The 122,675-nt window shown below is 46.3% G+C and overlaps 7 protein-coding genes and 1 non-coding gene across 10 annotated transcripts in view; 5 read left to right on the top strand and 3 right to left on the bottom strand.

Moving 5' to 3' along the window:
* Positions 1-15,576: 15,576 nt before the first annotated feature.
* On the bottom strand, positions 15,577-25,458 carry cpsf2 (cleavage and polyadenylation specific factor 2). The gene is made up of 15 exons (XM_076037533.1): positions 25,309-25,458; positions 24,670-24,836; positions 24,422-24,581; positions 23,512-23,617; positions 23,300-23,429; positions 23,079-23,194; positions 22,760-22,947; positions 22,356-22,646; positions 22,024-22,124; positions 21,597-21,800; positions 21,349-21,501; positions 20,235-20,457; positions 18,613-18,942; positions 17,575-17,709; positions 15,577-16,094 (listed from the first exon to the last, which is right to left on the bottom strand). Exons 2-15 carry the CDS (start codon positions 24,816-24,818, stop codon positions 16,002-16,004), a joined length of 2,379 nt encoding a protein of 792 aa, XP_075893648.1. The 5' UTR covers positions 24,819-24,836; positions 25,309-25,458; the 3' UTR covers positions 15,577-16,001.
* Positions 25,459-25,655: 197 nt separating this feature from the next.
* ndufb1 (NADH:ubiquinone oxidoreductase subunit B1) lies at positions 25,656-26,737 on the top strand. The gene is made up of 3 exons (XM_076037536.1): positions 25,656-25,751; positions 26,179-26,325; positions 26,540-26,737. Exons 2-3 carry the CDS (start codon positions 26,186-26,188, stop codon positions 26,574-26,576), a joined length of 177 nt encoding a protein of 58 aa, XP_075893651.1. The 5' UTR covers positions 25,656-25,751; positions 26,179-26,185; the 3' UTR covers positions 26,577-26,737.
* Positions 26,738-26,770: 33 nt separating this feature from the next.
* riox1 (ribosomal oxygenase 1) lies at positions 26,771-31,511 on the bottom strand. Its single transcript, XM_076037534.1, has 15 exons — positions 31,383-31,511; positions 31,018-31,170; positions 30,447-30,607; positions 30,060-30,159; positions 29,599-29,712; positions 29,397-29,503; positions 29,205-29,312; positions 29,066-29,100; positions 28,715-28,893; positions 27,915-28,019; positions 27,661-27,802; positions 27,444-27,564; positions 27,253-27,352; positions 27,083-27,169; positions 26,771-26,956 (listed from the first exon to the last, which is right to left on the bottom strand). Exons 1-15 carry the CDS (start codon positions 31,488-31,490, stop codon positions 26,897-26,899), a joined length of 1,680 nt encoding a protein of 559 aa, XP_075893649.1. The 5' UTR covers positions 31,491-31,511; the 3' UTR covers positions 26,771-26,896.
* Positions 31,512-32,453: 942 nt separating this feature from the next.
* extl3 (exostosin-like glycosyltransferase 3) lies at positions 32,454-59,934 on the top strand. Its single transcript, XM_076037574.1, has 6 exons — positions 32,454-32,716; positions 51,527-54,198; positions 55,302-55,429; positions 57,079-57,223; positions 57,345-57,474; positions 59,524-59,934. Exons 2-6 carry the CDS (start codon positions 52,051-52,053, stop codon positions 59,733-59,735), a joined length of 2,763 nt encoding a protein of 920 aa, XP_075893689.1. The 5' UTR covers positions 32,454-32,716; positions 51,527-52,050; the 3' UTR covers positions 59,736-59,934.
* Positions 59,935-65,338: 5,404 nt separating this feature from the next.
* syt14b (synaptotagmin XIVb) lies at positions 65,339-79,524 on the bottom strand. 3 transcript variants are annotated; one of them, XM_076037825.1, is made up of 9 exons: positions 79,411-79,524; positions 77,955-78,002; positions 73,661-73,807; positions 71,547-71,681; positions 70,146-70,402; positions 68,782-69,219; positions 67,646-67,826; positions 67,154-67,210; positions 65,339-65,813 (listed from the first exon to the last, which is right to left on the bottom strand). In XM_076037825.1, exons 1-9 carry the CDS (start codon positions 79,487-79,489, stop codon positions 65,497-65,499), a joined length of 1,659 nt encoding a protein of 552 aa, XP_075893940.1. In that variant the 5' UTR covers positions 79,490-79,524; the 3' UTR covers positions 65,339-65,496. The 3 variants fall into 3 exon arrangements, with proteins under 3 accessions (XP_075893940.1, XP_075893938.1, XP_075893939.1); XM_076037823.1 differs by lacking the exons at positions 73,661-73,807; positions 77,955-78,002; positions 79,411-79,524 and adding an exon at positions 71,923-72,935; XM_076037824.1 differs by lacking the exons at positions 67,154-67,210; positions 73,661-73,807; positions 77,955-78,002; positions 79,411-79,524 and adding an exon at positions 71,923-72,935.
* Positions 79,525-80,731: 1,207 nt separating this feature from the next.
* LOC142896135 (cytosolic 5'-nucleotidase 1A-like) lies at positions 80,732-85,680 on the top strand. Its single transcript, XM_076037631.1, has 6 exons — positions 80,732-80,971; positions 81,170-81,337; positions 82,492-82,621; positions 82,749-82,871; positions 84,083-84,267; positions 85,318-85,680. Exons 1-6 carry the CDS (start codon positions 80,867-80,869, stop codon positions 85,678-85,680), a joined length of 1,074 nt encoding a protein of 357 aa, XP_075893746.1. The 5' UTR covers positions 80,732-80,866.
* A 4,304-nt stretch (positions 85,681-89,984) lies between these two features.
* Positions 89,985-90,066, top strand: trnas-gcu (transfer RNA serine (anticodon GCU)). Its single transcript has one exon. It is a non-coding gene; the product is annotated as a tRNA-Ser (tRNA).
* A 23,478-nt stretch (positions 90,067-113,544) lies between these two features.
* Positions 113,545-122,675, top strand: part of LOC142896136 (brain-enriched guanylate kinase-associated protein) — an 18,970-nt gene continuing 9,839 nt past the window's right edge. The window contains exons 1-3 of the mRNA XM_076037632.1: positions 113,545-113,680; positions 118,914-119,075; positions 121,794-121,860. Coding sequence (XP_075893747.1) covers positions 113,583-113,680; positions 118,914-119,075; positions 121,794-121,860 — 327 coding nt within the window. The 5' untranslated portion in view covers positions 113,545-113,582. The remainder of the gene's footprint in view (positions 113,681-118,913; positions 119,076-121,793; positions 121,861-122,675) is intronic.

The following is a 122,675-nucleotide window of genomic DNA, read 5'->3' as shown; positions in this document are numbered from 1 at the left end:
CACCTCTTAAAAACATGACGGAGGTGTCAAAGGGAACAGTTGGTGCGAGGTAAACAGCGCGGCGCGTAGTCTCCCGCCCTCGACTCCCACACCGCCGCCGCTGCCAAGGCGCGGAGGGTGACATTTGCGCGGCAACCCCGCCGCCTGACTCAGCGCTTGACTTCAGTTCAGGTCCCGTCTTCATTAATTCCCCGATGAGTCACGGGCTTTAAAGGTACAGTGTGTAAAAATTCTGCCATCTAGTGGTCTGATTTTAGACCTCATCCACTCGCCCTCCCCTCTCCCGAGCTTGCCACTGAACTACGACGGCTGCAAATAATTTGCATTTTTTATAACCTCTTGAAGTCAATGCAATCTTCCACACCGGCAGTGAATTTCCACGGAGCGAAAAAGCAGCTGTTTTTTTTTTCGTTGTGGGAATTTTGCAGAGGCGAAACGGTGAACGGCTAGACCTCTCAAAATGATGTTGGATGGTCGATGACGGCTCATCAAAACTTTGGTAATTTGTTCTCTCCTCCCTCTGCAAATGTGGAGCCAGTTGACGGAGGAGTCCTTCAAATTGTTCGACTGACATTCTAAAGTACTGATGAAATTTCACTGGGTAAAATTTGAGCTCCTATATCATCATATTGAACTCACCCATCTCCTCTTATAGCGGCTTTCGGTGTCGAAGGCGGTGGTTCGTTTTACGCACATAAAACAAAACTTCTCACCGCACTTTAAAAAAAAAAATCATATCTTTTATTCTTTTGTTCAAATCTGTTCTGAAAAGCTTTCTAAATTATAAGCACATCCAAGGAAAACAATTTTTTTGATGGCAACAGGAACTTAAATAATATGGTCAAACCAAACATTTAGTATCTTCCACCTGCGCCTCCGCGTAATCACCTGACCCATATATCCACTTGACGCACACAACACGCCCTCTCAAGACGGCGAAAAACAAAAAAATAATGATAAACATTTTTAGCAATACAATAAGCAGATTACACACGTCCACTATGAACTAAAGTAGTGGGCACACGAAAGTCATTACTTTGATTTAACAGCTGCAACACCTCTCCCAAGAACAATATTGGGTGAACCCAAAGACTTCTATTCTTTTCTTTTTCTTTTTTTAATACAACCATCACCAGGACATCATCACTTGAGGATGTAGTCGGCTCCATTGTTTCTCCTTCGGTGTGAAATTAAAAGCCCCGAACTTTATTCGCTTAGCGAATTTTATACGCATATTGGCCTTGTGCGAGGTGCGAACCGGAAAAATTAGCTGGCAAAACAGTCGCATTTCCGTGTAGTTTATTCACGTCGCTCTACCTATTGCACAGTGTGTAAGGACCTGAAATACAAAATGTGCTTGCAGGCGGGCTGGATTGTCCACATCAGGCTTCCTTAGAAATATGATAGTGCGAGATGGCAGCTAACTGGGAGCAAGACCCTCGATACATGCATATTCCTATATAGAAATAAGAATCATTCTATGGAAAGGAAAACCAAATTACTTTGATGGTACTGCGATTAGGTATATGCTTGTATTAATATATTTACGGGCAGTATATTAAGATTTTACCAACATAAAAATTACAAACCGTGCCAAATTTTACTCGCTGGACGTTCAACACTCTAGTTGAGGGCTGATCTTTAAGCAGACTCACATGATGTTTCCTTGTTACTGCGAAGAAGCTCATGGATTATCACTTTTATTTAATGGTGACATAATAGTTTCAAATGCAGTTCAATGGAACGAAAGCTGAGGGCTGAAATCACAGGGCTCTTTTCTTACATTAATTGTTTACTGTTGGAAAAAGACATTAAAAAAAACAACCACATGGTCTCACTTAGTTGCAGCCCAGGAAATTAACATTTCCATGGGTTTTGGCCCTAATCCGTTCACTCCTCTCTTTTTTCTCCCCCCCCCCCCCCCCCCAACGAGCACATGAAGGTACGGCTTCTGTGACAAATGAGAACGTATTTTAAATGCTACGCGATCAAGCCAAATGATGCCATGACAGTGCTGCCATGGCCTCGGCTGGGCAAGATGTGACTAAAACACATGACTCACATTGAAAGTGTCTGCAAAACTCAGCCTTTGTGCTCAGAGCTCCCATTCTCCCTTTTTTTCCCCCCCTGTGAAAAGAACACTCCGATGTGCAGTTCCGTTGAGCCGTGACTCTTGATTGGACGTGAAGGACTTCAAATGATTATCTGGGCCCTTAATGCTGCTTTTGATTGTAGTTTCCACTTTTATCATGGTTCTTCATTTGTATCCCCTGCCATTTAAATGTGTCCTTTCTATAAACCCTTTTCAGACAAAGGCTCCTATATGGTTACTGCAACTGCGCAGCTTATTATTGCACCTAATAATAAAATCTATGCGATATAATATTAGGTATTATAGCTTTCTAGATGATAGTTTCATGAAGGTTTTAGCAGTTTTTTTTTTATGTATTTTATTTATTCATTTTTATTTTTTATTTTATTTGCATTGCGTCATGTAGGCAATATTCTGAAGTACAGTATCTTATGACTTTGGTCTGGAATGCTCCCTTGATATGCTATATTTTTGTAATATACTTTCATTTTAGGGAAACATTTGTCTTTGATTTGCGGCCAAATAATGTTATCAGAATACACACACACACACACACACACATATATAGCCATATGTATACATACATACATACATACATACATACATACATACATACATACATATATATGTATATATATGTATATATATATGTACATATATATATATATATATACATATAAATGTGTATACACATATATACACACAGTATATATATATATACATACATACATACATACACACAGGCAAACATACATACATACATATATTACTTTGCTCCAGTCTCACGCACACATAAGCCTTTCCATTCAGCCTCCTGTTGCAAATATAGGAACCAGCTGTAGTTGCCCTTCAAATCCCCAGAAGAAGAGAACGAGGATAAACAGGAAGCAAACGCAAGGCTATTTGCTTCACAATTGGACGACAACAGGGGTTGGAAGGGACGCAGTCGGAATAGGACGCCTTGAGCTCTAACTTGCCCCAATCTCTCTCACTCTTCATGGGGCTCCATTCTATCTGCTGTGCCCGGTGGATCACGCGGATCACATTCTGAATTTGCTGCGTTCACATAACAGCAAGGGCAGACCGGCTGTCAGTACAAAAAAAGGTTCAACAGGCAGTGCCGGCTGCATAGGAAGGCCGATTCTGCTGAGGTGTTTTCGGTGGATGAAGATGGGGAAAGGTGACACCGAGCCAGAGACAGACGCATGACGCCGTCCTTCAATGCACTCTGCTGGCATGACGGCTAATGTTCCCCCGGTTACCTGAAGCAGAGGGAGAAAGGGATATCCCCAACGCAGCTCTGAAGCCCCCGTTCTGATTTTTTGTTTTCTTAAACCAACCTGCCAGTTATGGCTTTTGCCCACTTTTGCAACTGGCCCTGCTGTAGCAGTGTGCAGTGCAGCCGGCACTCACACTCAAGCAAAAGGTCTCCGGAGACCCGCTGACTTTACTCCTTGCGTAACCTCCTCAAGAGCTGCAGGCGGGGGAGGGGGGGGGGGGGGGGGAGGGAAGGTCGAAGCAAATAAATAAATAAATAAATAAAAGTAAAATAAAATATTAATCATGTGTTGAGCGTTCGGCGGCAGCGCTGCAGGTTTTATTTGTATGTCCGCTCAGGTGTGAGGAGTCAACAGCGAGGCAGAGAGGAGCCTGTGTGTGTGTTGTGCAAAAAGAAAAAAGTTAAAAAAAAAAGAAAAAAAACAGAAGTAAATAAATAAAAGCATCTCCTCCTCTGGCCTTCTTTATCTTCCATGGCATGCAAAAAAACTTGCCGGCACAGCTGTTGGCAGCTTATGGCCCAGACAGCCCCCACGTCGACAACAAGCAGTCAGGCTTCACGCGGCGCCTTTGACATTCAAAGTGGGTTTTAGCGCAGAAAATGTATGCGTGAACTGCGGCTGACTCGCTTCTCCGTTTCCTCAGGAACTGTTTCACAACGGGCTCGCTGTTGCAGGGCATTCACGCACCATAAAGCCCGATTTGTATACGCCTCCCTCTTTCTATGAAAAACGGCAACTGTTTGAGGTCTTTGCGTCAATCTCCATTTAGGAAAAAAAAAGAAAGAAATTAAAATAAATCTTCAGGAGATCCGCCCAGTGTGTTTGGTTTGCTCTGTTTCTCAGAAACATGCCAATGGCTTTGTCTGTCAGGAGGGTCCGTAGGCAGGACCCAAATGCAAATAACTCCGAGTGTGAGAAATTGAAAACTATTTATTTTAAATAATAAACAAAAACTCAACTAAAGGTGTCTTTAAATGGGAAGAAAATTACACCAAAATGGGAGACGTGATAAAGAGGTGACAAAAACTGAAACTGAGTCACAGACCTGGAAAGAGGTACAGAAAACCATGACAAAACAGACAAGGTGACCAAGGAGAACCGACCATGATAAAAACAGACGAGGCAACCGAAACACAAAGGGACATAAGGAATATTTATACGCAAGGCCAGGGGAACACAGGTGAGAGCAGTCAAGGGCAGGACTGACAAAGACACACAGGTCAAATCGGTGGCAGGGGTGGGAAAACAGACACAGGAAGTAAACCTGAAAACACGAGGAGAGACATAAGAATGTCAAAATGAAACAGGAAGCCCTAAACAGACCATGACGTCGTAAGCTATTATAGCGCTAAATCATCGCCCAAAATTCTGATTATTCCCGCAAAGCATCTGGATCACTGAGATTTTGTGGACTGATTCCAGCGGGTCACACATGAGTGTCACCTGACCCGTCCCATCGAGAAGAAGGTGATGGACGGGGGCCAAGGTTTTGGGTTGAGACGGGAATCAGGAAGCCGCCACAGTCGACAATAAGCAGCGGCACTGCAACAATAAGATCCTTTTGAGGGAAGAATGTCCCTGTAGCCATTTCTTTGATGCAAATTCTTTCAAAAAGGAAAAACAGGCCACCACTTTCCAAACGTTTTCCACGGGCTCTTGAATCCAATTAATCCCGGTGGAGCCCGTTCATTGTGTGTTGCAAATAGCTTGCGCATAAGACAAAGCAGGAGGCTGGATGTGCAAAGACCCCCTTACAGTGGAGTAAGAGTCGCTTTCACCCTGCAGGAAAGACACTGCCAATTCATTCCGAAGATAACATCGCAATCGCACAATCGGCACGCCGCAAAGTCCATGCTAATGCCGCCAGTTGCGCACCCCGGGGACAAAAGGGCGACAGGGTTTCTCCGACTCCATTTGTCTACTCTTTTTTGGGGGCGGATTGGGCCACGGCCAGAGTCAATGAGCTGCAGAGCTCCCTGCGGCGCGATTCCGTCAGCCCGCACACCTCCGTGCTGGACACAGAAGTTACATTACAGGCGCCGCGCAGCAGTAGGAGGATGAGTAGGAGTCGCTAATGTCGTAATGCTGTTGTTCAGAAGGAGACACGAGGGCCGGGAACGTGTTCCCCCGCAGCAGGCGGAGTCAGCGAGTATTCCAATTTCAAATTCGGACGCGGAGTTCGTTTGTCTTCAACAGTGGCGCTCAAGCCCATGGAAACAGTCGTGCTTTTTTTTTTTATTCCCCTCCTCCCTTGCTGCAACTCTGGAGGGAGCTTTTATAAAAGGCTGCAAAAATAACTCGGATGCTTGAGACATCAAACTTTAAAGAGAGCGCCCAAGTTAGGGTTTAAAAGGCGTGCGGAGGGATGGCTCGAACAGCGACCCTGCTAAAAATGCCTAAACGGCGTAATCCAGCGATTTGCACGCAGTTTTGTCACAAGTTGTCACAGCCTTAAAATTATTTTTAGTTGATTTTTTTTTTCTTCGTTGCATGCCCAATTTAACTCCAGATCTTTCTGACATTTTTTCTGTTTCCCTGTCAAGGGTTTTTCCCTCAACCAGTCGGGGGTTGAAGGCTAAGAGGCGTTGCACCTACAGACAATATAAAGCCCATCCATCCATCCATCCATCCATCCATCCATCCATCCATCCGTCCATCCATCTTCTATACCTGCTTCCTGCTGCTCTAAAGGTTGCAGAGAATATGAAGCCCTTTGAGGCAAATTGTGTTTTTGCGAACCTGGGCTGTACAAATAAAATTTGATTGGATTTTTTTGTCCTTCAAGAAGTTTATTTTGTGTTGGAACAAACGACATGGACATGCTGGACATTTAAGGGTTCTCGGTGTACATTTGGTAGTCGCTGCCATGCAAATAAAGCTGGAATTAGCTGATATGATTTTTGGACGAGGGTTTGTTTTTGCGTAAATCATCTGCTTCTGCCGCTAACTCATCCATGAATCCCTGCGATTTGTTCAACAGCCTGTGGAGATCATTTGGAAAGTCGTCAGTAAAAATGATAAACTGTTGTTGTTTATTACTTAGAAAGCAGGCCGATCATCGCCACCCCTCAACAATCTGCAGCGCCAAAGCAAGTTGGGAGCAAAGCAAAGGCATGTTCACTGAGAAAATCCTGCAGTCTGGTGCTTGTTTGTTCTTCTTTTAATGTAAAAACGCAGTCAAATTAAAGCTAACTGTATCCACGCTAGTCTGGTTTGGTCGCAGCTACACTCGCATGCGCCTCCATCTCTTCTTGGGGCTTTCAAGAAGTGAAAATGAACTTGATGAACTCAAAAACGAACTTCAGCGTCACGGTGAACGCACAGGGCTCGACCAGACAAAGTTGATTAAAGCTTTGGTCTTGGTCGGGGCCTTAATCGTTTCCATGAAATGCAGGGTCGACGCGTGCTCCAAGTACAAGTATTTCTACTGTTCGATAAGGAAGGTCATCCAAGGCTAATTGTTGTAAACAATGCCACAGTAGACACAGAGGGTCCCGCGGGAAAGACAAGACGCATTCTTCCCGGCTCCTCACAGCAATTTTCCTCACATTCTATGCAGAAGACGTCCGGTGTTTCGATGGACTCCTCACAACAGCGCCGTGTCGAGTGAAACTTTCCACGTATACCAAAACAACATCTGATAACCACCAAGGCTCTTCTCAGAAATGCGGCACGATAATGAAATTCTACAAACGACTTTAGTGTTGTTAAGGAAACAACGTAAAGTGTAGGGACAGTGGTTTTCAGAGGTGACATCTGCTTCACTACATTATGTAGACGCTTATCTGGATGGTGGGTGGGGGTTAAATCAAAAATAAAAAATGTATAGCCTTGGTCATGTGACAACCAGCGTGCCTTTATATACTCTCCAACCACTTGGCTTCTGAGTCTGCAGTTTGCAGCTGTTGCGTAGGACATGCAGTCTGATGAATAATACAATCAAGGTATCCAAGAGCGAGACGGAGGTATATTTATTTGATAGAGCTCCACTCAGATATGTGCGTGTGATCTTGTATGCACGCTGAATTTTTCATTGCCTTACTTATTTTGAAATTGCCACGTTGAAAGTGAAATAATGAAAGTTGTTGTGGGGTCATGCCAGGCTATTGCATTTATTCTTTTTTTTATTATTATTATTATTTCAGGAAAGTGCATCTCTGCCTCCCTCCACCCATCGGAACAGTTGCCCAACTACTGTCATAAATTGCAAGAAGCAACTGCCTCTATGCTAACGTTAGGTAGCATTATGGTGGATATAAAACCTAAAGCCGGAGAGTTCAATTTTTTCTACCTAAACTTACTTACCTTCACTTAGGGTTACATCCAGTATTGTTTCAGTGGTCAATTTTTTTTTTTCTTCACATTAACAGGCAAAAGATGTCCTAAATGTTTCAGCAACATGTCATGTGACATTTTGTGAGGTGTCATTTTGTAAAGTGTGGTTTAGCAGAGGGTCAAATTAAGTTCACCTGTAACATTTATAGTGCATTCTAAGCGCATTCGGAAATTTCATCTGAAAGCTGATTATCCCCTAACATTTTGCTCGTGTATGTTATACGACGGCATAAACTGACGGTGATAGTTTAGAATTGACTGCTAAGCTGTTTGCTATAAAAAGCCACGGTAACCCTCAGGTGAATTAAATCAGTAAAACCATTTTTAAAAAACACGAATTATTAAAAACGAAACTATAAACAGAATATTGTATATTGAATATTGTGTATATACGTGCTACAAGTCAATGGAGAAATGGCGATTTGGACTCTCAGGGTTTCACCAGCCAGTATTTTTTTTTTTCTCCCATCTGAACATCCGTAGTGCTTAGTCACCTCGCTGGCTTTCGCACCACTCGGCCGGGTTTTCCAGTCAACAACATTTACAGCTGATGAGTCAGGCCCTGTCACGCCCGGGGGAGGCCACCCTGAGTTTAGGGACAGACGGTCTGCGGGGGTAAACACGGCGGCGGCCGAAGCCTCGCTGTGTCTCCTGAACTTGAATTAATCATCGGCAGCCTTCTCCTCGCAGCTCTCAAGGCGGTGTCAGCCCGCATCACCCCGGATGAGGCCGGTTACCTCTGATGTGCTGAGCGGAAAGAGGCAAGGCGGCCAGGTCGCATTCCGCTGACTGGCCGCGGCCGCATGTCAGACCCAATGCGGCTTGCGGACAGACTGATGCGGCCCTCAGCCGGGGCTGCGGATCGCGGGCGCTACCAGTGTCGGGAGTAACGAGTTGCATCTAACGACGCAGCGTCATTTAATTACAAAATAAAGGTCATTGTAATCAGTTACATTAGGCAGCATTTATGATTACATATACAGTATCTGACCAATTTTTTTTGTTTGTTTTATATTTAATTCTTTTATTTATGTTGCTTTGCATGGTTTTCTGTTGGCACAGGCACCGTCCTTTTCTGTTTCCCTCCAGAGACGAAAGTTTGAGTCTGTCCTGAGACTTCGGAATGGAGGCGGAGCAATTGGAGCCACCGTAAACTATGCAAAACATTTCCATTTTTCTACAGAACAGATCCTCTGCAACTCACCATTTTTTCACTTCCTGCCCTCCATCTCACGTCGTGTCATAACAATCTCCTGTGGCGCCCCCTACCACTCGCCTGCCAGTTGAGTTGTCTCTCTCTAAAACATAGCCTGTGCAATTTGGAATTTGCAACAACAGCGTCGATTAAAAAAACGCGTTCCAATGCTGGAAGTATGAAAAATGTCTCGCTCCAATATGAGATTTCACAGTAAAAGAGGGACTGACCTGTTTGACCTTGTTAGGGCTTTTATTTTGCATAGTAGTAGTAGTAGTTGTTGTTTTTGTTGTTTTGAGTATTGCTGGAAGCTGAACACTGTCAGGTATTTATTCAAAATTTAGAAAGGTAAAATGTAGTTAGTGACATTACTTTGATGAAGTCATTGAAATATTTACATTTACATTTGTAAAGTGATCTTCCCAACCAACACTCGGCGCTGGCTGGGCCTCAGCTCTGGCACGAGGTCCGTTTTTTGCTCTTGGAAAAAGGAGGATGTGCTGTCAGCGGCCTGGGCCAAGCCAAAACGCTCTCATGTGACCCGTCCCAAATATCTAGTCACATACACATGATCGCTAAGTCACCCGCTCTGCTGCCAGTGCCAGAGCACCAGCAGGGATCAGTCCCGGTCGTGAATGCATCCAACAGAGAGCATTGTTCCACCGGAAACAAAAAAAAAAAAAAAAAAATGAAAAGAAGAAGAAGAGAAGAAATGGCATCCGCAGTGTTGTGGATAATCTGGCAGCAAAGTGCCTTTGTGGATTTGCACTCGTGAGCCTCCGCCGCTCTTTGTAGGGGTGTGAAGAGCAGGTTGCGTAAGAGGATCACCTCCACAATGTTGTAATTCAGGATTCCTGTTCAACACGGCCCTTCAAAGTGTATCTTGGGGAGCCGCCGGGCCAAACGGGCACGTATTCTGAGGGGCCGTTTTACCACCGGAAGACTGAGACGCTGGCGCACCGGGGGATTACCTCGGGAGGCGGGCGCGAGGGGGGGGGGGTCGAGAAACAAGGGCCCAGCAGGCGGTGAAGATGTTTTCAGGTGGAAAGTTCTGGAGTGTGTGACAGCGTGTCCCCGAATAAAATCACAAAGGAGACTGCGGCTGAACCCCTCAGCAAATGCCGTAGCGGTGTACCTAGCGGGAAGTCGCACAATGGCATTAGCTTTTTATTTAGCGTTTATGTACTTGTACAGAAGATATTTCAGGCTTCTCGGCACAACACCATGACCAGGGATCACAGAGTAAAGGGAAAGCTGAACAAAACAGACATAAAAGTTATTGTTTCATTGTCCTGAGAAAGAATAATCTGTTTATTTAAATTCCTCAGTACATTTCAACTCTGTTCAGTTCATCAAAAGTTTGATTGCGTTTTAATTTTGTTTGCTTTATTCATTCACGCGCACAGCAAGTCAAAAAGTCACCCTTGCTGCCGCGTCGGTAACACAAGATGAATGAACAAATGCATCAATGTGCACAGGTGAAACGTAAATTGCTAACTGATCATGACAATGAATATAATACATCTGTTGTTATATTTTGAAAGGCCCCAGTTTGCTTGTTGAAATTAGTAATCATTCTCTCTAATTGCCTCAGTGAGTGGAACAAAAATGTCAATAATCCATAATAATCAATAGCATTCAATAAACTCTATGTTTTTGGAGAGAAGTATGGAAATACACAATCCACATTCTGTCCAATTATTTAGCATGTGTGAAATCTCAAACAACCCCTGTTCACTTTTAGAGTTTTACTGTGTTTTTGCTTCTTGTTTTTTTTTTTTTTTTAAAGTATGTATTATTATTTATGTGCGCGTTGCCGTATGCTTTGCTCGAATTTTGCAAGGTTTCATAGAAATCCATCCACTTTTCACATTATTACATTGATGTCACTGGCATTAAGTGGTCTGCTTAGCGGGCAGACCAGGAATTCAAAGGGGATTAAGCCCATTCATCCTCCAATCCACGCAGATGAATGACTGCGCAGCCACCAAGACGCCTTCTATTGAGGACAGTCGTCTGGCAGCGGGGACGGCATGAAAGTGGGGGACTCGCGCGGACCTGCACTCGCATGTGGGGGGCGGGGGAGGGGGCGGCATAAATTCTTGATCAAAGTCACGGTGGGAGCTGACGTGCAGGCGGGGGCTTCTTGACAGAGTTGAAAGCCGATCTCTCGCCGGCCTCCAGGGGGCAGAGCGGCCTCACCCCCACCAGCCCCCCCACCCCCCCCCGGGTCTCCTCGGCCCCTGCCTGCGCTGTCCGCTTAGCTGCTCGTTACATTAAAACAGGGGCTTCTGTGACAGAGTCAGCATTATGAAAGCTAAGAGGATTAGCTGATGGACATTTCTGGCGTCGCCGGTCAATTATCAAAATGAAAAGCAGCGGCTGCAGTGGGCAGGGCTGGCATGCTGTGCGTGGCACTGAAGAGCCGCCGCCTCTCGTTCCCTCCACTGCACTCGGGGGCTCTTTACTCTCACTTACAGGTTACTTCAGTTCAGGAGGTAGGAGGGATAAAAAGGCAAAAAAAAAAAAAAAAATAGAGAGAAATTAATAAATAAATACATAACTGAAGGCAATCGCGGACGCATTTCTCTAAACGCAGAAATTCCGAGGGGGGGGGGGGGTGGCGCACATGTGTGCGTGCATGTCGGAGAGTGAGAGAGCGACTGAGAGAAAGAGCCACGGATTAAAAAAGAGCATTTAAATTTTAATGTTTCTAAAGTGCAAAACTGTAGGTTATGCAACTGCAGGGAAAAAAGAAAAAAAGAAAAAAACACGGGGCCCGCACGTCAGCATGCCATCCGTGCTCGAGTCGTCTAACTCCTCCAATCATGTGCATCACCACCCACTGCACGCACGCACACCGATGCGCACACACACGCCGACACGCACCGACACCGCAGCGCTCTCGGTTTGTGCCACTTTGCGCGCGCGCCCCTGTGATTGCTTAACAGGCCATCGGAGCCGGAGCCGACCGCTGCCATGATACACATGTGATGCTGGAGGAGGAGTGAGGGTGGGGGGGGGGGGGGGGGGGCACAGCAGTGACGGAGTGGGGTTGGGGGAGTGGCAGTGGGTTTGTTGTTTTGGACGTATCCATAAAAGTGGCATTTCGCAGCTGCCCGCGTCAAGGATCGACCCCGGGGATTCACACGAGGCTGCGAACGCAATCAGCCGAGCAGTGGCGGAGCCAGAAAATTCTTCCTTGTGGAGGAGAGTGGGGGGTCATTTTTATAACAGTTGGTTTATGAATTAGAGAACAGGAAATCTTCACCATTGTTCTTTAATAACAGACGTATATCAGCTTGTTCCTACCGTCCCAGGGTCAGTGTTAGGGTTACTTTTAATTCATTTTTTTTTTTGAGTGTCTTGTTTCCGTTCAGAACACAATCCAGACCAATCATCAAATCACTTCTAAGTCAGTAACAATTGTTCACAGGTCAAGCAAGATATGCATGAAACTATAAGGCCTTACTGCTCACTCATACTTCTGTGTGTTACACTGTGTGGAATTCTGGGATCTACAAATAAAACAGTCAACACTATTGTGAGACTACGAAAAGGAACCCTACAGCTTTTTTAATGAGGCTGATTACTATGCACATACTGATCCACTGTTTATGAAATCACATGTTCTGAAATTCAAAGACCTGGTATATTATAAAACAATGCAAATTATGTACAGAGCTAAATCAAACGTACTCCCAGTCAGTACGCAAAGATTCTTCTGCTCTCAAGAAATAAAGTATAATTTAAGAGTTGTCTGAACATTCAAGGTACGAAAGGCCTAAAAACAAATTAAAAGGAGATGTGTCATATGATATGTGGTTGGAGTTTAGATACGGAATCATGCCAATATTGAGATAAGAATGTGTCAAACATTTCTGGTTTTCAAACAGATGGTCTCTAAATCAATTTTTTGTGATATGTTTATGATATGTTGTAGATTTTATTTGTTTTATCGTTGTTTTTTTTTTTCCTTAATCTGAAAGTTATCATGTCAGATCTAATTTTGTCCTTGTATTCATAAAAATGCTGAAGGGTAGGTTGATCTTAGTAAGTAAAAAGTGTAAAATAAGCGTATGCATCTGCTTGTGCCTGCCTGCGTCACGTTTTCTTCCTTGGGACGACGCAGTTAAAAACGTGAACATGTGTTATTTATTGTTTGTGTGGCGGAATAAAAATAAAAAACATGTTTTTTAAAAAATGATACTGTATGACAAACAACAAAGGTATGACTGGAGATCCTGTAGTGTGGAGGTGTACCTCCTTTTGTCAAATCATAACCCCCTTCCGGCCATGGGGGGGGGGGGGGGTCCACGGCCACCGCTGGCCACCACATAGCTCCGCCCCTGCAGCCGAGGGCAGCGTGCCGCCACGGCCGCGGCATCTCTCTGGCGGTGACACCTCATAACAGAGCCTTTGCTGCAGCCTCAACACAACCTTCTTATCGCCCCCCCCCCCCCCCCCCCCCAAAAAAAATGTTCTAATACACCGGTCAGACCTCAGTGGAGCACAGCCGAGGTGAGGCTGCATTCCCGCGCGTGCCTGGACAAGATAAGACAACAAACCGCTGGAGCGTCGCATTATTTATTTATTTATTTACTTACTTATTTCTTTCATTTGCAGCCTGTCACATACAGGCAGGAAGGTAAGCATTTTGTTTTTTTTTTTCTTTTGCCGGAGGAGGGGAGGGCTGGTGGCTGCGGGGAAGCTGTCGCCCTAAAAACATGAAGCGAGGCACGGTAATCCGCACGCGCGCTCACTTAATAGCGAGGCGGAATTCCAATCCATCCCGGTTATCACTTGAGGTAAAATGTCATCTCATCACATGCGCTGCAGATGGTCCTGCAGCCTGGGCACATTTGATACGGCCATTCAGAGGCTGTGAGGGCACTGTTGAAAAATGTCTCCATCTGGTGTCACTGAAGCAACCACCGGTGGCCCGCTATAGTCCCCCCGGCTGCGAGTCTGACAGACAAATAGAACGGAGCACGTGTGTCAGTTGGCACTGTTGATATTGATTGGATTGATGAAGACGCTTGGTATCCAAGTCACTTCATCGATTATCTCTAACTGCAGTATGTTTCTGTGGCATTTTTTTTTTTTTTGATCAACTCTCCCTCAGACCTCCTCCCTAGCCTAATATCTGCTTCTTATGCTCGTCTATCCTATCTGTATATATATATATATATATATATATATATATATATATATATATATATATATATATATATATGTATAGTCATATTTATCGGTATTTATGTTAAACTTGTCTCATATTTATGCATTCTGTTATTTGTATCCATATATATGTATGTAAATATATATATACATGTATGTATATATATATATATGTATATATATATATATATATATATATATATATATATATATATATATATATATACATAGAGAGAGAGAGAGAGTCATATTTATCGCTATTTATGTTAAACTTGTCTCATATTTATGCATTCTGCTATTTGTATCCATATATATGTATGTATGTAAATATATATATATATATGTATATATATACATATATATATACATATATATATACATATATATATATATACATATATATACATATACATATATATACATACATATACATACATATACATACATACATATATATATATATACATATACATATATATACATACATATACATACATACATACATACATGTACAGTATCAGGGGAAGGACAACCTGCATCTGCTGCTGGTGCGATAGGTTTATTAGTTACGCTGCTCTAGGCTCAGGCTACAGACACAACTTCCCATGATGCACCAGGGCCTCTTTCCCTCCCTCTGGTCCCCTTCATCAGTGCATGGTAATGACTCCTTCCCTGGAGCTTTGCGCCTCATGTGCAGCAGGTTTCTGCAGATGACGGTTGGACTTATTGTGTCCCACTGGACATATTCTGCTGCTGCTTATTATTATTATTGTTATTATTATTATTATTATTATTATTATTATTATTATTATTATCCATCCATCCAGCATCCATCCATCCATCCATTTTCAATACTTCCTGAGCTAAGGGTCGTGGGGGTCTGCTGGAGCTGTCATAGGGTGAAGGAAAGTGTGAGAAGTGCTCTAATATTGCCTTCAATTGTCAGTCACTCAGTTGCATCCAGCTCCTACAGTCTTTGGCACCCGTTTAAAGTTTCCTCCTTTTATAACGCGGTCTCGCAGTACCGATATGAAAAGTGAGTAGTCTGCGCTGCGCCGATCTTCATGACTTGCAGATTGACTGCTTTGGGAAATGAGGGCAACAAACGCACGCACACACACACACACACACACACACACACTTGCAGGACATGCAGGAAACATTCAATAAAGCCCAATGAGAAAATTGAAAAATGAATGTAATAACCCAGCGCTGCCAGGAATTTACGACTGAAGAGACCTTTTTTTGTGCGAGAGGGGAAAAATCTCCTACCAGTCCAGTTGTCTGCCTTTGTGCGTAATTCGCACTCTGTTTCCACGGAGCAAACAGTTGATCCTAACTTCAAATGTAACAACAGTCAGAGGTGCTGAAACACCGGATAATTATGCCCAGATTGGGGGGGGGGGCCTTCCCTTTACAGCCGACCGCTACACTAACACCGTGTTAGACGAAGCTCAGGGTGTTGTGACAAACATCAAGCAGTGACACGTTTGAAAAAAAAAAAAAAAGGGGTCAGTTTTAATGACAGACAGGCAGAATCGCACCGTTTCGTCCCACCAGCGCGGAGGAGCGATGCTCGACAGAGAGCAGAATTTTCTGGGTTATCGCAGTCTGTTCACCAGTGGGGACCTGGAGGGAACAACGAGCGCCTCTCAAATGTGGAGGTAACCTGACAAAAAAAAAAGATGTGGTGAAAAACAAAGAAAAAATAATGTATATAAAAAAAAAGAAAGGGGGGTGGGGGATGTACAGCGGGGGGGTTGGTGGTGAAGCAGCTGGAGGCGCCCAGAAGCCCTGCGGCTGAAGTCCTGGTGGGCTGAGCTGCCGAGGTGAGGGCTCTGCTGCAGTTATTCTCCACATCTTCCTCCTCCTCCTGCTCCTGCACCTCCTCCTGCTGCTGCTGCTGCTGCTGCTGCTGCTATACCACGGCGTACTGCTGATACAGCAGCTCCCGGATCTTGTAGTAGTCGTCACACAGGCAGCCTTCCAGGCCGATGCGTCCGGCCTCCGTCTGGAACAAAGAGCAGCGGGGAGGAAAAGGTCACGCAAAGTCCTCGCGCCACGTTCGCTTACACTCTGTACCACACACTTCTTCTCTTTTTTTTTGCCACCTTTGGAAAACATATGGCGGGTAAGACTCTCCGATGACCTCGAAAAGGAAAAAAAAACATTTTTGTTGTTGTTTTTTTTTTTTTTAACCAGCAGACTGTTTTCAGACTGGGGGATTTAAATATCTAATGAAGCATTCTACTTCAACTTTTCCCCGTCTCGTAGCACACGCACCCACCCACGCACACACAGACACAGACACAGACACACCAGCGCAGGCCGTCTCAGTTCTTTTTGATTTCATTTTCTGGGTTGCGCCTATTTTAGGTTCTTGTCAATTATGCAGTTTGTTGTCGGAGGCCTGCCAAACTTCTTTAAGTTGAGCCCGCTGGTTCCTGGATTTCGGCCACATTTAGAAAAGTTTCACAGCTGCAGCGTCCCCCGCGAGGCTAAAGTGAAATCTTTTTTTTGTGTTTCACGAGCCGTCCGTCCTTCTATCCGTCAATCCGTCTCGTGTGTCCGCTTACTGGAGCCCATCCCAGCTGTCTTGGGGCAAAGGCAGGGTTGCAACCTGGACAAGTCGTTCACAGTTTGTCTCAAGAGGCTGTCGTCGGACGGCGGGAGGAAGCCGGAGAACCAGCGCAGACACAGGGAGAACATACAAACTCCACACAAACTCTCTACGACACTTTCCCGGTCCCAGCAGCTGCACGGCTGAACTCAGTTCAGGCTGAAATGCAGCCGCGCGTCTTGTGAGCATCACGACCAGCGGTCTGTCACACTCAGGATCAGTTCAGTCAGCCGTTCTGCGGCATTGTATAAACTGTTGGCCAAGATATTTTTAAAGCAGCGTTTCTCAACCGGTGGCTCGCGACCCACTTTTGGGTCACGGCTTCTTAGGCCGGCAGTTTCCCTTTTTGAAAAAAAAAAAAAAAGGGTGATTCTAAAATTTATTTAGCTACAGAGAAAATGTTGCAAAGGGCATTTATTCAGCAGGAAATGCAATTCAATTCAATAATTTCAATAATTAATTTACTAGACATGACAGAACGTGGGCTAGCGTTTTTCTTTTTGTGAAATAAATTTGGGTCACGGCTTCACGATGAGGAAAAGAATCGTGGGTCCCGAGACTCCACCAGTTGAGAACCGCTGCTTTAAAGGTAGGAGCATCTTGTCTGGAATATTCTCTGGGTTTTCATTCCCTTCTCTCTACTCATAAACAAACCCTTTCATTCCAAATGCAGACAGACCTACTTATGAGTCACTATGGAATAAAAAAAAAAGCAGACACTCTGGTTTGTGCCAAAACAAAACAAAAAAAAAAGTGTTGCATTGTATATTGAAAATAAAGAAACTGAGCCTGATCTGCTTTGACTTTGCTTTGCCTGGGTGCCCGACGAGCTCCTCGGGGGGGGGCGACGCCGACCGGGAAGGACACTCACCCTGCGGACGGCCACCATGTTGTTGCACACGAGCACCCCGCCCACAAACTCGGCCTGGATGCCCTCCCTCAGCAGGACCTGCTTGAAGTCGGACAGACGCGGCTCGTTGATGAACACCGACTGATGCCCCGGGATCTGAGGATGGAGTGAGAAGACGGCCAGCTCAGATATAAGGAGGAGAAGACAGCAGATGTGCTGATAGACAGTGCAAATGAAGATCAGTGGCAAACAAAAACATGAGCTTTTAGAGATTTTATCAAACTCAAAAAACAAAGTGATTTTTTTTGTTTTTAGACTATTTGATGCCAGATGACTTTAAACGTTCTGCCAATAACTCAGGGAAACAATCACTCAAGTGAACACAAGGTGCTTTTTGTCTCGAGTGCACGCAATACGCTGCAGTATTTGGAGGTTTTATTTATAAAGCTGAAATGAAAAAAATATTTTTTTTTACAGAGTGGCAACCTAACCTGAGAAAAGCTAGAAAACTTTTTTTTTTTTTTTAGCGATGTCAAACTCAGCGTTCCCAGCTTTCAGTTTGCTCCTCGGACTCATTTATCAGCAAAAGAGCTTCTAAGGAAGCCGCAGCACATTTTCAGTGGGTCAGCTGCTGATTGAATCTATTAACAGGCGTAGGTAGGGAGGGTACTGATACAAAAAAGAAATAAAAATGAACTGGTCAAAAACTCAGACAGCTCCTCTCTGGACGCACCTTATGTGTGGGTTCAAACAGTGAACACAGTGGAATCTTGGAAATTAGCTATGCAATGGGGTCAGAAACATTGTATGACCAGCAAATAAAACTCTTCAAACAAAAACTTAACATATTCATGGACCGCTATTCCCCCAGTGGAGGGAGAAGGCAGTGGTAAATTATTAATGAGCTGTTTTAGTTTTTGATTTAAAAAAAAAGAAGAAGAAGAAGAAGAAAAAAAAAAAAAAAGTAGACATCAATTAGTATTCCGAACAGGGTGAAGAGAAACTCGGCGAACTGGGAAAAGGTTTTTTTTTTCCTTTTCTTTTTTTTTCAGTCCTCACCTCAAGCGAAGGCAGAGGCTCCAGCGTGGGGATGACGTCGCTCTCGTCCGACGGCTCCTTCTCGTCCTCGCCGAACAGGTTCTTCATGGCGCGCTGCGCGGCGGTGGCGACGCTCTGCTCCGTGCCGAGGTCGGCCGACACGTCCATGGCCAGCTCGCCGCCGCCGCCGCCGTCCTCCGCCGCCTCCTCCACCCGCAGCCCGTCCTCCAGCATCACGCCCGTGTCCACCTTGACCACGCGCATGTCCAGCACGCCGTCGATCCAGGCCAGCTCCGTGTCCTTGGCCTTGCAGAAGAGCAGGGAGCTCACCAGGGAGTCTTTCAGCCGCACCTGGGACACAGAGAGGACCGCGTAGACGTTAGTTAGATTCGTCCTGTCTGGCCAGAATGACAATCAGGAGCGGCTCTTGATGGAGGCTGGCGGATTTGATTCTCAATTGGTAGAGCTTGTGATCCCGGGAGTGTGAATCTCACAGGTCGGCTCGGGAAGTGCCTGCCGAGTGGTTTTATGACTTTATTAAGACGGTCCCGGTCAACAGTGGACTTGGGGAGAGACAGAGAGTGAAAGGGAAAATAGACGAAGGAACATAGAGAGCAAAAGCAAAGAAAAACACATTTCTAGGGCCTTAACACCAGGAGACATTTCAGATGCGTTCTACCAGTGTTTTTCAACCACTAGTGTACCGTGAGATAATGTCAGGTGTGCTGTGAAAAATGATCCAAATTGACTTAATTGGTCTAAAAAAAAACTAAAAAAAAACATTCCATTCCATTGTGGAGTGACTGTGCTTTAAAAGGGATGTGAGCCTATTTTCCTCCCTCAATTCCTGCCAGGATATCGGCTTTGTCTGCATCTAAGCAGGCCAAAGTTTCACACTGAGTAAATATAAATAAATGAAGAGACTACATTGTCATTACTGGGCTAAAAAATTTAATTTTTTTTAACATATTTGGTTGGTGGTGTGTCACGGGATTTCTTTCCAAAGTAAAAAGTAAGAAATGTGGCTCAAAAAAGATAAATACATGAATTAATAAACATAAGCAAGTTAAGATTTGTGTGTGTGTGTGTGTGTGTAATTGTGTGCCATGGAAAGTGAGCTACTGTAGATTTCGCTAGTTATAGTTAATATATAATATAATATATAAGAATTAGGGCTGTCAAATGATTCATTTTTTGAATCGCGATTAATTGCAGAATCTTCATAGTTAACTGCGATTAATTGCGGTTTGAATTGCACGTGTAAAATTCAGTTCTTTTGCATTCCAAGGCAGTTCGCTGCGCTTCAGCTCAGCTGTTGTTTGCTCCCATTCAGAGCGATTTGTTTTTCATCAAGATCGATTTGACATCGTCCGTCTTGGCTTGACAACAACTCCTCGCCGCCTCTCTCTGGCTCTGTCCCTCTGTTTGTTTGTGTGTTTAGACACCCAAAACCCCAACCCTCCGCTGTGAACCCAAGCCTTACGTTTGAAATGCGATAAAAAATAAAAAAAAATTTAACGTGTTATGAATTGCATTGAACTAATCGCAATTAATGCGTTAACGCTGACAGCCCTAATAAAAAAATATCTGTACTTTCCGAGGGATCGCGGCACTCTGCAGCTCATCGCCGCTGAGGCCCTCACCTGGTAGATGTGCGTCTCGCTGGTGGCGTCCACCGTCTCGTGCAGCTTGGGCGTGTACACTTTGATTTCCTTGCTGAAGGCCTTGCAGGACGCGGCCAGGTCGGCGCTGGCCTCCGGCGGTCCGTGGACGATCACCAGCTGCCGGGGCTTCATCTGGTTGATGATCTTCTTGATGGAGTCGCCGTCGGAGCGGCCCTCGTAGTCAATGTAAGCCACCTTCGCCCTGGGGGAGGGAAGGAGAAGTTGCAATGTGGCCAGGGAAGTGAAACACTGCAGCATGCGGCGTGCAAGAGGCTCTGAAGCGGACTTGAAGACCAATCACTGTTGGATTGTAAATTATAGCACGAAGGCATTTATTTTTCTGAAGACTGGAGAAAAAAGATTGTGTTAGCCCAACCGTAAACAGACTACGAATCATGTTAACTGCAGTACATCGATCTTAATCAAATATCTCGGGAGTCAAATGATGGAGGAGTTGAATTACTGAATTTAATTTTTGCTTATAGGATAAAGTTCATACAAATCCTAGACTGTATAAGAAAACAAACTGTTTCCGGATGTTTCAGGACAATCAAAGCAAGAACAAACAGAATGAAAAACTGTTTTTATGCCAGGGCCATAACTGCACTTAATTAACAATAAACTGGAAACACACAAAGGTACATGGACTGTGCAATAATGGAATGTGATGATGATGAATGTATTATTTGTCTTTTTTTAACTATGGTTTTATTAGTTATGCTTTGCTAGTATTTATTCTTTATTAATTTAATCTATCCTATGCAACAAAGGAAGGCACTTTAAATTTCGTTGTACTTCATTGATTATCGACAACAACGAATTCAATTCAAATCATTTTTTTATGCTTTTAGTCTATTTATTGTTTTTTTTAACATTGGAGTCATAGTAGTGTTCATTCAGTGAATCCTTCCCACCCACATAACTCCACAACGGTTACATGAACTACGCCTTTTCTTTTCTTCTCCCCTGCTCGTGCGATGACAAAACAGTCGCTGCAAATGAACTGGAGTGGCCGTGTGAACCCTCATCATTGTTGTTCATTTGCTCTCGCCGGCGCTGCTTCGTGCCGGAGCGGCCGAGAGGAATCACTCACCGGATTTCCAGATTCTCGACGCTGGAGATGCACTTGGTGGGGAGAACAGAGAGGTCCTGATCCATCGGCTCGTCGCCGTTGGTCAAGCCGGACTCCAGCTTGCTCTTCTCCTCCTCCGTGGCCTGCAGCTCGGGGACCAGAAACTCCTCCAGCCTGGGGAAGGCCAAGAGGTGCTCGTTAGCTGTGGCGACGAAACGCAGGCAAAGTTGCCTCAGACACAAATATTCTTTTATTTCACGAGCCGCTACCTGATGATTTCCCCATACTCGTCCCATTTGATTCTCTCTTCGTGCGCCGGGAACATGGGGTAGGACTTTTTGGCCTGTTTGAAGAAGCTGCCTTTTCTGCTCCCCTCTGCCTTCATCATGAGGTCGTGGTGTTTAGACTTCACCACGACGGGTTGGTCCAGATCGTCGTCGATGTCGCTCTCCTCGCTTGAGTCCACATCCACCCTGCGGACGTGGAACAATGAGCTTTGAGCGTGTCCACTGGTAGACTGGCGTGTCAGGATTATTTTTCGACACGGTCAAAGAGGTTCAAAACGTCAAAATGTTGTGACTTTATTTGCTCGTTTTGGATCTGCATTTAGATCAGATTTGCATTTCTTTCGCTGTTTCATAGTTTTAGGGAGCTCAGAATAGACAAACTGAAGACGCCACGCCGACTGTGACTTACTCTTTTGCTTGTTCAAGCTTTTTAGCTGCTTCTTTCTTTATTTTATCCTTTTCCATGTATTCTTCAAGCTCCTTGCCCTCCAGCTTCACTCTTTTCCGCACCTGAAGAAAAAAGGAGAGAGAGAGAGAGAGAGAGAGAGAGAGAGAGAGAGAGAGAGAGAGAGAGAGATGAGCATAGGACAAATCAAAGCTGTTTCCCATGCTGGGTCCGGATGCGGGAGACAGGCGCTCCCTGCAGGGGTGGATGGGTGGGGTGTGGGGGAGGTTTGAGAGATCGCTGCCTGCAGAGACGCGGCACGTTGGAAAAGAGCTCTGTGACTGCCGGGTTCCAACCTCCAGATCCAGCATCTTCTCCCCGGGGTGGTCGATGAGGTAGCGGGCGAGGGTCCCGGGCGTTGTGCGGTAGGTGAGGATGATGGAGTTCCTGGCGTCTTGGCACCACTGGATGAAAAGCTCCCGGGAAAAGCCGGACTCGAGGTCCGGCTGGCTGCACAGCACCACCTTGGGGTTGGGGACCCGGGCGAGGTCGGCCAAGCTGTGGCACAGGGTCAGGTGGCGGAACTGGAACGGGTTGTTCCTCTTGTCTTCAAAGCACCTCATGAGCTTGTCGCTCATCCACTCCACCTACGAAAGGGATTGAAAGTCAAGAGTCGGTGGTAAGCGTCGGTGCAGGAAAAAGAAAGCAAAAAAAGGAAGAAGACCTGATCAAAGACAAGAAGACAGAATTTCTTTAATACCTGCGACTTGGAGAACTCCACGACATTGTAGCTGACGTTGTTCAGCAGAGCTAGAGGGTAAACGCCCAGTCCGGCATCCTTCGTCCTCCAGATCTGGTCCAGCAGCTGAGCCAGCTCCAACACACGGCCAGCTGTGTCCACAGCGATCAGGACGTTGCCGCTGCCGCGAAGGGTCTCCATGACATTGGCTGTGAAAGTGGAAAAACAAAACAGAACGAACAAATAGAAGATTAAAAATAAATTGATTGTTAAGAATTACAATCATCATTTTGACACAGGGGCATGGATGAGACTGTTCGGACAGACGAGGGCGACTTACTGAGGAGCATCTCATCTCTTTGCTTGCGACGCGGCTGCACATACGCAGCGTTGAAGGAGTCTGTGATGAGCAGGGAGGGACGGCTAATGCTTTCCAACGTGCAGCCATTAAGGTGACTGAGAGGGATAAAAAAAAAAAAAAGAAGAAGAAGACGTCTCTGTAAATATGACTGGAGATAAATTTTTACAACAAAACAAATCCCACCACGTACGAATGCTCACATTTCTCTCTTGTGGTTGAAGTCCACAGCGTAAACAATCTCCTCCTCTCCATCCTTCACAATTTTCCAAATCGTTCCTCCGATCATGTGACCAGCTGGGAGAGGGGTGATGGAAAGACCGTGACCTTTTCCTGTTGAGAAGGGAAGATGCGAAAGACATCAGCTTCGCTGATAGTCGAGGCGACTTCTCGCCTCCTGCACCCCTGAACCCACCTTTTAGGTTGACAATCTGGGAGTATTTCAGCTGTTGTATCTTGTCAAAAGCGCTGTCGACGTCGTCAAGCGTGAAAAGTGTGAAATCTTCACTGTTGTTTCGGGACTGTGTGGACAGAAGGGTGACATTAAGAAAGCAGTTGTATTTGTGCAATAAAGTGGGACTGGGCAATTCATGAGATTTCAATGTCAATTGCAATTTTGGCGTTGCCAGGTCTTTTAAAAACAAGACAGATGGGAAAAAAAAGATATATATATATTATGTGGTTCTTTGTGGTATGTTGTGTGCCCATTTTCAGTTTCGGGAACGCAAACACATCCAGAGGGAACCCAGGTCGGGTCAGGACCCCGTGGGATGTGTGTACGTTACAAAACGGCCGCGCTGCCTGCCTGTTGTCGCCACCAGCTGCGTCACAGCACGGCGCTGCTCCACCAGACGGCCGGAGTCACGAGGGGCAAGAGGCCCCGCTGTGAGTGAGGAACGCACTCATCATCCTGTGATATCATTTTTCATGTTTTCAAGCAAGAGAGAAATAATAACCCCATGGATTCATTTCTTGCCATCGAGAGAAGTACAAAGACTGACCAGCAGATCTTTCTTTGCTTGGAGATGTTTGTCCTTTTACAAAAGGGGGAGTGCATGTATTCAATCAAATACCCAAAGGATGGTTCGTTTAATGTTTTGGAAAATGCTGCAGAGGCCAATCATTGAATAAATTGCAATTTGAACATTTCATTTGAAATGAGTTGTCAGTTCAATTATAATTTACATCAAACATGATTGCGTTTCACTTGCTCAGTAATGTAATGTTCATTCTGATGTCGTGTGAACGTGTGGCCATTGTTGCTTTGCTATAATTGTCCAGCCCCATGACAAGTTGGTGTAATGTGTGCACGGGACTCTCCATACCTGATAGAGATCATACATAAACATTTGGCCCATTTTGTAGACAGGAATGGTTGCGTAGATGGTGCAATTCAGACCCAGCTTCCCCACAGCGTAGGGCAGAGCTCCCAGGTGGATGGGGTCGGGGTGCGAGAGCAGCACAGCGTCGACCTGATGCACATAACTGCGTGGGGGCAAAACACCTTGTGTCAAGCGGCGGCAGATTTGAGAGGGCAACGCTGCTGAACACAAAACAAGGACGAAACAATTACCGTTTCATGGCTTCAATGATCTCCATGGAAAAGTTCTCATCCCAGCCACAGTCCAGGAGAAAGCGGAACTCATCCACCTGCAGGAGGTAACAGAGGGCCGACTCCTCCTGGACCCCTGACACAGCTGTCAGCTTGATAATAGACGTCATCTTCCTTTATCTGTAACGCTGGAAGCACGAGTGTTCATTTTAGTTTTTGATTACCAACTGAGTGAGTACGACTTCTACAGACATTATAGGTAACGCCGAATTGGCTTCGGTCCGATTAAATGATCACAATTAACGATGATGGTGAAAAGTATTATTGTCCCCTCTTATTTCTCTCGATTCATTCCCTCTGGTCTCCCATTTGCATGTGGTCCATTCACACAACAAAGGCAAACACAGCCGTGGGTATGTAATTTAAGGTGCGTTAACTCTCCTCTGACATAAGGTACATGCCAATGTGGGTACTTGGACGATCAGTTACGACAGAAGATGAAAACAGAAGATGAAAACATAATTTGGTTGATAGCCACAGGTCCGATAGTTCACGTCACATTCACAAATTACCCGGTAAAATCGCTACAACTAGCATGCTAGCTCGACTTTTGCGTAAAGGGGTTCGTGAATAGGGTCGGTACATAAGTATGCAACATACCATCAATTATAGGATAATGTATTTCCCCCTCCGGCAGTGAATACAAAACAGGTGGGTTTTCTAATATTCCAATTTTACGGCATTTTGACAAGCGTTTGTGGGTGCACACTTCACTAGCAAGCACGTTAGCATTTCCAGTGTCAAAGGGGAAAGGCGCGTACCAAGTGCGTCATGATGACGGAAAACGAATTCATTTAAATCACAATTTATTTAATTTGATTTGTTGTTTTGTATCCTTAAAATCTTTGTAATATTTTAATAACGTTTATTTTGACGTTAAGATGTGTAGAACGTTATATGTGCTCTTTATTATGTTTATTTTAAAAATAGTAATAATGTAATTATTGTCCACAACCCCAAGTTAGGGTCCATAGGTGGTACAGTCCAATGTCCTCTGCAGTCTGAATGAGGAGCTGAAGGCCGTAGCTTGGTGTAAACAGAAGGTAATATTTTAAACTACGCCGTCCTGTATCTTAATTGTTTTGGACATTGTTCTCTATCACTTAAGGGCTACTGCCTACAACTGTCTTGCGTCAAGTCTAATAATTCTATTATCCAATACAAACAATTATCTCAGTGCTAATGCTAACTAGCCTAACACCTAGCCAATAGCTGCTGGCTGGGCAGGATCACGTTTTTGAGAGCTATTAAGTGAATTGTTGCCATTCTATAAAGGTCCGGTATCAATAAAATAGTATTTAGTACGTTTCGTTTACTGAGGTACACACGTTTAGCTGAAAGTGTTCATTATGTGGCTGCAAGAGTTCCCTTCGAGCTTTGTTTTAGGATTGCAGCAAGCACAGTCCAGGGTCATATTTGTCTGGTTGTGTGCATGGACCATTTACTATGTATTCTATTTAATTTGTTCAGGGGAACAATGGTGAACTTTGTGGCACTTGCCCGCGAGCACTGGGCTAACATCTTGGTGCCTATGGGTTTTGTGTTTGGATGGTACTTGGACAGACAGCAGGACCAGAAGCTGACAGCTTTCAGGAACAGGAGTGCACTGTACAGCAGGTAAGATTTAAAAGTCTACCTCTATTTAAAAGCTAAACAGGAAATGTGTCTTCTTTGTTTCATTGTTGGTAAGGATTTCCACGTCTTGTCTGTTCACGGAATTCTAGTTTATTCTAAGCAGACACAGCTCTGACTGACCTGCATTAAGGAGAAAACGTGTCCCCAACTAGAGAATCTGTTTCATTATTTTTTTTTTAACTGCTGTGTTCTTCAGGGAGCTGAAACCTGGTGAAGCGGTGACTTGGAAGTAGATGCCAACTATGTCCTAGAACCTGTGGTGTGAATGGCTGATGGATCGCTGTCAATTCAGAATATTTAAAGAAAAAAGAAATGTTATTTTTTTTCCAGTGAAGAATCAACCAATAATCCTATTGTGAGTTGTATCAACCATTAAACATGTCCTTTCTTCAAAGTCATGTGGTCTGTGGAAATGATTTCATGGCGGTTTCATTTTAGAATACAAAAAAGAAAAGTTTTATTTTGATGCTGAGCAGAAAACAGACCAGCACGTTCACAGTGACCGTTCATCCGGGACAGAAAAGCATGTCGTTTTAAACAGTTGGAGGGGCCGTTACAGGGGTTCTGCGGTGTGAACAATCCCTTTCTCAAAAAGCAGTTCAGCCAGACCGACCTGCGAGGGAGGAAGAAAACAACAGGATAAACTTAGACACTTGCAAACAGAAAAAAATGACAGCCGAGCAAATTAAACGGAACGAAATGTCTACTGTTGGATAATTTAAACATAACCGTGTCAGACCTTGTCATCAGGAGAATCGCATGGTAAACTTCCCACAGACACAAATTTGGGGTAGGCGTGGATCAGGAACTCGACAGCATCCAAGTTCTAAAAGGAAAACAGTTACGTCAAATGCTGCTGCAGCATCATTTACACCGTCGCACACAACAGTTTCTGCTCTCTTCATTTACCTGCGCTGGAATTTCAAGACTCTTGAGCTCCTCTTTGTGGTAAACTCTGGAGTTGTCTGTCGTGTGATAAAGGTGAACGTCTTCTCCGTCGCTGCATAACCTGGGAAGACAAAATGGCCCAAAGCTTCGTCAGCGTCACCCAAAAAGATTTGTGTCAGGATTGCGGATGACATAAGACAAAGCTGACTGACCTGGCACATCCAGCACGCAGGAGTCTGATTCTGCTCTCAGTCGTGATGCGTGCACCAAGATCCAGAACTTTGCCATTCTCCCAGAGAGCATGCGCTCCTTTGACGCTGCTGGCCTCTTCCTCTGTGGAAGGAAACCATTGAGAGACTTTTTTCCCCCCCTGAATAAAAATAAACTAAGAGCCAAGTAACTCTGCATAATGATGCATTCATCGTCAACCTTGAGTGAGCATGGGAGGGAGGCAGTCGGAGAGGAAATCTCTGGCTTTCTGATCCACCGCAGCGTCAACGGGAGCGTACTCGGGCAGCTTCTTTATCAGGGTCTCTATTTGTGAGAGGAACTTTTCCCTGCGTTTGTCGTCCTGCACGCACGCACACACACACACACATAGAGGACACGGTTTAGTTTTGCAAATGTGAAAGGAAGCAAGGGACTGAGACTGCTGACAGGAAAGCACTGAAGTAACTAATGACCTTCTCGGAGTTCTGCACTCCCATGTATGTCAGGTAGTCCAGCGGCAGGCCCCGTCTGAACTCCACATCCTCCTCCATTGCTACTTCCAAGGCGGCGGGAACCACCTGGGAAAAGTACAGGATGCTTGTAAAAAATAAAAACGTGCTTAGTCGTTTATTTTTGCAATTTTCCAGAATCAACACCTTAGATTATTACTGAAGTTTCTCCTTTGGGCTTTTCCCTTCAGAGGAGATCACAGTGAATCACCTGCCTCCATCAAACCCTCTGCTCTGAATCCTCTTCTCACACCAACTAACTTCATATCCTTTTTCACTACATCCATAAATCCCCTCTCTCCCTTCTCTTTCCTTCCATTTCTCCTGATACTCTTTATGACAAATCACACTGTACTCTGCCAGTACATGCTTCTTCACCTCTTTTCACACACACACGCCGTCATTCTAGACTGCTGAACCCAAGATCTATAAACGCTGCTCTATTAAGGTTGCATTCTGCTGCTTCGCACAAATTCCAAACTGAAACTACAAAATGTATTTTTTGTACCCCTTTTGACTACTGAGATCAACGCATTTCACTGCACAAACTCAATATCTCACACTCAGAAAGCTGGATTTTTTTTATGACAGTGAATTCCCTTAAAAATAAGTCATAGTCATGACTTACTAAAGTTCTACAGGGGAAACTAATCTTTTTTCTGAGCACAAACAAAAGTTTTTCCATTGGAAAACAGAAAAACTTTTGGCAAACTTGTCTTTGTGCTTCGAGCGTTTTGATGAGACTCTCGATCAGAGGCCATTACCTTCTGCAGCAGATCCCCCCAGCTGTTCTTCTGGTAAGAGGAGACGGTGATGTGCAGCGAGTGAGCGTCAGGGAGGCAGTCGCCCTGGTGGATGAAACCTCGGGGGAAGTAGAGGAGATCCCCGGCTTCCAGCACCACCTCCAGGATCGGCGCCCCAATTTCTGCCTGATCAAAGTTTGCTGGAAAACAAAACGGTTCGCGTTGAGAAAGCGCAGACTCGAACAGGGCGGCCAATTATGCGGAAGCAGTAACTTAGAAAAAGCTAGTTGAGACAAAACAGCAGAGCCTGCACTTTGGGGAACGGAGAAAAAAAAAGATGCAGCAAATCCAGTAATTGCCTCCTGAACTTACAGCTTGAAAGCACAGGCAAGACCTCATCTTCTGTCCTGGAAAAAAATAACAGAAGAACAGTTTCACGGTTGTTCCCTGGCAACAAAACCACCACAATTGTTCATTCTTGGCTGTTTCAAATGTCCTCCATCTATTTTACCTTGGGTTGTACACTCTCCAGTGCTTCTTTCCCTCCAGCTGTATGACAAACGCCTCAATGTCGTCGTAATGCGGAGCAAAGCCTTGTGTCCCGGGTGGAGTCAGGTATCTTGGTTAGGACAAGAAATTGGGAAATGAGCAATTGGTCGCCAAAGGAAGACCGGGACGACGACCACAGTTCTCAGCTGCTTACACGTTGGCTCCCGCCATGCTGCCGAACTGCTCTTGAAGGATGGAGAGCACGTTCCACACAGTGGAGGAGAAAGCCTGGGGGTTCAGCATGCGGATGGAGCAGCCACTCTGGGGAACGGAGGAGGTCGAAAATGTGCAATCACGGAGAGCCAGCACGCGAAGTTGACAGCACAGGGTGAAGAATATCAAAAAGCACAAGTTACCTTGTAGAAGTCCCACACGGTGTAGGGCAGAGCTCTCCCCGGAGGGTTGTGCGTCTCCCTCATCCCGTTGGTGTAGCTGGTGATGTCCAGGTTCACGCCGTACTGGACGTCCTCCTGGCGGTGAAGTGCACTTTTCAAGATTATGACTGTATACTGTTGTCATTCGTGGTGTTTCTCTCCGTTATGATGGCGATCGTGTCAAATGATCATAAATCAGCTCAGTGAGTGAATGACCTGGTTGACCAATTGGCCAACTTGTTAAAAAAAGAAAGAACTCTTCAGGGCGATCAAAATAAATTAGTATCAACTAAGAGGATTAGAGAAGAGACAAGATCACCTGGCTGTTAAATACACGTAACAACCATCAAGTTTCCACTTACAATTGCATTTAAGATCTTTAACATTAGCTTTAATTGGATAATTCGGGGGAAAAAGCTGGAAATGAATAAAAGCTGGCTTACTTCTCTCAATATGCGGTCAAGCTCTGTGGTGGAGAACAATCCTTTGTAGTAATCAGGGTTCTTGCGTTGCACAAGAATTGGCTTTTTTTCCCACGTTTCCCTTCAAAGAAATCAAAATGAATTTTTAAATTTCACATTTAAAAATTACATCAATTAACTATATTGTCTTTTCCTAAATTTCAGATGAGTATTTGCTGCCTGACACTCATCTTACAAAAGCAAGGTTCAAATTCTGAGGATTCCATCTGGGCTGCCCCCTTGAAATATTTGTATTGTATTGTTTGTTTGTTTTTTGTTTTTCCCAGTCACTGGCAGGCAGACCTGTGTTCGTCCATTGAAGGCACATTACAGCCAAAAAAAAAATACTGCCAACACATTCATCCTTACTTGAAGAAGGGCTTGGCAGGGATGGGGTAGATGAGCCACTGGAACAGCTTGCTCGCTCTCTCCCTGCTGTTGTTGACTCTCGCCAGGTCGGCCAGGAACACATTTAGATCCTCCTCGCTTTCATTTACACACTCTTCCTTTACACCCGCCTTCTCTTCTTTCTGAAAAATAAAGGTTAACGATGACAAGGTTAAAGAATTCTTCACATCTTAAAGGTCCAGTGCATACATTTTCAAGGGAAGCCCAGTATTTCAGAAAGCCCACCTGACAGCGTGTTTTGTATTTTGGGCACTGTCAGACAGGCTTCCTTAAAAAAAACTGTGGCGCACGATGGCAGCTAACTAGGACCATTGATCTATTAGATTCTCATAAATCTGAGAACGGTTCTAAGGGTAAGAAAAACAAATGCCTTTTATTATACTGCAAGCATACAACTTTATGTATACATGGGCAGTATGTTAGGCTTTTACCAATCCAAAAATCATAAATCAAGCCAAATAGTAAACACAATGGACCTTTAAAACCCACTGTCATTCAATCCAATTTGATTTTGCTGCAGACGTGCTCTTACTGGGGTTCTTCTCTCACAGCTCTCCTCTCTTTGAGCAGACTTCGGAGTCTTCTTTGCCATCTTTCTCTTTTCACTCTTTGGCTGGGCTTCAGGTGTGTTAACCTTGATGGTCCCATTCTCCTGTTTCTTTTTCTTCTTCTGTTTATCTGGTACCTACAACATTTTTTAAAAGTGATCACATTGGGGGGGAGATCAAACAATACAGTATGATAAAACAAGAGGGAAACAACTCGGCATAGCAACAGTAAGCATGGGTTTCCCTGCTGTCAGGAAGTCTGCTGCTGCAACTGTCCTGGTGTTGCTCTGTCCACCGCGAGACTACTACTACGTCATAGTCTCTCCAGCAGCATCCTACTAACGTTTACCTGCAGCCGTGCCTTCTTGGTGGGGGGAGACACCTCCGTTGCAAGCGTTTTGTACAAAGCCAAAGCTGACATGTGTTTTCTCTCCATTTTCCCAGCAAAATACGTCATCAAAGTGCGACCACTCGGACGTCTTCTTCTTCTACGGGTTTATTTTGCTTACTATTGCTACACAGTGGGCTCTCTACTGCCGTAACTGGCAGGAAAACCAAACTACACTTGAGTTGAAGTAATTGGCAAATTGTGACCTGCTTTTTTTTTTTTTTTTTTTTTGTCTAATAAGGTGGAAACAATTATGTATCCGTCCCCCTCCCTCTCCTGCTCAACCTGTGGAACTTTTGAGACTGAAGATAGACAATGGAACATCTGTTGAGGATGTTATTATGAGCCATTTTATCCTTATTGTGTGCTATATTTGTCTTGTTAAAATTGGGAAGTGAGCCTTTGTTCCTTTCACATTTCTGGAACAGACACAAAGGGCCCACAAGGTCCTATCTGTAGGGGAACAAAGAGCGGTCTGGCAGTGTTGCCAGTCCCTAACCTGAGAAAGTTGGTTGTGAGACAATGTCCCTGCCAATTTCTAGAACTGTGTGCTTTCATTTGTTTTCAAAATGTCAGAAAAGGAAAATGTGTAGATGGCGCACTTTTCTCTCAGGAGTTCATTCAAAGGCTAAAGACTTATGTAAGTGTTACAAAACAGTTATGTGAATTTTGCACAAGATAGAAACGTTCAGTTTAAAACAAACAAAACATGCTAATCAATTTTAATGAACACCCAAAACACGTTTAATCCATCGAGATTTTAGCAACATGAAACATCTATAATCTATCATACGAGACAATGACCTATTTGTATGCCAAATAAATTTATTTTAACGAAACCCCTATCCCCCCCCCAAAAAAAAAAAAATACAAAAACATATTCGTTTATTTTTAAATCTGCCACTACAATGAAAGTCTTCCTCGGGTGCGTTACGAGGTAGTTCCTACACAGAACACTAGGTAGAGCGTTTCCCCAACATTTCGAGTGGCTTTAAACAACATCGTTTCCCACAATGCTTTGCGCCCCGCTGTCGGCGCTGTTTGTCCAGCCGTCTCTCCAACAATGCAGCTTTTAATGGTGCTGTGAGCGGTGCGTGCGTGTGAGCGTGCGTGCGAGCGAGCGAGCGAGAGAGAGAGAGAGAGAGCGAGCTGAGATCGCGGCGGCGGCACCACCACCACCTCAAGCCTCGTCCCCACACCGTGCTCCTCTCCTGATGGACCGTTTTCACGGTCTGACAAACGCGTCGGCTGGCGTCACTATGCTGTTCGGATAACCCGGACCCTCCTGCTGTGGGGTGAGTTGCTCCCGAAGCTAACGTTGGTCTGCCGGGGCATTGAAGAGCAAATGCATGTTGTTATGACCATAGGTGGCTACTAGCAGGCTAGCTAATTTGCCCAGAGGAGATATATGGCTCCCCTACTATCCTTCCCCCTGCAAAGCCTCCCCCCCCCCCCTGAACGCCTCGCTACCCTCAAAGTGTTCGGTGTGCATGTACTGTGTCCGGCGCGTGTGTGTGCGCAAAGAAGCGGTACTTTATACGGCACGGTGTAAAGGCATTTGAACGTCTCTGCTGCGGTCGGTTGCTGGCCGTGAGTGTGTTTTTGTTTGATCTCGACTGAGGCACACGTCAACCCCCGAGCCGGTGTGTTCCGCCGCTCCGCCGTCATGTCGCGCAGCTTAACCAGCCTGCCGACGAGTGTATTAGCCGACCATCGCCAAAATGTGATATTTGCTGCGCAAATATCAGTGTCTGGCCTTCGCCTCCCACCCCCCTTTTAGTGGTCGCCCGAGCCGCAGCCGCGAGAACGCTCTGTGTAGTCGTGTGAAGAAGAAGAAGAAGAAGGAGGAGGAGGAGAAGAAGAAGGGGGGAAAAAACCGTCGCGCCGAGCTCCATTCAGAAATAACAACTCTGTCTGTTTACTGCAGACTTGCTCCGGCAAGCGTTCATCCTGGTATGTTAATGTATGCTCATTTAAACAGCGCCTTTGGAGGTTCTCCCCTTTAACGAGCTGGAGTGCACAGACGTCGGCATCCCGACATCGTGTGATGACTCGAGAAGATTTTTTTTTTTAACGGTCGAATCACTGCCTGCAACTGGATGACACGCCACCTTATATCATTGTCATTGTGATTTTTTTTTTTCTTCTACTGGTACACGACTTAAGGCTTGCATAGTATGACAAAAGGATAGGTTGCCGTCTCTGTTCTGTATTGTCTCTTCTCTTTGTATTGCACTGAACGGTTTTTACTCCCCGACACGAATTTCTTCCCATTTGCTGTGGCTTCAGTGTCAAAACAATGCAAATGATTCACATTGTTCACTGTTAATGTGGTAATCCTGACATTCTTTTTTTTTTTTTTTATTCAGAGGTGAGTGCAGATGAGAATGCCAGCTCTGTGTGGTGCGAAAGCTTTTCCAGCATGAGGTTATAGTTTTATGACAGGGCAGGAAATTGAAACTGGCCTTGCTGTTGAACAAAGTCAACTGAGATCCGACCGTCATGCCCCCCCCCCCCCCCCCCCCAAAAAAAAAAAAAGGGAAAAAAAGAGGGTAGAGCTGCTGAGTTAGAACCGCAGTGATCCCGCCTCTCTGCACTCAATAAAGTGCAAGATGAGTCGGGGCACAGATGTTGTGTAGTTTGCGTTGTGCGACTCAACACTACAGTGGCTGATTGGCGGGACAGGGAAGCTCTGTGGAACTCCCTGAAAGCAGTCCCACAGACACAGAGCATATGACTCAGATGATCTGGCAGGGCAGCCGCTGTTAACACATAACTTGTGTCTGTAGTGCTGTGAGTGTGACGCGAGGGCCACTGGTTTGTGTAATATGTGCTGTGCCATGTTCCAGCGAGAGTATAGATTAGATTTAAGACAAATTGTCCAAAGAGTCCAACATTGTTTCTCGTTCCGGTTTCCTCGTCCAAAATAGTCTCCTGAAAAACGGCACATTCAGCCCTTGATTTAATTTACAGCCTCTTCACCAAACAATTGACTTTTCCCCACTGAAACAAATGCTTCGCTTGGCCTTACGCAGGGTTTGGAAATAAATTTTTTTTTTAAAAAAAAGGAGGTGTCCGCAATGCAGGCTCAGACAGCAGAATCAACACCTGGCTGGTCATGTTGTTACTCACCTGCGTGCAAGTATGAGCGGGTACATTTCCGTTAACCTTAACAATCGCACAATTTGAAAATACTGTAGCACTCTCAAGCATCTTACAATATTTTGCCTTTGAACTTGTCCGGAACGCCATATTAAGCGTGGCTGCAATCGGATGGAAGCACTTTTTGTACTTGCCAGTCACAAGCTTTACAAATGGGAGTCGTGTCACATTGCACTGTGTGCGTTGCACGGATGGATTTCTAACTACTGGAGGGCATTCTTTTTTTTTTTTTTGAAAATCACTGCGATATTAATTTTAAAAAACGGGGTAAATGACGCTGTGAATCAAGACCGTCGTGCAGTAATGAGGTATTAAGGGCCTCCAGAAGCTGTGGAAACAGTACTCTTGAAATAATGAAATTCTCAGACGGTGGTATATGATGTTGAAATGAGCAGCGAAATTGAACTTTCTCTCATTTCTGTCAGAGTTCTGCAGACACCGAAGAGACGTCAATGTTGGAAAGCATACAGAAAAGCGACTTCGGCAGATTGCGTGACCTCCTGTAGCTTTAGAATAGCTCTTAAGTCAGACGCTGTGATTGCATTATTTGATGAAGGGCTTGCATTGCGCGAATATCAGCCGTTCGTTCACGTCACAGCGAATGCTGCTTTCAAGTTGCTCCACTCATCCTGGATAATTGAATGACACAAGTCAGTTAAACTCAATAGGAAGTCCAACATTTTTAGTCTGCAGCCCCTGCAGTGCATTCGGAACCTTCTGTCATCATTCAGAACACTGCCTCCACAATTGGTTGAAATAATGGATAAATGATTTACTCCCTGTCATCTGTCACTAAATCATTCAGTGTGTGTGAGATGTTGAGGTCCGGGCTGCTGTCATCTTCAGTTTGCGGCCCAGTGCAGTTAGCCGACTCTCTCGCCCACCCGGGGCCACGGTCTGCCCGCGTCCCACAGCAGACGCCAGTGTTTGTGACAGGCCGACGGTTTAATTCGAATGCACTTGAATCCTTTTCGTCTTTCAGTTCAGACGCATAAACGGAAGCCCCTTCAATTTCCTGGCGAAACTGGACACATCTCTCATTCGGACTTAAAGCTAGTTGTATGACCACCCCCCCGCACCTCCCCCTCTTTGTATGTTCACGTCGGACCACAATGTGCATCATTGTGGACTGTGTGGGATGCTGTGATTCCCACTGTGAAGAACGGCATCGATCTTTTTCTCCGAGGGTCACGGTGACGTCGCTATCTCCGATCGATCGGTTGTCCCCCGGTCACATCGGAATCGACCAATAAACACAGCGACCAAAAATGGCAAAATGGGCTTCTTTTTTTTCTTTCTTTTTTTTTAATCTGACGAGGTCTTGACCTCATTTGGCCAGTGTGCAACTTTAAATGGGCAGAGAAACAAGTCGTGCATGCCGCTGGGAAGTGAACAGGAATTTTTTTTTTTTGTAGAAGATATGAGCCGTTTTAAAATTCAAGAAGAAAACGGATCCGTGATAGAAATCACAGCTCGGAGCAGTAAAAGTAAGACCGTCAAATTTTTTTTTAACGGCGAAGAGATTTTTTGGCTCCCTGCCAATCACAGCAATTATCATAAGTAATTATGATTCAAATTCCTTTGGGGGGCAAAAGAACAACACTCATTTTTACAGAACGAAAAGTGATGACTTAAAAATCCTCTTTCTGTTCAGCGAGCTCAGTACAGCCAGACTTATCCACACTTCCAAACTAGGACTCAAACTGGCACCTTTGGCGCACAGACGCTGCATTCAAAGGGGGCAACAAAGAAGCTACTTTCTTTGAGATGTTTGCCAGACGGACCCAGCAATGAGGGCGAGGACGGAAGCCACTGTGATCGGTGGCGTGGTCGCTTGTGATGGGGTGGCCCTTGACACACCGGCTATCGCCTGAAAGCCGAGCCCACTCAAGAACAGCAGCGACCGGCTAGCGTGACTTCAGCCCCGCGAAATTGCACTTGGATCGCGTTCGAACGCAGGGCAGGGCAAACTTCTTCGCTAAGTGAGTTGTGGGTCTACGGAGCCCCTAAATATGGGTCTGTCTGGCAGTGCCGACTGCTGGCTAGCACTCGCTCCCCGCCAGTAGGCAATTAGAAAGCAGCAGGCAGTATTAGTGCAAGTAAATTGAAGCCGATAAAATTAATATCTCATAAGAGGGTCGATATACAAATTGAGATGATCAATATTAGACTTGGCACAATATTAGACTTGGATTAACAAAATTTGTTTGTTTTTTCCCGGCCAGATAATTCGTTTGCACGCGGGCTTAAATGAATTATCCATACTCCATTTTTTTTTCTTTCTTTCTTTTTTTCTTTTTTTCTTTTTTTTTTTTTAAAGCGTGCTACCCTAAGAGGTTTTCTGCAACTAAAGGAAACAAGACTGGCTGCAGTTTGACTGACTGAGAGTCACCCACATCACTGCGAACAGTATTGATGCCCTTTTCCACTGAAGTGTCCCAGTGACCCGGGCGCAGAACATATGCCCTGCTTATCTTTTTTCCATCGTGACACGTCGACGTGTGTGTGTGCGTGTGCGCAGGGCGAAGTGCTGAAAGCAAGCCAAACGCGATAAGCCGGCCACTCGGGTTTACTTAAACGAAGAGGTTTTCACGGCTGCGAGTTAAACGGCCGTGCCGCTGACAGTTTCTGGCGTCGGGCTACAAACGTTTCGCTGCCAAATAAAAAGTAAAAAAAAAAACAACCTTTGAGGCGGTCGGATGGTGAAAACTGCTCATTTGGAGCGGCTGTTGTCTTGCCAGAATGGTGTCTGGATGTCTGGAAGTCTGGACTGGTTGTTCTGGAAAACGAAGGCACGTTTTCCCTCTGAGATGGTTTCATTAATCAGCAGTAGCTCTAATGTGTTGCTGGGCAAAGTCCATAGGCTTTCAGTGAAGCCTTTGGACGGCATGCACTGTTCCAGTGTTATGATATAGCAGGGTTTTTTTTTTTTTCTCCTCCTTTTTGTTCCACTCCTGTATCTGTTTGCCCCGTGATGAAAAATTAACAGACCAGAGCGAAAGAATGTGGCTGCGACTGCGCCCAAAGCTTCGTCGATTGCACCAGTCGTGTGAAGCGAGGCGTTTGGAGCCCTCTGGAGTTCGGCTCCATCAAAACCTGACCTCCTCATCGTGGGAGTGCAAGCTGAGGTTTTTTTTTAAAGCGCGGACAGTGCCCCCCTGAACGCTGAGAGGGAAAAGATCTCGGGCAGCTGTGGAGGAGGAGGAGGAGCGGGAAGTGCCAAGCCACATGGACCTCTGGACGGTTTGTTCGGCATCTTCGAGGGAAATGAACGGAATGAATGAAGGGGGGAAAAAAAAAAATCCCTATTGGGGTCAGATGAAGCTGTGTGTGTGTGTGTGTGTGTGTGTGTGTGTGTGTGTGTGTGTGTGTGTGTGTGTGTGTGTGTGTGTGTGTGTGTGTGTGTGTGTGTGTGTGTGTGTGTGTGTGTGTGTGTGTGTGTGTGTGTGTGTGTGTGTCGGGTTAAATGCTGGCGAAAGACAGAGTTTTATTTCTGGCAAGGACATTCAACTGCTCCTCTCCAGGTTGTTTTGCCACTCGAGCAGCAGCAGCAGCGTAATTATTTTTCCTCTGCTGCATTTTGCTCCGCTAGCATCACCGTGTTCCCGTCTCAGTGGGAGCAGAATTGTTCGTCCTCGCTTTCATTTCCTTTTTTGCTTTTAACAAGGAGGCAATTAACATGATGCTCGGTGGGAAGGGATCAGCCGGATCGACGCCTCGCCCAATCGGAGCATTGATTCACGTCCGACTTCAGAGAGCGATCGCTGGAAACGGCCCTTTGTGATGTAACAAAGGGCACCGGTGCCTCCCCCGGACCCCCGATTCCATCCTTTGCTGCTACTTCGCGGCCAACTTCCATACAACCAACCCCCACCCCCTCCTTTTTTTTTTAATTAACACGTGGAAGCTCCAACAAAGCTCCTTAGTTTTTGGCAGCAAGCGAAAACAGAAGATCTCGCAGAAGACGGCAAACAGAGGGCTAATTGCGGTGTTTTATACCCTTTTCTTTTTGTAGAAGTCTTCCAAGGAGGCTCCTCAGCTCTGTGCCAGGACAGAAAAAATAACCCCCCCCCCCCTCCAAAAAAAAAAAAATACATTTCATGGCTGAGTGTGTGGCACAATCCCTGTCACAAAGGGACCCATTTATTCATTCATCTCCCACGGCACGTAGGAACCGGGCGGAGGGGACGGGTGGGATCAGTGTCGCGCACAATCAGGCTGGTTTTGTTTGCGGCGGCCGGCGCTGTTGAGTTCAAGGCTCGAGGCTCTCCAGCTTTAAAGTTGTGCGACCGCCCGATGCTGGCAGCTCCGGAGCCATTCATCTCGGGGTGGGGCGCTGCAATATAATTCTCTCCCCCCCCACCCCCCACACACACACACACATACACACACACAAATCGGTGACTAATCACCCTGGCTCGCCTCCCACAATCCATCAGGGTCCGGAGGATGGGGAGGTGGGGGGGGGTGGCTTACGGGGTTCTGGCAGCTGTTGTCCGGCCGAGTCAATCTGTTACGGCCCATGCCAGTCGTCGCTTGTGAGGGCGGCGCTGCCGTGGCGAGATAACAAGAGAATTTATTCGTCGTGAGGGCAGAATTTCAAAGCCCCCCCCGCTTGTTAATTCCGTAGCGCCGGCCTGTCAAATATTTGCAGTAGGTGATGGGATTTTATTTTATTTTATTTTATTTTTCTTTATATATATATATAAAACTTACTCCCTGAGATGAATTGAACGATCGCAGCCGCTAAACAAAAAGGAGGCGGATGGGAAAAGAAAAAGGAACGCTTGGCCGACAGGCTGCTGTAATGACCGGACGAGCTGGGTAGCGCAGAATGCTAATTTAATTGCCCACAAATTGTATGGCTTCCCAGGGAAAATTGTCAACGAAACCTTTCTTCTCCTGAACAGACGCACACAAACGGTTTATTTTGGGCTCGTTTCGCCGAGTTGAATGGCCAAGCCAGGCAGTACGTACAGTAAAAGTACAGTCATTTTTTCTTTTCTTCTTCCGTAGTTTTTTAACGTTAGGCTGGCCCGCGACGCACGACTCTGCCCAGTTAAGTGTCCGCCGCATGTTTTATATTACGGCAGTAATTCCTAGTCTTCAACGGCGAAAACCATAATGGGTCGTCTCGGGGGCTGTGTTCCGGAAAGCCCCCGCCTGGAGGAACGAGGGCAGCAACCTGCGGACGTCACGAAGGAACGAATCCCAAAGAGTTTTGAGTTCTCCAGACATGCCGCCATCGCGGAGAAGAGGTCGGCAGCAGGAAGTCACAATTGGATTCAGTCGGCACGGCAAATATTTTGAGTCACATTTGCAGACGGGCCCCGGCGGTACAGCTGTTCCCTTCCTCTCGCAGCAGCCCAGCAGGGAGACGCAACAACTTAAGTGAATAAATGAATTATTATCTCTTATCTACAAGCCACGCAGTCAAATGCATCGTTATCCCACCCACCGCGGAGCTCTCGCGCCGAGACAATGGTGGAAAAGCAAGGTTTTTTTAAAAATTATTTTTATTTTTTTATTTTTACATCCGCTTGACAGCAAGCTGGCGCACCAGATGGAATCGTGCCGTAAAAACCTGGTGGTTTAAGGTTCACATCTCTATCAGGCGGGCAGAGTCCCATAAAACAAAAAGATTCCCAAACTTGGAAAAGAAGACAGAAGGAACGAGGACAGATTTCTGATCGCGACTGAAACGTACAAATCAATCAGATTTTTTTTTTCTTGTTCTTTTTAATTAAAACCTGCTGGTTGAGCGAAGTCGCGGCGGCAATTCTCTGCTCTATGATTTATTTTTTTGGGTCAAAGGAATTTCTGGGTTTACCTTTTCAGTTATTTTTTTTTTTGTTGTTGTTGCCGTGGTTCCATGTTCAAGGTCAGCAACAGGCATTGATTAAAAATCGATCCCACCCCCTCTGCTTTGTCAGCACCTTAGAGGGTTATAGTGCCCAGCAGGTCCCCGCAACAGTTTTTTTTTTTTTGCCGTTTGGATTGCCTGGTGTGATTGGGGCTGGACAGACTCTGGTGGCTGGAGATGACCTTGTCTTCTTTTTGGGAATAATTCATTACGCGGATGCTCCATAGCCGCCGCAGCCAAAACAACTGGGAGAACATCCGCGAAAAGGTCAAAATGCCACATTTTTGCCAGAGTCCGTGTGAACGCTGCATTTGTAATCATTTGTGGATGCAGATGGCATCTTTTTTTTTTTTTTTTTTTGTCTGTCTGTCTGTTTTGTCGAGTGGAAACGAGCCGAGATTTTCTCTCGACGTGCCCGTGCTCCCTCCGACTCGTTGGCAACCGGCAATCATGAGAAGGTGACAAATTAATAATCCCCCCGCCCCCCCCGTGCATTACCGTGGATTGACTTGGCGGGATTAGCCCACTCCGAAAGCTCCCCCGCCGTTGACAACTTTAATTGTAACGTTAACATTTACAGCTTTCGTTTCCATTTTTAAACCCGCCGTTGCCAAGTTATATTAATCTTAATACCCGCCCCCCACTCCACCCATACACCCCCCCCCCCCCCCCTCCACCCACCCAATTGGAAGTTCCGACACGCATGCCGCAGACTTCTGAGAAACAATCGTTTCATGTATGGCTGTAGACGCAAGCGCCTCAATGGGAAGCATGTGGCAGCCTGTAATTAGATTTTGGGTAATAAATGGGTCAAGTGCCAGTTCCAGGCGCGCCTTTCTTTCTCAAGGAACTTCATTAAAAAAAAAAGTGGGGCGTGACAGCACAGCTGGTGTCACGTGGTTGGAAGAAAGAATCACGGGACCCGAAGGGGGGAAAAGTTTGCAGTCGGCTTTGGCCCAAGTTGCTGTTTTGTATAGAACCCACCAAACCAGCCTGCAGACGCACCGAGCTGAAGTCTTTGCGTGCAGACGGCAAACATGTCAATGAATGATGACGGGCGCAGGTGAAAGCGGTCACGCGGTCCCTGTGTCGATGTTCGATATATAGCGGCAGTTCGGTTGCGTCTCCCACCGGCGGTCCAACCCTCCCGGTGTCGGGCGCACGGAGCGGCGGTTCCGGGTCGATCCGACGCGAGTCGCTCGACCGGACTCCGCCCGCCCCTTGAAATCAGCGGGTCGAAGGCCATGAGCGGAGCCTCGCTGTGGCCCAAACGAGCTGTTAATGTTTAAAAGAAAAACACGAAGCAACACGCCTTGTTAAAGCGGGCCGCAGTCCGACCCCTGAGGGAACAAGTATTTGACCTTTTTACTGCCTTCCCAGTAAAAATGAAAGATTTCCCCCTCTAGGATTTTAAACAGCGAGAGGTGGAGGGGGTGGGGGGGGGGGGGTGGAACTTATTTAGAAAACTGTTGAGGTTTATTTCCACTTAACTCCCCTGACCCATCCAGGAAGCTCATCAGTGTCATTGTTTGCCTCTTAGATTTATCAGACCCAGGTTTATTTCCCTGCACAGTTCTCTTTTTCACCGTTCGTTCTCTCCTGCAGGTCAAGTAAATCCAAACTGACAGCATTTGCAACTTTCGGCATGCAGATCTTCTCTTCCTCCCCATAAACCCTCGGCTAACAAATGCACATCCTCCTGCTAGAACAGCTGGCTAAATTCCAATTGAAAGGACGGCAAGGTTGGAAAAAAATAAAAAATAAAAATCTTGATGTTTGAATCAATAGAAAAATACAAATTCTGACTTTTTGCCAAATTGCAGACGGAATTGCTGTAGTCCATTGCATCGTTTGCAGTCAGCACGTTGCCTCCTCCTGGTTGGGAGCCAAATTGCATCCTTAAGTTTAAGCAAGTTCACAAGTTGCCCGTTACTGGACAACAGCCAATAAATCCTAATAAATTTGACCTGACATTCATTTATTCACTCACTCATTTGTTCATTCTTTGATTTCTAATATATATATATATATGTATTTTTTTTTTTTTTTAACAAACAGCCCTGGACCTCAGTTGTGGAGCTCTTTAGCGCAAAGTGCAGTGCTGTTCCCGTCGGAGAAAGTTTCACCACGGCGCCGCAACACTTTTGAGAAGCGAAGGGACGCATCATTAAATTTCCGCCTACCGTGCGAGTTTGCTCGCGGAGGAGGGCAGAGAGAGAAAAAAAAATAAGCAAGTAAATATTTAAAATGTCACAGCGGTCCCTTCAGAGTTCGGGGGGGGGGGGTTTCAAGTTGGAGCTCATTAGACGATCGGCGAGAGCCGTTCCGAGCTGAGGAAGAGGGAAGGAAAAAAAAAAGAGTGTGTGTGTGTGTGTGTGTGTGTGTGTGTGGGGGGGGGGGTCCTGTGATTTAGCACGTCTGCTCCGTCTCTAATTGGCTGTCACAAATTCAATTCGCACCGTCTCCCCACACCCCCACTCCCTCCCTCCGTCCGTCCCGCCACCCGCTGGGCAGCCTGTGCAGCGGCGGTTTTGCAGCAAAGGCCACGCTGACAGATCGGCGCTTGACTCACGCGGCAAAAAAATAAAGGACACTTTTAAAAAAATAAATAAATGTTAATTGATGGCGAAGGCGATCTTTTCAAGCGTGCATTTTCTATTTATTTACCTTGGAGTGCATAAGAGCCCTGGGCGGAAAAGACCCCCAGCTTCCCTTTTTAAATATTTTTGCAGTGTGCGCGTCCTGCTGCAGAGGCTCTTTGTTTATTTTATTTGTTTTTTTTTTCCTTTCTGTTTGTTTCTCTCGCTACGCCGACCGAGCCGAAAGGATCCGTAATCATGCGTGGCGTCACCCGGGTGAGTCTCTGCTTGCCCTGAAGTAACCCCCGGCGGCGAGGGGTGGGCCGCCCAACTGTCTCCCGTCCTCACCAGGGGCAAACTGAGTTGTCACAGTGTTGAGTTGTCACAATATAGCCGATGCAAGAGTTTGCGAGAGCATCGTTGTCCTCCTCAGCTGCAAACTCTCAAAGGCCGCCTCGTGTACTGCGCAGTGCTAGCCAAGGCCGGCGAGCACAATACCAATTTTGATAATTATGACCTATATTTTCCATTTTACTGGTTCACTGGTGATTTGTTGCTACATCCTTGGCACAAATGTTGTATTTGGCTTTATTCTGATCCACCTTAATGAAGTGGAGCCACACTTGAGACTTATTTAGACTCATTTTCAGTCTAACGAGAACAACAACAACAAAAGTGTGCGAGTGTCTTCAGTTTACGCCTCGATATGGGGAGACACACAGGGTCACATACTAAACCAGGGAAGTTTTGTCGACGGGGACGGGGGTTTGAGGAGGATCACGCTATCGCTAAAGCGCTAACGTACGGGGCAAAGTTTCTTTGACGGGGGCTGGGGGAATCGCGCTAACGTGCTGGCAAACTTTCGGCGACGGGGGGGGCGGGGATCGATTTATGATTCATGACTGCCCTCACGCGGGCCGGACAGGGACACGCAGTGGGCCGGACAGGGACACGCAGTGGGCCGGATGTGGCCCGCGGGCCGTAGTTTGCCCAGGTCTGCACTAAACGACTATTGTGAAGATTTAATTTGAAAGGATTAATAATTTTCTCTGATGGAGAACATTCTTTCGGTGCTACAAAAGTAAGGAAATTCGGTTCCCAGCCCGACTGCTGGGACCTGGTAGGACCACTTGGACCGCCTTCATTCTTTTCGTTCAACGAGGCAGCAGTGCCCACCCCCAGAGATTTCGGCCCATATATGACAAGACGATGGCAATTGCGCAGATTTGGCTGCACGTCCGCAATGCCAGTCTCCTCTACTCCCCTCACAGTACAGGCCCACAGACAGGAATCCAGCTGGGTAACAAGAACATCAGTGCAAAAATTAAAGAAAGAGTGAGAAATAAAAAGCTAATGGTTGTTGACAGTGTGACTCATGTATTCCGGGAAGTGCTCGCTGGCGGCTAGTTCTGTAGTACACTTTATCTTCAAGTCCCAGACGTACAAAAAAAAAAAAAAAAAAAAAAAAAGAAACATTTTGCCGTTGATCACATACTAAGCTCTCACTTAATGCATTCTGCATGCATAATGTGCGCCAGGCTCCCGTGGAATTCAATGTTCGCGTACGACACCATCCTGGTTTCCCAGTGGAGCTCAGCGAGCGTATATTCACAGCATCCAGTCTAAACAGATAATTAGTTTTGGAATTACATAATGTAGTTAAAACAGTATGAAGAACATCTGGGAAAAGATAAATGTTTTCTTACGTAAGGAAGGGAAAAAAAAAAAAAGAGAGAAATCAAAGCGTGCATTCCTTCCTTCAGTCTAACGGCGTCGACCGCGGTCTGTTTCTTGTTCAGCCGGCGAGCGTCACGTCACAGCACTCCAGGGAGAAGGACGTGGGGAATTAGAAGCCCCGGACCTCCGCGCTTTGATCCCGCTTCTTTATTGCCTCCGTAGCGCCGCGCACCTCTCGGGTGCACCGGCCAACAGAAGGAGTCCTTGAGACGGCTCAGTCAGCCGCCTGCACAAGAGCCGTGATCCATGGCTGCAACAGCTGCCGCCCGCCTCACGCAGCCCCGCAGCTGCCTCCGCCCCTCCACCACCACCGCCCGCCCCTCCCTCCGTCCATCCATCACCTTAAGAGTGAGCTCCATCTCCAATGAAGTGATATTTACCTGTAAGTCGGTTGTTCGGGGAGCGTTTTTCTCCAGGGCAGCAGCAGCAGCAGCAGCAGCAGCAGCAGCAGCAGCAGCAGCATCACTTCTGGTTGTCTGCACTCGACTGCTGCCAGGGCTCGGGAGCATTCCAAATTTTTCCGATACAGTGCCAATTTCAATACCGGTTCCAGAATGATACTTCGGATTGGGTGTTTCGGAACCAACAACAACACAAATACTTTGTAATCGCAGCAAAAGTAACTTTCATGTGCATTTTACTGGTGATTCAACTCAAGATTTCCTCCAAATCTAGTTGGTTGTATTCCTGTTATTACTACATTGCTACATCCTCGGCACAAATGTTGTATTTTGGTCTATTTTGATCCACCTCAACCTTTGGCATGACGCTAGGAAACAAAATGTTGCAAGTGTGTTTGGTTCACGGCTTTGTAATAATAACAATAATAATAATAATAATGGATATGTTTTACGCCGCTTTTTCTTTGTACTCAATGTTGCCTTGCAAAAAAAATGAGACGGACAAAGAAAGGACACTTAATCCAAGGCGAGATAGACAAAGAAAATACAAAGGCCAATTTACATCACTAACAGTAAGACAGACAACTCGGTGAGAAAGTGATAGAGGGTGGAAGATGGAAGAGAACCAGAGATTAAGTTATCAAATGGTGTGGGTGACCCTTGAAGAGTTGGGATTTAAGCTGCTCCTCATGTGAAAGCCAGTCACCAGCGACTTTACATCTGGACACACCTGCGCCAAATGCCTATTGGCAGACGCTGAGAGTGACTTCTTCGAATGTATCAGAATGTGGCCCAGTATTGGATGGGATCGTTGCATTTCGGTCGGCGTCCACAGACGTATTGAGGTCCGGTTGCCAGCTCTTGCCGTTGCACTGAGCTTCAGTTGTGTAGATACAGCATGTTGTGGCAATGGAAGTCGGCCCGTCTCAGGGCTCAGTCACGCGTGGGTTTGTGCCGCTGTCGCCGCGCAACTTTTGCATTCGAGGACAAACCCAAGGATCTCCCGGCGGCCCTCCACCCCCTCATGCGACGCCAGCGGAGTGCGGTACATTTATTTACGCGAGCGGGAAAAGCAGCGAGTTGTGCCCTATTGATTTCACAGCATTTAAGTTGTCGACGGCCGACGGTACATAAAAGCTCGCGCCGCTGCAGTAGAAGTGCTAAGAGGCACAAGCAGGATCAATACTCGGGTATTAATGTCTGAAACATTGTTCAGGAGACATTTTTTTTTTCCCCCACCTCTTTTCCCACTGGACAACTTCCCTGCTGTTTTTTTTTATTATTTTTTTTTTGCAGATGCAGTTGCACTCTGAGCGGAGGGGTTACGCGCCTGCCGGTGCCTTTACATGACACCTTTTAATGCACATACAGAGTAACATTTTCATGGAGACGGCGTAATCCAAACAACTTCCTCTAAACCCGCTCAATGGTCCAGTGCAGGGGTGGGCAACCTTTTTTTTTTTAGCAACGGGCCACACGACAGACCTGCATCGAGTCGGCGGGGGCCACGGAAGTTTTGTTGACAGGGGTGGGGGGGGGGGGGGGGGGGTTGGTTGGAAGGTTGGCATTTTATTCGTTGGGGGGGGGCTCGCTATCGCGCTACGCTAACTCGGCAAAGTTACGTGCCGACAAAGTTTCGTTGGGGGTGGAGGGCGGGTTAGGACTGGCTTCACACAGGCCAGACAGAGACACGCAGCGGGCCGGATGTGGCCCGCGGGCCATGGTTTGCCCATGTCTGGTCTAGTGGTAGAGTGTCAAACCTGAAACTGGGAGGTTGTGGGTTTGAAACCCCTTTTACATCTGTGTGTGTGTGTGTGTGTGTGTGTGTGTGTGTGTGTGTGTGTATACATATATATATATATATAGAGAGAGAGAGAGAGAGAGAGAGAGAGAGAGAGAGAGAGAGAGAGAGAGAGAGAGAGAGAGAGAGAGAGAGAGAGAGAGAGAGAGAGAGAGATTACACAATGGAGCTTTAAATGAGAGCCCACATTGTTGCTACATCGCCCATCGTGAGCTACCATCATGGTTTTGATCATGAAAGGCGTGATTAGATCACTGGTGGTTACGTTCACCTGTGAATGTTCAGATGGCCTGTCAAAGACAATTTGGGTCTCAGGCAGGGGGGCGGAGGGGTGGGTGGGTGGTGGTTGGGGGGGGGGGGATCCACTTCTCCTCTCGCCCAAAGTCGGCTTTTATGTTCTCGAAGTACAACCGAAAAACTCGAAACATCCGTCCTCTTAATATTTCATGGCTCGCAGCGGCGGCTGCCTGGGGCCTTATTAAAAATACAAGCTGTGTGATTCTTCGCTCGGCCCCCTCAAATCCAACCCCCTCCTCTCCAAATCTGTCTGGGGCTCAGTGGGATGTCTCGCAGGCAGGCGGATGGAGGGTGCGGGGCAGCGGGGGAGGCAGGCTCCTCTCACCGGTTCGCCCCCCCCCCCCCCCCCCCCCCCGGCCTCCTTGCGATGAGCCTCTGGGGTTGAGGGGATCGCGTCTCAGGTTCAAACTTGTCACATCTCCATGTAAATCCTCTCCTGTCTTCTTTTTTTTTTTTCTCTCTCTCTTCCTACGTGGTCTGGAATTTCGAGAAGGGCTTTCAGAAATCTGCCCGTGTCCTGGAGACTGGAGGACAACTCCAGCATTTCTTTTTAATGCGTCTGCCTCTGAAGTCTCGGGAGTTCTCACGCTCGGCACCTGCTGCCGCCGCCGCCGCCGGTATTATTTCATCCGGCACCAGATTGAGGATATTGTTCCCAGTCCGGCTCTCCCCTTGATTGAAACATAATGCCTCGTTGAGTGCCGCCGGACACTGACATTCTTTCCCGCTCTTGACTGATGTGAAATGCCTGCGTTCAACACATCTCGTGTTTTTTCTTAATACTTCTCAATCAAATTACCAGACTGCTGGACTACATTAGCACGGCGGCCCCGGCCTCTAATGTGCCGGCTTCAAGGTCGCGGCTTTCTCGCCGTGTGGAGTGAAAGCCTTTTCACGGCGGCTCTGAATTGGCTGAATTATTTTATTTTAAATTACGACATTTCTCACACTGGCGGGGTGTGTACATTTATTCAATAATACATAATCCAATTATTTAACACAATTTGCACATCCACGACTGAAACGGAACAGGATAAAGAAAAAAAAAATACTAATATTAATACAGGCTTATTTCCTGCCCCTTCTTCAAGCATCACCCTATCTAGTGGTCAGCCAATTTTTTGTGTGGGTGTTTCAAAAGTTGTAGTTAAAAAAAACCAAACTGATCCATCTGGTGTCAGGATGTGGTAGTACAACATGGCCGTCTCTTTGGACTGCTCTCATTTTAAATATGAATGCTTGACGTTCGTAAATGAATTTGGATTCGGTGCCCTTTTATCTTGCCATTTCTAAATATGTCTAAATATAGATTTTGAATATAGATAGCTATATATATATATATATATATATATATATATATATATACACCTACATACATATATCTTTATTTCAAACAATTCAAGAAAAAAAAAAACAACATTAATGATAAAATGCAGTGACCAGTGCTGCAGCTCCGACGAGCATCCTGGTCCTTCACAGCAAACCGCCTCGCTGCTCTCCAGTCAGTGATAATTGCGGCCGTCGACATCGATCGCCTGGAAACCCAGCAGCTCGGAACGATCAATCGCTCCCCGTTTTGTTTCGCGCTTTCACTTGTTTCTATTTCTGCACGCGGTCCGATTTTAAGCCGGAGCCGAGTTAGATACCCTGCGGATTAGAGCGGTGCAAGTGGGAGAGATTGAGATTTACTTCCTGTCTCTTGAATGTTTCGCCTCCAGATTAGGCTTAGCGGCGGCAGCGGCAGCAGCAGCAGCCACTGTGTTCACCAGCATCTGTCTGCTGTTACCCTCGTGACGCGGGAAGTCATGCAGTGATGTGTTTTTTTTTTTTTTTTTATCGCTGCCTGTTGGTCAGAGTGCACCTCAGGCACATCACCTTTCAGCAGCAGGGTCGACAGTCGATGTGCTGAGGGCCTTTTCTCACCACTTATTCTTCCCCCAGCTGCACCAGAGATGGACACAATGCTGCTGCTGCTGCTGCTCCCGCTGCTGCTGCTGCTGCTGCTGTAATGAGAGATGCCGGAGCCTCTTGCCTGGCGTTAACCTAGATTGCTGCATTTTACTGCGGCTGCCTGCACCTTGAGTTGCTAATGATGCACTGTTCAATCTGCATCCGAAACTCTATGCTGTGCTGTAATTGCAGTACCAGCCTACATTTGGAAACTTCAAATCATTTCTTCATCTTGGGGTTTTCTTTCTTTCTTTCTTTCTTTCTTTCTTTCTTTCTTTCTTTCTTTCTTTTTCATTCTTTGTCAGTCAGCTCATCTATTGGACTCGAGTCAAATTTCATGCCACTTCCATAAAAGAAATCTGATAAGCCGTATTTATGTTTTCTAATTAAAATCTTCAAAATGTAAAAAAAAAAGAAATCCATAATTGCTTTCCTTCTCTACTCTAATTGCATTTACATATCATTTTATTATAATTATTTGACACAGAAAGCCCCATGCTGTAATCTGTATTATTCAACTGTTTTCTTCCCCTTTTCTTCAGTCATGAATACATTGATTACAAGCAAATCATGAAAAATGAATCAACGTCTGAATTGAAGTTGTTCCAAAATAGAAGAAATTATCGCAGTATTACAGTCGGAACACCGTGCAGATGGATATTACGTAAGACTTTTTTCCTCTCCCCCTTTTTTTTTAAAGGGCAGTCAGGCATGTAGCTACAGAGAGCCCAGCAGCAGCAGCAGGACATCCATCAAGTTTGGGGGGAGGAGGGGTGGTGGGAATGGATTTCATGCCTGTCATGTGATTGGCTGCCACCTTTCCTCATTCCTCTCTGCAACAGCTGGTTTTCAAGATGATGATTTTGTTTTCTTCTCGCGGAGGGGCTGAAGGAGCGGGTAATCTCAGAAAATCAGAAACGCCACGAGATGCAGGTGGCTGTCGGACTGTTGGATCTGTCTCAGACCTGATCTGGCAAAGGCGTTAGCGACAGCAGTGCACCCACCACCACGGCTTTGCACGCGTTTCCCAGCTCTCAAGAATTACATCCCGATGGAGTCGAGCTTCACACCTGCCGCGACCTGCCTTCCCCTCTCCGATACTGTCTCGGGGTGAAACGCTCTGCTGAGCAGCTGCATAGAAATCTTCCAGAAAACCCACCACGCTCCAAACATAGTGGGTTTAGTGAGATATTTGATGAGGACCGTGTACCGCTGGGCTTATCAGTTTTCATCCTTGGGGCTCGTGTTGGTGTTTCATATGGCTTAAGCTTGAAAGGGGACCACATTCTTGAAGTGGAAGGAGAGAGGGGGCGGGGGGGCAGAGATTTACTTTTTGATCACGACGTTAAGGATCTGCGCATGTTTCTTCTTACCGGAGGGGGAAGCTGCCACAACTTTTCTCTCAGGACGAGCCGATCCGAAGATGAAACTGAAGTAGAATTTGTACCTCAGCTGCCCTCAGGAAATATAGTGATGTCTTCAACTATCTCAAAATGTAACCAGTGTGACTGCGGTGTTTCTGTTTTTAGAGGGTTCGCTGGGGTCTCTTTTTGAAGGTTTTCTTTTTAAGTTTCTGTGCTCAGATCATTTCTGGCTGTAAGAACCATTTATGCGTTTTTCTTTGATGGTTATTTTCCTCCGAGCCACCAGAGGTCAGTGCATCGTGCCTGCTGAAGGTTAAGTTTTTGTGGCCGATTATTGGAGCTGATGTTGAAGCGGAAGGAGCCAAACGGTTTTTGACCGTGCTCGCGGTTCATTTCTGTATAATTTGTATTTGTCGTAGCAGGGCTTATTGAAAGCTCCCTTGCAAATAAAAGGCAACGCACGTTAAGACTTTGGTTTTGCTTTAGTTTTCAAGTTAGTTTTTCGAGGTGGGCTTCATCTGGGATGCTCGGTTCAATCTGAGGGGCAGTGGTGCTGTGGGAGGAGGCCTTTTAATCAGGCCTGCTGGAGGTACTTGGAGTGTTGGCTTGCCTAGCGTGTTCAATATCCTTGCGGTTGCTGGCTCTCTCCCATGTGACTTCAGGAGGGAAGAAATGAAATGAAACTGATTTATCCTGGTTCCCCACTAAACGAGCAGAAAGCAGGAAAAAGCTCTGTCAAGAAACAACTTCATTGAGTTCTTAATTAGCTTAGTGAAAAAGAGAAACGGAACACAAAACGTTTACATTGAGGGTGGTTTCAACTTGTTCTTGTTTGCTGGATGTATGAAGGAATCTGTTTATGCTCATCCAATAGGGCTGCTTGCTTTTAGTTCAGTTTTGTTTTTCTGTGAGGACGTTGACGTTTCAACCCTATCTCTTGTTTCCCGCCAGGACCTTGTGTTCCGGGTGACAAGAGGATTCCTGGAACCGCAATCCCTGCTTGGATCCCAGGAACCGGGGGCGGGGGGGGGGCCGGCGAGACGACGAGCGGATCCCGACGCAGGAGGAGCCGCCCGCCCGCCCGCTCAACCGCGAGCGGCGATGCCCTCTCGGCGCCGCGCAGCGCAGCGAGGGCGGCTTTCCTTCCCCGACGGGGGTCTTCGCCTCCCGACGTCGCTATGTGAGACCCTCGCGAATCCCGCGACATGGTTTTTGTGAGCTGCGACACGTCAGAGGACTCGCGGTGCAGGTGAGGCCGGGGCCTCGAGCGTCGGGGGACTCTCTCCATCCGGACGAGGTCGAAAAGCGCTGCGTGACCGACCCAGAAGCCCCCCCCCCACCCCCCAACCCCTCCTCTTTAAATATTTAGCACATATTTAGACAAGGTCACACCATGGCTGCTGCTGCTGATCCCGACTACCGCGGTTCCTCGGCGGGGCGGCGAGGGGCAGACTGAGCTCGTGCGTCCGTCCATCATGCAGCGGAACGGCGGCGGCGGCGGCGGCGGCGGGGGCGGCGGCCAGCCGTGGGTCCTGCGGCGCGTGCGCCTCACGTGGCTCAGCTTCACGCTCTTCTTCATCCTGGTCTTCTTCCCCCTCATCGCCCACTACTACCTCACCACCATCGACGAGGCCGGCGGGCCCGACCGGCGCATCTTCGGCCCGCGGCCCGGCGGCGAGCTGTGCGAAGCCAAGCACGTGCAGGACCTGTGCCGCATCCGCGAGTCGGTCAGCGAGGAGCTGCTGCAGCTGGAGGCCAAGCGGCAGGAGCTGAACGGCGAGATCGCCCGGCTCAACCTGCGCATCGAGGCGTGCAAGCGCAGCATCGACAGCGCCAAGCAGGACCTGCTGCAGCTCAAGAACGTCATCAGCCAGACGGAGCACTCGTACAAGGAGCTCATGGCGCAGAACCAGCCCAAGCTCTCGCTGCCCGTCCGGCTGCTGCCGGACAAGGACGACCCCGGGCTGCCGCCGCCCAAGTCGGCGCGCTCGTGCCGGCTGCGCTCGTGCTTCGACTACGCCCGTTGCCCTCTCACCTCCGGGTTCCCCGTGTACGTCTACGACACGGGCTCCTACCCGTGGGGGGATCTCGTGGACCCGCTGGTGAGGCAGGCGTTCGCCACGTCGGCGAAAACCAACATTTACGTGACGGACGACCCGGCCGTCGCCTGCCTGTACCTGGTGCTGGTCGGGGAGCTGCAGGAGTCGTCCAATCCGGCCCCCGCCGAGCTGGAGAAGCAGTTGAGGGCGCTGCCCCACTGGAGGTCTGACGGGCACAACCACGTCCTGGTGCACCTCACCAGGAAGTCCATGACGCAGAACTTCCTGTACAACGTGAGCGCGGGCCGGGCAGCTGTGGCCCAGTCCACCTTCCTGGAGCAGCAGTACCGCGAGGGCTTCGACGTGGTGGCTTCCCCGCTGGTGCACGCGCTCTCGGAGCCCAACTTCCTGGAGGTGCCGCCGCAGGTGCCCGTCAAGAGGAAGTACCTCTTCACCTTCCAGGGCGAGCGCGTGGAGTCACTGCGGAGCAGCCTGCGGGAGGCGCCGCTGCCGCAGCAGCAGTCCTTCGAGGAGGAGATGGAGGGCGACCCGCCGGCCGACTACGACGACCGCATCATTGGCACGCTGAAGGCCGTGCAGGATAGCCACCTGGACCAGGTGTTGGTGGAGTTCACCTGCAAGAGGCCGCAGCCCAGCCTGCCCACGGAGTGGGCGCTGTGCGGCGAGCGCGAGGACCGGCTGGAGGTCCTCAAGGGATCGACTTTTGCCCTGGTCATCGCCCCGGGCGACTCGCAGCTGGTGGCCTCGGCCGGCTGCGGGATGAGGCTCTTTGAGGCCCTGGAGGTGGGCGCCATCCCCGTCGTGCTGGGGGACCACACCAGGTTGCCCTACCACCAGTTCATCCGCTGGAGCGAGGCGGCAATCATCGTCCCCAAGCCCCGCGTCACCGAGCTGCACTTCCTGCTGCGCAGCCTGTCTGACAACGACCTGCTGGCCATAAGGAGGCAGGGCCGCTTCCTGTGGGAGGCGTACTTCTCCACCTCGGAGAACGTCCTCAACACGCTCCTGGCCAGCATCAGGACCGGTATCCAGGTCCCGGCGGCACCCATCAAAGAGGAGCCCGCCCAGGAGATTCCTCACAAAGCGGGGAAACTGGCCGGCACGGACGCCAACCTGGCCGACAACGGAGACCTGGACCTGGGTCCCGTGGAGACGGAGCCGCCCTACGCCTCACCCCGCTTCCTCCGCAACTTCACCTACACAGCTGTGGACACCTACCGGGCGTGGAACAGAGCGCCGGGGCCTTTCCACCTGTTTCCTCACACTCCGCTGGACCCCGTGCTGCCCTCTGAGGCCAAGTTCCTGGGCTCGGGCACCGGTTTCAGGCCCATCGGTGGCGGCACGGGCGGCTCTGGGAAGGAGTTCCAGGCGGCACTGGGGGGAAACGTGCCAAGAGAACAATTCACCGTGGTCATGCTGACCTACGAGAGGGAAGAGGTGCTGATGAACTCGCTGGAGAGGCTGAACGGGCTCCCGTACCTCAACAAAGTGGTGGTGGTGTGGAACTCGCCCAAGCCGCCCTCGGACGACTTGCTGTGGCCAGACATCGGCCTGCCAATTGTGGTGAGTGCTCGTTTAGAAAAGTCCTCAAAGTCCCCACAGCCTTCCAAGCTTTAAAGGTTAAATGTAATATTTGGCGACACGGTGGCGCAGTGGTGAGCGCTGCCGCCTCACAGCAAGAAGGTTGTGGGTTTGATTCCGGGCCTGGGACCTTTCTGTGTGGAGTTTGCATGTTCTCCCTGTGTCTGCGTGGGTTCTCCGGCTTCCTCCCACACTCCAAAAACATGCATGTGAATTGGAGTGTGGGTCAATTGAAGACTCTAAATTGTCCGTAGGTGTGCATGTGAGTGTGAATGGTTGCTTGTTTCTATGTGGCCCTGCGATGAACTGGCGACTTGTCAAGGGTGTCCCCCTGCCTTCGCCCTATGACAGCTGGGATAGGCTCCAGCAGACCCTGAGCTCGGGACTAAGCGGGTATAGAAAATGAATGAATGAATGAATGTAATATTTGGAGATTTTGAAGAAGAAACAGCGATATGAAGTGCTTACATTTTAAATGGCAGCATCTTTCACCCTCCCTCCCCCTCCCGAGCTTGTCAGTGAGTTACAGTGGCCTGCACACCCAATCCTGGAGCCCTTTTTTGTTGGTTTGTTTGAAGACACAAGTGGCTAGAAGGCTGGATTGTCCACAACAGGCTGTCTTAGAAATATGGTGTTTCAAGATAGCAGCTAATTGGCAGCAAGACCTTTGCTTTATACATGTATGTATATACGTATGTGTGTGTGTGTGTGTGTGTGTGTGTGTGTGTATGTATGTATATATATGTGTATGTATGTATGTATATATATATGTATATGTATGTGTATATATTTGTATATATAAATATGTATATGTACAGTATATGTATGTATGTATGTATGTATGTATATATGTACATATATACACGTGTGTATATATAAATATATATACATATATATATATTTATGCAACTTTTCCTTGTTCCCCAGCTTAATGATAAAAATGAAGTTGCTAATTTAAAGTGGGCAAACAAGGTCATCATTTTTGCATAGAGCTGTTGCCCCCTAGTGGCTCAGGCAAAAATGTCAGAGGGCCCTCGATGGGCACAAACAAGCTCAGCATGAATCTTTGTCTTTGTCCCCCACAGGTCGTCCACACAGAGAAGAACAGCCTAAACAACCGCTTCCTGCCCTGGGACGCCGTGGAGACGGAGGCCATCCTGTCCATCGACGACGACGCCCACCTCCGCCACGACGAGATCATGTTTGGGTTCAGGTCAGCAGCACGTGTCCGAGGATTTGTGCCTTTACTAATGGGGATGAGCGATCGGCGAAGCGCAGGTATTTTATTCATCGCCACGTGATGGAAGCGAGAGGAGAGGGGGAACACAATGTTCCCCCTGGCGAACCCGGCCGAGTTCTGCGCAGTGGCCCGGGCTCTGATCCAGCGCATGTGTTTGTTAGTTCTTCCCCAATTTGCCGGCCACCTACTTTCACATTGCAATTTCAAACCCTCTCAACAAAAATACAGGACGAGCAACAGGAGAAGTGAAGACAACTGTTTAATCCCAAGTTCACCACAGAAGTGCTGCCCAGTAAGAAAGGGAAGCCTCGAGTCTGGGGAAAGAGGCGGTTAGGTCATGAAATGCAGAAGTGTCACATTCTTCAAAACACTGATTCCACTCAGAGACTTGAACGGCTTCCCAGAGACAAAAGGAAGACAAACTTGCTGACTCAAATAATATAGTACCAGCGTCACGGACTGCTGCAGTTGTCGACTTCACAGTTGCAAGCCTGAGACTCGCCCTGCAACTTGGTGCTGCGGCAGCTTGTGCCGATTAATACGGGTCATTTGACATCAGGAATGTTTCCTCTCTTCCACTTTGGCCAAAAAAAAAAGAAAAAAAAGAAAAGTAGAAAATCCAAACTCCTCAGCCACGGTTGACGTTGACGGTTAAGGGTGGTGATTCCTCTGCATCCGCTGTCCAAAAAAATCCAAAGCATCTAATGGCATAAACGAAAACACATTTTTGTTATTTACGGAAGGGCCCGCCAGCAGTGATGGAGCAATGTTTTTCAGAATGAGGCAAGAGTGAGATTCATCTTTTGGCGGCTCCACGCTTTGCAGAACTCCGACCAGTTTTTTATGAAGATGCTCTCTGTCGTTGAGCGCTGCAGAAATGAGACAAATCTGTCCTTTTCCTCTTTTGGTTTAATTTCGAAATCTTCCTTTTGTCATATCTCAAAGGGTTGTAATGCGCCACAGCCGGGTGTCTCCAAACTGCCTCGTGGGACAGGACAGCTAACTTTCAGTCGGAGCTTCCTGCTAAAACCGCCCTATTTTTTTTTTTTTTAGCTGGAGGTCGCAAACAGAGGGCTAACTCCACCCATATAGTTTTTTCAAAGACCATAAAGTTGTTTCTCTTTGTTCGTTCATCAAGGCCGCTTGACTTGGCGTGAAGTACGAAAAATGAACTTGCAAAACCTTGAAAAGGTGTCTCACACTCGTACAGTGTTTCTCAACTGGTGGGATGTGGCCCTAAAGAGTGGGTCGCGAAGCTGTTTTGATTGGGTCGCGGCTTCGTGGGCTGCTTCCGTGTTTTCTTGCGAAAGGAATTTGAAAATTTGTATATTTAGAGAGAAAACGTTTATTTTGCAGGACGCACAATTCAATTCAGTTATTTCAGTAATTTATTTACGAGACAGGATAGAAAGTGAGCTAAACGTTTTATTTTTGTGGAATAAATTTGGCGCGTGACTTCGTGATAAGGGAAAAAAAATGTGGGTCTTGAGAGTCGGCCAGTTGAGAACCGCTGCATTAACAGACGAGTGACAAAAAAAACCGCAACATTGCCGGAGAGGTGTTTGTGCACGGGGGGCGCCCTGGGGGGGGTCCGACTGACTTGTGGCTCCGCGCTGTCCCAGGGTGTGGCGCGAGGCCAGGGATCGCATCGTGGGCTTCCCGGGGAGGTACCACGCCTGGGACGTCAACCACCAGTCCTGGCTCTACAACTCCAACTACTCCTGTGAGCTCTCCATGGTGCTGACGGGAGCCGCCTTCTTTCACAAGGTGAGTCCTCCCCTGCTCCCCCCCCCCCCCTAAGCATCTCGGCGTGCTTTATTTTTTTTTTTGCTTCGCGTCGTTCACATTTTTTTTTTTAAATGCATTTTTTTTCTCTCCCCCCCCGCAGTACTACGCCTACCTGTACTCCTACGTGATGCCGCAGGCCATCAGGGACATGGTGGACGAGTACATCAACTGCGAGGACATCGCCATGAACTTCCTGGTCTCCCACATCACCCGCAAACCCATACCGATAAATCCACAAGAGAATCGGCCGCCCAGAATTTCCTACTCGGGGTGGGGTGGGGGGGGGTGGGGAGGATTTATTTTGTGAGAGCCACAAGGACGTTCCGAAAGTCGACTCAGGGACACCGCTTAAAAACAGCAATGTCACAGTATTAGCGCAACCATTTTCTATTTATTCATTATTTATTTCTTCTGGGATGTTAAAATTCAGAGTGTTCCTGAGGGGGGGAATTAAGAAAAGGGCTTTGAGGGAGATTGTCGTGCGCGACAGCATTTAGCCGGCCGGCCTGAGCCTCTGCAACGACGAAGCTGTGACAAGTCTGACGGTGGTGGAGGTGGCGGAGGATTGGGAGAGGGGAGGGTTTTTTTTTTTCTTCCACTCTCTCGTCGTCCTAAATAAAACAAATAAATATGGGCTCGGCCGAGCCGGAGGCGTCCCGTCGCTGCGCGGGAACACATTAGCCAGGCGTCACCGCACCCCGTCGCTGGTCGCGCCGTCGGGGAAATCATGGTCGGAAGTAACGCAAAAGGCATGTCGTCCATCAAGACGAAGCCTCTGGCCTTGTTTTTTATTTATTTATTTATTTATTTATTTTTTAGTTCTTGCCGCTGAGTTTTTCTTCTTAATGTGAAAATTGCCTGGTTTCAGCAGCCATTGTTTACCACTACCTCCCTCGTGCCTCTCACCTCTTCACCCGTAAACAACTGATTAGTTGTCCTTTGAAACTTCAACAGTGACTGAAACCTGTCCTTTGCGTGAGGCCATAGAATCGAGCTGTCTTGTCTGCAAGTCACCGCTGCCGTGTGTCTGCGGTTGGAGTGCCACCGTTTTTGACGCCAATGCGAAACTGTGCCTAATCGGTCAGAATGGCGGTGCTTTATTCATCTCGACGGGGGGGTTACTTGTTGTTGCAACTCCAACTCAACATTTACGAATAGAAATGGAAAGCAAAATGATCAGAGTAATTGATAGTTCTTTTTTGCTTAGAGTAAATAACAGAAAACAAGTAAATCATCAAATCAAGTAAAAAAAAAATTAAGAAAATCAAATTAACAATATAAATCACATATTATATATATATATATACATACATACATACATATCTGTGGGTATGTATGTATGCGTATATGTATGTATACATAGATATATTTGTGTGTGTGCGTGTGCGCGTGTGTGTATATACGTATGTATGTATGTATGTATGTTTGTATATATGTATATGTATATATATATGTACATATTTATGTGTATATATATATATATATATATATATATATATATATACATATATATATGTATAAATACATATATATGTGTATATATGTATATACATATATATATGTGTATATATATGTACATATATATATGTGTGTGTATATATGTACACATATATGTGTGTGTGTGTGTATATATATATGTATATATATGTGTGTGTGTGTATGTATATATATATATATATATATATATATATATATATATATATATATATATATACATATATATATATACGTGTGTGTGTATATTAATTGGCAATGTCTTAATGACGATTAATCTCAGAATCGTTTTTCCCCCCACCCCTAATATATACATACCCACACACATATGTGTGTATATACACACGCATATACATATACTGTATATACTGTACATACATAAACACACACATATGCATATGCATGTGTGTGTATAGAGTATATACAGGTATACATGTGAGCTGAAAGCGTAGTGTATTACCAAAAAAACTGCGTGTTGATGGTCCAGGACTTGAAGTTGGCAACTTTGACGTCTGATAATGCAGTGCGTCTAGATGGTAAACAAGCACAATGTTGTTCGGTTGGCTTGATTGGTGCGCTTTGAAACATGTAAATGTAAAAAAAAAACAACTGAAATTGTCTGAGAAATGAAAATAAAATGTTGTTCAGCCACGAAACTGTATTTCACTGTATTCAATGTAAGTGTAATTTATGTGACGATTAGCTCGACATGACAGCATTCAGATAAACTCTTCAGACCCGTGCAACCTGTCCGTTAACCACCTTTTATTTTTTCACCCCTGGTCAGGTGACCTCCCGCTGGACCTTCCGCTGCCCCGGCTGCCCCCAGGCGCTGTCACACGACGACTCCCACTTCCACGAGCGCCACAAGTGCATCAACTTCTTCGTCAAGGTGTACGGCTACATGCCGCTGCTCTACACGCAGTTCCGCGTGGACTCGGTGCTGTTCAAGACCCGCCTGCCCCACGACAAGACCAAGTGCTTCAAGTTCATCTAGCGCTGGCAGGAGAGGAGGGGAGGAGCCCCCCGGGGAGGGCGGGGCCGAGGTCACGTGAGTGGAGGGCGTGGATTGGCGGGCGGACGGACGGACGGACGGATGCCGGATAAAAGCGCAGGGACCTCGGAACGTTTTGGGCTCCTGGTTCAAATCCCACGAGTGGACGTCGGAGCTGAAAGTGAGGGGGGGGGGCACTGCCAAAATAAAATCAGCCTTTTCAACCGACGTCGCCCCCACCCCCCGCCCCCCCACCTCCACCTCCACCTCCTCGCTCGTGTTCCCCACGCACGCTCGATCGCCAACCACTACAGATGTCATTTGCACCTCTTAACGGCCTGCTGAGAAAACAGGGGGGAGCGGCTGCACTACAAACTGCGGCGGCGCCGCCGTTCCTTCCAATCACGGACTTACTGGGTCCTGCTCACTGTCGACTGGGAGAGCCGGGAGTGGCGGCGCGGGGCGGCCCGCAAGCTAGTATGTTGAACGCTGTTACAAAACTGTACTTCGTGTACATCTACATTTAGAGAAGCACTGAAGGTCAAAAGTATTTTATGGAGTGGTCTCCCTCCCTCCCTCTCTCTCTCTCTCTTTTGTTTTTTTTTGTTTTTTTTAAAGGGGCGGGTGGGTGGGTGGGGGGGGGTTGGAGTTGTTTAAAAAACCAAGTCTACGGCCGGCAAGTAATTTTCCGAAGACACGAGACGCGTCGGGCCCGAAGAACTGAAAAAAATTATCAAAGAAAAAGGACCTCAACGGAGGAGTTCCACAGGGTCGGCCCTGAAGTCACGTTCGCCAAACGCTACGTTCTAACAAGGGAATCGCTTCAACGGTCACCATAATGCCTCGACTTTGTCATGAAAATAGAAAAAAAAATATGGAGAAAAAACAGCCACCGTGTTTTCATTTTCGCTGACGCTTCTAGGATCTCTGAGTGTTTAAATGGCCTGATTTTTGTAGTTTTTATTATAATTTTTTTTCAAATACCATAGTTTACTAATGTTTGTAAATTTGGTCCCAGGTCAAAGTGTTCATGTTTCACTGTTAGTAATATTTAACCAGCCATTGGACACTCTGCTCCTTATTGCATTTCAAGAGTCGCTGCCAAAATCTATAAAGTTCTAGGTATGGATGTCTAACTAAAGGTTGTAACTATTCAGACATTTTCATAGTGGAATTGCATATTCTAGTAGAATTATTGGTAATAAAAGTAAAAACAAAAAAAAATCAATAGGTGAACAAAAAAGAGAATCGACATTTTGGGAATTAGGACTATTAACTTGGGTGTGAAAAGATCAACGTGTGTTTCGAGTAGCCGTTGAAATGAAAGCGACTACGAGGAACTTTTTTTGGGCTTTTTCTTGATTCTAGCTCCTCCTTTGGATAAAAAGCGGTAGTGACACCAGTGGAAACGGATACTAAACGTTAGTATTGCTAAATATGAAGACGGGGAAGAAAAGTGAAGACAATGACAACGTGTAAGTGTATTAACTCCAACAGAAAGTCTATGCTGTTGCTAACAAACGTAATTAACAAAAAATTTTAACAACGTGAAAATTCACTCACTCGCTGTGATAGGAAAGAATCAGAGAAGTCATGATGGTGTTGTAAAATCACAAGTTCCTCATAGTCATGTTAAAGGTCCTGGCAGCTTTGTTTAGCATAGCACCAAGACGGGAAATGAGACACTTGGAAGCCATCTATTTTTCTGTTGTTAAAGATTGCCATTTCCTGTTTGCCTTTGTGCTAAACGAAGCTAAGCTAAGCTAAGGAGCTCCAGACTTTCAACAGTCAGCCTTAGCCTATTGCAACAGCGGTGGAGATTTGCACCAGAGAGTTGAGGAAAATATTTCCCAAAATGTTGACGCTGCTAACATGTCGCTAATTACGACTTCTCCGGTATTAGATGTGTCCAACCATGTTTATGTCCAGTCCCCCAGAGCTTTTTCAGCTTGAGACCGAAATGTCCCTGAACAGTGTCGCCACATTGGGTTTACTTTGGCTTTTTTTCCCCCCCTTTTTTTTCTAATCCCCGCCTCCTCCCCACCGTTGCTCGTTGAATGTTTTCCTTGCCGGAAAAAGGTACGACATCTGCTGCTTTCACAACTGAAGTTTTTTTTTTTTTTTTTTTTAAAGAGCACATCATGTGAGTGGTCGCTACAGCAGCGATGCAGTCTGGTACACGCATATCCACTCTGCATGGTACTTTATCGGGAGTCAGTGCGTTGGAGCCCCTACCTATCATGTATTATAAATCCAAAATCTTTTTTATTTAACCTCGTCAGACTTAATTCTTCTTATCCGAACAAAGATTACCTTAAAAGGAAAAAAAAAAGATTCCTTCAAGAAAAGCTATAAAAGTCAGTTTAGGATCCCTCCCCCCCTCCCCTCCCCCCCGATGTAGTTTCTAAATATGAGGAAGCTTTTATGAAACAAGTCAACGGTTCTGTATATTTATTGAATATATTATTAAAAAGATTCTTTTTTAAAAAACAAAAACAATCAAAAAAAAAAAACAAAACATGGTGACATTCAATAAAATAATGAGACGTTGCTGTTGTTAATAATTCCTTCACTCAAACAAGTCCTGATGTGTTTAAAGCTTTTTTTTCCCCGTTGCCTGGGGGCATCTGTGACAGATGCTTGTCTGACTTGAGAGCAAAAAAAAAAAGAAGTCAGGCAGCCAAACCAAACGCTGGCCTCCGTCAGAAATTACACGTGTGAATGTGAAATGCGTCTCGACGCCCTTAAAGGGATCAGCAACTCCGGAGATCTGTAAGAGTTAAGAGGCGTGTCTGAACCGTTTGACCCCCCTGGGAACCTCGTAATTACCACGTGGATCCTCAACCTGTCCTCGGGACAAAAGGAGTGGGCTGGTATATTGCGACGTCACGCTCCTCCAATCCCTTTCCGTTGCCTCTGCGAGGATCTGTGGCACAGCTGTTTTTTTTTTCTCCCCCTCTCCATGGCCCCCAGGCGGGATCCATGTCCCTGGAAGCTCCTCTGCTCTCAGTCTCTTGCCCCGCCACGGTGGACGAGGCCGGCGCTACCTGCGCCGTTTAAGCACGAGCACCGAACAAAACCATTCATGGCCGCATAAACAATAAAAACATCCAGAGTTGTTTCAACATGTGTATTTGTGGTCTCTTTCTTTCCGTGTGTCCTTCCAAATGTCTTTTTTTTTTCTCTCCTTTCGTTTCACCTCTGTTTGTTGCAGGTGGAATGTTTCCTTTGGGTTTGTTTCAAACGTCTTCCTGATGAGCAGCCCGTTGAAAGCTTTCAGAACTTGGAATGTGGTTGGACAAACCCTCCTCTTTCAAGACGGCGATTATGAATGGCAATAGCTTTGTGCGAAAGTGATGGGTGAAGCTTACGAACAGAACATTTCTCTGCTTTTTATTCTTCGCGTCGCCTATTTTAGCTTTAACGCGCTAGCACAGGGGTGGGCAAACTTTTTGACTGGTGCGACTCAGTGGGTTTTAAAATTTGACAAGAGGCCAGACCAGGAGCAGATGGATGGAGCGACCCACCTCAGGAGGGAAAAAAAAAAAAAAAATACCATGGGATATGTAGAAAACGTGCTTTAATATCAATTAAGAATGAGCAATAACGTTGAAGTATAATCCCCGTCTTTGAAGCCCCACGGTATTTAGCTCTTTATTGAAATTACTCTTAAAACACTGAAAGGTTGTAGCCATGCCTGCGCTAGCACAATATTTCCAAGCCTCTTCACACACAAAATTAAAATACTTGAAATTAAAATGCCCTCAAACAAACTTGAGAGCCGTGCTAACACTACTGTAGCGTCTGTGCTAATCCCTTTAGCGGCGGATAGGCTGAAAACTGCCACCATATAGTGTCTTCTGTACTTTTTTCCGGGAAGCTAGCTGAGCATCACTCGCTTCCAGCTTCTGATGCAAAGGAAGCCAATGCGTACCTGATTCCCACACCATTTAAAGACCAAGTGAAAATACTTTTTATTGGAGTTTGTTAGCGTGGATGAGCTAGATATCCTAGATAGATAAGTTTGAGGAATCAAGCTACCATGCAAAAGAAAGTTTCCACGTGGTAATTTTGAGTATTTACAGATAAAAACTGTCTCTGTAGGAGGAAATATTCTGCCAGATTTACATTAATTGCCGCAAACTTTGTCTCTGTACAAGCAGATGCTCCAACTCCTCCCTTTCACTGATGAAGAACCACTTAATCTCAATGGAATGCTACACATCTGGCCTTCATTCATCTCATAATGAACCAAATGTGATTTTTGCAGAAATGTATGGGGGTGGCGGGGGGTGGGGGGGGCACACACGAGTAATCAATTTGTGAAGAAGGTTCAGCTCAGGAAAAAACTAGACGGAAGAGAGAGAAGAGGAAGTCACACTGCTGACTTCCACGGAGATAGCGGGCGAGGATGTCCTCCGTTTTACACTTCTTGTTCTTCCCCTCACTTAAATGTTGGCGTGTGCGCGGAATCTTCACTTGTCCTTTTGGGAATTTTCTGAGTCATAGCTTGTTCGCCGCTGAAAGTCTGGCCTTGTTCCAGATGAGGGAAGGGTTTGTGGGAGGGAAGAGGGCACGAACACCAATCTCAGAAAAAAACAGACAAGGTTTGAGTTCAAGACTTTTTTTTTTTAATACTCCATTCCCTTTTTTTTTAAAATGACAAAATCTTGCTGTGGGTTGGATTCTCCGCCTTCACACAGCTGCCAGGCCGCCGTTCGTTGTCAGGCCGCGCCGGCTTTGCATATTCCTCCTCGGCGAGGCCGGGGGTCGAAGGGGGGGGGGGGGAAGCACCGTGTTTCCACATGAACGAACATGGTTTCGCGAGTCGTCGGGGAGGCAGAACGCCGCGTCACACAAGGGGTGGGGAGGGCGGGGGGGGGCAGGGTGGGGGGCTGCTCTTTGATACCGGCGTTACGCAGAGCCGAGTCTGGCTGGCTCTTTTGCAAAAATAAATCAATAACAATGATAATAAATCCCCGGCGAGATCAGACGTTAGCTCCTTTGCGCGTCAAGTGGTGGCGGGAACGCCGGATATGCGAGATGGAAAATTCAAGGGGAGGGGAGGCAGACAAATTACCCAGAGAAAGGCTTTAAAGAATCATTGGGGGAAAAAAAAACATTTAAGGGGTTAACCAAAAAAATGTTAAAGTCAGAATGAAAATCTGCGCCTTGTCGTGCGTGTAAACATAAGTGTATGAAGCGTAAGCTCGCTCGCTAGGCCTTTTGTTGCGACGTGTCCCGGGGGGAGGGGGGGGGGGGGCAGTGGGACGGGACACCTCAGTAACAGTCTCAGTTATCGTCCATGGCTGCGACAGACATGTACAGTGGGGAAGGAAAAAAAAAAAAAAAAAACATCTCATTTTTTGCTGGTGGAAGCCCGGAGAGAAGAAACAGAGGAGCCTGCTCACCCCGGACCCGGGTTCTTTGGTCCAGAGACTTGGAGACGAACTGAAGTGTTGGGGGGCGGGGGGGGGGGTAGTTGTTCTGTAAACAGTTGTTACACATGCATATCTCACTGTCGGCAGAAGGAGAGCTGAAAACAACAACAAGCTTCCGTTCTCGGTCGCTTCGGCGGTGACGTCAGTGGTTTTCAGCCTTCTGTTGTTCCGTTTTTAAATAAAGTGGGCCAAGCTTGCACATTTGCAAACCGGTCAGTCTGCCTTTGGGAGATCCAAGAGGCAGATTAAAGGTACAGCACGGCAGTGAAGACCAGCGACCCATGCCTGTCCACGCACATACACACACTCTCGCTGGCACACTCCTATGTGTCAGTGAGCGTGTGCCAGTGGCAGACCTGCTGACCTTCTGCCTCTTTCATCTCCGTCCAGTGGGCCTGCTGCTCCTCGCCGGTGCTGTTGAGGCCCAGGGAGACCCAACCCAGCCTCTCCCTGGGCCTCATGCTGCTCCGGCGGCAAAACACGGTGAGCACCAGCGACACCTCGGACAGCTGGAAGAGCGCCACCTGGAACACGAAGGTCTCCTTGTAGATGGGGTTGGGCTGGCCGCGGCACATGGCCGTCCGGCACTTGGACATCTCTTTGCCCTTGGAGTCCAGCATTGTCAGCCTCACGTAGGTGTCTGAGATAAGGGGGGGGGGAGAGTGCCATCAAGTGGTGGAAGAGCGGTACCGCGGGAGGAATCGGTGTGGTCTGAGCCAGAACAGACAACAAGGCCTTAACAGAACACAGAATCTGTCTGTCTGTCTGTATGTCTATATGTGTGTATACGTGTCTAGATAAATATATAAGTGTATATATATATTTATATATGTGTGTATGTATGCATATAAACATACACAAACACAAAAAGTAAGGACATTTGTGTTTGGTGGATTATTTCTTTATTGTAACAATGCTTCTTGGAAATAAATCTTGTATTGTTGGAAAGCCTGTTTATTCCCCTTTTAAACGGTGCTACACTTGTAAGAACCATGCATCTGTGGGGTGAGCAGCAGAGCTAAGTGTCTGGGTTGCGCCCCTGAAAAACCGAGACAAATCTTCTCCACCGAGTCACTCATCTTATTCTGCCTCTGACTCTTGTTTGGTGGATTGGATGATTGAAATGTGAAAAAACAAAGCATTTTGGCAATTGAACTATTTATTCATTGCACAAAGAGGAGGCTCAGGAGCATGATACTTAGCTCTGCCGCTCACCCCACAAATGCATGATCCTTACGAGTGTGGCACCATTTAAAAGGGGAATAAACAGGCTTTCCGACGATATAAGATTTATTTCCAAGAAGCATTGTTACAACAAAGAAATAACCCACCAAACAAAGATTTCCTTACTTTTTGTGTTACATTTATGTAAAGTTAAACTACTTACTTTCTACGACAAACTTCGCGTGCAGCCTAAAAAAAAAGGAAATCTTGTTTTTGGAATGAAAATTAAAGGGTTAGGCTTCCTCGTGTGCCACAGAAATCCCATATTAATCACTAATGTTGATTAAAATTCAATCTCTACATAATTCCCTGAAATTTTTGACCTTCTGGCAGAGAGCGGAAGCAAGGCCAGCCGCTGGTGCCTCACTATGACCAGTCCTCAGCTATTTATTCATGGCATTATACAGAGTTTTTGGTATAGAAAATACTAAAACTGTTATTTCTACATTATTGATCACCGGCAACAAAAAGGAAAACCTGATCTGATCTGACCCGCTCTCCTTAGTTGAGATTAAATTCAGGGCAAAACTACCCAAAGCGAATATAGGAGTAGATGGTTGTCGGCGAAAGAAACTGGATATCAAAGAGGAAGATAATTCAAGGTAAAAGAGACCATAAACAGCGACCGGGGGGATTTCATTTCACGTGAAAACATTGTTACGTCCACTTTTTATTTTTGTCCTTTCGGCCAAATTGGGCGCATCGACTCTTTGCGCACTATTTTTACCGTCGCAAGCCAGAAGAGTGCTGACTTACCTCTCATGATGTACAGCTGCCCGCCTACAAAGTGTTTTATACAACAGAACAGACCGCCTGCAGCACGCACCACAGCATACAAGGTTGGAAAGAAGAGAGAGGGAGAGATGAAGCAGTCACACAAAGAGTTTCAGGCAGCAACTGGCTCAGCAGCAGCAGCAGCGTCTCTTCAGTTAATTTGCTGCTTTTTGCTAAAAAAAAAAAAAGAAGAAGAAGAAGAAGAAGAAGAAGAAAGAAAAACAGACTATCTTGCCAGCAAACAATTAGCTTTCCTTAACAGCCCCATTTATTAAATTAGCACTTCAGAATTTCTCATCCACTTTGCCAAAGCAGTTGCTGTGACTCAGCTGGGAAATTGCATTCAATAAGAAGAAGAGAAGGAGAATTATACTGCGATGGAAAATGGCGAAGAACACTTGTTCCCAAAAGCCCAGGCAGTTCAAAAAAAAAAAAGAAAAGGAATTTAAAGACCAGAGAAGCTGTTGTACTCACTGACGGGCTTATTGGACGCTGTCGTCTTGAAGTGGCTGCCCTTGATGACCTCGGCAGACAGCTGACCGGTGGCTGAGTTGTAGATGAGCCCCAGGAGGATCTCCGGCAGGGAGGAGTCCTCGGTGGAGCGGTAGGACAGAGCTCCGGCACTGTGTGACACGCTCACCAGGGAGCCGCAACCCTGGCAGAAGAATCATACACGACAGGATTTCATGGCCGTCAGAGGACAAACCCGCCCAGTTTGCTGATTTAGCCGCTTTTCGTCCACAGGCCTGCGTGCGGATCTGCCATCTGCCATCATTTTTGACATCTTAAATATCTTAAATTATCTGTCAAGTCTGTCAAATCCTTGGCTATCATATATATATATATATATATATGTATATATATATATATATATATATAAAAAACATCAGACATGCGATGCTGCATTTAAGAATTTCCAGTTTTTGCAGAAGAGCCAGTCGACCTTAAACACACTGGCAAAAACTAAAATAGCGTTTCAACGGATGTTCTTTTTTTGGTGCTCAGCTTTCTGTAACGCAACACCTAGTTTACCTGTTTTGAGCTGTGCGTTTTTCTCAGTTCTTTGTTTTCGTTTGTCTTTTTTTTTCTTTTTTTTTTTGCCTAAATTGAATAATTTTTTTTTCATTTCATTCTTTGTGCAACATTTGTTATTGTATAGTGCATGTAGGTTAGTTGAGTTTTATGTTTTGGTATACCTTCTGTATTTACAGTTTGTTTAGGGTAAGTTATGTATATATAGGATATGTTGTTTGTTTTTTCATTTGTTTTTGTTTTTTTTTGTTTCCTGTACTGAGGCAACATAGCAATTTCCTCGTTGTGGGATAAATTGAGTCCGTCTAGTCTAATCCAATCTAATCTAATTTTCACCTAACAGTATGTTGAAGTTGCTTTCATGCGTTCAGTCCTGTATTTACCCCGGGTATGATTGTAACGATTGCATAAATGCAGTGACTTTACCCAGGAAATTTTTGTAATCGTTTAAAGCTGGATACTTCAAAGAAACACAGACGAGGAATTGGTGACAATTTGAAACAGTGAGTGTCCTCAGTATTAACATCCTCGCTGCAGTAAACCTCTGTCACGGCAGGAACAGATGCACGTGCTCTCACAGTGAGTTCCGATCCCGGTTCCAAGGTGACGGGCAGAGCCATCTTCCCCTGCAGGTTGAGCTTGGTCAGGTTGAAGACCTTCTCTCCCAGGACCTTCTCCTTCTTCATCCGCCTGATGCTGTACAGGCGGAAGCGGACGGCGTAGTCCCCCAGGGCCTCCTGTTCCACTCTGGAGAACTTGAACGTCTCGGTGAAGACGGGGCACGGACCCCTCTGCACGCCCGTCTTGGCCCGCTGCTTCTTCGTGGGCAGCAGGACCAGGTGGACCTGCCAGGCGATGTTGCCCGTTTGCTTGAGGGCTGGAATGTCGGTGGCTGCTGTCACCGTGACGGCCAAGTACTGCTCGCTCGAGTCGTACTCGAAGGCCACGTCCAGCGTGCCGTATTTGCCGAGGGGCTCTGGCTCGTAAGCCGCGGGGAGGAGAGGACCGGAACCATCCTGAACGGACAGAATTCAAATTGAAAACAAGCAAATATTAATATTTCTACTCTTTCCGGATACAAATATATTGGACACCAATGCCAGCCTTTGCCTCTTCAGGCTTGGTCTCTAAAATTAGACAGCAACTAAATCAGATCAAATAGTGGTCAAAAGTAATAGTAAGTAAGTAAATGGAATTCAGTGTATCAATGTAAAAAAAGTTATTGAATTTAATTCAATGTATGATGTGTGAATGTAACTGGAGAAAATAAGTGAAGTATTTCAGTGTAATTGAATGCAATTCATTGTATGTTATCTAGTGTGAAGTGAGTGAATGTAACTGAATTGAGTAATTCAAAGTAACTGAGTGTTATTGAAGTAAATAAGTCGATGTAATTGAAGAAGTTTGTATAGGTTCGATCCTGGGCTTGGTGCCTTCCTGTGTGGAGTTTGCATGTTCTTCCTGTCTCTGCATGGGTTCTGTCCGGGTTCTCCGGCTTCCTCCCACAGTCCAAAACATGCATGTGAGGCTTAACTGGGAATTCTAAATTGTCCGTAGGTGTGTATGTGAGAGTGTGAACTGTTGTTTGTCTTTGCTTGTCTTTCTCTGTCGCTCTGCGATGAACTGATGACTTGTCCAGGGTGTCACTCTGCCTTCGCCCAGTGACAGCTGGGAGCGGCTTCAGTAGACCCCCACAGCACTCAGGAAGAAGTGGGTATTGAAAATCGATGGATGTGTGGATGAATCAAATAGAATCTAACTGAAATTAACTGAAGCTGGTTCAATGTATTTGAAAGTAACTGAAGTAAGTACTTCAATGTAACTCAAAGCAACTGAATGAAATCTAATGTCACTGAAATTAGCTAAAGTTGAACGTAACTGATCGTAGTTTAGCGCCATTTAAAAGTAGTTTAGGTGGATAATCCAGTAGATGGAATCTCACTTCTGGTCCCACCACAGCTGTGCTGTCGCTGGGGATGTCCTCCTCGCAGCCTTTGTTGAGGTAGCTCTCGGTGTCCTGCTCCGCACTGCCCTCGCTGGAGCAGCGGGAGCTGGTGCAGTGCTGAGGCGACGACCCCCTCCTGGCTTCCCTCTCGGCGCGAGAGCGGGAGACGCACCCCGCCGTGCCCTTGTCCTGGTAGGGAGGGGGTTTGGGGTCGCTGCTGGAAGGCTCCGTTCGGATCCTCTGTATGCTGCCGGCTGCACTCGTGACAGAGAGGGAGGAAGATGGGAGTTGGGTTACTAAACACATTGTGTGGTCTGCCAACATTGTGCACGAACAGACTTTCACATGTGAAATACAGCCGTTCAACGCGAGAGGATTTAAGTGTCTCATCTTATGCAAAGCTGACTTTTTAATGTCTCTGAGAAAAGTTGATTCTTTACTTCGTTGGCTTGCTTCACTTTTCAGAAAGTGTGATGTCACAAAGGGCACAGGTATCACTCCGGGGTTGGAGACCCTTTGCCAGGAGTTTATTCCACCCCCAATACCCTGTGTAGTTTTTCCAAAACATGTGGGAGGTACAACAAAGCGTCACTTTTCACAGGGAACTAAAGCCACTCATTTTCTTCAGGAGGCTGCAAACAGAAGGCTAAACATGCTTCTGAAAAACTATAGATTTATTTGGGTGGTGAAGCATGCAAGGCGGCTCTGCCGGATTCTAGGATGGAAATAAGAATCTGGAAAGGTGTTGAATACCCGACCTGATTCGCTGCATTTAATCAAATGGTTTGCTTGTTGGAGCATGAATATTATGTTCTTGTGTGCAACATGTGCTTTGAGAGGCACCTTCTGCTTTGTGTGACCGTGTTTTGCGCTGTCGCTATTGTTGAGTCTTTGTGTGGTCGCAGGTGACGTACAGCAATTTTTCCCCCATGGTTTAATACAAAAAAAACTATCCTAACTTATCGTGTGATATTCTGACACATCATATTATGTTTAATCATATTCTTTCCATTCTATTCGTATCGTATCGGATCGTGTTGTGTCCGATTGTATCATACCATATCGCATTCTGTTGTAATATATTCTATTGTATCGAATCGAATCATATAGTATCATGATGAATGTTATTGTAATGCATCGTATCATATCGTATTGTATTGTATTGCGTTGTATCGTGTACTGTATCGTATTGTGGTGTATCGTATTGTGTCGTATCGTATCGTATCGTATCGTGGTGTATTAAATTCTATTGTATGGCATCATATTGTATCGTATCGTGTCGTATCCTGACATGTCATTTTGTATTGTATTGTATTGTATTGTATTGTATTGTATGGTGTTCACAGTACATGTGATGTACATTTCCAGCAATCCAGGAATGACTGTGAGCTCGCTGACCGTGCTCGCTGGAGGCCTCGCTGCTGTAGCCTCCCAGTTCACCGGACTTCTTGCTGCTGTTCCACACAGAGGGCGCGCTCTGCTGGGCTTCGGCCTCTGGGGCTTTTTCCTCCTCGCTGTCCGACAACGCCGCCTCTGAAATGAAACGAAGGGGAGACTCGGGAGGGTCAAACGTCACGTTTAACCGGGGCAAACGCGGCGCGTTGCAGCGTCGGAAAAGAAGAGGAGCAGAGCAGAAGGCCGGAGCGAAGGCGACGAGATACTGGCGCGCAGCAGCGCGGAGAGGTTGATTTTCAGGATTGTGATCCTTTAAGGTATGAGAAGAAGGAGAGCACCAGGTGAAGGGGTAGGTAGCAGAAGCAGCACACCGTCTGACCTTGCCTGCCTTTCTTTTTCTTCTTCTTCTTGCTTTTCTTCTCTTTGGCCTTCTTCTTCTCAGCGTCCACGCTGTCCCCAGATTTCTTCGGCCCCTTCTCCCCTTTCCCCTTCTTCTTGTCCGACTTCTTCTTTTTCACCTTTTCGGGGAGCTCCGGCTGCTTCTCGCCGTCGCCTATCTGCTCGGGGCTCCTCTCCGTCCCGTCCTCCCCCTCCGCCTCCTCGTCGTCGGCCGCGGTCGGCGGAGGAGGTTCCTCGCCGTCGTCGGCCCCTTGCCGATGGCCGTCTCGCTCCTCGCCGCCGTCCCCCTCCGACTCCCGCTCCTCCTGCTCCTCTCTGGTTTTCTCCAGCGCGGCCCTCCTCTCCTGCTGCCTCTGCCTCTTCTCCTTCCTCCTCTGCTCCTTCTCCTCCCACCGCTCCGTCTCCTCCCTCTTCTTCCTCTCCTCCTCCGCTAGCTCCGCCTCCGACTTCTTGACCCGCCAGCATCCGTCCCTCCACTCCCACTCCAGCTGGCTGGGGACGAACTCTGCTGCCTCGGCGACGTCGCCGCCGGCACTCGCGGTCTCTCCGGAGTCGAGGGATATCGGCCACATGCTTTTGCCGCCGGCCCTGCCCTCCTGCGCGACGGCCGCTTGGCCGGGCTCCTTGCCGCCTCCCGCCTCGCCCTCCTCCTCATCCTGCACCTTGTTTATGATGGTGGTGACCTGCTCGGTCAGCTGGTCGCTGACGGCGTAGGTCACGTCGCTGACGGCGTTGGCGAGGTCATCCACCCGGCTGCTGACTGAGTCCAGGATGGAGGAAATGTTGACAGATGGGAGGTTGTGCTGGAAGCTCTTGAAGAAGGCCATCTCTCAGCCGGGGTTCCTCTCGGCCGCGCCGCCGGACCGCTAGATTAGCTCATCAGAGGCACGGACACGGACATGTGTTCGTTAGCGGGTGGTCGGTGAGGGCTGCGCGGCGAGCGTGTGTGTTCAGAGCAAACAACACATGCGCGCACACCAAAACAGCAGGGTGAGTCTGAGGAATAAACATGTTTTGGAACAAAGGCTGTCACAAGATTGAAACCGAAGCATTTATAGCCTTTTGTTTTAATCCTTTGTTTCTATTTTGTTTTTTGCCAAGTTAAAGCGCGTTAAGGCAGTCCTTTTCAACCACTATAGTATAATGTCAGGTTTGCTGTGAAAAACTATCCAATTTCACTTAATTGATGTAAAAAGTTAATAACGTTCTATTGTCGAGCTTTAAAAGGAAAGGGTCTGTTTTCCTTTCTCAATTCCTCCCTGGATGTCAGCTTTGTGTTCATCTAAACAGGCCCAGGTTTCACACTGAGTGAGCGTAAATAAATGAAGACACGGCATTGTCATTATTACGCTAAAAAGTGTCAATCCCTAATGTTTTTGGTTGGTGGTGTGCCATGGGATTCTTTCAATGTGCCGTGGCTCAAAAAAGACTGAAAAAAAACTGCGTGAAAGAACATTTTGTGCCCACAAATGGCAAAGTTTGAAATAATTTTGCAATTCATTTCCATTCCAATGCTATCCTCAATATGTGAGAAAGACTTGTTCAGTAAAGATGTGCTCAATACTGCCGCAAAATTCTGTCAAATAAAAAAGCTCTGGTTTGCACTGCTTCCTAATTCCATGTGCTGCCTCTGAACAACATTAGAATCTTCATGTGAAACTGAAATAAGGCCATAAACATGCAGCCACTGCGGTGAATCTGACCATGGCGTTGGCTACCTGGCTGGCTGTCCTTAAATCCGCTGAGATGTGACAGATTGTCAGGGCTCTTCACTGACAGCTTGTTGCTGAGGTAGAGAAAAAACAGAGCCATCAGCGCCATGAAGGCTGCAATGGAAGACAGGACACCCAGAAGCTCAGGAGAGACTGGAGGAGAGAAGAGGAGGGAAAGGAGAAAAAACAGGGGGTGGGGGGTGGGGGGGAGGGTGTCAGGAAAGAGGTGATTGTAGGTAACATTTCAAGTGGCTTTTATATGTTGTCATATTTTACAAAAATGTTTGACAAAATTTGTTACATATATGACAATGTTCTTATACATTCCAAAATCTCATATCCATCTTATACTCAGCCAGTGCTATCTTAGTAAACAGGAAGTTAAAAAAAAAAAAAAAAGAAAACATTCCTAATTCCTAATCATATGACTTTCAACTTCTGCCTCATTATCCAAACAAATATGTTTGGACACCAAGATTGTTGCTCTTGTGTAAGAGATATGAAAACAAAGTCCAACGTTCCATCTGGTTCCATCAAATTGGCAACGTCAAGATTTTAACAGCCATCCATGCAATTTGAAACACTTGTTGGCACGGTTTCCTGACTTTCAGAACACAGACAATTCAATCTATTCGATCGCCTCTAATCACTTCCTTATTTTACTCCTCACGTTAGCGGCTTTCTAGCATTAAACAGATGGCATTGCTTCCTCTTTAAAGGCTCACCAGAGTATGTAGGCCAACTACTTCATGTAACTGTGCAGCCCTGAGCTGCCGATGTGCTATTTTTATGAGAGCCTCAAAGGGACCATATCTTACTCCAGCTGAGTTTCAGCAAACCGACCAAACCACAATGGGGCCTGTATGTAATCGCTTACGATGTAGATGAGCTGCAGTGCAATGGGGAGACAGGGAGGGTGGGGGGGGGGGGTAAAGTCTGCACGCTGTGACGCTTGAGCGGCACTTCTAAAGAGCAAAAGCCCCCCGACGGAAAGGCCAGCTTGGAAAATAAAACACTTTGCAAATGAGGCGAATATGGGGCTATCAAGCACCCCAGGCACACAATACCATTCTATACCCACAATAATGGGTGTATTGATTTCAAAGGTGAGCGCTTGAGTATTCCTCAAACGTGCCGATCCTGACGGCTGCATGCATTTTAACCAGTCACCGTGTGCGTGGAGTTATTGATGAGCAGCAGTTAAGTAGCTGTGTGTTTCCACACGGCCGCTTTTAGTATTTGATGCACCTGGCAGGATTCAGCTTGCAAGAGTCCTGAAGTCGTTCAGCGATCTATCTTACAGCCTGCAGTGTAATATATCGCCACTCAAGAGGCATCTGAGAGAATTGGTTGATGTTTATGATGTTAATCTCTGTCTTGTCTTGTCCATGTAGTCCCGTCATTGACTTCTTGTGACTTAAACTTGGATGCATTGATCCCAGTGTCAGGTAACTTGCCCTTTGTTTCCTTGTCACTGTCAATATTTGCTATTTCAATACTTTTCCCCGTTTAGGTCATTTTTTTTTTGTTAATTCTCTTTTAGCAGTTTTTAAATTGTTATAATTATTCTTTTTCCTTTTTACTCTGTGAGAGCAACTTTTCATCTGCACTTGGAAATAAAGATCTTGCCTATTTTGAACTTTGAACTAAGTCAAAGGGCTGTGAGTTAACTGTATCTGCAGGAAATAGTCTCAATATCACTGCTTCAAAAATAGATAAAAAAAAAAACAACTCTTCGCTGTGCTTGACACTGCAGGCAGATTACACTAATTATCTGGATCCAAGACTTTTAGCTGCCAAAGAGTTGCATTTTTACAATGCAGGTTGGGTTTATAAGAGAGAATGCATGATACAATCATGACTTACTCTTTCCAAATGAATGAACATGTATTTAAGAATAGGGCTTTCAAACCATATAAATACAATATTTTTGTATTGCTTATCAAAAGAAAAACTCAAGAGAGTAATTGTTCATAAATAATTATAAGAATGATCTATCTACCTCCTTGTGCTTCATCAGACAATATTTTAATCATGATTAATACATGCTTTTTCATTGTGTTTTTATTGTAGCTTCACTATTCATATTATGAGTCTAAAACCAAGTGATTCAAATATGGATTCAAAAACGCTTCTGGTCTCCTAATTATGTCATTTCTGGGAATTAAGAATGTTTTAAAACAGAGGTAATTGCGTTGCATTCAAAGGGCTGCAGAGAAACACAAACTTTACACTATTATCTACCACTACTATCCATGATGAACACGTGTAGAACAGGCCGGCCGTGTGAAGAACTAGTATTTTCCCGAATACAGAGTCATACTTCCCCAAAACGTTCTGGTAAATAGCAAAGACCACTAATCGCCTCACAACAGGCCCTCAATGTCAGCCGCAGCCTGCAGGCTGGACGATAAAAGTAAAATTCCCCCCAAAAAATAGCGACGGCGTCGGGTGGAAAATGCGACAGGGACGCGACAGAGGCTTACCTTCTCAGAACTAATATCCTCTTTAAAAAGAGCTGCTCCCCAAAACATCATTTGCACCCTCTGCCGCTTTACACATCGAAACCCGTTTTAAACGCAGAGTGGCAGGGTCCTGAAGCGACAATAAATCCCTCACACGCAGCCGGACCGGGCCTGCGTATCGCCTCTCGCTGCTGACAGCTGCGCTGACGGAGCCAGGGACGACCTCGGGTGCCCGCCAGTCGCTGCCCGTACCAAATGAACATCTCTTGGCCTCTGTTTTGCGACGACACTTCATACAAGGCTCCGCTCTGTAAAACGTCAATGACGGCTGAATAATTCAAGCGCCAGAGGTAACCCGACGCCCAGGTCGAGCAGCGGTACAGTTCAACCCCAACAGCCGATATTTCTCTAAACTCCAGAGCCGATTCGACGTTAATTTTTTTTCCTGCTCTTCAACTGCCTGATTACCTTGTAAGAAAAAGTGTGTGCATTAATTATTTGTAAGAATGCATAAAAGCTGTTTGTTTGTGTTCTGACGCTTAATTTAGGACTACAAATTCAGCCACTTCAGGTTGTATCAATTCAACTTTTTGGATGACAGGTGTTGGCTTATGCTGTGAGCTGACAAACAACCACGAAGAGGCATGAGAAAAGTGCTTTGAGTAAGAAAAAAAAAATAATAATAATTGAAGGATTGAAGAAGGAATTTTGACGTTTAGATTTAAGGTCCACATTTCGTGTCATTCTAGTGGTAAGAAAAGAGAACGGTTATACAGTATGTCATGTGACCATGTTATCACTTTGGCATCAGAGATCAAAAATGAAGTCAGACTGGCAAATCCATACTGCCGGTCTGGAGGAAGGTGACTTCAGGATCATTCTATAAATCCCTGTTTCCCGACTCACTCTTGACCTTAAACACCTTTACATTCGAAAATCACATCAGCCTGAGCAGACCTGTGTTCTGGGCTACTGGTGTAACATCATTAGAACTACTCTTTATAGAAGAACAAATGCTTAATATTAGTAAAAGAAAAGCACTGCAGCTATATACGTACATCCAGTGGCATGGGAAGCATTTTTTTTTGGTCCCTTTGACTAAAAATTAGATTGGGACCCCCTCCCATATATTGCGTATTAATAATGATACCCTCTGGGGGTGGGGGTGGGGGTGTGGGCGGGGTGGGGTGAGGGGGTCCTATGACTGTGGAGCCAGTAGGATCGTCCATGTCCACCCCCCGGTGACAGTTAACAGCTTGTGTGACAGTTGAACGCTTTCAAATGTTACACATTGGGCCTTTAAATATTAGAATAAACCAGAATTAGAATAAACCAGAGAGAGAAAAAAAATCCTAAGTTTATCCAGAGTTGGAGCTGAGTGCTAGAAAACAATATGTACGGGAACACCTTTGAAACTTTGAAATTCCACCTCAAGTTTGTCCACGTCGCACCTTATTGCCTCTCCCAGGCTCTCGGTGGAGCGCGAGCCGAACCTTGGCTGCACTTTTTTTGAGGGCATGCTTGTTTAAAAAGTGGCTCGGCAATCTGGAAATGTTGCTTACACATGGACCTCGGCGACGAAACAAAACCTTGGCCCTGAATAAGTCATGAACACGCAGCTGCCTCCTTTTGCTGAAGCGAGCCAAAACCCGATACGCCATGCATAATTCACGCGGACGCATTACAATTTAAGTCCGACAGCGGAGGCATTTTATTCACGTGGGAAGTTTAAGGGAACGTTTTCCAAAGAAAAAGGAAGAAGTCTGGGTGCGGAGCGCGGCCAAATGCACTTTGACGTGTTGAGTTGGGTGCTCGGCTGACGGCGGTGGCCTTACCTCGCCGGGCGCAGATGAGCTCGTGAACACCGCAGTTCCTCCCCCCTCCTGGGAGAGACGGAGATGAGAGAGTCAGAGGTTAAGGTATGAACGCGTCCATTGAAGAAGCATATGCTCTCGCCCGGGGGTTTTGCCGGGCTGCCAGATGCTGATGCCAACTACGACAAGCAGTCCTGCGTGCGGCCCGGTGGAGTGAAAAGTCGTGTGTCGGAATCTAAATAAAGCTGCTCTGAAAGGAGGAGCTTGACACAGCATTTGTAAAAAAAAAAACAAAAAAGAAAAAAAAAAAAGAAAATATAAGTAAAGACTAAAATATCATTCTATCTATACATCTATATTCTGACAAAGTTCATGCCCACTTAGGAGTCAGCGGTGCCTCGGGCTCTTCAGCGTGCCATCCTGCTTACTTCCTTCCATTTTCTACCACGGTGAGATGCATGTACCTTGGCAAAGTGTTTTTCTGTGCGTCAACAGGCACATAGTGCACACAGGGGCATCTGGACTTGTACAGATTGTCCATTGTTAGCTCACCTCATCTGTGTAGGGTAAAAGAGACCTGCTTTGAAAACCTATGTTATGATGATAATAAGCAATTACTAACACCGTCTATCTATCTATCTATCTATCTATCTATCTATCTATCTATCTATCCACGTTTACTGTGGTAAGACAACTTCCGTTACATCTGCACCACAGCCATCCTGACTCAGGGAGTGAGCGGCGCTGCACGCTCTGCTGCATGTGACCCAGTGAAGGAACTGAGGGGACACCAGCTCCAGCTCCAGCTCCCCCCCCCCCCCTCGCTGAAACCTTGACACCATCCCACCGTCGCCTGGTGGCATCGAACTGCCCACAGTTAAGACACATAGCTCCATCATCCGGGCATCGATCGCGCCCGTGCGGTCAAACATCACCAGGCAGAGTCGCCTGTGGAACGCCGATGTTACGCCGTGTTTATGCGCCGAGTGATGCAAGATCAGGCAAATATAAAGTAGCGATGGCGGTGCTGCACATCGTTACACAACCGCGACTTTTTTTTTTTTTTTTTTTTTTTCTGTAATTCACTTATTCTCATATTGGCCGGTCACGTCGTCGCGACTGCTGTCCATTCAAAGCATCACTTCAGGCAGCCGCGGGAGCAACGCGCACGTCCGAGAGCGACGGGGATCACAACATCCCCGCATCGGTGCGGGTGTCCGCTCCCCCCCTCCCACCCCCCACCCCCAGCATCAGCAGCCCCCGACCAGCCGCTCGCCGTCCCAGCATCGGGAGCACTGCGGTACCCACGTACGCCACGCTCCGAAAACGAGCCAGACGGAGATGCACTCCGAAATACGGGGGAAATAATGTGGTGGCTTGTTTATGTTGACGCCTCCTCCCTCCCCCACTATCGGTTCCCTTCGCCCCGCAAAGTTTTAGCACGTGTCCCGCAGCACACTTGAGCCCGAGTACTCACCGTCAATCGCCATGATGCTCTGTCCCGGACTATACCACCTCTGGGGGGAGGAGAGGGCTCGATGCAGGTGGGATGTCATTCATGGTGCCAGCTAGTGGACTGTGTGCTTGTGTGTGTGTGTGTGTGTGTGTGTGTGCGCGCGCGCGCGCGTGAGAGAGAGAGAGAGAGAGAGAGTGTGAGCGAAAAACAGTACACAAAAGAGCTAAAAATAGCATTTTGTGCATTGTTCGTACACGCTTTTGCTGTTTTCATAAATTATGGTGTGGGATTATGTGTGTGTTATTTGTTTTTGTTTGTTTGTTTGGTGTTTTTTCTTGTTTTGTTTTTTTTTTTTTTTTTTGGGGGGGGGGGGGGGGGGGGGTTGCAGCATTGACTGCCAACATGGTAAACGCTGTTAATCCGCTTGCCATATTGTAGCTAATCTTGTTCAGACTGTGAGCAAACGCAGCCAACTCTGATCCGCCGTTATCTCATCACAGCACTTAAGATGCTTCCCATTATGTAACAAACCTCCGATTCTGAGGGTTTTTTTTGGTACGGACGTCTTTTTTTCCCACGTTTTATGTGATACGTTAAAAAAAAAAAAAATACCTGGGTACAAATTCTCTCATGTTCCTGATCTAATTATTGTTATTTATTTATTTTTTTTTGTAATACAAGTGTTCGTTTAAAACAGGCTTGGGCCAACTATGGCCGAGGGGTCATATTGGGCAAGTTAATCTTTTTTAATCCTTTCTTTCTTTCTTTTTTTTCCCCTTTTCTTTATTTAGCACATAGTCAAAGTTTATACAATAAAAAAAATAAGAAAAAAGCTTGTCAGGAGGACCTCCCGAAACCAAGGCAAAACAAAATGAAGATGCAAACCACACACGCGCAACAAATTCAAAACTTTTTTTTTTTTTTTTTTTTCCAAAAATTTTTCGGTATTTTCAGAGTCATTTCGATAAAGGGCTTAATACCGCGGGGCTTCAAAGACATATTTAGTTGTAACGCTTTTGCTTATTTTCAAAATACATTAAAACACAATGTTTCCACACATCCCACGATATATGTTTTTCCTCCTGCGAGATGGGTCCCCAAAACACTCCATCCATCCTGGACTCCATGCATCCTGGACTCCATCCATCTGCTCCTGGCACCCTCTGTCAAATTTTAGAACCCATTGTGGCCCCACTAGTCTAAAAGTTTGCCCATCCCCTGCTCTGGAAACTGCAGTGCCCTCCGCCGCTGGATGCTCGAGCCTGAAGAAGTGGGCGGCGCAAACCGGCAACATTCCTGTTGCGTCACCGGCGGAGGACACGCCCACCGCGCAGACAGGCTCCTCGGCTCGCACATTTCCGGGGGTAAAAAAAGTTTACTACTCATTACCACTCCTACTACTACACTACCGCGGCTTGTCTTCCGCTCACTTTGGGAGTTGCGAAAAGGCTCCGGGAGTTCCTCGGAAAATACAAATATGAGTGAAATGAAGGACGCCGACCCCGCTTCAATTGAAGAGGAGACGGACTGGGCCGCGGCCAAAGCTTTTTTCGACAACCTCAAAACACACAAGCCCAGGCCGGTACGTCGTCTTGCACCTAAATGTTTACAAACTTGATAGTAACGTTTCACAAAAGTATGATTCGACCACTTGAACTTCGCGTCTGACTTGTGAAACAAGCCCCCCCCCCGAGCGATTTAGTGTGAGCGCATTGTTATTGTTGTTGTTATTGTTTGTGTCGCTCCGTTTCCGAGCATCTCTTGCCCTCCTGTCAAACAGCCCAAACCGCGGTACGCCGTCACCATCGCCGTGTCGTCGCGCACCCTCTTCAACATGGTGGCCGAGAGGAAGGTGTACGAGGAGGAAGGGGTGGAGAAGTACGTGGCCTTTCAGGTGGAGAACGAGAACGAGCCTCTGAAGCCGGGTGCGGCTTTCCCCTTCGTCAAGGTAAGGGGGCGGGGCGCTGCAGGGGTGTGGCCCCGCTCTTCTCCCGTCCCTCGAGACAAAATACCCGTCCGGACGTCGTCCCCCGTCGGGGGCGACCTGATGCTCTTCGAATATGAAATACTGACGTGTTTCAGCATCTCGGCCTTTCGACTCACGATTCTAGATTCTAGGTTCTAGTGTGCAGTAGGTATTCAAAGGGCAACCGTTTGAAAAGTCGTGTGCAGCCAGCCAGGTGTTGACCTCGACACTGCCGTTGCGCATCATCTGTCCGCCCACCCATCTTTGTTAAAATCAGGAAGTGGCTTCCGCTAGTGTTTAGTTGTTTCATGTGTGTTGGCCAACAAATTTAGTTATTGAATGGAATGTGGTTACGCAAGACTGTAACCATACCTGTATCCAGAGAGACAACAGTCACTTGATATTTGAAGTTTGTTGCTAAGTAATTAAACAATTTTTTTTTTCATTGTTGCCTTGCTGTCTGTGATGAATGCCAAAGATAAATAAACAATACACAAAAATATATATTTTTTTAAAGTCAGCATGTTTAAAAAAAAAAATGTATATTAGAAACTGAACTGTAGGCAGTTAATTGTTTGTTTGTTTGTTTTACACATCTGTTAACTAGCTGTTTGTGGAAAATTGTGAATTTTCTGTCAGAAATCTGTTCGTAACTTTGTTAGTTAGTAGTTATTGGGAGTTGTGAATCCTCTGAGGCAAACACGCAACAGCTGCCAGCAGACCTGAGAGCTGCCTGGGTATTTTGCACAAGGGAAACCTGTCAGAGCGAAGTGATCAGTGACTCATTGGAGTACGTTGCGTACAGTATCATCATTTCAGGCCGTTCTCCGGTTCTGTAATCAGCCTTTCCGTCTTCTTCTCTTCACTGAGGTTGTCAAGCTCACTCAACACAAGGCTGCCGAAGGAAAGAAAGTTGCAGCCCATCTACTGCTACTCGTAGATCGACTTTCGTGTGCACGAAAGATTTTACGCTTTCCGGTCAACAGCAAAAACACTGTAGCTGTCGCGATTCCTGGTAGTTTGAGTATTGTGTTTGCAGTGCAGCGATAGTTGCGTTGCGACTCCACGCTTACGCGCACTGACACAACCTTCAGCCCGTTGGTCAAGGCCGAGTGGTCGCGTCCTCTCTCGCGCAGGCGCTGATGAACGTCAACGACCGACTGCGGGAGCTCTACCCGGACAGCGAGGAGCTGTTTGACATCGTCCTGATGACCAACAACCACGCCCAAGTCGGAGTGCGCCTCATCAACAGCATCAATCACTATGGTACGGTGCGCAACCCCCGAGCCGCGCTCCTCGATCGAGTATTTGAATGCGAAGAAATCTTCAAAAGCTGTTCATTTTTACCAGGACGTCCCCCTCATCCCTCCTCCCCCGCTTTGCACCTTCACAGATTTGACCATAGAGAGATTCTGCATGACGGGAGGGGAGAGCCCCATTGGCTACCTGAAGGCCTACATGACAAACCTGTACCTCTCCAAGGATGCAGCCAAAGTCACCGAGGCCATAGAGGAGGGTGAGTTGTATGTTTGCACAAGCCGTCGTTTTATTGGAGCATAATGGTCCTCCTGTGTTTGCAAGCGCGCCGATAGCTAGTTTCCCTCATTTACTGGAAGCTCGGTGTGAAATGGGCCCCCCCGGTGCCCAGACTGCACGCCACAGTAACAAGGAAGTGGTTGGAAAATGAGAGTTCCCGTTTTTCTCCCTCGCCACATGCTCGGAAATAAAAATGAAAAACTTTGAGATACATTTGGCCTTGCGGAATGATTATTTAACAAGGAGTTTCGGTCGTCAGCAAATGCGCCGATGGATTGCAGCGTTTTGTTTCCTTAGCGTGACATTTCCGCTTAGGTTGTCGATATATTTAGCATGTAAATTCTTCATCTTCAACAATTGCTGGTAGTGGCTTTATCAATCTGAAAAAAGAAAAAGAAAAAAAATTCTGGTCCATTTCATCACAATACGTCGCTTTAGTAATAACTGTCCTCCAAATGTCAAATCGCACTGTGCAGAGCGACAGCTTCATTGGAAGCAAAACTGATTCATATCCTGTTTCATTCTCAACATTATGCATTGCTTGTCTTCTATTATGGATACATCTAATCGTTCAGCTGTTTCCCTCTTGTATTACCATTGTGCTGATATTAAAGCATAAATCTCTCCTCTTCTTATTATTACACTCCTCTTCTGCGTGCTTTAGTTGGCCCCTGCTGATACTGTAATGTTCCCACTGGAATAAATGTGAAATTATGCTTTTGCATAATTGGACGTTGCTTTTTAGCAATTAGCAAATCATTTTGAACTTTAAAAAAAAAAAAAGATCTTTCAAAGAGTTTGTTTAAATTATTAGTTCATCTCCTACTGTTAGGAGAGAAATAGTTTTGGCACCACAGCTTGCACTTCAGTGCTACACTGATGTTGTATGGTAGCTCTTTTTTTAAACTGGGCTCCTCTTCCCTGTACGTGATCGTACTTTGAATGCAACTGAATAAATAGATTACATTAGCTTAAATAGCTTACATTACATTACCATTGTTGACTCGTGGCTACTCAATACAGTGATATGCCCGCTTGTAGTTGTGATTCACTATTTTATTCAGACTGCAAATGAATGTTTCCCTGGACTTGGAGAAATTGTTCTTTGCATTTGATTCCCATTACTGCTGGCCAAACACAGAATGTGCCGTTATTCAAGTGCATAATTTTTGACACTCTTCCCACTGCCAGGCATCGCTGCAGCCACGATGTTCATGCCCGAGACGGAGAACGAGCTGAGCGGATCGCAGCTCAAGGTGGCGTTCGACGGCGACGCCGTCCTCTTCTCGGACGAGTCGGAGGTCATCGTGAAGAAGCACGGCTTGGACACCTTCTTTGAGCACGAGAAGGAGTTTGAGAACAAACCTCTGGCTCAGGTAGAACATCGGGCAGAAGCGTATGATTACTATTATAATAACCTGTGGCGATGGTTTTGGAGAAGAGGATGCAGAGGACGGACACCGTCGGCCGCTCCTGGTGGAATCAACCCAGAAATGGGGGTGAAGAATAAGAGGCGCTTGCCTGTTTTTCCCAATCTGTCCAGCAGGTGTCATCCACCCACCGGCTGATGTCTTGCATATTTCCATGGAGAAATGTTCCTCCCCTCAGTGTCTGTGAAGAATCTTTAATGTATTAATGAACAATTAGCAGAAACCTGTCAAACCCTCCTGGGGCTTTAGGAAGCTGCTCTGCCAGCGCAGAATTTCTCCCTCTGGAGGAGAAACTTCAAGCTCAACAACCTGAAAACAACTGCAAAGGGAGAGTCAGAAATCATGTTACATGATAATGTATTGGGAAAAAAAAAATAATGGAATGCAGACTGCCACTGTGCTTTACCCAGATGGCTTTCAGACATTATTAATGAATATTACATTGGAGGCAACTGATGTTGGCAGTGTGTTACTGACGCCGACTAATCACACACTTAAAGGCCCAGTGTGCAATATTTGCTTTGATTTATGATTTTTATATTGGTAAAAGCTTAACATACTGCCCATAAAAACATGAATAAAAGTGTAGAATTGCAGTGCAATAAAAGTCATTTGCTTTTCCTACCCTTAGAACGGTTCTCAATAGAATATCCACACAGCAAGGGATTTGCTCCCAGTTTGCTGCCATCTTGCATCACCATATTTCTAAGGAGGCCTGGTGTGGACAATTCAGTCCACCTGACAGCTCGTTTCGTAATTAGGGCGACTGCTCTGTGTCTTCAAATAAACCAACGAAGAAGAAAGTGGAGAGGTTTTCGGATTTTTGTGCACAGGCCACCGTTTTTCACTGGCAAGCTCAGGAGGGGGAGGGAGGGTGAAAGACGCTGCAATATAAAATGTAGCCTCTCGATGTCGCTGTTTCTTCTTCAAAATCTCCAAATGTTACACACTTGACCTTTAACAGACAAGCTGAAATCCTCGTTCTTTTCCATTCAGGGTCCCTTGAAGTGCTTCCTGGAGGCCCTGGGAAAGCTCCAGAGGAAGTTCTACGCCAAGAACAAGCGGCTGGACTGCCCCATCCGAACCTTCCTGGTGACGTCTCGCAGCGCCGCCAGCTCGGGGGCGCGCGTCCTCAAGACGCTCCGGAGCTGGGGCCTGGAGATCGACGAGGCGCTCTTCCTGGCCGGGGCACCCAAAGGCCCCCTGCTGCAGAAAATCAAACCGCACATCTTCTTCGACGACCAGATGTTCCACATCGAGGGCGCCAAGGAGCTGGGGACCATATCGGCGCACGTGCCCTACGGGATCGGGCAGAAGTACCACAAGAACAAGCTCATCGAGCAGCCCGCTAAAGAGTGAGCTGGGGAGCGGAGAAGGGGGAGGGGCTTGTAGGGGGGGGGGGGTATTCATGCACTACAGCAAAAAAAAAAAAATGTAAAAGATACGTTTATAAAAGAATGTGTGATGTTCCATTTAGGGGGGATTAAATATTAAATAAGGCTGTATGAACGCAGTGAGCGTGCGCTTGCGCTGGAGTTTTGCACCGTTGTCATAGGAGTAACGTAACTGAGGGACAGTGTAATTTCAAAAGAAGAGTAACTGTAGATACCTCTAGAGCAGTGGTTCTCAACTGGTGGAGTCTTTTTTTTCCCTTATAATGAAGTCGTGACCCAAATTTATTCCACAGTTTTTTCCACAAAATTAAAAAAAGCGCTAGCGCAGTTTCTATCAAGTCTAATAAATAAATTATTGAAATTATTTAATTGAATTGTCTGTCCTGCTAAAATAAATACCCCAAATTTTCCCGATAAATATATATTTTAAAATCCCCTTTTTTTTTTTGAAAAAAAAAAAAAAAAGCAGCTTTGTGGCCCAAAAGTAGGGCGTGACCCACCAGATAAGAAACGCTGTCTTACACTGTTTTTCACGTCTGTTTGGTTTCTGTTGTTCCCTCATTTGATGCCAGTGGGAGGGGGTACGTGATCTCTTATTCGGTTGTCGTTATATTGAGGAATGGAGTAAATAGAAAGAGATAAATAGAGTTTTTGTTATTTTTCAAACCCTCGGAATGATCAATATTCACGATTCATTAACTGAATTAGCGATGCAAAAAAGGTTGAGAAGACAATTCCAACCACAGATGTCCTGTGGCTTGCTGTTGTTGTTGTTTAACACTGGCAGTTCACTTATACATCTTTTAACTAGCTGTTTTTTTTTTTTTTATCTGTTACCAGGGTAGAGTGAGTGTGCATGGCTTACAAGGGACACGGATTGTTTTTGTTTTTTTGTTGTTCTGATGGTTATTACCTTGCACGCACAAACCGCAATGCTTAACTCCTACTGGGCTGCCACGCAGATCTGATCTGACGTCGGGTCGCCGTCTGCAGAATGTATTTTACGCCTTTTATATTGCAGAATTCAAGCAAGCGGACGCACCGCAAGAAAAAAGTCACATGTCCTCACTTCTGTTTTTACAATGTGCAAAGATCAGAAAATTGTTGTTGTTGTTGTTGTTGTTTTTTTATTCTAGTGGTGTGGTAACACAATTAAAATGAATTTTTCAACAATATTTCTCTGCAAAGAGTTTTTTTTTATTTTCTTTTTACCGAATACTTTCGACATATTGCTTCAGTGAAAACAAACAATAACGCCCCCCCCCCCCCCCCCCCCAAAAAAAAAAAAATAAACCCTGACATTGTCTTTTTAAATCTTGGGACTATGTGCATGCTGTTCTATGATGTTTGTTTGTTAATGCACAAACTTGCTAATTTTTAGTGCTATACTATTGGGGAAGCAGGTCTTTCTTTCTGTCTGTCTGTCTGTCTGTCTGTCGGTCTGTCTGTCTGTCATTCTTTCTTGGATGTTTAAGTCTCTCAACAGTAGGTGGCGCTGTTAAATTGTCTCTGTAAGGCCAAGACCACTTTTCATTTCCGTGGGAAATCTGTGACTCTTCTGACCTCTCGGGACCGCTGCGGTCCTACCTAATCTGCTGTCGTCCACCCTCAGAATCATGACCTACAGACAACGTCTCAACAAAGAGTTTCGGCCAAACACAACAAGATTCATGAAAAATTGAATGCAGTTTCGAAGATTGAGGTGTTTTTATTTTCTGAAGCCAAGCGCTAAATAGTGAAAAAAAAAAAAGTGGGAAGGATGCGACGCCCAATCAAAGTGGGATATAAATAAAGTGTTTGTTGGAGACGACGGCTCACTTGGCCCATTTTCCCAGGTACGGAAATATCACTGCCGGCCAAACGGATGCTAATTAGCTGTCCTGCGCTTCCACATGCATCTTGTTTATCTCCAAACGCCAGTTTGGATGCAGCCGTTGGGTCATTCTCATCGAGTTTACGGACATTTTAAATGTGAATCAACAACACATCAATTTTACCGACATAGTGCACAGTCGCACTCCAGGCATTTTGCAGCTGCTGTGAACGCCGTGAATCTCAACTTCCATGAAAGCCAGTCAGCTAAAGGAGTGAACACTCAAACAGTGAATTATTTGAAGCCGCGTCCTCCCACACGCTATACAGCGTCTGCTACATGCACCAGAAGGAGAGGGATAAAGAGAAGGGGTTCGGCCATGCAGCTACTCCTGGGAGATTTTATCTGCTAACTGGTGGTAGAAACACGTTTTTTTAAAAAGCAATGGGGTGAGAAAGTATCACATTTTCAATGTTTTAAAAATGTATCTTTAATACAACAGTTTTGCACAATCTGTGAATCCTCAAATCGTCTAAATCGTCAAGTGATGGTGAATTCTTAAGGCTGCAGCGGTGAAGTGTGGATGTCGAAGGAGTCCTCGTAGACACCGACTTGATTGTATGAAAGCAGGTTCATTACAAAGAAGTCAGGTGTCATACGGGCGCCCGAGGAGGTCGCGTGTCCAGGTGCGCAGAAGCTCTCGCAACCTCTCCGAGGAGAGTTAGAACACCACCTCCTCATGCACGCAGGTCTCGTCATTGTGCACATTTCCGTATAAGGAGGACAAAGAGACTGTCGTAAAAAACAGAAGGCGAAAGGATGGGAAAGTTACTGGCCAGAGTTGGAATGAGTGTCATCTAATCTTCCTGGGGAGTTGAGATGAAGCCTTCCAAGGCAGAGTAACCTAATGCAGGGGGCCTGTTCGCCTTATCAGGCGAGAGGCCTGTAGGAGCAGGGTCAAAGCCTCAGACGCTACAATCAGAAACGACCTGAAACGGTGAACTTTCCTTCATTCATAAAACAGAAGTCATGCAGAAAAAGACTTCAGATGATGCATGATGCGAATTCAAGATCGACGCGTCGCGGCGCAAAATCCTTTTTGTCTTGTGTCCACAGGGCGTGTTCCACATTGTTCTCTGCATTAAATGTGTGAACGGCTACTTCCTGTTTGAAGATGAAGTGGAGGAACAACTCTGAGGTCCATTTCACAGCTCACTTCAACACTGGCAGACTATCGTCTTGTCATTCGAGCATATTTGCAGCAAGCAACAGTGTGTGTGTGTGTGTGTGTGTGTGTGTGTGTGTCTGTGTGTGTTTGTGTGTGTCTGCGTGTCTGTGTTGGATGCGCGCGAAGCCCTGGTAGTTGGGACCAACTGGCAGTTGCCATGGATACTCGGCGCTGACACTACAGGAGCCGTGTAGGCTCGTTGAAGATATAATTAATATAACAAAGGATTAGAGGCAAAGGTAGCACCGGGCTCGGTGTGAGAAACCTCATCACACGGTTACTGTACTTGGTATTTGTGTGTTTAGCGCGCGCATGTGATGCGCGTTTGTGTGCGCGCGCGTGCTTGTGTGTGTGTGTGTGTGTGTGTGTGTGTGTGTGTGTGTGTGCTCTCACCATGCATATTTGTGAAGCGGCCAGATAGGAAACTTGCTGAAAATAGCCGTGGAAACAGGGACTCTCGCACACTCAGCCGCAGCATTTATCTTCCTGACAAGCAATTTGCTCTAAATATGTTTTCTTGGTCGGTGGCCAGAAATCACGCAGGTAGAGATGTGTGCCAAAGTAATTCATCTGGACCACCGTCGCCTTGCTCGGGTGTCTCTTACGCCCCGCTAACCGGATGTCTCGGGCGCGTTCATGAAACAGGGTGGGGTAATTGATGTCCGTTTAATAAAGGGTTAGCTTCCACGTGGGTGTGTCCTTCCACAAGGGTTATTTTAAATGTTTGCCCAGGATGCCATGCAGACACTTCCCTTTAAAAAAACGAAACAAAAAAAAAAAACCCAACAACGTACAATGTAGTCGTGTCTCTGAACGTGTCTCTAACTCTAGCGATGTGGCTAACTCTAGCGATGTGGCTATCTTTCTGTCTTGATGCTGCGGACTATTATGGCTATGTCAACACTAAACACATGCATTCTTGTCAGCTGGAGCTGGAATTTGGTTTTACTATCTATCATAAGTTTAAAAACAAAACAACAACAGGCAAATACTGTATGATTGTTTATTGGTTCACTTATAATCCGAAGGATTACCTGAGCTGCTAGCATAGCTGTGGAAGGGCTGTTCCAAGTTGTGTATTTACGCATTAACACCCACATTTTTCATACGAATGCACTCAAAGTGCATTTTCACAAAAAATATTACTGTTTATGTTGTGTGTCTTTTTGGTCACAGCAGCACACACACACACACACACACACACACACACACACACACACAGCACGTGGACGAGGTGGCCGAGTGGTTAAGGCGATGGACTGCTAATCCATTGTGCTCTGCACGCGTGGGTTCGAATCCCATCCTCGTCGCTATGATCCCTCTAAGAACAAGCGGTGGGTTTTTGCAGAAGAACACTGCTCCCCGACACCGGTGAACACCAAGGGAACGGCCAATCGAGACGGTGACGCCTCAACGATCAACTGGACCCACAACACAGCTGCATTTTAACTAGGAAGGAACCAGAGCAGGCTCTATCTGCTCAGGAGACCGAGGTCTCTTGGAGACTCCTGTATCTCAACAGCTGATGGGAGGAGACGCGAGAGACTGATGAGGAAGGCCAGCTCTGTCCTGGGTCATCCCCCTTGACTCAGTAGGCGAGAGAAGGACGATGGCTCAGCTGCCATCCATGATTGACAGCGGCTCCCACCCCACTGCAGAGCTCCTTCAGCGACAGGCTGCTTCAGCCGAAGTGTGTGCAGGAACGCTATCGCAGGTCCTTCCCTCCTGCAGCCGTCAGACTGTACAACCAGCAGTGCCCCCAGTAGACCACACAATCTAACCCCACATACACACTTTAAATTATTCATAATGTCATATTTTAAATTAAAAAATTTTAATAAAAATTTTTAATTGCTTATATTTCTATTCTCTTTTGTTATTCAAGGGTTCACATATATACTTTCTGCATACATATTATACATATTACTGTTATAATGCTGGACCGTTCCCCACTGTGGGACTAATAAAGGGTTATCCTATTTTATATTATCTTAAATTTTGCCAGACAGGGCTGGTTTATCACAGCTGTAGCCTGTGATCACGTGCCTCTGTTCCGTTTCTTTTAGTCACTGGAGAGGCGTTGCATTAATATCTGTTCGTCTTTGCCCCTGGATTCAGACATTTGCTGATTTGCTTAATTTTTAGGTTTAGGTCAGTGTACGTCCACAAGACTCATACCTGAATGGTGAATAAATAACCATTTAAGAAGAAGAATGTAAATCTCTTTGTTTACTCCAAATCTACGGTTCTAAGGGTAGGTAACCAAATGACTTTTGGTGTACTGCGATCATACACTTTTATTCATCTGTTTATGAGCAGTAAATTCAGTTTTTACCAATATAAAAATCTTTAATCAAGTCAAATTTTACACACTGGACCTATAAGAATGAAGTTCCTCCAATGATGCCTTTCCAAAGTCTTGCGCTCTCCCGCGAGGTCCCCGGCGCTCAGCTCTTCATCTGTCCACCTGCTAACTCTGGTCTCAACTTGCGATAACGGCCCAGTCGATTGTGCTGCACGACATCTCGGGGACCCGTTTGCCGTGCGAAGATGTCACACGCCTCAGCTGACTATGTAACGGCTGTGATAATTACATGTATTGAGGTCAGCATGCTTACCCCCCCCCCCCTCCTCCCTCCTCCTCAGTAGCACAGCCTTATAGAAACAGGAGCACATTTACATTGGACCCACTGTAGTGAAGAGTGTGAGCATGTGAAACAATAACCATAACCGTGTTGTGGTTGCGTTATAGCTGCCATCATGCTGATGTCAGCCTCGACCTTTCAGTGTTGTGCGGGTATCCCGGGGAAACCTCTTCCTGTGGCTTCACAATCGAGCCGGCGCTTATTTGATTTCGCCCCCTGTCTCATTTGATCGTCTCCAGCGCGTCAGCGCCTCACAAAGTCGGGCTTTGCACTGTAGAGGGTAAGCGCCGGACTTTTACACATTGCAGGGTATTGACGCGGTGCGTTCACAGTCTGGCTCTTTTGTTCTTTGTTTTTGCTCAAAGGTCCAGTGTGTGATATTTGGCTTGATTTACAATTTTTATACTGGTAAAAGCATAAATACATAAATAAAAGTGTCTAGTTGCAGTGTATATATATATATACATATATATATATATATATATATATATATATATATATATATATATATATATATATATATATATATATATATATACATACATATATATATGTATATATATATATATATATATATGTATATGTATATATATACATATATATATATACATATATTTATATGTATACATATACATATGTATATATATATATATATATATATATATATATATATATACATATATATATATATATACATATATATATATATATATATATATGTACATATATATATCGGGGTTGAGATGTGCAGCATGCAGACCACCGTAGTTCACTGTCAGGTTCGGGAGGGGGAGGAAGACTGAAGACGATGCAATCTAAAATGTAACCACTTGATGTCGCTGTTTCTTCTTCAAAATCTCCAAACACTATACACCTAACCTCTAACGGCTTCCCAGCATTTAAGATGCCACCGTACCGGCTGAAGTAAACCCCCAATGCAATCAAGACATGGAAGGTTTTCTGGTCACTTTGACTTGCACCTCATATACTATTATTTTGAAGGGGCTGCCCCTCTCGTCTCTTGCCTCACACACCTCATCTTTGTTCATTTTACCTCTCTGATTACCAGCATCTCGTTAACATTGCCCTCCTGTAATTGGGTCACTCTGCTGTCACTTCCAGTTGGCTGGACTTTGTTGTGTGCACTGGCTGCAGCTCCTGCTTCAAACGTTTCTGTTTCCTGAGCTGTCATACTCTCTGCCAGGGCTCCTTCTTTGGGATTTGTTTGTCTGTTAAACATTTTTGAATGTTTTCCCCCCTGCTGACCACAACACATTGTTTTTTGTCTTTCTCTCTCTCTTCTTCTTTTTCTAGGATCAGTGAAATTGAGGAAAACCTGTTCTTTCTGCTCTTGGTACTAAACTGACCAACAAAAAATAAATAAATATTAAAAAAAATAAAAAAATAAAAAGATTTGCTGGACAAGTGTGAGGCGTTGTGACCGGAGGCTGTGCATGACTCAAGAAGACAGTATCATCAGTGAGAGACCCAGTTAACAGTTTTGACGGCGCTGTTTAACTGAACACACTTCCTTTAACTTGTGAAAGCTCTCACTGGCCAACTCAGCCGGGAGGCAGTGTGTCACATCGCACTTGGCAAAATCTTGGTCATCATTTCTGTGCTGTGAGTCCGCTCGATCCATTTGTTGGGTCTCGGTAAATTTAAAGCTAAGGGTAAAGCTTGCTAGCTAGTTAGCATCCTCGCCTCTGCAGTGACATATTTGAACAAACACTTTGACGTGCATTCGATTTACGTGTGACGCACTGTTTACATTCTTCTGTACCAGACATTGTGGTATTATCGTGACATAATACAATTGAGGTCATTGGATGTCTTCCGTGGTGTGAACAGAACACTGTGAGAACACACCTGGGGAATCTGTTATGGACATGGGGGACTCGAGAAAGAGTTCAATAAAAACTGGTTGAGGTTGAGAAACTTATCACGAGGTTGTTCTGACGACACACGATAGACGTGTGTTCAGTATTTATGAAAAGCACCGGTAGAATTAGCCAGGTTAGCTCTCGGGAAGTGCAAAACAGCGATGCGTAACTTTGGGATATAGTGCTACACTGTTGAGATTAGTGCCACACACAGTAAGACTACTGCAATGAAATATACACACAGAACTATGCAATTCGGAATATTTTTTTAAAAAAAATATATATATGCTTCCAAAAAATCTTTCTTCTTGAATCGGCCTCCAAATAAACACTTGGACTGTCAAGGAAATGAATCAGAAGGAAGGATATGAATCAACAAGAATTTACATTGCGGTGCTCTGGCAGGTTTGCAGGGGTTAACCCGGCACACTGGATGAGACCAAGTTAAGGGCTTCTGTAATATTTATTTTTATTTTTTTTTGAAAAGCAGTCGTTGCCTGTTTCTGCAGAGGGGGGATGAATTGATCTTGACGGCGCTCGCTTTAAATGATCAAGATGGGCCTTCTGCTGCTCCCGTGCAGGCTATTAATTCACTGTCACATCCTATCAGCTCGCCGAGTAAAAACATTAACTGGTAGTGTGCTCCAATAAAACATTAATTTATTTCCTCGGCGCTTTCAGACTTGGGCTATCTATTCCCGCGTGGAGGGCAATCGACTCGCTCCCTGTCACTGTCGTCCCTGATGCACGTCTCGCACGGATTCCCTTTGCCGTCACTGGCCGCAGGTTGGCCGCGCTCACATGGTTTCAACCGGAGACTATGTGGGGCTATGTGCCCCCCCTGCTCTTGGAGCCAAAGGTGCCCTGCTGTGTACTGCTGGCAGTGGGGGAGGCAGAAATGTTACGCATTAGCTTCTGGCTGGGGACCCCCTTGGCAAACCAAGAGACAATGCTACAAAATATGTAAACAATCAACTTTTATTTTTTTTATTTACTATTCAATCATTTGTTTAGAATAAGAACACCATCAACTAACATGTTGATAATCATGGCCATCTTTCTGTATGGCCGTAAAGCCATACTTAATGTATGCTGCCTTTTCTCATATAGTCTAGCTGGCAAATTCTTTGTTTGTTTGCTTTTTTGCAGCAGTGACTTGCACATCTGGGCTGTTTGTCTGTCCCATAGGAATCTTTATCACAAGCTTGAGGAGAAAACCACCTTGATAAATGGAGCGAACCGTCATGTCACACACTCAATGCCATGAACAATGTTTTTGACCGGCAGCCAACAACAATAATAATAATAATAATAATAATAATAATAATAATAATAATAATAATAATAATAATAATTTTTATTTTTATCTTCTCTCTGATTTTTTGCGACCCCGCTAGCGCCCCCTGGCAGCCCCCCACTTTGAAAACCGCTGAATTAGAGAACAGGAAATCTTCACAGATGTGAAATGTTAATAATCAACCTATATCAGCTTGTTCCTACTGTCCCAGGTCCCGGTTTAGGGTCACATCAAAGCTCTTCTTTGACATCAATCAACCAAGATATGACTTGTAGTGTGGGAGTGTAAAGGCCTTTTGTCAATCCACACTATGGGTTTGGGGAAGTGTGTGTGTGTATGGGGGGTCGGGGGGGGGGGGGGGGCGTAGATGTGCAACTAGCCAGAGAGTAGAGTGCATTCCCAATTATCTCCGCCCCTGCACTTGTAGCGCACACCTGCTCCATCACCTTCACCTCGGGGCAGCGGTGAGCTGACAGCCTCTCCCGTTCAGGCGACGTTTCCTAAATTGCCCCCACCCACCCGCAACCCCTCTTTTATCCTCCCCTTGAGATTGAAAAGAGATTATTAAGCACATATATCATAGGAGAGGCTGCAGCCCGTCTGAGAAGCGGAGCGCCAAATGGTTTTGCGAGCGGGGAAGACAGGAAGGCTAAAGAAAGCGGAGAAAAAAGGCGAAATTGAGAGATTACGTTTCTTGGTGGCCCTCGGCGGTGGGGTGGCAGATATGGTGGGAGAGGTTGGGGGCGGGGGCGGGAGGGGTGGGGCGGGGCGGGCAGCCTGAGCGCGTCGCCCGAGTTTGCCGGGGAACGCATGCGCGAGGGGAGTGGGCCCGTCATGGCTGGAACCCTGCACGTCGGCCGCAGCGCTAATGACGCCCCTGGAGAGCGCAGCAGTCTGGCTCCTGTACGACACCATGCATGATTCAGTACATTACCCCCTCTTACACCAGTCACAGACTGGAAAAGGGGGACAAGAACAGCATTAGGCGGAGCTCTCCCCCCTCATATTAATCACGACAACGTAAATAATAGAGGATGTTATGGTTAAAAAGAAGGCAGCTTAGACAACAGGACGTGAGAGCACAGGATGAAATACCCCCCCCCCCCCCAAAAATAAAATAAAGTTCCGCTTTGTGGTTTCTCCTGTTGCTTATCCAAAAGTCTGCTTGTTTTAAATTCACGTAAAAAAATTTCGATTTCGGCTCCACTGGAGTTTTTTTTTTTTTTTTTCAGATTGGCGCTGGTGTGCAGAATTTTTAATTCTCTTTATTTCTTTCTTTATTTTTTTTTAGCACAAATCTTCCTCTCACTCGCCACATCCCGATGGCTCGCGCTCCTGCCATGCGCGGAGCGGCCGAGGTGTCGGCTGTGCGGTTATGTAACCCCGCTGAATATTGATGAGCACGAGAGCGATGGGCACGTATACCCATATGAGAGCGGAGCGAGACGATTTGAGGCAACGTCAGGACTGGTTGTCTTGAAGTTCACATCCTGACTGGAGACCGTAGATTCGGGCGGCATTTCCTAAAGTGTGCAGGGCAAAGGAGGAAATGTAGAAAGGACAGCACTGCCGTAAAGGCCTCAGTGTGGGTCATACGGAATGTCTGTGAAGTGTCCACATCGGAACAGAAATAATGACACAGATTTTGCAAAAGCAAATCGTGGAAAAAAAAATAAGGAGTGAAAAAAGAAAAAACCCTGACACTTTGGACAAGTGGAGAATTACCACAGAAGAAGCAGATATACCAGGGATAGTCCGTTTCCGTTTGCAAACCCATCATAAATAAAACAAGAGGTCACTGTATCACAAGGTCATATTTGCATGTCATGTGCGGAAATGCTCGCACTTAATCAGCAGCCGGGAGAAATAAATTGCTGCGTGCTGATTGTTCTCGTGTTGGAAAAAGAAGTGAAGAAACACTTCAGTGCGTTAACACTGGTAAGATGTGACTTTTTTATTGATGAATTAAGGATTAAGGAGGAGAAATGAAGTAGTGGGTTTGGTGAGTTCTATTGATGCGGATGTGATTTGAGAATTTAAAGCAGTCAAAAAATATATCCTTTCCATCCTTTTCCATTATAAAAAAAAAAAAAACAGGTGTTGTTATTATTATTATTATTATGACTGCACATTTTTTTAATCAAGATCTCAAGCTAAAAAAATATCTTTTAGCCGTTGCCATTTTGTTAATGAGAGCCATCGATGAGATTTCCATGACTCAACAGTGCCGGGTCCACGAGCCTGCGCTTTTGTCTGCCATGCGCTCAGTTGGATCGATGCTCTTCTCCGACCAGTGACCTGGAAAACAAAAACTGGAAAAAAAAAAAAAAAAAAAAAAGCTTTGCCCGCAAAAACCAGTCAATAGACAGTCAAATTAGCGCTGCTGCCCCTTTAGTGCAGCTCTTCCCAACTTGCAAGCACAATCGCTGTGAACTCGAGCTGAAGCGCGTCACGTTGTTTTTTGACCGTCTCACCGTAAAATGAGGACGTCTGTGAGCGCTTCAAAATCGTGCCCGCATGAAATTTTTAAGATGGGCGTCCTTGTCTGACATATTAGTTGGGGATGGGGGAGGACGGGGGGGAGGACGGTTGTCCTGGCACCAAATGGGAGCCATCTGCTCTGCCTAGAGTGAAATGTATTGGACCTCTTCTAGGTCACTCTTGCACAACACCGACACAGGAATGGGGTAGAACTTTTTAACTTAGGAACGGTTAAATGGACCGTAAATCATCGTCGTCTGGCTCGTTCGCCACAGTTAACCAAGCAAAGGGACACATCCGCACTTTGCCATGGACACAGCAGGCTGCAGAGGCAGACAGAAGGCTCGGCTGCCCTCGCCCAAGTTCTGGGCATTCCCGGGACTCCCCGGTCCAGAGTTTGCTAGCGTTCAGGAATGGCTGGAAGACCTGAGAGAGCCCACGTCCTGGCAGTCGCCCCCCAGCCGTGCATCCAGCACCAGTGTCCCCAGCAGTAGCAGCAGCAGTAACAGCGAGCGCACGGGCAGCCCGTGCAGCTGGAGCTCGGGAGCAACCAGCTTCCAAGAGCTGAGACCTGAGAAGAAGTCGAGGTGTCCTCGCAGTGGGCCTTGCCCGCGGGTTAGGCCGAGCGGAGGCGCCGCTCACAGGCGGGAGGAGCAGGATGGGCTGAGTGAGGGGAGGAGCCCCGTGCAGGACGGAGCTGCCCAGGCGCAGCAGCAGCAGCAGCAGCAGCAGCAGCAGCAGCAGCAGCAGCAGCTGGACGAGAAGGTCCAGGCCAAGCGGAGCTTCTCCAAGTTCCTGGATGAGGTGACGTCCAATGTGTTTGACTCCAACAGACTGCAGGCGCTCGGGAGACCGGCCTCGCCGTCCACGACGACTGGGGAGGAGGGGGACTGGGAGGTGACCCGGCAGAGACCGAGGCCGCTGTGCTCAATGGCCCAGAAGCAGGGTTCCGCGCCCGGGCAGGAGACCACCACCACAAGCACCACCAGCACCAGAGAGGAGCAGCCGCGGGGAACCTACCTGGAGACAGACATCGACGCCGTCGTGGGGGATGACAGGCGGCGCGACCAGGAGAGGAAAGCGGGGACATTGCCGCCTCAGCGGGAGGCGGTAGACAGCGAGCTAGTCATTCCGCCTCCACCGCAGTTCTGCCAAGGGTTCGAGATGAGGACTCTCTTCCCGGAGTTCCACTGCCGCCTTCCCAGACACCCCTACAGATCCGTTTCCCTGCCCAGGGGCATCAACATGGTGAGTTGACGGTGCGGTCGGTGGCAGGCGGTCAGAGCGGCTCCCAGCAACATGTGTTGTTGACTGGAGCAGGGCTCAGCTCCACATGGGACGCAAGGGGAGACCGAAGAGATCTTGGGATCCACGGGCTCGATATTTAACCCTTCTCAGGGTGAGGAAGCATATCTGGTCATTTTTCCAGAGGCAAATTATTACGCACAAGAGTACAATGGCAAATGTTACATGGACTGTTTTCTTTCTCCTGGTTTCATGAGGAGGTTTGAGTGGCTTTGTTTCTTGGTCCCATGCAATGATTTTTCTGAAGTTGTTTATATACTGTATATTATGACTAATGAGAAGTTTGTCATTACTCATGTGTGAATGTCTAAAAGGAAATTAAAATAGAGATATGTTTATGTGTGTGTGTGTGTGTGTGTGTGTGTGTGTGTGTGTGTGTGTACAGTGGGTTAGGATATGTAGATGTGTATATGTATATGTATATATACATATATACATATATATAAACACATGTATACACATGTATGTATACACACGCACACACACACACACACATATATCCTTGAGAGCAGGAGAAGTTGGGTATAGAAAATAGATTCTCTTATTTATTTATTTTTTACATACATTTTAAAAAAGCATCAGGGAGGAATTGTGACTCAGATTAAGCCAAAAACTGAACAATTTTTGAAAGGTACTTTTGAAAAACGATCTTATCGTATCACCTATTGATACTGTTGAGCTTTAAACTATCTAATTATTTTTGGTCAGTGCCCTCGAAACAGTTAAAAGCCCAATTCTGATTTCTTGAAAAAGTCAAGGGTCAAAGAAGAGCCACTAATAAGCAGCACCCCCGCCCCTCAATTACATTTGATTACCATATACAACCTAAAGAAACAAAGGTTTGCCATCAATTTGCTCCTTTATTTCTGTGAACTGACCTGTTTTGCCAAATAGTTCAATTGAGAAAAGAAAAGTTCATCCTAAGGCCTGTCAGCAACAACATAATAAGTGTACAGAGCCCTCCAGTAAACCAGACTTTCAATGCGTGCTCTCATCAACAGGCTGCCCACTGGCAGCTCCCACTGCACGCGGCCTGCAGTTTATTAACTTGGCCCACTCACCAGCGGTTGTTGTGTGACAGCCACGGTTGTTTGGCGATGCACAACTTTGCTGAAACAGCCGTGGATTCCAAAGAAAACTGTTAAACAACTGATGTTCTTCTTCAGTAAAAGCCACCAGTGTTTTCCTCATCAGAGATAAGACGTCACACTTCTCTGAACACACTTTCATGGCAGTTACAGAATGCAAAGTGAAGGGCCACCTATATATAAATATATATGTATAAATATATAGCAAATGGTTGCATATGTATATACATTTATACATATATATATATATATATATACATATATGTATGATATATATATATATATATATATATATATATATATATATATATATGTGTATATATGTACACATATACATATATGTATTAGGGCTGTGAGCATTAACGCATTAATTTAATACACGCATTAATCGTGTATTAAATGAATCATGTATTTAATTAATCGCATTAAGCGATTAATTAAATACAATCCATAACGTGTCAATTTTTTTTAATCACAGAATGAAGCCCTTTTCTTTTCGGCGCCATTGTTAACCAATGGTGTCAGTCAAACCAGGCGTGAAGTAGCGAGCGTCAAACTGGACAGGAAGTCACTCAGAGAAACACGAGAAAATCCGTGAAGTCTTCAAAATAAATGCAATTTTCAAAATAAAAATACCGCGATTGACAAATGCGATCACATTTGTGTACGTTATATTTGTCAGTATCTAAACAGATTGCGAGAGGGATGAAAACAAGCAAACACGCACACACACAAAAGAGAGCAACAGAGTGGGCTGGCTACGGGGCGGGGCTGGGGTTTTGGGTGTCTAAACACACAAACAAACAGGGAAAGAGCCAGAGAGAGGCAGCGAGGAGTTGTCAAGTCAAGATGGACGATATGAAATTGATCTTGATGAAAAAAAATCGCTCTGAATGGGAGTAAACAACAGCTGAGCTGAAGCGCTCGTCGACCATCGCGGAGAAATCTGCGTCTAGTGTAAACAGGAGGGCTGCGGCTTCGTCGCCATTCCGCATCCGGTGTGAACCCAGCGCAAGCGTTTCTGTCCCTTTTACTAAGCTGTTATTGGCCCCTCTGGCCGATTTCTGGTAAGAAACACTTTACATTATGGGGTTAAAACGGCCTTGGAATCCAGAATAACAGAATGATACACATGCAATACAAAACGGCAATTAATCGCAGTTAACTATGAAGGTTCTGCGATTAATCGCATAACCTACACATATATGTATATATGTATATATATGTATACATATATATGTATATATAGACACACACACACACACACACACACCTGAAATGTACTCTACAGGGCTCCTAAGGTGCCGCTGATGTCATCTGATCATACAGGAGAAGAACGCGTTGCCTTAATTTATTGTCTGATTAGAATTCAGCCTTTACCGTCACCTTAGCAACTGCTTGGAAAGAGGTGGGTGGTGGTGAGGGGGCTGCTAGGCGGGCAGCGAGAGCCTGTTGGCGTTCAGTCCCGGCACCGTGTGTGTGTGTGTGTATGTGTGTGTGTGTGTGTGTGTGTGTTTGCGCGTGTGTGTGCGTGTGTTGTTTGTGTCGCAAAAGTTTCATCTGCTCGCACAAATCCTTGTACTCATATGAGGGTAAAAAAAAAGAAAGAACGATAGCAGACACATTTGTAACTCAACCTTAGGGAGGACTTACCCTGAATTTTGTCTTTTTTTTTTCTTTTTTTTTTAAATACCGTTATTTTTTTTTTAGTGCAGTGCCAATCCAGATTCAAACCTAAAAATAAACTAAATTCCTAAATTCATACCTAAGATGTGTCTGAGGCCCAATTTCAAGAGCCTCCCCGATAAGGTCGGTTGGTCCTCACCTGCCGTATTTACAAGAACACACACACACACGCACACACATACAAACACACACACACACACACACTAAACCTTCCTCGCAGGCACGCAGCTCTGGAGATGCAAACAGTGCGGCTTGGCCCTGCGGCTGAAATCTGTCTCGTGTTTTCCTCGTCGGCACAGTGAACGTTCCTCCCTCGCAAGAGCCGACTTTGCACTCCGTGTCGATGCGACACAATAGCATCGGCCAGCCGGCAAAGACCCAGTATCTGCGAATGCCGGGATCCGGAACATGAGGGCGGTGGTGGTGGGGACGGGGACGGGGGGGGGGGGTATTCTCAAGACGATGCATAATTCACGGCCCCTCATGCCGGAACGGAAAGGAAAGAGGGAAAAAAAAAAAAAAAAAAGACTGTGAGGAAAGAGGCTGCAGACGTGTGGAAAACGTCTTCCGTGTTAACAGCCTGGCACCTGAAAATGGGAAGATTCAACAGTTTGAACCACCTGTCCCCCCCCCCCTCCTTCCATCCGCCTCCCACGCCTCACCCCTCCCCTCCCCTCCTTCCCATCTCCAGGGCGTCGATGGGAAATATCGACAGCTGCAGCCTGGTTGCGACGGAGCCCCCCCCCCCACACCTTTCCTTCCTGTCCCCTCCCACCTCCCCCACCTTCACCTCAGTCAGGTGGGAGGGGGTGGGACCCCTGCCGGGGGAGTGAGTGTGGTGGGCTGGGGGTGGGGGGCATAAACAAAAACAGAGAGAGAGAGAGAGAGAGAGAGAGAGAGAGAGAGAGAGAGAGAGAGTGTGTGTGTGTGTGTGTGTGTGTGTGTGTGTGTGTGTGAATATGGATATGCATATATACGCAAGTTTTGCCGGGTTGCCCCCCTCCCCCTGCTGACACGCTGTCCTTCCTTCCTTCCCCCCCCACCCTCCCACTCCAGGTGCCCGGTGAGGTGATGAACGGCATCGACACCATCAGGTAAAAGCGTCTCACCCCCCCACCCCCACTTCCATCACCCTCCCTCTCCCTCTCCTCCTCCCTCCCTCCCTCCCTCCATCTCTCTCTCTCTCTCTCTCTCTCTCTTCTTTCAACTATCCTCCAGCCGCTCCATCATCACACCCCCGCGCTCTCTCTTCTTCCCTCGCCGTCGCCGCCGTCCTCCTTTAAGCTCCTTCTTCTCTCCCACTTGTTCTTCTTCTTCTTCTTCCTCTTCTTCCTCCTCCTCCTCCTCCTCCTTCCTCTCGCGGCTTCCCGCTCGGTCGCCGCTGCCGTCAGAGTGGCGCGGCGCCGCTGGGAGGCTGCAGCGGTTCGGTCGGAGCAGGTTGCTGCTGCTGCTGCTGCTGCTGCTGCTGCGGGGGTTCCGCTCGGCTCAGCGAGGGAGAGCCGGGGTGAGCCTGGAAGCACTTCAGGGAGGAGGGGGTTCCTCCATCCCACTCCCGGAGAGGATCGACCTGCAGGATCCTTAAAAACACATCTTTTTTCCCCCCTCTTTTTTTTTATATATATTTTTTATTTTATTTTAAATTCTTCGATATCCAGGATGAAGCTGTGCGCGAGTGGAAGGTACTGCCTGCAACAACTCATCTTTTGGCTCGTGCGGTTTGCAGAAGCCCGCTTGGCTGTTGTGTCGTTGCGCGTATACGCGGACGTGCGCGCGTTTGTGTGTTCATCTGTATGTGATGCAGCTGCTCCGTGAGTGTCAGTTTCGTGCTCTCTCTCTCTCTCTCTCTCTCTCTCTCTCTCTCTCTCTCTCTCTCTCTCTCTCTCTCTCTCTCTGCTGATGTATTGCCGTTAGAAGCGAGCTCTCTGTCATGGTGTCAAAGATGGGGCAACAAAAACAGGAGGTGGTGTTCCGTTGCAGTGTGGGGTGGTGTGCGAGGAGGGGGATGTGTGGTCATGATGTGGATGCAAGTCATCCCTCTTACAAGCGGCACTGAAAGATTTCCCCCCTCCCCCCCACCCCCCCCACACCCCCCGCTGGGAGTGATCTTTATTTCTAACAGGTCCTCGGTGCGTTCGGGCATCAGAGACCAGACGTCCCACTAATTGACCCGCGTTTTGCATCATTTCTGAGAGTCACCTGTCGGAATGCGCCTGATGAACGACCCTACGCGGGTCTGAGCGGCAGCAGCAGCAGCAGCGGCAGCAGCAGCGGCGGCGGCGGCAGAACTAAAACCGCTTCGAGCACGAGGCAATCGTCAAAGAATGTGATGCCTCGACTAATGAGCTCGCCGCGGAATTACAAGCGCCCCCCCCCCCCATCCCTTCCCTTCCCTTCCCCTCCCCTTCCCTTCCCTCGCCTCCACACTTTTCTGATTAAACTTGCATTACACGGGAAATTAGAGCGACGAGGAAAACTGCGGCGAGGTGCGTGACCGCGGAAGAAGAAGAAAAAAACAGAAAAAAAACAAAACATGGGGCGAAGATCTTGTTGTCAGCTTCCTCTTCCTCTCCATCCGTCCTCCGGCAGCAACACCGTCACTAATCAGCTGTTATTAATCCACCACGACCTGGGAGGGTGGTGGTGGTGGTGGTGGGTGGGGATCCTCAGCTTTCCCCTTTGCGTTTCGATTATCTTATGGCACCGTCAGTATTGTTATTATTCTGATATTGGGCAGATTAGGCTTGGAAAAGCCGCTTAGGCAGCCAACAAGGGGGGTAATTAATCCGGCGGCGGAAGACGAGCGCTTGTCTTCACCTCTTTGGCGCCTGGCTCTAATTTAATTATAGTGATAAGTGGGTAGGGGTGGTGCTGGGGGGTGGTGCCCCCTCCCCTTCCCTCTCCGGGAAACGGGAAGCGGTGTCACCGCGTGGCCCTGTGAGGGAAAAGTTGAGCAGGAGGCCCCAGTCACCAAACCCCTCCCTCCATCCCTCCATGGCGCCCTCCAGGACAAGTGATGAAACGTTCCGCAATCTCTTCTGCCTTGCTTCCTTCCTTCCTTCCTTCCTTCCTTCCTTGCTTCCTTGCTTCCTTACTCGCTGTCGCCCCTCTCTCTGCCTTTATCTTTTTCTCTGTCTGTCTTGGTCAGGCTCGCGCCAACACAGCCCTCCAGCAGAGACCGAGCTGTGAATTTTTTACATGGAGGCCACACGCGCACGCACACACGCACGCACGCACACACGCACGCACGCACCATAAAGACAATTCAAATCTTGTCGGACTTGCCACAGCGTTAATGAGTTACAAAAAGTGGGAGGGAAGCAGACGTCTTTTGTGAGGGATTAATTTCAGTTCTTCTTTTGTTTTGAAAATTGGATTGACACCGCTTGATGAGAGAGTGACTGCCACCCACTGGATGATTGACAGAGCCGGCAATCAGTGCAGCTCTCCGGCGGAATGGCCCATAAAAATGGAAGCCAGGGACGTATTGAAAGGAAAACACACAGACAAAAAAAGCTTTGACTTGACACCTGTGGATGGCTGCTTTAGATTTCACAACAACAAAAAAAAAAAGCGTGCTGGGACTTCATGTCAGTCTACAGTTTGTCTTGTATCACTGCTCCATTTTAAATTCCGCAGCTCATACTGAAATAGGGGATCGCCCGTTCATATTCGACGGGGGGGGGTTTTTCCGCTGGGAAAGTTCATCGTCTGCGTCTCGGAAGCAGCGGTTCGTAGCTTTTGTACAGTGGCAGTGCTCGCGAATGAGCGATCGTTGGCGTTCTTCTACGAGAGTTCCGATGACGCCGCGCAGAGACGCACTTACGTCACCTCAGAGGCTGTTTGCTTAAACGCAGTGAGCTGAAACCTTCTGAGGAGGGCCGAGACATTTGAATGAAGCCGTTCTGACGCTTGCTGATCGTGTACGTGAGGACATGTATGTATGTATGTATGTATGTATGTATGTATGTATGTATGTATGTATGTATGTATGTATGCATGTATATATACACACACATACATACATAAGTAGAAACATGTATGTGTGTATATGTATGTGTATATACACATAAACATATGTATGTACATATATCCACACATATATGTATTAATACGCATATGCATATATATACGCATATATATATATATGTATATATATACGCATATATATATATATATGCATATGCATATATATATATATGCATATGCATATATATATATGCATATGCGTTTTAATACATATATGTGTGTATATATGTACATGCATACATACATACATACATACATATATGTATATACATATACAGTATGTACATATACAGTATATACATATATATATATGCGTATTAATACATACAGTATGTGTGTGTATATATATACATACATACATATGTATATACATGTAAACATATGTCCTATCCTAGGGATCCACTCATTTTAAGCTTCAGCAGTGCAGATGGCAGGTTTTGCACGCAGGCTGTAAAAGAATGTACAAGGCCTGGCTATCTCATTTTTTCCCCCTCCTGCACTTAATTAAATCCACCCACTGCTGTCTGTTTTGTGCTGTTTGCAGTATGTATGCTAGGCTATGGGGCCTCATTTCCAGCGTTGATGCAGCTTTGTGTCGTCTGATTCACCGTTAAAACAGAGTTTTATTTGTCAATACGTGTGCGTCATTGACTCGGCTGTTCAAACGTTGTTGTTGTTGGGGGTTTTTTTTTTTAACATCCTATAGATTTTTTTAGTCCCATAGTTTGTTATAGTTTTTAGACAGTCCGTGCATTTGTGGTGCACTGTGCTAAGAACGGCTCTTTAGGGAATTGAAAGCGAGTGTTGCAAGGGCAAGCTAAGCGCGCTCTTTGCAGAGCTCTGCAGAAGTTCCTAAGTTCAGATTTCTGCGATGCAGCAACACCAGATTGCGAAGATCCGAAAATGGCTCTAGAGTGATTTCTTTTGCTATTAACCAAATAGAATTATCGTCGAGCACAACGACCATTAGGCACCTGAGCCGCTACATCACTGATGTGATTTGATTTTTTTTTCTGAATCACTTCAGCGTAAGTGCTCGTAAAATGGATGAGAGGAGGCAGCAGACATTCAGACATGTGAGAGTTCCGGTCTGAAGAGGTGCGAGGTTCTAAAGCGCAGAGGTGGACGCCGTTGGTCTGGCAGCAACAGCTGGATGGTTCCAAGGCAGGTTCTGGCCCTTTACTTGCGAGGAGGAGCCAGAAATGTTGATCTCTGAACGCTTTCACTGCATTCAAAAACGCTGCATCACTGCTAAGTGGATGTCGTTTTTTTTCTTGGCAATTTGACTTTTTCCCTGAATATTTTAAACCTCCTGAAAAAAGAGTGGCCGAGGCTAATTTAATCATACCTAATGATGCCGTATCACCGTAAAGTGGCGATACTCTATAAAAGACGGACCTGCTTTTATGTCCCTTTTTAAGCTTAAAAGCTAAAAGGATCAAGTAAAGTGTCAGAGTCAGCAAGTTGGCGGTGCGATATTTTGTTGATGAAATAAACTTCTTTGAACAAAAAGAAAAAAAAAAAAAAAAAAAAAAGCTCCCAAATGCTTTGGGTGCAATAAGTGAACTGTAGAAAAAGAGCTAAGAAGCCCTTTTAAAAAGGGGTGAAATGTATATTATATGTCATATACATGTAGGCCTGTAAGACCGGATTCTCAGATCTGTGACTTCTCCGCTCTCTTGAGTGGATGATCTGTCACATTTACACAAGAACTGTAAAACAGTGCTGAGCAAAATTCTTCTCAAAGCCAGTCTGGAACGATGCAAAAACATGTTTTCTTGCTAATTCACTTGGCTTCGATGGTAGCAAACAAAGTAATCTCTCCAGCATCAGCAGGGCTCGCATTTGCGTTTGCTTCTTTGTCTTCTCTGCTTTTCTTGGAGGCATGGTCGCAGCTGCATTCAACCGACATAAAAGAAGAAGGCTGACTGACCTCGCTACATCAAGATAGCCTGAAAACTTCTCCCGCCGGAGCTTGGCAACATGGATGTCAGACTTAAAATCCGGCCAATCAAGTGGAAATCAGAGCAAAAAAAAAAAAAAAAAAGCAGGAAGAATGTGTCGAGTTATGTAGTTTTGTCCTCCTAAAATAGTCCAAACTTCCAGTTTCTAACATTTTCTTCTTCTTTCTCAAGTCTTTTATTTTGTAAAACCTCCATTCACACGATCCCCCCTCACTTGAGGCTTTTCAGGCCGCCCTCTTGAGAGTTAGAGATGGACCGGCAAGTACATCTGAGCCATCTGCGATATGTGTATGGGCTCGTGATGCGAATACTTATGGACGCCCACACAAACACGCACGCGCGTGCGCACGTACACACACACACACACACACACAGGAAGCCGGAGCAGCAAACCGGAGGCTAGCAGGTTTGCAGAGGTGGCTCCTTTGTTGTCTGTAATCACTACCTGTCCGTCCGCGCTCCCCTTGTAAACAATATGTTGTGATGGTGGATGTTAGACGCCGTGTGTGTGCGCGCGCGCACGCTCGCTGGTTGTTTGTGTGTCTTGTTCTATTTTTAATGAGCCGAACCCCCTTTTGAAAGCTGCTTGAGCTCCTCCGTCCCTCTGCTTCCTCGCCTCCGACTGAAAACACAGCGGGCGCGGGGCCTTGTTTTGCCTCCTTCCTGAGTTTTTTTTTTTTTTTTTTTTTTTTTTTTTTTTTTAAGGGCAAAGTACAATTTGGGCAAAGAGGCGCACATTTGTGAATACAGCCCTAAATTGCTTTTAGGATAAAAAAAAATAAATAAATAAAGGCCGGGGAAAAAAAAAGTACTTTGGAAATCTAAAAATGAGACATGAGTGGCTTTTCTTTGCCTCTATTTCACAGGCAGTGAAGACGGAGTGCGTTTGAATAATTAAAACATTACAGTGTGTTCAGTCTGCGACAGATCAGTTGGGTTTTTTTGGGTTTTAGAGGGAAGGTTCTTCACCAGACCTTCTCCAAACTTCTTCCGTCCCCTCCGGCCCCTTCTGAGAGCCACGCTCCGTGCTAGCGTCTTTGTCGTTTTGCGTGCAGCCTCATATTTGCGATTCCTGTGTATATGTGTGTGTATTTGTGTGTATTTGTGTGTGTGTGTGTGTGTGTGTGTGTGTGTGTGTGCTTTGCTGCTTTTATCTCACTCTTTGCAAAAAAAAAAAAAAAAAAAAAAGTCTTTGCCTTGCTCCGAGGCATCGAACTTGTACCAACACTCCCCAGGATTTAGTTTCATCTCCCTGTCAGCCGAAGCCCCTCTTGCGACGATTCCACCCGAGACGTCCTGGTGTTCGGTGTTTGTGTGCGGTTGTTAAAGCTCGACTGGGTCCATTTTGTGCATATTTGTTTGTTTTCACTTCATTTACTCTTCTTACTCTATACTCTTCTTTTGGAAAACGCCCCCCACCCCCAAAAACCAGCGACCTCTTGGGATCGCGCTGTGATTAAACCTCTTGGAAAACCCTTCGGCTGGGTCCTTATTGCCCCAAGCTGGGTTTGCAACTCCTCAGCGAGCGCCGCAGGTTGGCCTCGTTAATCTGAAGGCATCCGGGATGCGGAACGAGCGTCTCAGCCGCCCTCTGTCTCTGCTGCTGCTGCTGCTGCTGCTGCTGCTGCTGCTGCATGAGTCAGCCGCTCAGGTTCCCAGCGCTCTGACGCGGAGGTCTGTGCCGTCGATGAGGGCTTTTCCTGAGAGGTTGACGCGATGGGAAAGGCGGAGGGGTAGACGACAATAAAAAAAACAAAAAACAACTGAAAACAAAGAGATTTCTATGTGGAGAAAATCTATTAAGCGCAGCCGCTCCTGAAAAAAAAAAAAAAAAAAAAAAAAAATCCCCTTCCTCCTCCTGCTCTTCCTCCCACCCCTCCTCCTCTTCCTCCTCCCTCCTCCTTTTCATTGCGCCGAGTTCCTGCCGAATGTCAGCATGACATGAGTGGGCGGCAGGCAGCGCCATCTGAACGAGCGCCGTCTAGTTCTCGCTTCTTCTTTTTTCTTCCCTTTGCTGCAGTGTGTGAGGACCGGCTAAAGGGAGACGAGGCAAGGAATGAAATTTACCGGAAAAAAAAAACAAACAACGAAGGAGCCGGCGAGGGCCTCGCACCTTTTGCCCCTCTTCTCTTTTGACCCCCCCCGCAAAAGGCGAGGGGGGGGGGGTTTACTTTATCTTTGGGGTGTTTGGGGGAGAGGGGAGTGGGTGTGGTCAGAAAGGGGGGCAAGGAGGACGCTGCAGCAAACCAGAAGCAAAAAAAGAAAAAAAAAAAATGTGCACGGTCAGAGATGCACAGTCATGCGTTGAGCTCCGCGCTGCCACGCCAACCGACAGACGTCATACGTAAGCCAGTTCTCTCTCTCTCTCTCCCCCTCACACACACACACACACACACACACACACACACACACACACACTCCTCCCGAGCTGCTGTGCGATGACTCAGAGGGGGAGCAGCTGGATTGAAGGCTTCCAGTGGCGCCGGTGAGCCGTCACCATCTGGAGGAGTACCTGCCTGCCTGCCTGCCTGCCTGCCTGCCTGCCTGCCTGCTGCCCGCCTCACCCGGCGACACAATGTGTGGAGGAGTTGGGGGGAGTGGGGAGGGGTTGGTCAACACGAGATGTGTCTGCCGTCATCTCACTCGCACCCCACCGCCCCAACCTCACCCCTACCCCCCCGCCCCCAACCCTCCGCCCCGGACGGTCCGGGCTTTTATGATCCAAACTTTTTGACGGGCTGTTTCATCCGATAACCCCCCGACGTTCGTCTGCCGGCTGACAGCCGCACCTGCGCCGGGGGGGTGAAGGGAGAGGAGGAGGTGAAGGTGGGGGAGAATGTTCAGAGAGAGAGAGAGAGAGAGAGAGAGAGAGAGAAGTTGCAGACGGATGTATCAGTGTGTCAGGGATTGTCAGTAATCGTTTGCGGTTTTGCTTTGTTGGACTTTTTGCTTTTGCTGTCAGTGCAGTGGAGTTGCAAAGGGGGTCGTGGGTTCGAGCCCCCAGACCCCTCTGGGGTCTGTGGAGTTTGCATGTTCTCCCTCCTCCACCAGCTCAGTGGTCTAGCGGTAGAGCGTCCGCCCTGAGACTGGTATGTTGTGGGCGATACCAAAGACTGTGAAAATGGTCCCCATTGCCTGCTGCTCAGTATTCAGGGTTGGAATTGGGGGGGGGGGGGGGTTAGATCACCCAACGATTGCCGGGCGTGGCACCGCTGCTGCCCACCGCTCCCTCAGGGGATGATGGGTCAAATGCGGAGGACAAGTTTCGCATCCTTCGGGGTTGTGATCAATCAGTGGGACTTTAACCTTTAACCTTGTTTCTGGAAACTTCCAAGTCCAAGGATACCCAACGTGAGGTTGACTGGCAACTCAGGCCAGCTCAGTGGTCCACAGTCCGCCCTGAGGTTGTGGCTTCGAGCCCCGGTTGGGTCATACCGAAGGCTATAAAAATAGTCCCCATTGCCTCCCTGCTTGGCACTCAGTATCAGGGGTTGGACGTGAGGGGGTTGGATCATCCAACAGTACCTGAGTGCGGAGGACCAACTTTGCATCTTTAGAGATGAGACAGTCAAGCGGGACTTTGACTTAACTTTAACTCTACATCGTCAGTCGGTCCAAGTGAGAGTGCAAACGGTTGTTTGTATTTATGTGGCCCTGCGATGAAATGGGCAGCTTGTTCAGTGTACAAGCCTGCCTTCGCCCAAACACATAGAGGACTCGTGACCCCGACTGCACCAGTGGCGGCGACGGGAACCGGAAGCACGTCCGGTTTTGCCGCACCGTCATTCCTCCGAGGTTAGCAGCAAAGCAGCTCTGTGTGCCGTGAGAGGACAGACACAGGAACAAAAGCCTCACTTGCTTTCCATGCTACGAAAATACCCGATTCCTTGCTGTGTCCGCTCTGCCTTTGTGCTTTTTCATCAGCCAGTCAGTTAATAACCTCCATCAGCCATCTGTGGGTTGACGGATCCGCGATTCAGCTTTGTCAAAACTCTCTTTTGATGTGAGATTGAAAGACGTGTCAGTTCAGGATTTGGAGATATTAGGCAAAGAGCAAGTGAGCTTTAAACTTCAGAGGGACGTTTGCCTTCGCTGTGTTGCCTGATGCCAATGACAGCACGGTTTCCTTTGAAGGAGGCCGGAAATGTTTTTTTTTTCTAACTTGCGGCTTCATCCCATAAGAAAAGAGCCCACTTCCTGAATCTAGAAGGCTGTTGTCGTTTCACATTTCACTGATTTTAAGTGGCTGCAGCTCACAAGGAGAAAGCTGACATCAGCTATTTCTTTGCACCGATCATAAACTTTGAAATAGATTTGAGGTGATGGTATCTGAGTTGTTGGGTTTTTTGTTTTTTTTTTCACTTTGCTGGACCACAGTCAAAGCTGGGACAAAACCCTCAAGTGCTTTTTTTGTTTGACTCCGTACGATAATAACACTGGCTTACAAAAAAAACTTTTTTTGAAAGTTGTCCCGGTTTTTTCAACAGAATTAGGACCATTTTGCACCGCTGAATCCAAAAATGACATCCATTTTTCTCAATCAGGTCAGGTTTTTATGCTAATTTGATTTTGAAAAATTCGATTACGACTAAATTGATTGCATTTTTGTGACATTATCTGCTGATTTTCGTTAATATTTCTAATCCAAAAAAGTTTTAGGAGAAAAAAAAAAAAATCATTTTCTAACATAATGTATTAATTAAATGTTACAAAATTCAAGTTCTGTAAATTGAATCACAGACATTGATGAAGGTAAGTACATGTAAATTGAACGTTACGTCATCATGTGCAAAATTCAGGTCATAAACTTCGGTTTCTTCGAACCCCTCGAATGCTCAGCAGCAGGGAAGTCTCTCTTCAGTCCAACAGTAATCAACCAGAATGACTGCGTCCCAGCGTTCCTGATACCTGGTCTCCATCTCTTTTATGTCCAGATGGAATCTCTCCCCCATACCATGTGTGGCATTAAATGACCAAAATAAGCATGGTAAGCATGCTTTATGAAATTTGTGACTCGATTCCTGTTAGGAACAATGCTGTATTCACCGCAGATGTAGCAGAATACGTCAGGCTTATTTTTGCAAGCTCTTCTAGTCGAAGCAATTTCATTCACTTGTAATATATATTTATATATTTAAAAAAAAACAAAAAAAAAACAATTAGTTATATGTTGGCACATGCGAAATCTTCCGAATTCGCTTATTGCAAGAAATATCAAAGAAGTTTGCATCATATGACGTGAAAATACCCATACGTGTAAACAAAAACGTCAAAAAACAAATATGTAGCTTAGTTCAGAAAGTTGACCTGATTGAGCAAAACCAATATGATTTTTGGGTTCAGCACATCAAAATTATCCTGAATCAGTTTTAAAAAAAACCTTATAAAAACCAATAAATTTGGTGTTGACCAGTGTAATTACTGACGCCAATCAAAGTCCTCGCTTCAAAACTTTAGTTGTTGTTTTATTTTGATATTATGAATGACTGCTTTTTTCTAGTTGTTTTCCAGCGACAGGAAGTGGGTTCAGGCCGCTTGATGCACAGAGTTCACACATGGAAGAGAGCACTTGGACTAAAGGAGTAAAAACTGATCTTGCACACATTTCTCTGAGGTTCCTGAGGAAGGGGCGATAGAGAAAATGGCAGTGTAGTGATTAGCGCTGCAACCTCACAGTGAGAAGGAACAAGGTTCACACCTTTTGGCTGTTGCAGCTTCAGCTTTTCTCTGGGTTTCCTGCGAGCCGCAGATGGATTCAGAGCCAAAGGTGTAAAAAAAAAAAAAAAAAAGAAAGCTCGTATCAACCCCTCTGACCCCAAACTGTCATCTCCAACTTCCCGCGAAAGGAGGACCGCTCGTCGGGCAGTAAAACAAAGTTCACGCCGCCTGGCGGTATCGTGCGTCACGCTTGACGGATCCGTCCTCGTACGATCGTTGAACTTTGCCGCGGAACACGCAGGAGCGCTTGCTCTTTAAGTCCGACACGCTCAGGCCCGCTGTTGACATTTAACAATGATGCCTTGGACGCTTCTGGAGCCTCAGCGGCTGCTGCATGTGTGAGGAAAATGTAAAGTAAAAGAAAAACAAAACACACGCACACAAATGTTGCGGCACCGTGGGGTTTTTTTTTTTATTTATTTTTTTAGCCTTTTAGGGTCTGTTAAACATTCACGGTGGCTTTTTTTCTTTCAGAAAAATGTTTCTCTTTCTGCTAATGTGAAATGTGTCACGGCTGTATCCTAAAACGGGGAACCAGACTAATAGCTGCCAACCTTCTTTCTTTCTGTCTTTGCTTTGTTTGACAGGCTGGACACAAGTAGGCAAGTCGCGAATCCCGCAGGCCAGGCTTAGCCGGTCTTCCGCCGGCAACCTAAAAAAAAACACACGACGGCAACCCCCACCCTACCACCACCCCCCACCCCCCCTCCCGCGCTAAACCCCCTGTAAACACATGAGAGGGAAGGAACACAGGCAAACCATGAAAAAGATATACATTGGCAAAACCGCCTTAAAAGTCGCCCGAAATGGCGGCAAACACCCGAAAAAGAGGTAAGAGTCAATCCGTCCGTCAGCCGCCGCCGCCGCCGCCGCCGCCACCGCCAAGCCTCCATCCGTCCCTCGCTGTTTGTGTTTGTCCATTCATCCGCCCGAAGAGGGGTCCCCTGGCGCCGCCCCCGAGCGGCGCCCGAGCGGCCTCATCCAGCCTCTCCGGGGGCTCTGGGACTCACGCTGCCTCGTCATCTCATCCTCACCGCGATGAAAGCGTTCATTATGTGTGACTCAGCCGCCGCTCGCGGGAGGTCACTAATGGGGAGGTGACAGGTGGGCGGGAGTGTCGGGGGGGGGGGGTCGGTTGAAGGGGGGTGCAGGGGGGGTCCATTCCTGGAACCACTCCATGCAAACTCATCCCGTATCACACAACAAACACCTGCGTTCGCCTGGAGAGTGGCTGCCACGTGCACGCGCGCGCACACACACACACACACACACACACACACACAAACGGAGGCGGGCGCTGCTCGAGGCCGCGGCGCCGAGCTGAGACATCCAGTGAATCGCTCCTTCCACTGTTTTTTGTTTTTTTGTTTTTTTCCGGCCGCCTCAGATTGTCCTCATTGGCCCAAGTCAAAACTTTGCTTTTATTTGCCCGGACTATTACACACAGGACTGTGTTCAAGCGTTGTCATGGCACCGAGCTGTGCAAAAGTACCAAACAATTTCCTGGGGAAAGCACACTAAACACACAGCAGAGGCACAATTTAAAAAGCGCAAATTGGCCTTCGTTCTTCGCGACAGTTCGAGTTTTTTGTTCACTGAACCTGAATCGGTGGTCAATCTGTGGGTATCAAACCGTGAATGCGGCCTTTCGGGTGGAATCAGGTGCTCGCCAAACCAAGTGGTGCCCCAGGACATGTTGGTGAGGGTCCGATACTGCAAAGATTACTACCGGTACTGGTTCCAAGTAATTACGTTGCCAGTATGATTGATACCAATTGCAATACTGTACTTTTTTTTTTTTTTTTTACCAATGAAAGCTACATGTTTAACTCAGAGCGAACCCGTAATTTTAATAATAAAGGTTGCTTTCAGCTTTTTCCCTCTGCTCTGAGCTGCAGGTCACCTTTCTCGAAAATGACGCCCCGTGTGTTAAATCAAGTGACTGCACGCCAAAAGAGCAAAGCACCGCTGCTTTGCAGAGAGAGGAGTGTGCAATGCAACAAAAAAAAAAAAGAGCAGATCCGCTCGCCCTGCCGTGAATATTCTTTGAAGAACTGGGTGCAAGTATCAAATCAAAAACAGCATCAGGGTCAATATTATGAATTTCTGGATGAATCCGCACAGCGGTGAGGTGCAGAGAGGAGTCATGTGTGTGGACTGAAAATGACTTGACTCATGGTATGAGAAATTGTCAAACCAAAACTGACAAGCCAAAATAAAAGCGTTGATCACCTGAATACACGAAGACGGTTCACCAAAAACTCTTCACCTTGAAAGGCTTTTTTTTTTTTTTTTTTTTTTTTTCAAAGCTCTGCTCTCGGGCGACCTGGAGCATTCAAATCCGTCTTCAAAAATTCCCATTGTTGCATGTGCAAAAACTGGCACCGTGGCAACTAATCTGCAAGGTGGCTAATGGCTCCTGGTCTCAGCTATGATTCATTGCATCTATTGTTCTTCATCACGTGTCGCACATCAGACGGCAGAGGCATTGGAAGGAAAACAAAGACGTTGATGGATTTGTCCAAACGTCCAACGTGACTTGTTATTGTCGATAACAAGTCACGAGAAAAGGTCGGCCGTCATGCAAACAAAAGCCTCTCCTCCTCCTGGGAGATGGAGAAAGGAGAAAAGGTGAAAAGATTTTCCCATTTTCCAAACCTGTAAATCACTGAAGAACCAGACAGGGCTTATGACGCATATGCCCGGTGTACTGGCTTCGGTTTTGCTAACATTAGAATAAATAAAGCATAGTCAGTGGACATGAGCGGCAGCAGCAGCAGCACGCTGTGAAATGATAATGTAGCATTACGAGACGAGAGTTTTTTCCAAGGTAAATGCAGAGCCGGAACTACATTCCAGACACATCTGCTGTGCAGAGTGATTTCAAAACTGCAGGTTTGGTGCGTCCACTCCTGTCATCAATACAATATGTTTGTTCAGAAAAGACTGACGCCTGATTGTGATTGGTGATGATGATTTCTTTCCTAACATCCAGAACCTCTTTTACATGGGCCAAAAAAACCAAGTTAGTAACTGCAGCACTGTGGGAGGTGTCACTGTATAGTTATTATATATATACATAGTTATCATCAGGGATGCAAGTTATCGATTAACTCATTTATCGTTGGTTGATTGACCTTATTGATCGATTAACAATTCATTGATAAGCTGCAAATTTTCCTGAGAAGCTACATTTCACAATAAAAAAAATGTGTAAGGAACACATTATTATTTAACACCTAAATAATGTTGAGGGTCCAATGTGACCCATTTTTACATTAGAGAGCAGTAAAAACACCCTAAACATTTATCCTCTGAGTTTAAGTAGACATCTAATGGGTCACATTTCAACTTTTTTTTTTTAAGTTTTTTTTTTTTTAAGTTTTTTAAAAGTACCTTGTTCTAGGTATATTATGACCATCACAGTATCTATAGGTGAATTGCTGTTATAATGATATTAACTACCCGTGTAAAAAAAAAAAAAAAAGTTCAATTAATTGCAACTAATTTAATTTAATTGATTAAATTCATCGTCAACAATTGATCAATAACCAATGACTTGTTAACATCCCTAGTTATTATACATATACATTATATGCTACATGTGCACTTGATAATAATGTGCAGGACTCAACATGTACATAATAGCACTTTGGAGTTGCTGGATTGTGTATTTGATGAGTTTTAAGGGAGGCAGACCTGAATCGTTCACCCTCAGGTTGTTCCCATATATGACTATACGTCTCATATATGGGAAAATATATATATACATATATGTTCTCACCTATATTGCCATCGTGATTATGTCAAATTTGCAGAAACGTTGAACTGCCACTTTTTTTGCAGTGTCATTTTGACGCATTGCTTCACGGTGCTCCTTGGATTTGATTGGATCCCGCACAGCCTCTGCCCCACTCACCTGTTAAGCCAGTGTTACCGCCTGGCTCCGAACCTCCTTCACAGAACCGCCTGCGTTTTTATCCTGCCGCTCGCTGCGACACAAAACCACCGCAGCCCAGACAACAAAAACAAAAAGCAGACGCGCCCTGTTGAAAGATTAATGAGCAAACCTTCATTTTTCTTTTTTTTCTTTGTTGTTGTCGCACACTACCTAGTTAAGTCCGAGCGCACCCTGATTGGTTTGCTTCGATATGAGGGAATGCGGAGATGGTCAGCCGGCGGGCGATATTCCCCGTGGGGTCAGAAACATTTATTCACTGCAGATAAGCAAAAGCTCATGGATGCCCACAGTCACCGTTCACTGGATACTTTGTTGTCCATTCAGGATCATGAGAAATTCCTCGGAAAATTTGTCTTAGCAAATTGTCGCAGTCTGTCTGACCCAGCTTGTTGTCGACAAGAGCTCTAGCCGGCGGCTAATTGCAAGCTAGCTACCTTCGTTCCACCAAAGTAACTTTAGGCAGCATAGGTTTCACGTTTCATATGATAAATATCATAAATGATAAATTGCCTGAAATAAAGTGAGCCCTACAAACACGAGTCTCTTTGGCTGCAGTAGCATTATTCCAGTCTTCTCGACGTCTACTTTGTCGATCCGGATGAGATCCTGCGGGTATTCTCAAAAACGCAACGCCACCTCCGCTTCTATTTTCACAGGAGACACCATCACAAGTTGGCGTCTCAGCCAAACGTTGAACTTGCAACATTCCGATTGGATGGAATGCTGATTGGCAGTGGCTTTGCCCAATCAGAGTCCAGGAAAGTCAACTGAACTTAACTTAACAGAATAGCAAGCGAAAGCCCAGATCTTTACGTGTGCGTGTTTAGCTTGATTAGACCAAAGGAATGGTCCCCACAAGCATTTGGCCTTTTCATTTCGATCTTACCTGAAGAGAGTCCAGCGGTTTTCTGACCCCGCACTGTGCATGCATGTTCTCTGTGGCATTGCACTCAAAGGGGGTGTGTTCAACTGACAGCGCGCAGCTCACTTGGAGTTATGCGCCCCGAGCCGTAGGAGCAAGAGTTATGGGGCAACTTCGGCGGCTGCGGCGCTAACAATAACTTCCACTTTGAATCTGAGTGGTTGAGATGGCGGACCGCCACTCGTCGGTACAGAGTCGAGACCGAGCCGGTCTTCCTTTTCATCCCATGGATCTCTGGGGACACTGTGGCGCATATGAATGAGCCCGATGAGCTAAAAAAAAAAAAAAAAAAGAAGAAGCAGCTTTTCCACCTAGTGTTAATATTCGCATCCATCGCGACCCCCCCCTGCGGGGCAACCAGGATCTTGTTAGAGGAGATGGTGGGAAAAGATGGACGAAGAGGGAAGAGGAGGGGGGAAAAAAAAAACCCAACCGGACCGCATCTCCGTCCTCCGTTTTCTTATTTGTTATCCAGCTGCAGATGGAGTCATTACCCTCCCTCCCTCCCTGCCTTCGTCCCTTCTGTAAACACAGGATCCATTAAGCCGTGCGCACGCTCTCGGGTACGTCACGCCAGCAAGACGACACCCAACCCAGCTCATACCTGCCCTTTCATCAGACGACCGTTAATGCACATGGCTCTACGAGTCCTCGTCTGGCTGAATTCTTTTTTTCTTCCCCCCCCCCCCCCCCCCCTCGTTCTCTGAGTTTCGAGCCTTTTCGCACTCCATTCAATTGATGCATTAGAGGTTATTGGCGCGTATTTCATTACGTCTCGCGCTCTCATCTGCCTCTCTATCGGGCCCCGGCGCCGCTCTCGCTGATCACTGGGGATTCTGTGATGCGAGCTTCGGCGCTGAGAACCGAGAGTCGGCGCTGGGAGATCTTTCACTGACGCCGGGAGCTCTTTAGCCCTGCTTAGCCCTGCCTGGATTCCTTAATGAGGGAATCTGTGTTTTGATCCCGCACTTTCCCTCCGCAACATTTTCCATGCTTTCATGGCCCCTTTACATTATCCACTCATCGCTGTTGCACGGACATGCAGGGTTGGGCTCTAATGAATCTTTGTTCTTTTCGGTTTTGTAGCCAAGTTATGAGCTCGTTTTCGCTCCGCTGCACGCCCCAAGCCAAATCATCTGCTGTGTGTGTGTGTGTGTGTGTGTGTGTGTGTGTGTGTGCAGCTCATTGCTGGAGCAGAAGGAGGACTTGCGGAAGAGGTTGTCCTTTACGACGCACAAGCTGGAGCTGCTGCAGAGCGAGTTCGACTCCACGCGGCAGTACCTGGAGACGGAGCTGCGGCGCGCGCAGGAGGAGCTGGACAAGTTCACCGACAAGCTGCGCAGGTGGTGTGAACGGCAGAGGCTAGAATGTATTCACATTCTGTGTTTGAGTCCAGGATAAGTACGGTGTAAATGTATTTCAGGAAAGCCTAAAAACATGTATTTGCAATTAATGAAACGATTTTAGATTTTTTTTTTTTTTTAAGCAAAAATCTAAAAGCTTTGGTACTTTCAATACAATATTTGTCTTTTTTTCAAATGCAGCACAACCATACTTTAATCAGTAATAGCGCTAAATAGTCAACCAATATTGGATGTTTACACTTTATAGTTTTAACAAATGTTATTTTCTATATGTATTTTTCTTTATACTGAAAACGTACTGAAGAGTGACCTCCAAGCAGAAGTACTCTAAAATAATCTCCCTCTAAAATGTCATCCAGCCTAGTTCCAATAGCACCACTTCAACTAATAATTATAATATTCAGTGAACTACTTTGAACGGAATTTGTACCTTTTAAACACTTTCAAACACAAAAGTAACATGTTTTTCCAATGCATGCTGGAGAAAGTACGGATATTTGTGTACAAATGTAGGGAGTACGAGTAGAAATTCTTTAGGGAAGGAAATACTCAAATAAAGTACAGATAAATACAAAATGTACTTATTTGACAAAGTATTTGTACCGTAGCAAAGTAGTTGTAGTTCGTTACTTCTCACTACTCTCTTTTCTCTTCTCTTACGCTATTACATACGGGCATATAGGACACATTGGAGGCCTGATCAGTGGGGGAATGGTTTTAAATTAAGACCAGTCCAGGCAAAAGAAGTTCCCATGAAGAAAAGAAGTTCTCATGAAACATTACTTTGTTTTATATTATATAGAAAAAAAACCTGAAAGAGTCCCAGCCATTTATATTATATTATATTATACGTATATAATGTATATATGTATATAATATATATATATAGATATATATATATATATATAAACTTTTGTTCTGAGGAGATAAATGAAACTAAAAGGGTCTCTATCCATTTCGAGTGTGCTCCTGCTTTTCTTTGGCGAATCTTCAAATGGTCACGTTCGTTGCAGCCAGTCAGATCCAGCCAAACTCGTGCGGAGCAGTCGGTGCCTTTACAGTCGTTGCCAGGTGTCACAAGAGCTTTGCCGCCTTTGTCGAGAAGATTTGCGTGTGTAGAAGGATCTCCGGGCAACGAAAATAAAACAAACAAACAAAAGGCAAAGTAGAGGAGTGAGAATCAGCGGTGACTACCAACCCAGGATTCATATTCAGTTTCATAAAACTTTATTGATCTCAATATGCCTATTACGAACAGTTCTTTGCCATCTTACCTCAGATCACCTGAATAATACTCCAACCAAAAGCGGAGTGTGCAATTGCAATCAGTCTACAACAGGAGGACACAGCCACTGATAAAATATACATAAATCAAAACAGAAGCAGGACTAACGAAAAGGTAACAATGCTACAAGACGTACTAATTCCAAAAATAGCGTTGGGTGACTCAAGCAAAAGCACCAGTGAAACACGTTCATTTAAAGACACAATGGTGATCCACCTGATGCTCCCAGAGGGATCACAAGTCTCTTAGTTGGACACCAATGACCCTGGTGCTGATTGCTACGTTCACCTCCCATCTGGCTCGAAATGAAACAGGAAGAACAGAACACTGCTAATCTTCCCTGCGAGGTACGATTGAGAGGCTCTGCAACCCCGAACTTTCATTACACTTCTTTCCTGTGGCCCGCCGTGCTTTTTGGCGACCTACTTTTGCATGTTTGTCCCTCCAGCAAACTTCGCACACGAGAATCCTCTTTAACAGTCATCAGCAGTACAAGCCCAGCCACTTGAGATAATAGAAACCGTGGCTTCACCCATAGCCTGTGTTGTGAGCGGGGACTATTTTCTTTCTGTCACTTCCATAAGATCGGGGTTGAAACTACGACAGGACAATCGTTATCTCCCAGGTCACTTTATCCCTGGTAGGGGATAAGATGCATGTTTTGTGCACTGATACCCTGCAGCTGGTCGGGAAGAAAATCCTTCCTGCATGGTCTGTTGACCGGGTGGGGTTCCCGTCTCCATATTTTCTTCACTAGTCAACTTGTTTAATACTGTACAATTACAGCATGAAATAATATTTAGTGTGACTAAAAATCGCACCTGTCCTTAAAGGTGAAGTGTATAATATTAGAAGATTTTGAAGAAAAAAACAGCAACATCAAGTGGTTACTGATTGTAGCGCTCTTTCACTTAAGTTCCCCTAAGGACGACGTACCTTGCCTCTCCCGAGCTTGCCAGTGAACTACGGTGGCCTGCAAGCACAACCCTGGATACCTCGTCCACCTTCTTCTTTGCTCGGTTTATTTGAGGACGTGAGCGTTCACCCTCCAGATATTGGATGAGTGAAGTACAGTCAGAGAGCGCAGGGAAAGGAAAGGACTGAAGGAGAGCTGCCAAGAAAAAGCAGAAATAATCAGATTCATCCTGACCTTTTCCAATTTTGGCTTCCAGAACTCAGAAGGATTAACTTTGTGCAGTGTTGTTTTGCATATTTCTTTCCTCAACTCAAATTGTCCCTCCTGTGAAGAATGAAAAAAGACAGACCTTCACTATTAAACCGTTCCAGTCCAAATACAACGTGAACAAAAATGAACAAGCACCTTGAACTTACCCTTTTTTTTGTGTGTGTACCCGCAAAACTGCTTTTTTGCATGGGAAAAATTGAGCAATGCTTTCTGTTGTGCCGTTTAGGATACAGAGCAGCTACTCAGCGCTGCAGAGGATCAACCAGGATCTGGAGGAAAAGATCCATAGGGATGTAAGTGCTTCAAGTCCTTTTATGAGTGTGTGTGTGTGTGTGTGTGCGTGCATGTGTGTGTCAGTCAGTCACATAAATTCCCACGCGTGCGGTTAAGTGCCAGCCCCCGGGGAAGAAAGGGGAGTGTGCGGTAATAGTCACGGGGTTCAGACAGACGCTCGGAGAGGCGATTTGAATATGAATGCGGCCCGCTGCTGGTGCCACTGGTGTTAATTGTGCCTTATTACTTCCTCCTGTCCTCCCTCCAGTGCTTGATCGAAAAGCTAAGCCATTGTTCCCCGCTGAAACGCACCGCACTTTGCTTGGAAGATATTTGCCTTTGGCTGCTGGAAAGATACTATTAACCAGCCCGCCTGAGAACTCAGGGCCAGTTGGATGGCTAGCAGCATATACACATGTACATACATATATGTGTATATGTACTGTCTGCATATGCATATTTAAATGTGTATACAGTACATGTTTATACATATATAATATGTATTTACATATATATATATATATATATATATATATATATATATATATATATATATATATATATATATGTATATATATATATATAGACTGTACACACACACTGTACAGTCTATATATATATATATACATTGTATACAGGGTGAATGGGTTTGTTACAATGCAGGATAGCGATTGCAGCGGCCAATGTGATGCTCCAGCACTGAGACGGCAGGTTAATGATTTGCTAAAGGCCAGCCTAAGGTCAGCCAAGGCTATTTGTGTGAGAGGGAAAAAATATGTCATTCCAAAAATAAAGAGGCCGAGCGGCGCCAGCTTTTACTTCGTGGTGAGTCCTT

The sequence above is a fragment of the Nelusetta ayraudi genome, unplaced genomic scaffold (assembly GCF_046127955.1).
Source record: "Nelusetta ayraudi isolate G7.1 ecotype Tasmania unplaced genomic scaffold, CSIRO-AGI_Nayr_v1 ptg000052l, whole genome shotgun sequence".
NCBI lineage: Eukaryota > Metazoa > Chordata > Actinopteri > Tetraodontiformes > Monacanthidae > Nelusetta > Nelusetta ayraudi.
The sequence above is the reverse complement of the archived record's forward strand: the minus strand, read 5'-3'. Positions and strand labels throughout refer to the sequence as shown.

Coding starts and splice junctions, on each gene's coding strand:
- riox1 (XM_076037534.1), bottom strand. CDS start 31,490: ATGACGTATTTTGCTGGGAAAATGGAGAGAAAACACATGTCAGCTTTG. Junction 29,713..30,059: donor TTGACCGCATATTGAGAGAA/GTAAGCCAGCTT, acceptor CTTCACCGCCAG/GAGGACGTCCAGTACGGCGT. Junction 27,353..27,443: donor CTGCGTGCTGGATGTGCCAG/GTCAGTCAGCTT, acceptor TTGTCTTCCCAG/GTTATGCAGCGACGGAGAAG.
- LOC142896135 (XM_076037631.1), top strand. CDS start 80,867: ATGAGTGAAATGAAGGACGCCGACCCCGCTTCAATTGAAGAGGAGACG. Junction 81,338..82,491: donor CGGCTTTCCCCTTCGTCAAG/GTAAGGGGGCGG, acceptor TCTCTCGCGCAG/GCGCTGATGAACGTCAACGA. Junction 84,268..85,317: donor AGAACAAACCTCTGGCTCAG/GTAGAACATCGG, acceptor TTTTCCATTCAG/GGTCCCTTGAAGTGCTTCCT.
- cpsf2 (XM_076037533.1), bottom strand. CDS start 24,818: ATGACGTCTATTATCAAGCTGACAGCTGTGTCAGGGGTCCAGGAGGAG. Junction 22,948..23,078: donor AAGAGATGAGATGCTCCTCA/GTAAGTCGCCCT, acceptor CCACTTTCACAG/CCAATGTCATGGAGACCCTT. Junction 20,458..21,348: donor GTCGAGAATCTGGAAATCCG/GTGAGTGATTCC, acceptor TCCCTCCCCCAG/GGCGAAGGTGGCTTACATTG.
- ndufb1 (XM_076037536.1), top strand. CDS start 26,186: ATGGTGAACTTTGTGGCACTTGCCCGCGAGCACTGGGCTAACATCTTG. Junction 26,326..26,539: donor AGGAGTGCACTGTACAGCAG/GTAAGATTTAAA, acceptor TGTGTTCTTCAG/GGAGCTGAAACCTGGTGAAG.
- syt14b (XM_076037823.1), bottom strand. CDS start 72,769: ATGGCCTTCTTCAAGAGCTTCCAGCACAACCTCCCATCTGTCAACATT. Junction 67,827..68,781: donor AACCGGGATCGGAACTCACT/GTGAGAGCACGT, acceptor TTCTTCTGCCAG/GGTTGCGGCTCCCTGGTGAG. Junction 65,814..67,153: donor GCAGCTGTACATCATGAGAG/GTAAGTCAGCAC, acceptor CCCTTATCTCAG/ACACCTACGTGAGGCTGACA.
- extl3 (XM_076037574.1), top strand. CDS start 52,051: ATGCAGCGGAACGGCGGCGGCGGCGGCGGCGGCGGGGGCGGCGGCCAG. Junction 54,199..55,301: donor ACATCGGCCTGCCAATTGTG/GTGAGTGCTCGT, acceptor TGTCCCCCACAG/GTCGTCCACACAGAGAAGAA. Junction 57,224..57,344: donor GAGCCGCCTTCTTTCACAAG/GTGAGTCCTCCC, acceptor CCCCCCCCGCAG/TACTACGCCTACCTGTACTC.